General features: G+C 47.4%; 1 protein-coding gene and 1 pseudogene across 4 annotated transcripts; one reads left to right on the top strand and one right to left on the bottom strand.

The window, feature by feature from the left end:
* Positions 1–13,560: 13,560 nt before the first annotated feature.
* On the bottom strand, positions 13,561–15,967 carry LOC132221067 (prostaglandin E synthase 3-like; annotated as a pseudogene).
* Positions 15,968–71,225: 55,258 nt separating this feature from the next.
* GJA5 (gap junction protein alpha 5) lies at positions 71,226–118,557 on the top strand. Of its 4 annotated transcripts, none has more exons than XM_059673248.1 (3): positions 71,226–71,334; positions 110,910–111,101; positions 115,576–118,557. In XM_059673248.1, exon 3 carries the CDS (start codon positions 115,600–115,602, stop codon positions 116,677–116,679), a length of 1,080 nt encoding a protein of 359 aa, XP_059529231.1. In that variant the 5' UTR covers positions 71,226–71,334; positions 110,910–111,101; positions 115,576–115,599; the 3' UTR covers positions 116,680–118,557. The 4 variants fall into 4 exon arrangements, with proteins under 4 accessions (XP_059529231.1, XP_059529232.1, XP_059529233.1 ...); XM_059673247.1 differs by lacking the exon at positions 71,226–71,334 and adding an exon at positions 102,238–102,335; XM_059673249.1 differs by lacking the exon at positions 110,910–111,101 and having other exon boundaries at positions 71,232–71,334.
* Positions 118,558–144,179: the final 25,622 nt, after the last annotated feature.

Here is a 144,179-nt window from a genome sequence, read left to right as displayed (position 1 = left end):
TAAGGCACGGGCCCATGGTGGTGCCTGGCACGTGGAGTGTGCTCAAGGGGAGGGGGATGGTGGGGAGTCTGGCTTCCCAGCCCGAACCCCCTGACCTGGCTTCGCACGGGGCCTCCATCTCATAGGAAACTGAACATGGGAGCGTTAACGCCAGGCTCTGGCCTGAGGCTGCCTCAGCATGAGCACCAGCCGCTGCCCGACGGTGCCTGGGTGACTGTCTCTGCCTTAGGCTTCTCTTGTGGGAAGTGGGAATCCGTGCCTGCCTCAAGGAGTTCAGAGATTGAAGGTTGTGTGTGACTCTGAGCTCAGGGCGTGGCTGCAGTGAGCACTTGATGGAGAATCAGTGTTGCCGGTGGGAGGAAGTTCCAGGGTTCCTCGCTGCGCCAGCCCAAGGATCAACGCCTGCTTTTTCCTGTTGTGCCACCTGGAGAGCCCAGGAGGTGCGCGTGGCCCTCTGCCCCTCTCCCTGGCCGATTGGGCTGTGAGCCAGAGATTCTTATGCACAGCCCTTGGCCCAGGTTCAAGGGCTCCCGTGCCCTGAGGGGCAGAGGGCGGTGGAGGGGGAAGGGGGCACTTGCACTCGGCAGAGGATTTCCCGCACAGACGCGCTGTCAGGCCAGGCCAGGCCGGGCTCTATTGAAAGGAGCAGCTCATGCATGAGCAGTTGAGCCTATTCTATAGAGCGCCCCCCGTCCCCCGGGCCCCCCCTTCTCCTGCTACAGAGCTATCTTTCCCATCTGCCTAGGCCGGAGGGGACACTCCCCGACCTGTGCTGAGCACACACAACAGGCAGGACCAGGCTGCGTCTGGCTCCTGGCTGAGCCCAGACCCCTCCCGTCTCCCCGCTGAAAGCCTTGGGTTCTCCCCCGCTGTCCCAGCACCTGGAAGAGAGAAAGAAGCACAGGCGGCAGAAGCTGGCACTGGCCGGTGGTGAGACTACGGTGCCTGGGGCTGTGCAGAGAGAACATTCCAGAAGCCGGGTAGGGAAAGAGGCTGCTGCAGCCTAAAACCCACGGGCGGGAGCAGCCACTGAGGTCCAGGTCGGCGGCCTCACAGGGTGACCCCAGGCCGGTGGCACCAGTGGGGAGTCTGGTCGCCCAGCCCCGATCCCCCGGACCTGGCTTGGCTCTGGGCCTCCATCTTGTAGGAAACGGAACATGGAAGAGTTAACGCCAGGCTCTGGCCTGAGGCTGTCCCAGGGTCACCTGAGAACTTGTTAGGACCACAAGCTCTCAAGCCCTACCCAGACCTCCCGGATCAGAAACCCTGGGCGTGGGTTCCAGCGAACTGGGAACAGGTCCTCCAGGTGATTCTGACATTTTACTTTATCTTATTTGTTTATTTAAAAAAAACATATTTTTATTGATTTTAGAGAGGACGGCAGAGGTAGAAACATCAATGATGAGAGAGAATCACTGACCAGCTGCCTCCTGCGCGCCCCCTACTGGGGATTGGGCCCACAACCCAGATATGTGCCCTGACCGGGAATCGAACCCGAGACCTTTCAGTCTGCAGGCTGACGCTCTATCCACTGAGCTAGACCAGCCAGGGTGCCTGCTGACATGTTAGAAATGCTGCCAGAGGTGGCCCCAGCCGCTGAACCTTCCTTCCTGGCTCCTGCGCCCAGAACCCTGGGACAGCCTCTCCCCCCGCCCCACCCCCCCGCCCTCCCAGCCCACTGCACTCCCCCGCACTCTGCCACCAAAACCGGCCCTTTACACATAGTTTTGGGTCCATTAGAAGCAACAACAACCAGCCTGTGGACTCCCTGGGTCTCTCACTGCCCTATTAGCCTGTCCCGCATATAGAATAATGTAAACCAGAGGGGAGGAAGATCTCCTACACACAGGGTGGGGGGGCTGAGATGGAGGGGAGGCACTTCTATTTCCTCTTCATCGAGACTCAGTGAGGTTAAGTAACTTGCTCCCAGGCAAAAAGGGAAAGGGCCAGGGCAGACTGGGACCAGCTGTGCTGGACTCCAAAGCCCATGTTTGCTCTGGCCGCCCACGTTGTCTCCTTTAATTATGAGAGCCACTGCCACGGCGCTGGGCTGTCGGAGCTCGGGGTCTCTGGCCTTTGTGCTCATCAGTTAACATTTGGGTGTTAAAGTTTTTCTGGTTCTGAAATACCAACACAGCTGCAAATATTTTCTAAGTAGGCTAATTTACTTTGCACGTATCCATATGTAACTTTTAAATGACAAACGTACGGCATGGATACCTGCACAATGAAAAAAATCAAGCAATATAGGAGCTCGTAAGATAAAAAGTAACAACCTCTCCTTACCCACTTCTTTCTATTTGTCATCACTGTAACTATGCTTAGCAGTTTGGTGTGTATCCTCCCGGACCCTTTTTCTATGCACGTCTACAGTAATAAAAGGGTAATATGCTAATTAGACCAGACTTATTCTGGATGTCCTTTTGGACGTCCTTCCAGACGAAGGCAGGGCTGGAGGGAAGCCAGGCTGGGTCCCTGGTGCCTGTGGGTGGCCCGAGGGAGGCCAGCCCCAGTCCCGGTCTCGGTCCCGGTCCCGGGTGCCTGCTGGCGGCAGGAGGAGGGAAGCAACCCGGGTCCCGGGTGCCGGAGGGAAACCAGTGCCGGCATCTGGGAGAAGGCCTACTCTTGCACGAATTTTCGTGCATCCGGCCTCTAGTATGTATATAAATGTAAATGAGATTAATGTATTCTATATTATTGTGTGACTTGCTTTTTTTCACTTAATAGATGTTGGTGATCTTGCAATACATACGGATCAACCTCACCCTTTTAATGTCTGCAACAGTATTCCATAATAAGGACATCTTATAAATTTGTTCGGTCTGTTTTCTTTTGAAGGACATTTAGGTTGCTTTGGATTGTTAAAAAGACAGGCAAAATATAAAAGTTGGTAGGTTCTACCAATTACTCTAAAAACAGACTGTTCCAGACTCTACTCTTGATAAAGCTTGTGAGAGGGCACTTTATGTTATATTCTTACCATCACTGGCTATTGTCCATCTTTCCATTTTTTTGACAATGGAATGGGCAGAAAATATTGTTACTGCTTAACTTTTTAATTTAATTTATTGGGGTGACATTGGTTAATGAGATTATGTAGGTTTCAGCTGTACAGTTCTACAATAGATTGTCTTTATATTGCATTGTGTGTTCACTACCCCAGGACAAGTCTCCTTCCACCACCATTTATCCTCCCTTTACCCTCTTCTACAACCCCTACCCCCTTTCACTCTGGTAATCACCATACTGTTGTCTATGAGGTTTTTTTTTTTAAAAAATTCTTAATTGTGTTATTTTAATTTACATTTTCCCCTATTACTAGAGAGATGAAATGATACTCATATGTTTACTAGCCATCTGCTTTCTTTTTCTCATATTCATTGCTCATTTTTGGTGGGTTGTTTTATCTGTATTGATTTATAAGCTCTTTTTAAGTAGACTATAGCTATTATTCCTTTGTCGCATGTTACAAAAATTTTCAAACTATCACTTGTAACTTTGCTTTTAGTATATTTCACTGTACAGAATATTTATATTTTTATCTAATCAAATATGCCATTAAAAATATATGGTTTCTTTGCTTTGTGCCTGGCATAAAAAGGCCTTTACGTTTTATTAAAATTCAGGAAACCAGTTAGAAAAAAAATTTGCCAGAGTAGAATCTGTTTCAATTTAGCATTTAAGCCTGAATTCTTGAAAACCTAAATTGTCAGAGTAATATGAGTTCTGCCTGGTCTCCTCCTAGTTTTTAGCCTCTTTTTTTCTATGGATCTTTTTATTTTAATAATCAAGGAATTCTATAAATTTTATTCCTCAATTGGTGCCTTTGGCAACAGATTTCAGCAGCATCACCATTTTCAAGGGCCTATTCTGTTGGCCATTCCTGGGATCATCTGTGTTCTTTTGTTTGCTGGAGGCTGTTTTGTTTTGCCTCCTTATGGTTCCAGATGCCTAACTTGTACTTATATTCAGATATTACATGTGGGTGGAGGAAGAGAGAGCAAAAAAAGTTATTTGCTTTTTCTTTACAAGCATTTTTCCCTACCCTTTTATGGGGAGGAGATCTTTTCTTTTTCTTTCTGACACACACACACACAAGATAGCCTGTGGTCTGGGCCAGTTGCCCTGAATTCCAAAAACGCCTCCTTCTTTATCTTTTACCACGTGGTGGTTTATTTTTTTAACTTAAAGAAGGGGTTTAAATTTGACCACACGCATCACTCAGAACATGGTTCTGGCAGCAGGGAACCTTCATTGTCCACGGCTTACGCCAGCTGGTGTCTCAGTCCCAAGCCTTCAGGTTCCCCACCTGCGAAGCAGGGACACGCCAATCGCATGTAAATCATCTAACGCTGGGTCCTAGTCCAAAGGAGACTCAGAACAAGCATTGTTTCCTGCCCATCACCAGCTTCCTGACCTGTAACAAGGCCAGACAACGAGTCATCCCTCGCTGAGTTGTTTTGAGGGTGAAATAAGAGAATACAGAATTTTACAAATAAATGTGGCCCAGGTTACTCCCAAGCAGCAGCTTGGTTCCTTTTGGGGCCATGCAGCCTTTGTACCGCTAGATGGCGCCATCAGCACAGACAGCTGGCGTGGACGGGGCCGTCGGAAATCCAAGTGGGGGAAGGCCATCCCCACTTTATTTTCTTTCCTCTGAATACAATCAGTGGCAGCGATGCTCACAGATGCAACAGATAAGAAGCTTTCATTTTTGCTGCCAGCCACTTATCCCTATCTGAGCGTTTCTTGGGCACTAGAATTGCCCTGAAGAATGGTTGGAAGTGGGGTCTGGGGCTGGAGCTGTCTTTCTGCAATGGAAACGTGACCACACCCTCCCCAGACTTAAACCCCTTCTGTAGCTTGCCACTACGTCAGAGATAGGGGTCAATGTTTTTATTTCAAGTTCAACTCACTCTGGAATTGCCCATAGGACACAAGTCACTGGGGTCGAGGGGGTAGGCCCCTGTCAGCGGACGCCAGTGAATCAGGCTCCAGAAGCGCCGCAGGGTGAACCGTGGAGCCTTCCGGATTGCACGCAGGGCCCTCTGCGGCCTGAAGCTCGCCCGTCGCTCCAGCCCACCTCTGGCCACGCAGAGCTTCGCGCTGCACCCTCGGCTTCTACAGCCTGCTGAGCTCCCACACCATTGCCCTGAGCTTGCCCCCATGCCTGTGCCCATGCAGTTCCGTCCACTTTGATCTTCCGTCCACTTTGATCCTCCGTCCCCGAACTCTAAGAAATCATCTGTTAAATCTCATCTTAGGCTATACTTTCCCCAGGAATTGTTCTCAGGCCCTAGAGAGGAAGGCGGGGGGGTGGGGGGGGGTGGGGGGGGTAGGGGAGGGTAAGGGGGAGGGGGAGGGGGAGGGGGAGAGAGAGAGAGAGAAAGAAAGAAATGTCAATGTGACAGAGAAACATCGATTGGTTGCCTCCCATAAGCGCCCCAACCAAGGCATCAAACCTGCAGCCTGTATATGTGCCCTGACTGGGAATCGGCCCTGATACCGTTTGGTGTATGCGATGATGCTCTGACCACATGAGCTCCCCTGGCTAGGGCCAGGTCTTTTTAAATGAGTCATTTATATGTCTGTTCCTCCACTAATCTATGCGCTTTCCGAGTACAGGAAGTGTGTCATACTCATATCTATTTTAGGAAGGCCGTGCAGATGAACGATCTCAATGGCCTTTTGGTAAATGAATAAATGAATGAGTAATGAGTAGAGGGAAGGACATTGGGGGGGGGGTGAGATGGCAAGAGCTGGAGAAACAGAAGTGGCACAGGGACATAGGGCTTCAGAGAACGGGTGGTTTGAATCTGGGAGCGAGGGAGTCCTTCTCAGGCCCCAGGCTGAGCCACCCAGGGAGATCAGGATATGCCCTCTCCTCTCAGTGGCCCAGGGGCAGGCCTCCAAAGGGTCAGCAGGGGGAGGGGCATTATACTTCCTTCACCAGCTGGCAGCTGTGAGAGAGACCCCCCCCCCCCCCCCCCCGCAATGGCTGCTTCTAAGAAACCTTTTGACTGTGACATCGGGGCCTGGGATTGAGGGTCTAGAGCTGCTCAGGGGCATCTAAAACAAGGACACATACAACCTCATATTTTCCCGTTGTTCTTCCTCTTCTGGGACAGGAAGGTGCCTGAGAGCGTCCGCTGCGTTTTCCTGAGGAGGGTCAGAGAGGGTCCCCTGGGTTTAAGGAAGGTGGCCTTTCCCAGATGGGCAGGCACGGGGAGCAGCCCCCATGGTTCCAGGAGGGAAGAGCTGCAGGAGAAGGGGCAGGGAAGTGGGGAGTGCGGCTGGTTCGTTGGGATCTCAGACACAGGGATCTGTCCTGAGCCAGCGCTATGTGTGGGAACCAGGAGAGCCGACCCCAACGCTATCACCCTCAGTCTCCGGCCCTGCAGGGCACAAGGCCTCCAACACACGGGGAGATGTGCTTTCCCCCCAAAATGTCAATGGGATTTCCGCCCTCCCTGCCCCGGGAACTCCCTAAGCAGCGGGCTCATTCTGCCAAGACGATCCAGGTCTGACCGTGAGGTAGCCTTTCCCGTGAGAATGGCACCACAGTTCCAGTCACCTGGCCCCTGAGCGGGAGTCCTTCCTTGCAAACTCCTGTGAATTTATAAAGAACCGAAAAAAGTTTACTAGTCGCTTGAAGGTCCTTGGCTAATTCCTGCCGGTCCCACCCTCCAGGGTGACCCTGGGAAGAGGCTGCCCGGCTCCTGAAGACTTGCCACAGGGGGGCGCTGTGCTCCCCGGCCCCATGGCTACTGAGGGGCCTGGGTTGGTGTTTCTGAGGTGACTTGCCAAGGGCAGGCCCTGGCGACAGCAGGCCCCTCTTCTCGAGACAGTTCAGCAAGATGGGTGACAATCAGATCACACTCCCGACGCAGGAAGGGGCCTGGATATATAAAAGGGGGTGGTGGGGGGGAGGGGGTGTGTGTGGGAGATGCAGCAGGCAGATTTCTAAACCTCTGACCTTTCCGCGAGTACAGGCTTCAGCTGTGCCCCTGAGATCCACTGAGGTGTGTTTGCTGCTCCCCAAACTGTGCAGAAAGGACATCCTGGTAATGAGCCCCATTTTACCCCACACCCGAGAGCTGGCGAAAGACACGGGAGAGTGTTGGGAAGGCGGACGTGGGAATTCTCCCCGTGGGCAGGCACAGCTCATGGCCGCGTGCCTCCCTCTCTCACCTTCCATGGGAACCTCCCTAGAGGGCAGAGGAGGCTCCGCCTGCAACTGGGAGAGAAACCACTGGAATTTTTAAAAAACTGCCTCTTACTTCATTTGCCTTCTGAGCGGGTCCCCAGGCAGCCTGGCACAGATGCCATAAAATGCAGCTGAAATCCGTATCTATGGAAACAGGCTGGCTCCTCTTGCCGCTGCCGTTCCTGCTTCTGGGTTGGCTGCGATGGGTCTGGACGCTGGGCTCTACGCTGATGTCATGGCTGCATCAGCCGTGCCCTCACCACCCTTCCATGTCCGCTCTCCTCTTAACAGAGGCAGAGGAGGCACTGGGAGGAGGGCGACCCGGGGGTGGCGTCAGAGCCTCAGATGGCCCCAGAGATGCTGCACAGAAGGAATACTGTCCATCTGCCCAGGGCTCCAGGGAGAGCAGATGGCACAGGCCCGGGGACAGCACTGACCTGGGCACCCGGAGCTCGGTGCCCCCACCCTGGCGTCTGAGCTCGAGGCCCAGAAGTGTACCCAGTCAACACAATCCCTTCCCTGCCCCTCCCCTCCCCCCCCACCTGCCCGGGCTTGGCTGGGATGCTCTGGCCTTTCTTTTCTTTGCCTGAAAAGGTAACTCCTGATTCCCCAGGGCAGTGGTTCTCAAACTTGGCTGCACAATAGAATCCCCTGGGAATCTTTTTAAAATCCTGATTTCTGGGCCTCATCCTCTGGAAATTCTGTGTCTTTGTGATGGGGTGGGGCCACAACATGAGTAACAAAGAAACAGAATTTCCGGAGGATGGGGCCCAGAGATCAGGATTTTAAAAAGATTCCCAGGTTGAGAACCACTGCCATAGGGGAACGTATGTGATGGTGTTTGATTTGTGAAGTTTTTATTTATTTATTTATTTGACTGTAAGACAAATGAGAGTCGGTCTGCTTCAACGTGGCAGAACGGACCAAAATGGAAACAAGGTAATCAGAGCTCCTTTCTTCCCCAGCCCAGACCTGCTGCACTACCAAACCCAGTGTTCTTGCAGGGGTAGGGCTGGGGGAGCGGGGTGGTGCTTGGATGCCGGGAGCCGGTCCATCCTTGCTGTTTCAAGGGACCTGGCATATATGGCATATGGTTCTTAATATGTTTGCTCACCTTCTTGGCGCTGTGTTTTAACCAAGGTCACCTCTCCGAGAAAGGTTGAATCCCCAGGTAGGGATTTTCCCCTGAAGGTAGGGAGGGAATAAAACCCCTCAACTAAGTGCCAGGCGGGTAATTAATCACTTTAACTATGAACAATCATGCTTAAGCTACATAATCTTTACTCCCTGGAATGGAGATAAGAAACGCCCTAACCTTTGGAATAGAGATTGATAGGATTGAATCAACTGGTATAAATACAGATGTAACCAGACAGAGACAGAGCTTATAAGACAGAACTTCAGAGACAGAGCTTGGAAGACAGGACCAAGAGAGACAGAGCCTAGGCACAGAACCTACACAGAACGTTCTCTAGGGACAGAAGAACTTCGCTGGCGAGAGCATGCCGGAGGATCCTGGACAGGGACTGGCCGCGGAGCCTGGCGAGAGAGCATGGCAGGGGATCCTGGACTGAACCTGACTGCAGAGATTGGCAGGAGAGCCTGACTAGAACCTGGTGACCGAACCTGGCTGGAGATCTCAGACAGAACCTGGCTGGAGAACCTAGCGAGGGAACATGGCCACAGAACCTGGCTGGAGATCCGAAGCAGAACCTCTCTGGAGATCCAGACCAGAACTTGGCTGGAGATCTGGGCTAGAGATCCTGGCTAGGCTGCTGATCAACTGAACGCTGTCTCCGTGTCATTCCTTCTTCTCCGACTCCGTCCACACCTTTGGGGACCCCTGGACCTGCTGGGGTTGGACCCCAGCACTTGGAGACCTCGCCATCCTGACAAAGCATCAACAGTTGAGTCGCTGAACAGTTGAGTTTCTAAGGAAGTCGTTTCCACCCCCACCGTGTGCCTCCCCAAGGGGGAGTCCAGGAGGCCTCCAGAACCTTGGCGACTGGCCTTGCATCATTAGGGGGCGGTGCTGTCCTTCTTTTGCTCCACGCCCGGTTTTAGGAAATCTTCAGAGACTGTGGGCAAGGAAAGAGGCCAATTCCAGATCAGCAACAGTCCAGGGAACGCTTTGAATCAGGCGGGAATAGACGGGCCTGGTCTAAATGGTAGGCGCTGACAGGATAGGAAATGCCAAGGGGCGAGACCTGGGTCTGAATTTGGGGGACTGTTTGTCGTATGACTGCATTTCCTGGGCGGGCCTTTCGGTGCCCTCCCTCTTACTGTTCAATGATTGTTACACGATGGCGCTGGATGCCATTCTCCTCTTCTTTATTCCTATGCACTACCCTCTTTCATCCCTTAAATAATGATTCTGTCCCTCACGCCCCCCCTACTCCAGACTGCCAAACCTGAGTCTCAAGATCCTCTTTCTCTCTCCCTCCCTCTCCCTTCTCCTGGGTCTGCCTGGCTCTTCTGGTCCCGCCCAATTACACTGATTGTACCAGGGAAACATGTGATCATGAAAGGGCAGAAGTAAACTGCAGAGAATGTGGGTTCCACAATGGCAAAGCAGAGGGTCAAGTTCAGCAGATTGCAGACCCTGCCCTCGGAGAGACAGACACATCTGGGGCCGTTTTGGTTAAGTGGCCGAGAGGCACCCTGAGAGCCAGGCTGAGGCTGTGTGCACTTCCTCACCGGTCTGCTAGAGGAAGCCTGCTGCTGGAGGCAGTGTGGGTGGAGCTCCTGGGGCCATGGAGGCTGGTTGTGAGGAGGCCTGCTCTGCTGTGAGCTGCCCACCCTTGAGCTTGCCCTTCAAAGGCCTATTAGCTGATCAAAAGGTACAGCCTGCATTCCCGCTCATCCTCCCCTTGGCCTGTCTACACACCCATGAGAGTGGAGGCTCCAAGGAATCTCTCTCCTCACCAGATCCAGCAAGCACACATCCCGTCCTTCTAGCAGCAGTTCTCAACCTGTGGGTCTCGACCCCTTTGGCGGCCGAAAGACCCTTTCACAGGGGTCGCCTAAGACCATCCTGCATATCAGATATTTACATTACGGTTCATAACAGTAGCAACATTACAGTTATGAAATAGCAATGAAAATAATTTTATGGTTGGGTCACAACATGAGGACTGTATTTAAAGGGCCAGAAAGTTGGAACCACTGCTCTAAAGGATAAGGGTTTCTTGCATGGAAGCCTCGGGAGTTAGTGTTTATTGCTGGCTTTCTCCGTGTGCCTTAGTATGTTCTTTGCTCTCAGACTCCGTAATCAGACAGGCTGGCTCTGAACCTACTGCTCACTAATATTTGGCAAGTTAACCCTTTAAAAATTATTATTATTTTATTGTTGAGAGGATTACAGACGTCCCCATTTCTTCCTCTTTGACCCCCTCCACCCGGCTCCAGGCCTTCACCACACTATGGCCTGTGTCCATAGTTATGTGGTTGATCTCTTCTCACCCCAGTACCCTTCCTTCCCTCTGAGGTTCTGCAGTCTGTTCTATGTCTCTGGATCTATTTGTTTGTCAGTTTATTTTGTTCATTAGATTCCACATATAATTAAGATCATGTGATACTTATCTTTCTCTGACTGGCTTATTTCGCTTAGCACAATACTCTCCAGGTCCCTTCATGCTGTCTCAAAGGGTAAGAGTTCCTTCTTTTTTTATAGCTACGTAGTATTTCACTGTATAAATGTACTACAGGTTTTTCTTTCATCCTCCAACAGTTTATTAGAAAGAATGTAGGCATTAAAAAAAAAAAAATCCCCGAAGACTTGGCTAACTCGGAGAACCAAGATGGCGGCATAGGTTAACGCCGGAGTTTGCTGCTTTGAACAACTACTTCAAAAGTGAAACTAAAACACGGAACGGACATCACCCAGAACCACAGGAACGCTGGCTGAGTGGAAGTCCTACAACTAGGAGGAAAGAGAAACCCACACGGACACTCAGAGGAGGCGCAGTGGTGAAGTCAAATTCTGAGGTGCGGAGTGCGCGGAGCGGGCTGGCGGCGGAGGGCGCGGTTGTTGTTTTCAATCGGGAGGGAGTCGCAGACTCTGAGCACCAGATCCGGGCGAGTCTTTAGGGACCCAGACTCAAACGGGAGAAGCGGGACTGTCTGGCTTCGGTCAGAGCGAGTGCAGCTTTCTCTCCGAGCTTTGCAGCAGGTGCTGGGACTCAGAGAGGCAGAGCCCCTGGGGACAGGACTGAGAGCCGCCATAACTGCTCTCTCCGGCCCACCCTGTTGATCCTGTGCGACCCGCCCCGCCCAAGCCCTGCACAGAGGCTTTTGCCGGATAGCCTCAGGCAAAGGCTAGATTAGCACCTCCCTAGAGGACAGAAGTTCTCTCACTGCTGACACAGCTGATTCTCATAGCCACTTGGCCTGGAGGTCAAACCCTCCCTGGAATTAGCTACAACAATCAAGATTTAACTATAAGACTTCGAACAAAGACCACTAGGGGGTACACCAAGGAAGCATAACAAAATGCGGAGACAAAGAAACAGGACAAAATTGTCAATGGAAGATATAGAGTTCAGAACCACACTTTTAAGGTCTCTCAAGAACTGTTTAGAAGCTGTCGATAAACTTAATGAGATCTACACGAAAACTAATAAGACCCTCGATCTTATATTGGGGAACCAACGAGAAATTAAGCATACACGGACTGAAATAACGAATATTATACAGACGCCCGACAGCAGACCAGAGGAGCGCAAGAATCAAGTCAATGATTTGAAATGCGAGGAAGCAAAAAACATCCAACCGGAAAAGCAAAATGAAAAAAGAATCCAAAAATGCGAGGATAGTGTAAGGAGCCTCTGGGACAGCTTCAAGCGTACCAACATCAGAATTATAGGGGTGCCAGAAGATGAGAGAGAGCAAGATATTGAAAACCTATTTGAAGAAATAATGACAGAAAACTTCCCCCACCTGGTGAAAGAAATGGACTTACAGGTCCAAGAAGCTCGGAGAACCCCAAACAAAAGGAATCCAAAGAGGACCACACCAAGACACATCATCATTAAAATGCCAAGAGCAAAAGATAAAGAGAGAATCTTAAAAACAGCAAGAGAAAGAAACTCAGTTACCTACAAGGGAATACCCATACGACTGTCAGCTGATTTCTCAACAGAAACTTTGCAGGCCAGAAGGGAGTGGCAAGAAATATTCAAAGTGATGAATACCAAGAACCTACAACCAAGATTACTTTATCCAGCAAAGCTATCATTCAGAATTGAAGGTCAGATAAAGAGCTTCACAGATAAGGAAAAGCTAAAGGAGTTCATCACCACCAAACCAGGATTATATGAAATGCTGAAAGGTATCCTTTAAGAAGAGGAAGAGGAAGAAAAAGGTAAAGATACAAATTATGAACAACCAATACACATCTATCAACAAGTGAATCTAAGAATCAAGTGAATAAATAATCTGATGAACAGAATGAACTGTTGATTATAATAGAATCAGGGACATAGAAAGGGAATGGACTGACTATTCTTGCGGGGGAAAGGGGTGTGGGAGATGTGGGAAGAGACTGGACAAAAATCGTGCACCTATGGATGAGGACAGTGGGTGGGGAGTGAGGGCGGAGGGTGGGGCGGGAACTGGGCGGAGGGGAGTTATGGGGGGGAAAAAAAAGAGGAACAAATGTAATAATCTGAACAATAAAGATTTAATTAAAAAAAAATCCCCATTGTCATGAACATAAATGGAGGTTTTCAGCCCTAGTACACGCTGGATCAAATAAATAAATAAATAAATAAATAAATAAATAAATAAATAAAACCCAATAGTGTATTAATAACATTTTTTCGCTCATTTGCCATCCTGACAGTGCAAATACAAATTTGGTCTAAATGTACAGACTCTCAAGCAACAATGTACAGCCTTTCTTTGTCCTCCACGCTAAGAGATGTAAAAGTTTAAGGGTCAAACAATGCCAAAGGTACAGGCTTCAAAAGCCATCTAAGTTAGGGCATTCACTAGTTTTAGCTAAGACGCATTTGGAACACTGACAAGTGATCACTTATGTACAATACTGTGAAGTACATTTTTTGAAAAATAAAACTTTAGTGGAATAATCCTGAAGAATATACCAGAGGAACAACAGGTTACCAGTTTAAGGTATCAATCAATGTGTTTCAGCCAGGTTGAGTACGTGTTCTAAAATCTAAAACTTAGTTATCTATAATAATAAAAGCGTAATATGCTAATTAGACTGGACAGCTGAACGACCTTCCAGATGTCCTTCCGGACGACCTTTCAGACGACCTTTCGGATGAAGCCGGGGCTGGGAGGGCCGAAGCCCTTTGCATGAGTTTTGTGCATCGAGCCTTTAGTCTTTCCGTAATCCAAGAGCTTCCTATCATGTCAGTATCTATGTTATGAAGTAAAGGAGACTTAGGTGAAATGTTTTTATTTATCACAATTGCTGTGTCAATTGCCTAGGACCTCAACAGCGTCATGGAAGTCTGGGGAATGTTCATGCATAAGGTTATTGCCTTAGCTGACTTGAAATCGCTCCATACAATGGTACATATCACCCGCAGGGAAGCCTTTAAGAAAACAAACAGGATGAAACATGGGTTAAAGGAGGCAAATGCAGCATCTGCCTCTAGAGCTTTCAACTCAGGGATTCATTCTCTCAATGGTGAAATCTTGCAGAGGAGTTATTTTTCTTTCTCAAAATCCAGGGATGACAACATTCCTTATTCCAGATCTGGCATTTTTTCATCATCACTGTCTTGTGAATCATCATCTGTTCCATCTACTTCTGGTAAATCTACGTCCTCATCACCACCCATGTTGTTCATCACCTCAGAGAAACGATCAAAATTAGACATGTCTTCATCTGAATCATCTTCCCAGTCTTTCCAATTACTGAAGTCCACACTAAGCCAATTAAGATTTGCCCTTTCTTTTGTTAATCTTGGCCATGACTGGCCAGATTCTCCTTTCTGTAAACAACATAAAATTGACCTGTCTGTTCTTTAATGCTTGGAACCATTTGGATCAATACAGTGAAAAAGATCAATTTCATTTAAATATTTAAAATGATCACTTCCTCCAAGACAACTGAATGTAAGTTTGGATTTTTCAAAATTTATATTAACATCTTTACTGTCTTCAACACAAAATTCAACGAAGACACAGTCCCTTCGATCGCACCACTTGGCAGAAGCAGCTGCCTCGCCATTTTTCAGAAGGTTGGAAACAGGTCCAGGGGCAGCGGAAATTTCAGGTCTTCCCCCCGAGGAGGAACGGTTGCCATTGGCGTCTGGTGTTCGCCTCTGCTTTGAGAGATTCTGTACCACAGTTTTTTATCCACTCGTCTGCTGATGGGTACTTGGGCTGCTTCCAGATCTTAGCTATTGTAAATGATGTTACCATAAACACCGGGGTACATATCTTCTTTTGAATTAGTGTTCCGGGTTTCTTCAAATAAATTTTCAGAAGTGGAATCACTGGGTCATAGGCAGCTTCATTTGAAATTTTTTGAAGTAGCTCCATATTGCTTTCCACTGAGGTTGCACCGATCTGCATTCCTACCAACAGTGTACAAGGGTTCCCTTTCTCCACATCCTCGCCAAAACTTGTTTGTATATTTCTGGATGATGGCCATTCTGACAGGTGTGAGGTGATATCTCATTGGGTTTTTAATTTAATCTGATGATTAGTGACATTGATCACCTTTCCATCTGTCTACTGGCCATCTCTATGTCCTCTTTGGAGAAGTGTTCCACGGATTTTGGGTTGTTGTGTTCTCATTTTCATTTCTTTCAAGGCATTTTTTTTATTTCTTCCTTTATCTCATTGTTAACCCATTCATTGTTTAGTAACATGTAATTTAGCGCCCATGTCTTTATGTGTTTTTCAGTTTTCTTCTTGTGACTGATTTCAAGTTTCATGGTGCTATGTTCAGGGAAGATGCTTGATATAACGTCAACCTTCTTAAATTTTTGGGGCCTGTTTTATGTCCTAAAATGTGGTCTATCCTAGAAAACATTCCATGTGCCCTTGTAATGAATGTATACTCTGCTGCACGGGGTGAAGTGCTCTGAAGATACCAATTAAATCCATCTGATCTAATGTGTGACTTAAGGCCACCATATCTGTGTTAATTTTCTGTCTGGATGATCTATCCATTGATGTCCATGGGGTGTTACAGTTCCCTACTCTAACTGCATTACTGTCAATCTCTCCTTTCATACCCATCAAGATTTGCTTTATATTTTTCATGCTCTTATGTTGGGTGCATAAATGTTTACAAGGGTTATATCCTTTTTTTTTGATTGATCCCTTTTTCATTATGTAGTGTCCTTCTTTGTCTCTTACTATAGCCTTGGTTTTAAAGTCAGATATAAATATGGCTACCCCAGCTTTTTCTTCCTTTCCATTTGCATGAAATATCTTTTTTCCCATCCATTTACGTTTATTCTGTGTGTGTCTTTCATTTTGAGGTGGGTCTCTTGAAGACAGCATATACATGGGTCTTGTTTTCTTATCCATTCAGCTGCCTATCTCTTTTGACTGGAGCCATTTACATTCAGCCCAGCCGGCATGGCTCAGTGATTGAGCGTCAACCTATGAACCAGGAGTATCAATTACTGGTCAAAACAGATAGAGTGCTAAATATGTGTCTAATAAAGAGTTGGCTTTCCCAAAGGGTAAAATATGAGAGACCTTTGAAAACTGTGTAGTGCTAACTAAAAGATGAAGTAATCCCCTACTCAGTACTTTGTCTGGATTCATGGTTAGTCTCTGGATGGGCACAGATTGCTTCTGCTTAAAGCCCAGGCCACTGTTTCTGCCGGAACTTTCTCCCTAAAGGAGGCCAACTTCCTTCTTTAAACTCTACATGATGAATGAGTGGAAATAGGCTGAGAAATGGTTCTGTCAGTTACTGGAGCAGAGATGTTGGTTTAGCTCCATTAATCCATCATCCATTTTGGTTGGAAATCTGACAAAACATAAGAAAGCACAGCAACGTTTTGATCAAAACGCTAAGCAGAAAGGTCTGCTACTGTCTGTCACTAATGCTATCCGGGACCGACACAGTGTAGTTCTCATTAACCAATTATATCCTAAGAGTTAGACACGTGTGGGTGTGAGCATCAATGTTATTATGAGAAACGAAACGTTATACACGTAACATTGAGTGGTGTTTTTTTCAAGTAAAGTTAGCACTTATTAAATGCACATTATGTGATTTACACCTTTATATACATCATTTCATTTGCTCATCATGTAAGTCCTAGAAAGTAGCACTTTTATTCCCATTTTAAAGGGGAATAGAAGTTAACTATATTAATTTACTTGTCCACGGTCACAGTGCTAAGAAGTTACAGAATCGGGATTTATATCTAGGCCCCTGAACTTGAGAGCTTGTGTTTTTTCCATTATGTGGTACTGGTTCTTTGGAGAATGCAGGGATAGAGATAACAGCTGGAGTCCAAGGTTCTGGTAACATTAGTTTTTTTCTCTTGATAAAGAAACAAGGAGGGGAGAGGAGGAACGAGTCTACAACTGAGCCTTAAACTGGGATTAGTGGGAGTGGATCTTGCCTCATTTTAAGTTCAGCATGTTTTATTGGGTGGGAACGAAAGGTAGGAAATGAGATGTCTGCTTTGAGATGGGGGTGGAAGGTCCTGTACTTTCACGCACCCATTCAAGTGAGAGATAAAATATAACCAGTCAGGAGAGGGCATGGATAAAAGAAACTGAGACACATAACTGGCAAATACAACAGAGATAAAAGGGGCCAAGACCCAGAGGATTACAAAAAAAGGGACGCAGAGCTCATTGCCAAGCTGGAGTTATTTCTGTTCAGAGAGATACCAAAGTTCTTCCCTGGCCCTTCTTCCTTGGTCTTGGAAATGGGAAGCCCTGGGGGTCACTCATGCTCACTCCACTCCCTTCATGACTCCCTGTGTCCTTAGATCCATCCTTTTAAGGAAGGAGGCCCTAGCTGATATGTCTCATGGTTTATGCATAGCCCAGTCCTTTCATGTTTTGTGCTGTACATTGCTTGTAAGTTGCATTTTTGAAACCCCCACTGTAACTACTTCTGGGGATGGGAGATTCCTTTATAACCAGACCAGCTGGCTGCTCTCTGGCTGCCTGCTAAAGTAGATCGGAAGATGAGGCAGTAGAAGACCTGTGCAGAGAGGGCAAGGGAAGAACATTGAGAAGATTTGTGTCTGGGGATTTTTAGTCTCCAATCCTCCTTCATCTCATTCTGTCCCTAAGCAAGCAACCTTGGACAGCCTTCTCCGAGTCTTCTCCAGCTGCCTTATAAAATGTTAAACTTCCAATGGTATGATTTCGCATATTCCCATTACTTCTATTCTTAGAAATAAAAAAAGCTATGGTACCAGAGGGATCTTTTTTCTCCCTTATGTTCATTTTAAGTTTAATGGTTTTCATAACTCTGTAAACTGGTCTTCCCCAACCCCCACTAGCATAGTGAAATAAAGTGTGTGTTTATAGTTGCTTAGAAGTAATTAGCTTAGTTTAAGAATGGACTTAATGTAGCAAACTTTAGCTTAACAACTGAAATAGCCACCACAATAATGATGACACTGAGTATAATCAATGAACTAATTAATCTAGTTTAATTATCCATAGGAACACTTCTGGTTGTTAGAATTTCCAGGCAAGAGCATGATTCTAGAAATTCCTGGTTAGTAGCACCCCTTTGTTGACCCAATTCAAGTAGATGAGTCCAGGAGAAATGGTGGATGCTGGGTTTCCATCTCTGCTCCCAAAGGCAAATTTGTTACTCTTTCCCTAATTTCTTCCCATCCTGCCTTTCACATTTCCTCTCTTCCCCTCCTGCCCCCTCCCACCCCCCCCCCATAAGGCATTTAGACTGCTCCATTTGAGAATGAGTGTTGGATGGAGGATAGGAGCCAATCACCAATTGTGTTAATTCTAATTAATAGTCATTACAGGAGTTTTATTAAATAGGTGCTCAAAAAGTGTTTGTTGAATGAATAACTAATTTGCCTCAAGAAGGCAAGAAGCCCTGGCTGATGTGGCTCAGTTGGTTGAGCGTCGTTCCATACACCAAGAGGTCACTGGTTCAACTCTCAGTCAGGTTACATGCCCGGGTTGGAAGCTCAATCCCCAACAGGGGACATGCAGGAGGTAGCTGATCGATGTTTTTCTCTCACATCCATGTTTCTCTCTCCCTCTCCCTTCCTCTCTAAAAGAATCAATAAAAACATATTAAAAATAATATACAGTGGAGTAAAGACATTCTATTCAATAAATGGTGTTGGAAAAATTGGAGAGATACATGCAAAAAAAAAGAAACCACCTCCTTACACCATATAAAAGAATAAACTCAAAATGGACTAAAGAAATAATGTAAGGCCTTAAAGAAATCATAAAACTCCTAGAAGAAAACATAGGCAGTAAACTCTCTGACATTGCTAATAGTAATATTTTCCTGATATAGCTCCTTGGGCAGGCAAATAAATAAAAAATAGGACTACATCAAACTAAAAAGTTTTTGCACAGTAAAGGAAACGATCAACAAAACAAAAAGACATCCTACTGACTGGGAGAAGATATTCACCAACGATATATCCGATAAGGAGTTAATATCCAAAATTTATAAAGAGCTCATGCAACTCTTTAACCCTAAAAGAACCAAACACTCCAATTAAAAAATGGGCATAGGGCTTGAACAAACATTTCTCCAAAGAGAATATACAGATGGCCATAGACATATGAAAAGGTACCCAATGTCACTAATCATCAGAGAGATGCAAATTAAAACCACACCTGTCAGAATGGCTATCATCACTAAATCTACAAACAACAAGTATTGTTGAGGATGTGGAGAAAAGGGAATCCTCATGCACTGTTGATGGGAATCCAAACTGGTGCAGCCACTATGGAAAGCAGTATGAAAGTTAAAAAAAAAGAAAAGAAAAAAAGAATAACCTTACAACTCAGCAATTCCCCTTCTCGGTATTTATATGAAGAAATCCAAAACACTAATTTGAAAAGATATATGCACCCCTATGTTCATTAGAGCATTATTTGCACTAGCCAAGATATGGAAGCTACCTAAGTGCCCATCAGTAGACAATTGGATAAAGAAGATGTGGTACAGTCCTGGCCCAGTGGTTCAGTTGGTTGGAGCATCGTCTTATATTCCAAAATGCTGTGTATTTGAATACTGGTCAGGGCACATACCTAGGTTGCAGATTCAATCCCCAGTCAGGGTGTGTACAAGAGGCAGCCAATCAGTGTTTCTCTCTCACATCAATGTGAATATTTCTTTTCTCTCTCTCTCTCTCTCTCTCTCTCTCTCTCTCTCTCTCTCTCTCTCTCTCAATCAATATACATATCCTTGGGTGAGGATTAAAAAAGAAGAAGCTGTGATACTTATATACAATGGAATATTAATTGGCCATAAAAGAGAATGAAATCTTACCATTCGCAACAACTTCTATGGACTTAGAGGATATTATGATAAGTGAAAGAAGTCAGACAGAGAAAGACAAATACCATATGATTTTGCTTATATGTGGACTCTAACAAACAAAGTAAACAAATAAAACAGAAACGAACTCATAGATACAGAAAGCAAACTGATAGTTGCTAGATAAGAGGGGAGTTGGAGGGTTGGGTGAAAAAGGTGATGGCATTAAGAAGTCCAAATTGGTAGTTATAAAATAGTCATGGGGATGCAAATTACAGCACATGGAATTTGGTCAATAACATTGTAATAACTATGTATGGTGCCAGGTAAGACTAGACCTATCTGGTGAATCACTTCGTAAATTACATGAATGTCTAACCACCATTCTGTACACCTGAAACAAATCTTATATAATAAAAGCCTAATATGCTAAGTGTCCAGCCATTCAACCAATCAAAGTGTAATATGCTAATGATATGCTAAGGCCACTCAACCTCTTGCTATGACGCACACTGACCACCAGGGGGCAGATGCTCCAACCAGTAGGTTAGCTTGCTGCTGGGGTTGGGCCTATCAGGATTGAGTGAGATGGGCCGGACATGCCCTGGAGACCTCCCATGGTCCCTCCCCAGCTGGCCAACCTCCTGCATCCCTCCCCAGCCCTGATTGTGCACCAGTGGGGTTCTTCAGCCTGGCCTGGACCTCTTGCAGTCCGGGACCTCTTAGGGGATGTTAGAGAGCCAGTTTCAGCCTGATCCAGCAGGCCAGGCCGAGGGACCCCACTGGTGTACGAATTCGTGCACTGGGCCTCTAGAATAAAATAATATTGAGTGTCAACTCTAATTGACAAATTTAAAAATATATATAACTTGTCTCACTTAACATCACCAAGCAGTGACTTGAACTTCCTAGAAAGCCAGACAACAAAATATATAAATAACCGTAAAAAGGATCAGCATTTGATCCCAATAAATCTTAGGTAGCTATAGTATAGACTAGCCCAGTGGTTGGCAAACTCATTAGTCAACAGAGCCAACTATCAACAGTACAATGATTGAAATTTCTTTTGAGAGCCAAATTTTTTAAACTTAAACTATATAGGTAGGTACATTGTTATTAACTTAATTAGGGTACTCCTAAGCTGGCCTTTGCTAAAAACATCCTCAATCTGATTGAGGTCCGTTTGCTGAGGTCGACCCCTTCCAACTCTCCCATCCACACTCATCTATCCGAAACAAGTATACAAGACAAGTGTGGATGGGAGAGTTGGAAGGGGTCGACCTCAGGGAACGTACCTCAAAGCAATGTACCTCCCCTCCCCGCCCCTGCACCCCCCCCCCCCCACCGTGTGTCCCGTGGCCCGACCGACCGATACCCACCACTTCTTCTAACGCCACTTCTTCAAAATAGACTCGCCCAGGCCAAAAACCGACTTCTGCACATGGGCCACGAAGTTTCAATCACACTGTACGTGCACGCCCGCACATGGTATTTTGTGGAAGAGCCACACCCAAGGGGCCAAAGAGCCGCATGTGGCTCGCGAGCTGCGGTTTGCCGACCACTGGACTAGCCAATGATATATGAATGACAAACTAACAAGCCTAGATTTAAAAATCTAAAAGAGCTGCATGGAAAATACCCCACACTAGCCTAAATTCCTTTGTCAAAATGGTGCCTAATTCTAGCTTAAAGGATTTCATTTTGGGTGAAAATGAAGGTGCTGTGGTGTAACTCAGCACAGGATTGGATAATTGCCGCTGAAACAGAGTGAAGTGTACCAGAGCATCCAACAGAGTTGATAGCAGGAGCGGAAAATAAAGGATGGTGGAGGAGACATCAGACCTTTACTTTTAAAATTATGTCATTAGATTCTGGGACCACTGAACTCATCAAATGATGTTCACAAAGACTGTATAGCCATTTGTACATAGTGTGTTGGAGAAAGCCTATTCAATGCATGGGGATGGAGTCATCAGAACAGACCAACATAAGACAAACGAATCCAACAATAACGAAATGGAGTAGTAAATGGTTACAGGGCAAAGCCATCCGTGCCTTAAGAAGAGGAGCCAGCACAAATGTGATGGTTGGGAAATGGTTCCAGTTATCACCTTGGTGACTGTAGTGGTTATGCGTCCATTAGGCAAGTAGCTTGAGGAACTGAAATTGCTTTGCATGATATTGCCAATTTATACAATATTCCTTTAGAATCATCCACATATTTATCATTTCTGTTGCTTCTTTTTCTTTTTGCATCTTCAGCCCATCACTGGGATAATTTCGTTTTTTTCCCCCTGAAGAACCAACTTTTTTCTCCTAAGATCAGAAAAAGTGATAGAAATAGACAGTACACCCGCTGGTGTGGCTCAGTGGTTGAGTGTCCACCCATGAACCAGGAGGTCACGGTTCAATTCCCTGTCAGGGTACATGCTTGGGTTGTGGGCTTGATCCCCAGTAGGGGGCCTGCAAGAGGTAGCCGATCAATGATTCTCTCTCATCACTGATGTTTCTATCTCTCCCTCTCCCGTCCTCTCTCTGAAATCAATTGAAAAAGAAAAGAAGAGAAAAGAAATAAACAGCATAAAGTTTAAGAAAGAGGCAAAACTGCCTTTATTTTTAGATGGTCTGATTGTATATATAGAAAATTCTAAGGAATCTAAAAAAATACCCTGCTGGAATTAATAAGATCATTTAGAAAATCATGGAGTATGAAGTCAGTATACAAATATCAATTGTGTTTTTATACATTAGCAGTAAAAAATTGGAGAATAAAATGTAAAAATATTATAATGGTATCAAAACCATCAAACACTTAGGAATAAATTTAATAAAAGTGCAAAATGTCTACACTGAGAAGTATAAAACGTTGTTGAGAGAAATGAAAGGAGGCATTGCGGGCAAGTGTCTCCTGAAACGCCTGGCTCAGCCCAGGGCGCTCTTTCCTCTGGCCCACGCGAGAACATTGCAACGCTTCAAGGGACAACTCAGGTCTCCCCTGCACTTCCCTGTCCCCACCCTCCGCAGACAGCCTTGCTCAGAACCCACAAACAATCCAGGCTGCAGGGCGTGACTGCTTGACTTCCCTGCCCTCCTGTTTGCACATGTATCTCCCTCTGCCTGTTTCTGGGAACCAGTTCCCCGCCCTCCCGTCACTGAGGCTGGTCTCAGCTCCTTCCATAACTACACTCTTGGTTCCGTTTCTCCTGTATTAGTCCTTTAATTGTTTGTTTCCTTCTAAAACAAGGCACTGAGCTCCTACTAAGCGCATGCTGTTATGCCCGATGCTGGGAATGTAGCTGTGACCATGGAGATGGTCAAGGAGCTCCCATGCGAGCGAGAAGAATCTTCCTTACTGGATTTCCAATGTCTTTCAAGTGCCTCCATCATCACAACCTAAAACCGCATTCAGTCCTCTCCCTCCTGAAAAAAAAAAAAAATTGTGGCACCTCCACACAATGGAGTTCTGTTCAGCAACAAAAATGAACAAACTACAGATACGCACAACATGAATGCATTTCAAAAGCAGTATCCTAAGTTAACGGAGCCCGGCACAAAGGGCTGTGACTGTATGACTCCATATGTACGGAACACTAGGAGAGGCAGAATGACAGTGATGGAAATCAGATCTGTGCTTGCCAAGGGGCAGGGAAGGGCTGGGGAAGGGGGTTAGCTCTCCAGAGGCAGGAGGAACTCTGGAGGTGATAGAAATGTTTTCTATCTTGATCGCAGTGGTCATTGTGGAAACTTAGCGAACCGTGTACCTTGAGTGGGTGAACGTTATCGTATGTAAATTACTCCTCACTAAAGATGCTTAAAAACGCAACCTCATGAGGAGAGGCATGATTATTCCTATAGTACAGGTGGGGAAATTGAGATCAGAGAGGCGATATTAACCTGCTTAAGCTCACACAGCAAGTGAGTGGCAAAGACAGAGTTTGAGCCTCCATAGGTTTTTAAAAATCTTTATTGTGGAAAGTATTACATATGTCCCTTTCCCCCCATCGACCCCTGCTAGCCTGCCCCTGCCCTGAACCTTCATATGTTTTCCATGCAAAAAGCCATGTTCTTTCTGTTACACAAAGAACTTAAAAACGATGCGTGTGTATTTAGGTGTCACGCAGGCATTATCTGCTTCTTCAACGAGTGCGGAAGCTCTTCGAAGGCAAGGCTTTCATCCATTCCCCTTCCCAGGTCTGGCTTACAGAATGCTCTGGAGCAGGGCCAGGCAGTCTGTAGACCCGAGCTTGCCACCACTGTGTGCAGGGACTTGGCATGGGCTACAGGTGGGCCCGAGGTACGGAGCCCCCCCCTCTGAGCATCTGGAGCTCCTGGACTCAGCGAGTTCCCCGTGTTTATCCCCGGGTCTGTGCAAACATCACCACTTTCCATTCTGACTGACATAGCAAGTGCTGTGGAACTCAAATGTGAGAGAGGGGGGACTCTGCTGAATGCTCTGGGTCCGTGGTCGGCAAACCGTGGCTCGTGAGCCACAGGCGGCTCTTTGGCCCCTTGAGTGTGGCTCTTTCACAAAATACCACGTGTGAGTGCGCACATACAGTGCGATTGGAACTTCGTGGCCCACGCGCAGAAGTCGGTATTTTGTGGAAGAGCCAGTATTTTGTGGAAGAGCCATACTTAAGGGGCCAAAGAGCCGCATGTGGCTCGCGAGCCGCGGTTTGCCGAGCCGCAGTTTGCTGACCACTGCTCAGGGTCAAGGACCCATGGGGAGGAGCTTGCTGCAAGAGAGAAAGGGAAGGATGTAGGACGGATTGGAGTGAGATGAGATGGCTACGTGTTCGGGGACAGGGCGCAGAGCCCCAGGCTGGAGCTGGGTTTGTGGGGTTGTGTCTGAGAGGGAGATGGATGCTTTTCTGGTGCGGGCCTGGCACTGGGGCTAAGTGGCGTGGGGGTGAGCCCCGCGGGACAGAGCCCCCTGTTCAGATCTCACACAGCACTCACTGTATGCTTGTAGGAGAGGGTAGGGGAGGAAAAGTGTGTGTGTAAGAACATGCTATTCCTGGGCCTTGCGGCTGAGGGTCTTGCTGGATGTCGGGAAGGGTCAGTCTCCAGTGAAGTCTGGCTTTCCTTTCATAGGCATTTGTTCCCGGCCCCTGGCCGTCTCCCCTGGTATGTGGGGGGGCACATCCGTGGGGACAGTTCCTGTTTCCCTGCCTTTGCAGGCCCTTGCCTTCCTGAACGTGATATGATTGTTTCTCTGGGCACAGTGCAAAGATGCCAGTGGAGAACGGAAGTATCTCACGCCTCAGCAATTTTTTAAAAGCAAAAAAGAAAAGGCTATTTATCCTGGGAAACCTGGCCCTGGAGCGGGAGAGGAGACACTGTGCAGGGCCCATCAGTCACCCCAGGGCCAGATGCCCAACGTGGGAGCCACCTGACTCCCACCAGCCGCTAAGCAGCGACAATTATCCCAAGTTCCTTCTTGCTCTCAAACTGCCTGATTCATGCTGTTCCCCCTGGGGGTCTTGGGACTTGGCAGCAGAGGGCTTTATCCTCTGCCTCCCCTCTTTCCACATCCTCACCCCCTTTAACATTCATTCACTTGCTCATCAAATATTTCTCGAGTCTCCACTATGTGTGTACTGTGCTAAATATTGAAAATACAGCATCGCTTAAAAGAGACGCCATCCTGTGCCTCGTGTGTTTATCGACTGATGAAAAGATGCTCCAGTGTGTGCAGGTCTCGCTGTACCAGGCACGGAAAGACAGAAAATACGGAAACAGAGAAATGACAACACGGAGGAGCGTAGGTTAAATGCCACTATCCCAGCAGAGTGTCTCTGGCCAGATCTGGAGTAGATGGGCTCTGGAGTCCTGGGCTCCCCTGGGGGCATAGCTCTTTTCCTTCCCCCTTGGCCCCCCCCCCGGGGCCCCCCCCCCCCCCCCGCTGGTATCACCTCTGCTGCTGCAAACTAGCAGACTGAGTTCCTTGAGAGTAGAATGGTCTTGGCCAACTTCTACTCTACATCTCTTCTGGCCCTAGCACCGCTTCTGAGACACAGTGAGCTGTCAGACATTTGTTGAATTGCAAACAATTGTGAAGCCTGAGCTCAGGTTCTGTGCAGGTTGAGGCTGTTAAGGGAAGCAGCAGGGGAAAGAAACCCCGTGGCTCTCAAGTAGCCTGCGTGGTGACATGGAGAAGCAGCTGCCTTGCTGGGACTTCAGGGGTGAGTGGGGAGCTGGGAGAGTCGGCAGGACTGGGGGCTGCTGGGGTCTAGAAGCCCCTGATACCTGATCTTGCAGGAAAACCAGAGTCAGGGTATCTTATCTGATGATTCCATTTAAAGAAACTCATCATGGCCTCAGGAAAACCAATGAGCTAGACACTGAAGGGGGAGGAAACATCTTTATGTTACCTATAAACTTTGCTAGCATTTAATACTATGAAAATGCTATATAATGTGGTTTTAATATGCCCATTTTATTTATTAAAAATTTTAATCCTACTCAAAGATATGTTTATTGATTATTAGAGAGAGAGGAAGGGAGAGAGAGAAACATCTATGTGAGATAGAAACATTGGTCGGTTGCCTCCCATATGTGCCCTGACCGGGAATCAAATCCATCATCTTCTGGTGTACCAGACGATGTTCCAACCAACTGAGCCAGCTGTCCAGGGCATATGCCTGTTTTAAAGATGAGACGATTCAGAGGGGAAAAGTAACTAAATGAGCTTAGTAAACAGTGATTCAAATTCAAGTGTGAGTGTAAATTCTGCTCTCCATTGCAGCCACTCAATTCTGTCATTATTTATTGAGCATCTAATAAGTACAAATCTCTGTGTTAGAGTATTAAAGATTTAAAAAGGTATAGGGCACGGGTCTTATATTTCAAGAGGCTATCATCTAGAATTGAGTTTGGGGTGGGTGAGTTAGTTGGTGCAAGATAACTGAGATAAATTCAAGACAATAGACCATCCTGTACAGACACACATGTTTGTCCGTATGAAAATATAGCGAACAAATGATTTTTTTTTTTAATTAAATCTTTATTGTTCATATTATTACATTTGTTCCTTTTTTTCCCCCCCCATAACTCCCCTCCTCCCAGTTCCCGCCCTACCCTCCGCCCTCACTCCCCACCCACTGTCCTCATCCATAGGTGCACGATTTTTGTCCAGTCTCTTCCCACATCTCCCACACCCCTTTCCCCCCCAAGAATAGTCAGTCCATTCCCTTTCTATGTCCCTGATTCTATTATAATCAACAGTTTATTCTGTTCATCAGATTATTTATTCACTTGATTCTTAGATTCACTTGTTGATAGGTGCATATTTGTTGTTCATAATTTGTATCTTTACCTTTTTCTTCCTCTTCCTCTTCTTAAAGGATACCTTTCAGCATTTCATATAATCCTGGTTTGGTGGTGATGAACTCCTTTAGCTTTTCCTTATCTGTGAAGCTCTTTATCTGACCTTCAATTCTGAATGATAGCTTTGCTGGATAAAGTAATCTTGGTTGTAGGTTCTTGGTATTCATCACTTTGAATATTTCTTGCCACTCCCTTCTGGCCTGCAAAGTTTCTGTTGAGAAATCAGCTGACAGTCGTATGGGTATTCCCTTGTAGGTAACTGAGTTTCTTTCTCTTGCTGTTTTTAAGATTCTCTCTTTATCTTTTGCTCTTGGCATTTTAATTATGATGTGTCTTGGTGTGGTCCTCTTTGGATTCCTTTTGTTTGGGGTTCTCCGCGCTTCTTGGACCTGTAAGTCCATTTCTTTCACCAGGTGGGGGAAGTTTTCTGTCATTATTTCTTCAAATAGGTTTTCAATATCTTGCTCTCTCTCATCTTCTGGCACCCCTATAATTCTGATGTTGGTACGCTTGAAGCTGTCCCAGAGGCTCCTTACACTATCCTCGCATTTTTGGATTCTTTTTTCATTTTGCTTTTCCGGTTGGATGTTTTTTGCTTCCTCGCATTTCAAATCATTGACTTGATTCTTGCGCTCCTCTGGTCTGCTGTCGGGCGTCTGTATAATATTCGTTATTTCAGTCCGTGTGTGCTTAATTTCTAGTTGGTTCCCCAATATAAGATCGAGGGTCTTATTAGTTTTCGTGTAGAGCTCATTAAGTTTATCGGCAGCTTCTAAACAGTTCTTGAGAGACCTTAAAAGTGTGGTTCTGAACTCTATTTCTTCCATTGACAATTTTGTCCTGTTTCTTTGTCTCCGCATTTTGTTATGCTTCCTTGGTGCACCCCCTAGTGGTCTTTGTTCGCAGTCTTATAGATAAATCTTGATTGCTGTAGCTAATTCCAGGGAGGGTTTGACCTCCAGGCCAAGTGGCTATGAGATTCAGCTGTGTCAGCGGTGAGAGAACTTCTGTCCTCTAGGGAGGTGCTAATCTAGCCTTTGCCTGAGGCTATCCGGCAAATGCCTTTGCCTGAGGCTATCCGGCAAATGCCTCTGTGCAGGGCTTGGGCAGGGCGGGTCGAACAGGATCAACAGTGTGGGCCGGAGAGAGCAGTTATGGCGGCTCTCAGTCCTGTCCCAAGGGGCTCTGCCTCTCTGAGTCCCAGCACCCGCTGCAAAGCTCGGAGAGAAAGCTGCACTCGCTCTGACCAAAGCCAGACAGTCCCGCTTCTTCTGCCTGAGTCTGGGTCCCTAAAGACTCGCCCGGATCTGGAGCTCAGAGTCTGCGACTCCCTCCCGATTGAAAACAACAACCGCGCCCTCCGCCGCCAGCCCGCTCTGCGCACTCCGCACCTCAGAATTTGACTTCAGCACTGCGCCTCCTCTGAGTGTCCGTATGCATTTCTCTTTCCTCCTAGTTGTAGGACTTCCACTCAGCCAGCGCCCCTGTGGTTCTGGGTGATGTCCCTTCCGTTTTTTGGTTTCACTTTTGAAGTAGTTGTTCAAAGCAGCAAACTCCGGCGTTAACCTATGCCGCCATCTTGGTTCCCTCTCAAAAAAAAAAAAAAGATTTCTTCGCGAACAAATGATTAATTGCAACTGGGAAGGCAGGGGAAAGTTCCTCAGAGGAGACAGACATTAAAGAAAAGGTAGGATTCTGAGTTTAAGAAGGAAATCTTATGTTTGTTTCTAGCCCTACCCATTGTTTAGTCCTGGGCAAACTACACACTATTGGCCTTCTTAGGTGTGGCAAGGATCGGAATACAGCTATTTTTGGCAATTTACATGGACTCAGACTTAATGAAACCTAAATCGCGATATACTGCATTTGTAACCAAAAGGACAATTCAGAAAAAATTTTTATCTAACGGATTGGACTCACTGAAGCTAACTTCCTAAGCAATTAAATGGGATGCAAATGCTCTGTGAACAGCAAAAGGCTGTTCATATGTGATACGCCACCAAGTCAGTCACCCAGCACTCCTGCTCTTCATTTATGCTGCGGTGCCATTAATTTTTGAACCTAAATAGAGGATTTGGTATCTATGTTATTTTTCTCCTTATTATCATTTCAAATTCTGACTCTGAAAAAAATGTTTTTTTAAAAAATATATTTTTTATTGATTTCAGAGAGGAAGGGAGAAGAAGAGAGAGAGATAGAAACATCAATGATGAGGGAGAATCATTGATCGGCTGCCTCCTGCATGCTCCCTACTGGGGATCGAGCCCACAACCCAGGCATGTGCCCTTGACCGGAATCGAACCAGGGACCCTTCAGTTCATAGTCTGACACTCTAGGGGGTCCCTCAGCCTGGCTTGCACCCTCTCCAATCTGGGACCCCACAGGGGATGTCTGACTCCTGCAGGATCGGGCCTAAACTGGCAGTTGGACATCCCTCTCACAATCTAGGACCACTGGCTCCTAACTGCTCGTCTGCCTGCCTGCCTGATTGCCCCTAACTGCCTCTGCTTGCCAGCTTGGTCGCCCCCTAACTGGCCCCCTGCCAGCCTAGTTGCCCCCTAACTGCTCACCTGCTGGCCTGATCACCCCCAACCACCTCTGCCTTGGTCCCACCACCATGGCTTTGTCTGGAAGGAAGTCGGACGTCCAGAAGATGTCCGGTCAACCTGGTTTAATTAGCATATTACCCTTTCATTAGTATAGATTCTTAGCTTCATTTGTGCTGAACACTGATGAACATATTCCTGTGTTTTCATCCAATTTATTGTTAAATTGTTGCATAGAACAGGCTGAGGCCAGCGACAGAGGCAGGCAGCAGAGGGCCTGAACTGTCTGGGCACAGCTGTCTCCTACAGTAGCTGGCAGTGCTTGGCATGGACACTCCAGGAAGCCCAGTGACACAAATTGGTAACAAACTCAGCTCCTTCCACTCAGAACGGCCCGGGCCAACTGACCAACCGCCCTCAAGTGTTGTATGGAGACTCTGCACCAATGACAGCCACATCTCTGAGTATTCGACCCGCTTTCACATTGATGATCTCATGAATAATCGCATGAATCTCATGAAAGAGGGCTTGTAGATGTTGCCATACTGATTTTCAGAGAACGCCGACAAAGTGAACGCTGTCAGAAATGAAGTAACTCCTTGAGGCTCCTGTAGCAGTAAGTAGGAGAGCTGGGCCTCAAATATTCTGATTCCCAGACCTGGGGTTTTGGCATTTGCCTAATAATAATCGCCATTTTCATTGAAACTTAAAATAGTTATTTTTCTTATTGTCACTGCCCACCCTTGTGCGGACTGGCCGGTTGCATCTGCCCACTAGACTCTATGATCCCTGAGGGCAGGGACCATGTGGTCCTAGTTACAGCTGCACCCTCTGTGTCTGGTGGTCAGCACAGTGTATGTGCCCAATGAATGTGTGTGGAATAAATAAAGGATTAAACGAAGCTATTATATACAGTGTAATTGTCAATAATAATTCTTATTTTAATTAGCAGGGTTTAAACTTGCTACCTTCCTAAGCACTGAGTAAATACAGCAATATGGCCATCCACTTCCTCTTCACAAAGAACTCAAGACACCTGCTCACCACACTGTTTATTCTCACAGGCACTTGGACAATAGGCAGGGGCTAGTGCGCTATTCTCATGTCATCCACAAGAGCAGAGAGATTCTTTATCTCACCCAAGAGGGCGCAGACGTGCGCAGGAGCAGCTGTTAGCAGATTTTGTTTCTTTATATCCAGTCCATCGCTGAGACTGCTAAATCCGACTGAAGTATCGGAGCCCCACGCTGCTTCTCAAGGGCCCGCAAGGCTCCCAGAGCGAATTCCTGGAAATGGCTGCATAATTGTGCACAAACAGCTGGCTACCTCCCGGCAGAACTGGCTGCAGCCAGTTTAGTCACTTGCTGCAAACGTCAGCGACATTCCTCATATTATAATAGCAAGTAGACCTATTTCTGAGGAGATGCAGGCCAGGCCTGGCTGGTTTAGGAGGATTCAGGGGCAGACAGAGGTCTGCAGTCTAAGGAATGAGAGATTTCAGAGCCAGGCCTGGGTATCAGATTTGGTGAGTCTGTGACAGATGGAGCACGTGCTTTGCAAGTGGCAAGAAGGATTCGCCAGTGAAGGTAAAGCAGGCGTGGACAGAGGGAACCTTGAACCCCGCTCAGGCGCTGCTGCTGTTCTGAGGATAGCAGCTCCTCTCCGCAGCCCGAGGTTGGCTGCAAACGATTGCTCTCCGTTCCCACAAGCGGGAGGGGGCCTGCAAGGCAGAGGTGGGGGCAGCCTGCCCAGGGGGAGTCAGGCCATAGCCTAGCTTTAAAAAGAGTATACTTTTTAATTAAATATTTTTGGAAAGAATTACAAAGTTCCACAAAAAGCTACAAGTACCATAGAGGTAAGTATTTTCCCTTAACTCTTTGAGAATAGGTTGCCAACCTGCTTCCTTTTACCCTGAAAACTTCGGTGTGTGTATTTCTTACACATCTCTTAAATTCTGCTGCCCTCCAGCAATACAAGCAACGCAATCTGAAAATTAACCTTAATACATAACTGCCATCAGACCCCATTCAAAGTTTTGCAATAATATCCTTTATAGCAAGACTAGAGGCCCGGTGCACGAAATTCATGCATTCATAGGGGATGGATCCCTCAGCCCAGCCTGCACCCTCTCGCAGTCTGGCAGCCCTCAGGGGATGTCCGACTGATGGTGGGGAGTGGGCCTAAGCCATCAGTTGGACAGCCTTAGCGCTGCTGCAGTGTGAGCCTGGCTTCTGGCTGAGCGGCATTCCCCCTGTAGGAGTGCACTGACCACCAGGGAGCAGCTCCCGTGTTGAGCATCTTCCCCCTAATGGTCAGTGTGTGTCATAGCAATCGGTCATTCCGCTGCTCGGCCGATTTGCATATTTGGCTTTTAATATATAGGATGATCTAGTTTAAAGTCACAGGTTGCATGCATCAAGTCTCTCCAGTTAATTCCAATTTTAATCTTTCTTTGACTTCATGCCCTTGTCACTTTTCAAGATTACAGGCCAGTTATTTTGCAGCATCTCTTCACTAAGGCTTGTCCGGTATTTCCTCAGATTAGATTCGGATGCATCTTTGGAGGAATAACACAAAAATGATGCTGGGTCCTTCTCAGTGCATCATACCAGGTGGTACAGAATTTCAAGCTTTCCTCTTACTGATGATAACGTTGGCTACTTTATTAAGATGATAGCGTTCAGGCTTCTCCTGTCTCAAGCTACTTCTTTTCTCTTTGCAACTAATACATATTTTGTGTGAAAAAATGGAAATGGTGTAACTATCCTATTCCCCAACAAACTTCCCATTTATTAATTTATTGTTTTATATCTGTGAGGATACATGTTTTCCCCTATTTTATTCAATTATTTATAATCTTTTACTATCACTATTTATTTTGGCACTCAAATTGTCCCCAATTTAGCCATTGAAAACGTCTTCAAGCTGGTGTTGGGTGCTTTTGATATATCCCTATCGTTCTTTGAGTACCTTCTTGCTTCTGGGGGGAAAAAGGATGTTGTAGAATCATCTTGGACTTTCTCTGGCCAGTCTTGAGCTGAGACATTTCTCTAAGAAGCCCTAGTTCCTGTAAGTGGTGAATGGTGTTTAGAAGCCAGGAGCTGGACAATTGGTGTGCTTATTGCTATTAGGGTGTTGCTGCTCCCAAGATGTCTCATTGGACAAAGCTCGCATCTATGTACCCATTGCGTACTGATACCTCCACTTCCAATCCAACATCACAGAGTTCATTCTAATTTTTTGCTTTTCCATATTTGTGATTCCATTTTCTGATGTTGGGAAACCTGACTCCCACGATCGAGATCCTATTTAATTCCTTCAACACCCAATGTGAAACCAATCTCTTATTGCCATGGTCTTCTCTCGCCTTCAAAGATGCCCCTCACTCTACTCTAGCTCTGGCTTGGAACAGGACCCTGAGCTCCTGGCAGGAGACTGGCAAAATGACTCAGCTGCCAACATGGAAGGAAGAATGACTCAGAGGATAGAACACAGAGTCATGAAGGAGAAGAGGTGTAGAGCGTTTACTCCCACGCCCTGAAACCTGATCAAAGAGTCTAACATTTGCCCGGCTGCACGTCAGAATGTGATGAACCAGAGCCTCTTGATCACATCCCATTTCCCCCATTTTTGAACGAGAATGTCTAAGCTATCATCCTAAGACTGTCCCACGATTATGTACTGGATACGTGGTGGGTGGATAATTGGTCTCTCTTTTTTTAAAAAAAAATATATTTTATTAATTTTTTACAGAGAGGAAGGGAGAGAAATAGAGAGCTAGAAACATCGATGAGAGAGAGACATTGACCAGCTGCCTCCTGCACACCTCCCACTGGGGATGTGCCCCAAACCAAGGTACATGCCCTTGACTGGAATTGAACCTGGGACCCTTCAGTCCGCAGGCCGACGCTCTATCCACTGAGCCAAACCGGTTACGGCGGATAATTGGTCTCTTTAGTTTCACGGTCCTTAAATGGAAAGGAATTGTTCCACAGGAGCTGTACACCCAGGATCCTCATCAGCACCTGATTACGATGATGAGATTTTGGACTTTGAGATGATGAAATGTGGATTCAGATGATGGGATTCGCTGGTGATGTCATGGGGTGAGGGTCATGGGATGGTGTATTAGTGAGCTACGGCTTCAACAACAGACATGTATTTTCTCACAATTCTGGAGGCTAAAAGTCCAAGATCATGGTTCAGCAGCGTTGGTTTCTCCTGAGGGCCTCTCTGCTTGGCTTGTACATGGCTGTTTTCCCTCTATGCCAGGGGTCCTCATGCTATGGCCACAGGCCACATGCGGCCGCTGAAAACATTTATCCGGCCTGCCGGGTGTTTTTGCCGCCGCTGGCTGTTGCTTAGCAGCCGACTAGTTTTTTTTTTTTTTAAGCTATAGTCCGGCCCTCCAACGGTCTGAGGGACAGTGAACTGGCCCCCTGTTTAAAAAGTTTGAGGACCCCTGCTCTACGCCTTCACGTGGTCTTCCTTCTATACATGTCTGTGCTCAAATTTCCTCTTCTTTTTTCCTACTATTCAAAAGTTTTCTTTAATTATTTTGTTATTGTTGACAGTATTACATATGTCTTCCATCTCCCCCTTCCCTCCCCCACTCAGGCGCCATGCCCCTCTCGCCCACCCGCACCCCCCCCCCCCCAGGCTTTCACTGCAGTATTGTCTGTGTCCATGGACTGTGCGTATACACATATAAATTCTTCGGTTAACATCTTTCCGACCCTCCTACTCCATATCCCCCTGAGATCTGTCTGTCTGTTCTGTGCATCCACGCCTCTGGACCAATTGTTCCCCAGTTTATTTTGTTCATTAGATTTCACATATGAGTGCGATCATGTGGATTTTGTCTTTCTCTGACTGGCTCATTTCACTTAGCACACTAATCTCCATGCTGTCCCAAAGGGTAAGAGCTCCTTCTTACAGACACATAGTATTTAGGGGTGCAGCTATTCTTTCTGATTGGGGTTTGAGGATTCTTAGGCTCTATCCCCAGAAGTGGGATCACTGGGTCCAATGGCAGTTCCATTTTTAATTTTCTGAGGAAACTCCATACTGTTTTCCACAGTGGCTGCACCAGTCTGCATTCCCACCAGCAGTGCACGAGGGTTCCCTTTTCTCCACATCCTCGCCAGCACTTGTTGTTCGTTGATTTATTGATGGTAGCCATTCTGGCAGGTGGTGGTGGTGGGGGGGCGGGGATACCTCCTTGTAGTTTTCTCTGATAATTAGTGACATTGTGCATTTTTTCATAAGTCTCTTGGCCATCTGTATGTCCTCTTTGGAGAAGTTTCTATTCAGGTTCTTAGCCCATTTTTGAATTGGATTGTTTGTCTTTCTGGTGTTGAGTTGTATGAGTTCTTTATATGTTTTGGAAATTAACTCCATATCAGATGTATCGTTGGCAAATATGTCCTCCATGCAGTGGGCTCCCTTTCGATTTTGACGACAGGTTATTTTGCAATGCAGGAGCTTGTCAGTTTGACGTAGTCCCATTTGCTTATTTTCCCCTTTGTTTCTCTTGCCTTAGGAGATGTATTTGTGAAAATTCTGCTATGTGAGATGTCTGAAATTTTCCTGCCTGTGTTTTCTTCTAGAACTTTTATGGTTTTATGACTTACAGTTTGGCCTTTTACCCATTTTGACTTTATTCTTTTTTTTCAATCTTTAATTTCTTTCTTGGTTAGGTATTACATATGTGTCCTCATACCCCCATTTACCCCCTCCCCCCTCCCCCCCCGACTCATGCTCTCATCCCCTTTGACTTTATTCTTGTGTATGGTGTAAATTGGTGGTTTAGTTCCATTTTTTTTGCATGTACCTGTCCAAATTTCCCAACACCATTAATTAAGAGACTGTCTTTACTCCATTGTATGCTCTTGCCTCCTTTGTCAAATATTAATCGACCATCATGGTGTGGGTCAGTTTCTGGGGTCTCTGTTCTGTTCCACTGATCCATATGCCTGTATGATCCCCTCTCCTTGAATGTGAGTAGGACCTACAAATATGATGAAATAGTCCCTCCTGTGGTCACCTTCTACTTTATAGGACACCATGGAGCAGACTGAGAGAGCGAGCCTCTCCTGCTGGCCTCGAAGAAGGACCAGGTGGTGAGAGGCCACCTGGCAGGGAGCTGGGAGCAATGCCAAAGAGCCAGGAAGGAAGCAGGGATCTTAGCCACAAGGAACTCAATCAGTGGTCCTCAACCTTCCTAATGCTGCGACCCTTTAATACAGTTCTTCCTGTTGTGGTGACCCCCAACCATAAAATTATTTTCTTTGCTACTTCATAACTGTAATTTTGCTACTGTAAACAATATGTAATTATATATGTGTTTTCCGATGGTCTTAGGCGACCCCTGTGAAAGGCTCGTTGGACTCCCAAAGGGGTCGCGACCCACAGGTTGAGAACCGCTGAATTAAATGCTGCCAACAACCATAGGAGCTTGAAAGGGAACCCCGGGCTCCAGAACAAAAAGCAGCCTGACTGACATTTTGATGGCGGCCGTATGAGGCCCTGAGCGGAGCACCCAGCTAAGCCATGCTGGCCCTCCTGGATCACAGGAACTGGCTGATATGAATGTACGTATGTTGTTTTAAGCAAAGTTTGTGGTAATTTGTTACACATCAATAGAAAGCGAATACCAGCCGAAGTTTCTAGCTTTGTCTGCTCTAAGCTGCCATTTTCTGCACTTGCTACCCCCACCCCCAAATCTAACCAACTTTGGGCTTTATACCAGCCAACCAACAAGCATACAGACAAACACTTCTTTCAATAAGTATTGGGGTTCATTACGCTCACGTTTGCTCCTTGGGGATGTCCCGGGCTGGGTTTCGTGGAAGGAGCCAGCATCTGGTGCCCGGTGGCCATCTTTTCTCCATGACCCCCGGGCTTGCATTTGAAGAAGATTCTCCTCGCTGCTATGTGGTGAGTGATGACCAGCCGCGGGGAGAGCAGGAGGGAGGCTGCTGCCAAAGCACAGGTGAAAGATGATGGTGACTCGATAGGCGATGCAACGGATCTGGACAGAAGGGACGGGTTTAGGAAAGGCAATGGAAGTTACTCGCAACCTCAGTGCTCAGATAGCCAGTGTTAATATTAGCCATGTGAATATTTTGGTGTTTCTTTCTGTCTTCCTTTTTTATTTTATTTTTTAAAAAATATATTCTATTGATTTTCTACAGAGAGGAAGGGATAGGGACAGTAAGAAACATCAATGAGAGAGAAACATCGATCAGCTGCCTCCTGCACACCTCCCACTGGAGATGTGCCTGCAACCAAGGTACATGCCCTTGACCGGAATCGAACCCGGGACCTTTCAGTCCGCAGGCCAACGCTCCATCCACTGAGCCAAACCAGCCAGGGCTGTCTTCCTTTTTTATATACAAAGATATGTCCAGTTGGCCCTCCATATTCATGGGTTCCACATCTGTGGATTCAACTAACTGTAGATAAAAAAATATTAAAGAAAAAAGTTATGCTGTTGCTGATATACTATGTAGTTGGGCCTATGATAATGAGTCTGTGCTGAACATGTACTGACATTTTTTCTTGTCATTATTCCCTAAAGAATATAGTACAACTACGATTTACATAGCATTTGCACTGTATTAGATATTATAAGTAATCTATAGATGATTTAAAGTATAAGGGAGAATGTTGCATGGGTTATATGCAAATAATATGCCATTTAAATGAGGGATTTGAGCATCCATAGATTTTGGTATTCCTAGGGGTTCTAAAACCCTTGGATACTGAGCAAAAGCAATTCTATATTTTTGTAGTGGGGATAATATTGTGTTTACAATTTTGTATGTGAACCATTACCCTTATCTTGTTTAACCAATTATCTGAGGCGTTAAATATTATTTAAAAGTATTTTTAATGTGCTTACTTTTTTCATGGTCACTGGAGCCACACTAAAACATATTCATGAAAAATACCTAGAAGAATTTAGGAGAAAAAATGGAGTGAATGATGCTGACAGTTAGGGGCAGTGTAACCTGTAGATTCCCTGATTCTCTGCGAGAGAAGGTGGAAGCCTGTGATCTTCATTGAGCTTATGCAGTGGAGGTGCGGTTTGGGGAGCAGGACCAGGTCTCAATGGCCTGCCCTTGACAACAGGCCACCCCTACACTCCACCCCTTGCATCTGTCATAGCTCACGTCCCCCGCTGCCAGGTGCTGGTTATAACCTACAGTATTTAATGCCAGTCAACAAGTTTGCCACAGTGTGACGGCTTACCGGGTGCGTAGAGCGATCTGGAGTGGGTAAGAGTACCTTTTCAAATGGCCTTTGAGAAGGGAAGCAAGGACAAGTGGGTATTAGGAGAGCAGCTGGCTCCTTTTTTCTTCTTCTTCAAAACAAGTCCATTAAAACAAGAGGTCAGGCATCCCTGAAGAGCTTATGAGTTCCGTTTAAGCCAGGAAAACTTTCCTGCAGTCCTGTTCTCAGAACTGGTTGTCTGCTTCCAAGGAGTCTTTACATGGATCACACACACACACACACACACACACCCCTCCCACCCCTCCCTCTGTCCTCTCTCCCCTGAGTGCAGGCTAAGTAGAGCGAGTGGTCAAGTTAGTGAGCCGTATCTCTGGCACCCTCTCACAGTCCCGTCCTCCCACTTGGCATTCCCTAGCCTGTCTCCACTTCACCTCGCCCCACTGGGGTCTCTTTCCCACACACACTTGGAAAGTTGTCAAATAATTTCAGCCAAGGTGTTTGCTGATAACAAAGGTGCTGTGGCTGATAAGGAAAGTGTTAGCTGATAGGCTTCACATCCCAGAAATATGGGCATTTTCATAAGGGCCTTCTATAGAGAAAGGCTGGCTTTGGGCCTCAAGAAAGACACCAGGGGGTTGAGGGCATGAACGGGAGTGGGGTGGGGTGGGGGGCACTGGGGGGATAAGGACACATATGTAAGACCTTAATCAATAAAGGGAAAAAAAAGAAGTAACTTGTTGGAAGGCTTTGGGGGATTGAAGTTTGGAGGAGAGCTCCCAGGCAAAGTCTCAGGCCATGCTAGTCTTTGTAGAAGTTCCCACCCATCTGCACTTGCCTTTTATTTTATGTTTTCTATTTTATTCCCTTTTGTTGAATTTATTGGGGTGACACTAGTTAACAAAATTATACTGGTTTCAGGTGCACAATTCTACAGCACATCATCCGTGCACTGTGTTGTGTTCACCACCCCAAGTCAGGTCTCCATCTGCCTGTCACCATCTGTCCGTCCCCCCATGACCTAGTCCACCACCCCCCCCCCCTCAATTCCCCCTGGCAAACACCACACTGTTGTCCATGTCCTTGAGTTTTTTCTCCTTTTTTTTCTTTTTTGCACTATTTCTCCACTCCCCTCATCCAGCCCCTACCTCCGACTGCTGTCAGCTTGTTCTCTATCTAGGAGTCTGTCTCTATTTTGCTTGTTAGTTCAATTTGTTCATTAGATTCCATGCATGAGTGAAAGCATATGGTACTTGTCTTCCTCTGACTGGCTTATTTCACTTAGCATAATGCTCTCCAGGTCCACCCATGCTGTGGCAAATGGTAAAATTTCTATTTTTTATGGCCAAGTAGCATTACATTGTGTTAATGCACCACAACTTTTTCATCCACTCATCTACTGATGAACAGTTAAGCTGCTTCCAATCTTGGCCATTGTAAATAATGCTTCAATGAATGTAGGGGTGCATATATTCTTTTAAATTAGTGTTTTAGGTTTCTTCAGATAAGTTCCCAGAAGTGGAATCCCTGCATCATAAGGCAGTTCCATTTTTAATTTTTTGAGGTAACTCTATACTGCTTTTCATAGTGGCTTCATTAATCTGCATTTCCACCAACAGTGTACGAGGGTTCTCTTTTCTCTGAATCCTCAACACTTGTTTGTGTACTTATTGATGATAGCCATAGTGTCAGGTGTGAGGTGATATCTCATTGTGGTTTCAATTTGCCTTTCTCTGATGACTAGTGACATAGCACATCTTTTCATATGTCTGTTGGCCATCTGTATGCCCTCTTTGGAAAAGTGTTTATCCAGGCCCTTTGCCCATTTTTTAAATTGGATTCCTTGGGGGTATTTTGGTGTGAGTTTTATAAGTACTTTATAAATTTTGGATATCAACCCCTTATTAAATGTATTGGTGAATATGTTCTCCCATTAAGTGGGTTGTCTTCATTTTGTTGATGGTTTGCTTTGCTGTGCAAAAACTTTTTGGTTTGATGTAGTTCCACTTGTTTAATTTTTCTTTTGCTTCGTTGGCCTGAGGAGATACATCAGAAAAAATATTGATATAAGAAATGTACAAGATTTTACTGCTTGTGTTTTCTTCTAGGATTTTTATGGTTTTGAGGTATTTTGAGTTTATTCTTTTTTAAAAAAATATATTTTATTGATTTTTTTTTTTTTTTCAGAGAGGAAGGGAGAGGGACAGAGAGTTAGAAACATTGATCAGCTGCCTCCTGCACACTCCCTACTGGGGATGTGCCTGCAACCAAGGTACATGCCCTTGACTGGAATCGAACCTGGGACCCTTGAGTCCGCAGGCTGATGCTCCATCCACTGAGCCAAACCGGCCAGGGCTGAGTTTATGCTTGTGTATGAAGTTAGAAGGTGGAACCACAAAAGAGCCCTAAAAGAAACAGTGATCTTGATAAAGAAGTACAACGTTGGAGGAGTCACGCTACCTGATATGAAACTATACTACAAAGCCACAGTAATCAAAACAGCATGGTACTGGCATGAAAATAGACATAGAGATCAATGGAACAGAACAGATAGCCCAGAAATAAACCCGCACCTTTATAGTTGATTACTCTTTGACAAAGGAGGCAAAAATATACAATGGGGTAAAGGTAGTCTATTCAATAAATGGTGTTGAGGAAATTAGACAGACACGTGCAAAAATTAAACTAGACCACCTTCTTGCACATACCTTTTAGGTAAATGTCTAACTTCTACTAGATGAGCGGTCAGACCCTCCACAGGCCCAACTAGCCAGACACCCACCCAGCCCTGTCATGCTGCTTTTCTACTGCTTTTTTCTGGGAGCTGTGGGAAGAATGGCAAGGATAGGAGTTGGAAATGCTTGTTCACACCAAATTGGAAGGCATAGTATTAGATCACTTCTCTCTCTCTCTTTTTTTGCTGCATAGGTATATTAGAAACATTTTCTGTAAAGACTGATTTGAAACGAGTTACTTAAATAATATGGACTATCAAACTCCACTTTTTATTGCACATAAATAGAAATTTTAAAGACGAATCTCCAAACTGGCAAACAATGACATAAAATTTGGTATCATAAAATAAAATTTGATCTTATATTTTTTCTAAGTTTTGTTGCTATCGGTTCTAAATAGCCTTTCATGAGCAGGACTCTTATACTGAGAGTCCTTCCAGTGTTTGATGTATTTCCAAGGTTTGGTATTATTATTCCTAATCCTTTTTCCTATGTTTCATATTACTATTTCTATGCTTGGGATTATCTATGTATGGTAATACTGTTTTCCACCCTTTCATAATAACACATCTTTTAAACACCGTTTGGTATTAAAACATCATTGGTACTGAACCTTAGAATGATGATGACATGAGGCAGAGATTTGCCTTTGTTTACTGTTGTGCCCCCAGCCCTTAAGACCCTGGTCGGCAAACTGCGGCTTGCGAGCCACATGCGGCTGTTTGGCCCCTTGAGTGTGGCTCTTCCACAAAATACCACGTGCGGGTGCGCACGTACAGTGCGACTGAAACTTCGTGGCCCATGCGCACAAGTCAGTATTTTGTGGAAGAGCCGGTAATTTGTGGAAGAGCCACACTCAAGGGGCCAAAGAGCCGCATGTGCCTTGCGAACCACGGTTTGCCGAGCCGCAGTTTGCTGACCACTGCCTTCAGACAACACCGGGAACACAGTAGACACCAGTGGCTATTTATTGAATAAATGCATATATGAATGATGGATCTTATAAATTATATTCTTATCTGTCACAAACATTGGCAACTCTCTGTTGGTTCCTAAATTTTAAAAAGTCACTGATTCATGAAATCCATGGGTTTAGAACACATATGTGGGAGTCTGACCACCCTGGGTTCCCATTTGACTTGATCCTGGGTAAGCTGTTTAATCTCTACAGGTCTCAGTCTTCTCACCTGTGAAAAGGGAGTATTACTCACCGTTACTCCACAGGGTAACGTGAGGATTGCAGGAGTGTCATGCAGGTGCTGGGTGGGACTCACAGCTTCGGCCCAGGATGATAAGACTCTATCCAGGGACAGGACGGGGGTCCCATGACCCCTGTTTAAGCCCGGCCAGCCCTTTGCAGGAGCTCCTTCCCCACCCCTAGTCATTCTGCTCTGAACATCGGTGCCTTGATGATAAAAGTACCAGACGCGAGGCTTTCCGGGGTGCAGACAGCGAGAGTAAGATGAGCACACTCATCATTGAGTTATGATCTTTTTCCTAAACGTTTAAAATTTACCTTAAAATTTTAATAGGAACTATATTTATTATTAAAAAACTAAGCACTTAATAAATATTAGCAATTTCATTATATACCCAATCACATATTTTTTTACTCAAAATAACTAGGATGTCTTTTTGCTATTCTGCACTGTGAATATGGAGCTATGAGAGATTAACCAGCTTGTTCAAGGCCTCTAGTTAGTAGGTTGAAGAGCTAAGTTAGACCCTAGATCTACTTGACTCCCCAAACCCTGTCTTGTCGACACTGCCCGCTGCACCATAGGAGGACGCGTCTGTTTGTCCATTTTCGCGGGGCATTTGGAGACAGGACTCTCTTTATCCCTCCTTGGTGGGACGAAGGTAAGTGATTCATTCAGCCTGTGAACTAAGTCCTTTCCTCCTCTGAGCGCTAGAGAGCAGGCCCTGCCCCTTGCTGGCGGTGTGACGTCAGACAACCACACACCTTCTCTGAAGCGCAGCTCCCCCTTTCCCGTGGGCGCAGAGCCTGCCTGTCTCTCTAGGTTGCTGTATGGGAAGGTGCCTTGTAACCTGCTCCACACGCCTGAGGTGTCATGGCTGTTAGTGGCTCATGGCTTCTTAGCCAGCTTCTTGTCCTCACGGGCCAGTCTTATAAATTACAGCCCCTGTAAGGCTCGTCCTCACAGACGTTTAATTGCCTGGTTTCCACATGACCCCTAACCCTCCACTGTCTCCAGCTTTCCCGTCCTTTCCCCTCCGGGGCTGTCTTTCCATTAGACGCTCTGGTGAGCCAGGGCACAGGCGTTTTCAGACCCCACCGGCTCCATGGGCATTCCAGTCAGGTGTGTGTCAGCAGTCTCCAGGCTTCCCGTGCGTTCCTTCATTTGAAAGTTCTGCCTTCTAGTGTTTTCTTCTGACTATTCCCTGCTTTGCCATAACCTTTTCTTTTTCCAGCCAGGACAGCTGATGGCACCACACGAATGTGGGAAACGGTGGCTCGTGACCTGGGAAGGTGCCGGGTGGGAATGGGTGTGTCAATGATCAGAACGGTCTCAGCGTTAGGTGGCCTTCAAGCCAGCGTCTAACTGCACGTGGAATGAAGAGCATGGAAGCACGCTCTCCTCAAAACGAGCAACCCCCTTCTTCTATGCTTATTTTTAAAAAAATATTTTTATTGATTTCAGAGAGGAAGGGAAAGAGAGAGAGAAACATCAACGATGAGAATCATCCATTGGTTGCCTCCTGCACGCACCCCCCCTGGGGATTGAGCCTGCAACCCAGGCATGTGCCCTTGACCAGAATCGAACCCAGGACCCTTCGTTATGCAGGCCAACACTCTATCCACTGAGCCACACCAGCCAGGGCAGCCTTCTTCTAAGTTTGAAGAAGCTCTTAAGCCCCTATCTTCACTGGGAGCAGCAATGCGCCTGTCCTAGGTTGGGCACTGTGGGGGTGTCAAGACGAATGAGACACGGTCCCTGACCAGTAGGGCCACTGGGGACAAAAGACTCCTGGACAGCAGAGATCTGCGTCTCAGGTAAGGAGCGGGATTAAGCCCCGGGGCTTCTTCCCACCCCTAGGAAGAGCCCGTGTCCGCCTGCACCAGTAAAAGGCAGTCGCAAAGCAACGCTCCCAGGGTTTCATCTGCAACCTGCAGCTTCTCCTGCATCAAGCTCCAGGCTTGCCCCTCGCTGCTCCCTTCCTCTCTAACCTGGGACTCACACGCACCGCCTCTTGGTCCTGCCGGTATGAGTTCATCAAGAGCAGAGGTTCTCCAAGCGATGGCTTTATTCACAGAGCCCCATGGAATGTGAAGTACTTTCTTTTTCCACTTACAGAACAGCTGAGTGTCGGGAATTTTTCTCCCACAAAGCCCTGCTAGCCGCCCTTCTGCCCCCTGGCTTCTCACCTTTAGATCCCCCCGCGCCCCCCCCCACAAGGGCAGTATCGAATGGCTGCAGGCACGCCCAGGGAGCGGCAATGTCATCGTCAACCTGTTTCTTCAAGGGGATCGCTTTTCTGGAGCACATTTTTGGGAGAGCATAGATGTTTTAGGTCTGACCACCAGCATTCCTTGTCCTGCTGGTGCCGAGCCCCTCTGTTAATGCATCCCTTTGTCTCCCTCAGCAGGCTCTTTGCAAACCTGTTTTGTTATCTCTGGTTGCACCAGTAACCCGCCCCTCACTGTCATGATTCCTCACGCCCAGGTACCCCCAGGCACCATGTGTTTAGAGACCACGCGCTGGGCATGGAGGTGGCTCACTTGGGCATGTCCAGGTGCAGAGTCCGTCCTTGTCTGTCATAGAAACATCCAGGCTCTCCCAATGCCCTTAAACAAACCAAGTCCTTGAACTGCTGGTGAGGTTGAGTTCTGTTTCAAGCATTTTCAGGAACAAAGAGGACACTTTTTAGAGTATGTTAAGCTTCCATAAAAACACACCTGTAAATCCAAGTTATTCTTTTTGTTGTTGTTGTTAATCCTCACCCAAGGATATTTTTCCATTGATTTTTAGAGAGAGTGGAAGGGAGGGAGAGAGACAGAGCGAGAAATATCGATGTGAGTAGGGTGGAGATGGAGCCTGCAACCGAGATATGTGCCCTTGATTGGAATGGAACCTGGGATCCTTCAGTCCAAGGGCCGATGCTCTATCCACTGAGCCACACTGGCTGTGGCTAAGTTATTCTTTATGTCCTTATCACTACTATTATTGCTCAGACTCTCCTGGTTTTAGCAGATTATAGCAGAAAGTCAGTACTGCTCTCGTGCACTGGATAGAACTAATGATGGCTGGGTGCACATTTCTTGTGAATGTAACAAATACCTATAGGTTTTGCTTTCTGAGCTGCCCTCAGGATGTGATGTCATAACTCCCAGAGCCCCTGGGGACAACCGGGGAGTGCGATAGCAATCTTTGTAAAGTGGTTGGTCAGCTACCACCATACCCAACAACGTGAATGAATTTCACAAAGCGGGTGTTGAGAGAGAAAAAGCCGGCCATAAAAGATAAACTACTATAGGATGCCATGTTTTAAAGTTCAAAAACTCACATGTTATGCGGGATGTCAGGATAGTGGTTACCTTGGGAGGTAGTGACTGACACAAGATGGGGGGCACCTAGGGTGCTGATAATATTTCTTGAACAAGTTCAAAAACATTCCCTTTGTGAAAGTTCATAGTGCTATACATTTATGATTTGTGCTATACATTTGTGATTTGTGCTATATTCTACTATGTATGTGTGTTATAGACTAATAAAAAGTTAAAAGACGTGGTTGGTCAAGGTTCTGGCTGCTGTGTTTGGGTTACTACAGTTCCAAATGACGTACGTTGGTAACTTTTGAAGATGGCGAGTTCCTTCCAACCCCCACAGATGGCCATAGAAGAGGCAGGCCAGGGCCGACTCTCAGTGAAGTACATGGCAAAGCTTACGGAGCTCTAGGAATCGCACTGGGCATTCCCCATGCTCTTGGATGCTTTACTGCTGAATCCTAAACCAAGGGGGGGAGGGTGAGAGAGACAGCTCTCCCATCAGGAAAGCCCTCTGGTGCAGGGGCAGGCGACGTGGCCCAGGCTCAGCCCAGGGATGCTTTGGTCCTGGTTTTGAATCTTTGGGGCATTTGAGGGTGTTTAAGGGAGCAGAGGCAGAGGTGCAGGTGGTAGCGATGATTCCGTGTAGCGTGTCCAGTAGAAGCAGGAGTCCCTCGGCAGGGGGCCTACCACAGCTTTCCAGACGGGCTGTTCTTGTTGCGGAATCTAAATGAGTTTTCCTGGCTACTTACCCTTTCTTGGGTCTGTCTGACTTTTAAGTCTCCCCAGAGTTCCCAGGACAGTACCTGACACCCTTTCTAAATCCTTTTTTCTAATTAAGGTCATCAGAGTACGTTTCTGTTATTTGCATTCAAGAACCTTGACTAGTACAACTTCCCTCCCGTACCACCATCCCCACCCGTCACCCCCTGCAAAAGAGATTTCCAATTCTGATTGCAATTCTTTACCAAAAATGTATCACATGGCCTCTAATTCACTCACTAGAGATTAGTTGGGGTTACCTATGCTTGTTTTAACGGGCAATTCAGCATTCCTACCTCCATGTGAATTCTTTTGGTCCAGTTGCCTTTTCCTTTATCTTTATCTGAGATAAGCGCTTTAAGAAACTGGGATGGAGGAGGGAGGGGTTCAAGAGGAGCTCATTGTGAAGCTGGTGGCATTCCAGGTAGGTCAGGAATGAGATGGGGTACCCAGGGGGGGATCCTTGGGAGGACAGAGGGGCTCATGCGGTCACAGGGTTCATATGGGGTAGGGAAACGAGGATATGATAAAATAAGGAGGGATCAGAGAATGGGTCAGAGAAGCAAAGATAAAGTCCACAATGTACCTTCAGGCTGGTCTCTGGTATTTCAGCATTTTTGTTTTGTGTTAGGGGAGGTCATTGGGAGCTCTGGCCTGTTAGAGTTCTGGGAGTGATTACAGGTGATTTATCCTGTCACTGCAACGCCCAGCTTATGTTCAGGCATCATCAGGGGAAGCGCGGCTTCAGATCCACCTGCCAGGCTGATCCTTATAAAACAACGGGGGCTCCCGCAGAACCAGTAACGCCAGACGAGGCTCATTTCCTTTGTTGCTGGGTGATGAGCCCGGTGGGTTTCAGCAGGACAGAGCCCTGTGAGCCCGGTACAGTTACTAGTGAGTGGGTTTGTAATTGGTTGAATGATCACAGGCAAAGACGGATGGTTCGTGAATCTGTGTCAACTTTAAGGGAGGCCTCCAGTCATTTGCTGCAAGGTCTCAGTCAACATTTCTAGTAACGACTTAGCTGGGTTTACAGAGCAAACTGATCAAATGTGCTGAGGGGGTTGGATGACAAGATCAGGATTTAGAAAGCTCTCAGCAGGCTAACGCGATGCCCCAGATATAACGAGGAGGGACTTACAGGCCTAAACGGGGAAGCCTCCCACTTAGTCCTGAGAGGCCAACGGTGTGCGTGCAGAGGTGAGTTGGCACAATGAGCACAAGTGAGGGAGACTGACCCTGAAGCAGGGCTCTATGCACCTGAGGGAGCAAGAGCCCCGTCGGCTCCCTGCTACCCGGGCAACACCTGGGAGTGTGGCTCGTGCTGGGCACTGTCCTTGCAGAGCAACCAGGACCCAGGGGAACATGCGGGGCCCGGGAGTCAGCCCCACTGTCCCTTATCTAAGTCAGAGTATCGGGCCCATTTCTACACTCAGCATTGATTGAACATCCACTCTTTGCTAGACACAGGGAGCTGTATCAGGTGCTAGAGATCCACACATTAAGATCCTGATCTCAAAGATGCAGTTTCGGGGAGAGAGTGGTCACAACAAAGTGCCAAATTCAGGTGGGAGTTAAGAACTGGGGAGGCAAGGGCAAGCGGGTAAGGCTGCTTAAATCAAGAGTAACAACAGCTAGTCACCATTTATGGGCACTTGCCATGTTTCCGGCCCTTTGGACATATTATCTTGCTAAATGTTCACAATAACCCCAAGAGTAGGTATTTTGTACCCATTTTACTGTTCAGAGTTACACAGCTAGACTCTAAGGCCTGTGCTGTAACCACCACGCAACAGCCCCGGTGGATCTGAGAAATGGGGCCGGGCTCAGAATGAAGGGAGAATGGTTCATGAAAGGGCTGGGGCACGGTAGGCAGAGAGGCAGGAGCGGGCTTCTCCCTTCAGATTGCTACCTGATGAATATTTAATCCAACGTAAATTTTATCTCCCCAAGAGTTTATTCTGATAAGGAGGGTAAGATCTCGGGCACTGGTAGAAGTGGAAGAGGAGCATAGCCAGTGACAGTGAGACAAAGATGTAGGGGAAAAAGGAGTTCGAGGCACATTTTGCTAAACTTATATATTTTTTTCAAGAGCTGCCCCTGGATAGATAAGACTTGCCCAGTAATTAGAAAGAATTTAAGACTTGAACCAGTGGAGATGGACACCATTGCACTTCTTAGTCTAGTCAAGCTGATGCCATTCCACCTGACAAAGAGGAAGCAGCGACAGAGAATTCTCTGTCGATTTGGGGATTAGCTCTGTGAAGGATGGTGATAACCAAAGAGAACGGACTACACAGGGCACCCAGCCTGGACTTCAATGTCAAATTTATTAGGTAATTACGTCTTTCATTGAAGGAGTATCTTCTAGTTGAGTTGTTTATTGGAAGGCACAGTCCTTGCCCTCAAGCAGTTTATCTCTGAGGTGGAAGAAAGGGTGGGGGAGTAGCCAGTCTTTTTGCCTTGGCTAAACAATGTAAGAAGTGAGACAAAAGTAAGCCATAGCATGAAACTGCCAAGGCAAAATAGTAAAGCAATTTGACTTATTGCTCAACCTTGCATCTGTTTATGTTTCTATTTTTGGAGAACTTTTCCCTTCATTCCCATTACTTGAACACTGACCGTTTTCCAGGCATCTCAGCTCAGTAACACTCAGAGTGTGTGTCACAAGATCTGTGGGTCTCAGGAAGTGGCGGCACACACGGCCAAGGACCAAAATGTCCCAGGCTGCTTGGCAAAGCAAGGCCAACCCATGGCCAGCGATGGAGACATAACATTCATTGTTGGCAACCAACTCCAACAATCCTCAGTGATTAGCAAATGAAGAGGGTGTGTCTGTGATGGCTATGCTGTCTCGTACAGTCCCAATGTCAATCAAGGACTTTTTTTTCTCGTCTGAATTTTCTTTCTTTTGATGTAATTTCATTCTTCAGAAAAGATAGTTCTTTGAATATACAATGGAATGTGAGTTAATTATTTTGGCTTGGCTTTGAAAGACTTTTCATGTAAGTAAGTTAGTACATATAAAGGAGGTGGGGGGAGAAAAACACCAATCGTCTATATTCTGAGGTTGTGCATTCCAATTTTTATTTTTTGAAAAATATGAGACAGTTAGGAATCAAAAATATATTTTTTTCACCTGTAAGAAGCAGCTTCTTGTCAGAAACAGAGTTGAAGCCAGACTAGGAGAAGGCAGCAGTGTAATCTACAAGTCTGGGTATAGTAGCTCCCCAAAGTAAGTTTTGAGGTTACAGTCAGTTGAGAGAAGCTGGAAAAGGGAACTAATATTCATGTAGCATCTCCCTTGTGCGTGGCTCTGGCCATGCACTTCCCACACAACCTCATCTAATTTCCATAACTGCTCTCCAAGGTGAGCACTATTAGCCCAATCTATATATATAAAAGGCTAACATGCTAAGTGTCCCTCGGACCATTCGACTGGTCGCTATGACGCGCACTGACCACAAGGCAGCAGATGCTCAACGCAGGAGCTGCCATGACGTGCACTGGCCATTTACAAAGAAACGGCGCCACAGACCTGGTGCCCACAAAGCAACACTCGGCTTCCCCCAAGAGGGACACAGGCCCTGCCACCACCCTGGAGCGAAATCACAGCCAATGCTGCCGAGACCCCATGGCACAAAATGCGGCTCACAGCCCAGCCCAGCCCAGAAATGGTAATGACATCACGTAGCAACACCCTGCTTCCTCTCCCTAGCAACTAGCCTCCTTGCAGTTTCTTCAGCCTGGGAACATGTCTTGCTTTATAGCCAGGTGCAAACATTTTACACTTTAACCAAATGTCTGTGAAGCATTTTCCCATGCCTCATCTCATTTGATCCTCACAGAAGTCCTGAGTAGGTAGATAGGAGACTCAGTGGAATCCTATTTTCTTTTCATTAGCTGGAAAACGGCGATTTAGAAAGCTTAGAAACTTGACCCGACTGAAAAGAAGTAAGAAATGGTGGACCTTGACAATGACTTCAGGTTTTCTCACTGAACAGAATAAATATAGTCAAACACTGCTGCAGTTAAATATTTTACCCTTTGTTCTCCCTGCGTGATCTACAATAATAATCTGCTTTGCGTTGATATTTACTTCTGTGTTACTTGAAAGAGAAGTTGGGGTGCTTCACTGGGCTGGAAAAAAGTTTAGCTAAATCAGAAAGCAGGTCTAATTAAGCAAGTTTATCTCTATATAAAGCTCTCTCGCTGGTGCCAATCACACACATGTGTTTCGGTCTGTCATTGTCGATAGTGAATTCTATTATAGAGAAAGGGCAATCAGCGATATTAAAATATTTATTCTAATTAACTTCCTTTCAACGTGCATGAATCAGCACACCAGGCCTCTAGTTTGTAGATAAACCCCCTGAAGCCCACCACTAGTGCCCCTTAAAAAGACTAAGCAATTCTTTTTTTATTATTATTATTTAAATTATTTATTTATTTTTCTTTTTTTTTTATTGCTTAAAGTATTACAAAGGGTATTACATATGTATCCATTTTATCCCCCCACCCTAGACAGTCCCCTAGCCTCCCCTATCCCCCAGTGTCTTATGTCCATTGGTTATGCTTATATGCATGCATACAAGTCCTTTAGTTGATCTCTTACCCCCCTACCTCCTGCCCCCCAACCCTCCCCGGCCTTCCCGCTGCAGTTTGACAATCTGTTTGAGGCAGCTCTGCCTCTGTATCTATTATTGTTCAAAAGTTTATAATGGTCTCTATTGTCCATGAATGAGTGAGATCATGTGGTATTTTTCCTTTATTGACTGGCTTATTTCACTTAGCATAATGCTCTCCAGTTCCATCCATGCCGTTGCAAATGGTAAGAGTTCCTTCCTTTTTACAGCAGCATAGTATTCCATCGTGTAGATGTACCACAGTTTTCTAATCCATTCATCTACTGATGGGCACTTAGGCTGTTTCCAGATCTTAGCTATGGTGAATTGTGCTGCTATGAACATAGGGGTGCATATATCCTTTCTGATTGGTGTTTCTGGTTTCTTGGGATATATTCCTAGAAGTGGGATCACAGGGTCAAATGGGAGTTCCATTTTCAGTTTTTTAAGGAAACTCCATACTGTCTTCCATAGTGGCTGCATCAGTCTGCATTCCCACCAGCAGTGCACAAGTGTTCCTTTTTCTCCACATCCTCTCCAGCACTTGTCGTTTGTTGATTTGTTGATGATAGCCAGTCTGACAGGTGTGAGATGGTACCTCATTGCTGTTTTGATTTGCATCTCTCGGATGATTAGTGACTTTGAGCATGTTTTCATATGTCTCTTGGCTTTCTGGATGTCCTCTTTTGAAAGGTGTCTATTTAGGTCCTTTGCCCATTTTTTGATTGGATTGTTTATCTTTCTTTTGTTAAGTTGTATGAGTTCCCTATAAATTTTGGAGATTAGGCCCTTATCAGATATGTCATTGGCAAATATGTTTTCCCACACAGTGGGTTTTCTCGTTGTTTTGTTGATGGTTTCTTTTGCTGTGCAGAAGCTTTTTATTTTGATGTAGTCCCATTTGTTCATTTTTTCTTTAGTTTCAAGTGCCCTAGGAGCTGTATCAGTGAAGAAATTGCTTCGGCATATGTCTGAGATTTTGTTGCCTTTGGATTCTTCTAGAATTTTTATGGTTTCCCGTCGTACATTTAAGTCCTTTATCCAATTTGAGTTTATTTTTGTGTATGGTGTAAGTTGGTGGTCTAGTTTCATTTTCTTGCATATATCTGTCCAATTTTCCCAGCACCATTTATTGAAGAGACTATCTTGGCTCCATTGTATGTTCTTGCCTCCTTTGTCAAATATTAATTGAGCATATTGGTTCGGGCCGATTTCTGGGGTCTCTATTCTATTCCATTGATCTATATGCCTATTCTTGTGCCAGTACCAGGCAGTTTTGAGAACAGTGGCTTTGTAATACAACTTGATATCTGGTATTGAGATCCCACCTACTTTGTTCTTTTTCAGGATTGCTGCAGCTATTCGGGGTCTTTTTTTATTCCAGATGAATTTTTGGAGAGTTCGTTCTAGATCTCTGAAGTATGCCGTTGGTATTTTAATGGGAAGTGCGTTGAATTTATAGATTGCTAAGCAATTCTTGAAGTTCTTTTTTTACAAGATGTGCCTGTAAGGAAACGTTTTCCTAGCAGATGAAAAAAGTGAGAGGAAGATTTGTTTGCTTAGAAGAGAGAAGACCCCCTTCTTGGCTCTGCTCATGTCAGAGCTCCCACTCTTCCTCCGGTAAATCGATAGGTGATTAGTCACTTGGCTCAGTAACAGCTTTGGAGATGATCTTATATTAGTACCTTCTTCACAGCAGAAAGGGAGCTAGAGCCTCCTCCAGGGCTCCCATATCTTGCATGTGAGTCATTTGAGATAACTCTCTGGACCTGGCACGATAAATCTTTCCTGAAAGCTTCTGCTTTGACTCAAGAGAAACTAAATAAAAGCTTTCAGAGTGCCATTGTGTTATTATCTCCACCGTTTCAAAGGAATCCCAAGTGGAGGATACAATATATTGTTTTAATTACAAAGGAATAATAGCCTAAAGTAAAGGAGTTTTACCAAGAAGAAATGAGTGTCACAAAATGAACAATAAAAGCTACTGAGATTGTTATTATTGATTTCATTCAGGACCAGACCTCAGTAAGTTTGGGACCGAGGCCAGCTGGTACTTGAACACCATTCTCCCTTGCTTCATATATTATCTTCTTCTCTGGGCATCATTTCTTTCTTCCTTTTACATAATCCTCAGTCCTTTTTATTAAGAGTAAACCCTGGGTTAAATGTATTTATACAAAGTTATAGGGATGTAATGTGTTACTCCTCCCAGAGGTATTTACATTTTATTTATTTATTTATTTATTTATTTTTTAAAATTCTCACCCAAAGACATTTTTTCCCACTGATTCTAGAGCGGGGGGTGGTGGGAGGGGGTGAGGGGGAGAGTCACCAATGAGAGAGAGAGAGACACATCAGTTGGTTGCCTCCCACACATGTGCCCACCAGGCCTGGGGAACCTGCAACCAGGAAAGTGCCCTTGACTAGGAATCAAACCCTCCATCCTTCGGTCTGTGGGCCAATGCTCTAACCACTGAGCAACCTACCAGGAGGTATTTACATTTTATTATTTTTTTAAAATATATTTTATTAATTTTTTACAGAGAGGAAGGGAGAAGGATAGAGAGTTAGAAACATCGATCACCTGCCTCCTGCACACACCCTACTGGGAATGTGCCCACAACCAAAGTACATGCCCTTGACTGGAATCAAACCTGGGACCCAGGCCAACTCTCTATCCACTGAGCCAAACTGGTTAGGGCGGTATTTACATTTTAAAACTTTGCCCAGAAAGGGCAATACTGAATGCAAAGGAACAAGTTTCCAGTGGTGGAATTGGGGGCGTATGGAAGGGAGAATTTCAAGAGAGACTTTTAGAGAGACAAGGAAACCAAGAGGAAAAGAGGAGAAACAATGGTATCTTCTTTCTTATTTTCATTACACAGGATAATGACCTAAAATAAGGCAGTGAGTAGGATGAAATTCTTTTCTTGATTTCCCCATACCGTATATATGGAGGTACCTTGACCTTGCTTCTACATAGAGATAGCTCTGGTTTTATTTACAGCTTTTACATAGGTGTATTTTGTTTACTGCTTTCTAAATCAAAATGAATCATTTGAGAAGTGGCTTAGCTCCACTCAAGTCAAGTCAGCCAGTGGGGGTGTGTGGTGATACAAAGGAGTAAAATATGGTCCTTCCCTCCAGAGAGATTCTAATCGCCCTGGGAGATGGGAGGATTCTCCTCCATGGTACAGTGGAATAGACAGTGTAATACCAAGGGCCACTGAAACTTCAAAACAATCTTCCATCAGGAATTCCAAGATGGCAGCAGAGTAGCTGGAGGTTCCAAGCGCTTGCTCCCAACACTGTACAGGACTTGTGGCCAAACTGCAGAACAAGTGGCTTGAAAAACCTGTTGAAGTGTAGCTGATCTGAAATATTGAGAGCAGGGAACATGGAGGAAAGTCAGGAGGAGAGGCAGAGAGGGTGAGTCAACTCGTGCAGGTGCACAGCTGGGAGGCCAGAGGAATAAGTGGCAGTGAAACCCTCACTCCATGGGAGTGTGGGGTCTCAGGCCCACTCAGGGAACCCCAATCCAGAGCAATAGAGAAGTGAAGGGGAACCCATATAGCATTGGGCGGTGGGAATTAGTGGGGATTTGGTCCACCTAGGAGAATCAGACTGCACCATCCCAGGCAAAGAACGATTTCTTTGTTACCACACCAGCCTGGGACATTTCCTCTGATCTGAGATTGGGGGAGAGGCCACACAGAAAAGCTTGGGGCTGGTGGAGGGGTCTGATTGGTCACCCAGCAGTGACTCGGGGGGTGGTGGGGGGCTCTATTCTCTGGAAGAACTTTGGGCAGAGAGCTGGACAAGGGCTGGGTTATGTGGCTGGGAAATGATGATAGGTCTTGCCCACATCCAGTAAATGGGCAGTGCCCCTCCCCCAACCAGTGGAAATGCTGTGTCTGCCCCATCCTGCTGTGATCCCTGGCAAGGGAAACAACACTGGGTTAGAAATCTGTGCCCATACTATTCAGTCTGATGGCATGGTGGAGTCAGACATTGGCTTGGTCTAAGCCTGGGCAGAGACCCTCTCTCCTAGTGAGGGCCAGCTGTGAGGAAATACTGGGGTGCCAAGTGAGGCCGAATTTTGTTTTTGATCCCCTCTTACCTGGTGTGGCAGCAAGGAGGTGCCAGGGAGTCCGGCAGAGCTGAGGTATTGCAGTTGTGGGCTCTCGAGGGAGACAGATGGTGTATGCTGGACCCTGTGGCTGCATTACAGGCAAGCAGATCTGAGCTACTGAGTAGGTTCAACCGACACAGCCCTGGGAAGGAGAGGAAGTGTCTGCTCTCCCCACCTACAGGTTACAGGCACCATCTCAATGTGAGTCTGTTTAAACCACTCCAGCAAGGTCCTGGGTACCCCTGCAGAATGCAGTTCCATGGGGGAAGGGCAGCTCAGAGAAGGGACATTCAAGGTGCCACAGCCAAGGCACCCAGCCTCTGGGCTCTGGAGGCCCCACCCATCAGACTTGGGGCTCCGTCCTGATGAGCATCAGACACATTGCTGAGGGCCTGGCAGGAACAGCAACTGCACCAGAGATGCCTGGGACGGGCACACCAAGTGGCCAGCTTTGGACAATGTCAGTGCCAAATCCAGTGAGCTCCACAAATACCAGAGCCAAAGGGTGAATGCAGTAGACATCAGAATTGTGGAGGTGAACTCCACTTCCTTTTCTTTTATCTTTCATGTTTAACTTCTCTTTTTTCTTCCATGTCTCTTGTTTCTCTCTTTTCTTATTCTATTTTTTCTTTCTCCATTTTTAATTCTTTTTTTGTTTCTGTTTTCCTCTTCATATTCTATAGTTTATTCATTATTATTACATTTAAAAAATTATTTCACTTATTTTTTTCTTTTCTTTTTTATTCTTATTTTTTTCTTTTCTTGTCCTTTTCTTTCAATTCTCTTTTTTCATTTCTTTTTTTCTTCTCTAATTCTTTTGGTCTCTTGTCTTTTAGTATTCTTTTGTTGTTATTGTTTTTGTTGAGCTTGGTGGGTATTTTTTGGTGTTGTTTTCAGTTTGGTTTGGTTTTGTATTGTTTTGCTCTGTCAGCACCTGTATAACAGTTGGCATGATGTGGTCAGGGTTGAGCCTCAAGTCAGCCAGCCAAAAGGCTGCTCCCACTCACAAGCAGGACAACAGAAATCAAGACCCAATTATAAGAGGAGGGCCCATATAACCCACAAAAGGGACATCCCTAGAGAACCCAGCTCGGAAGATCAAGGAGACTACACTACTAGGTCCCACAAGACACCCACTACGTTAGGCCACCCCACCAAGATGGAGTTATAGTAGTTATAACCAATACATAGGAACAAACACAAAGAAACTGCAAAAATGAAAAAACAAAGAAATAGGCCCCAAGTGAAAGAACAGGAAGAATCTCCAGAAAGAGAACTAAATAAGATGCAGGCAAGCAATTAATCAGAAACAGGGTAAAAAGCAATAGTTTTAAGAATGTTCAATAGCATGAAAAAGAAATAGAAACCATGAAATAAACCAGTCAAAAATGAAGACTAACATATCTGAAATAAAGAATACATTGGAAGGAATAAACAGTAGCTCAGAGGAAGCAGAGGATCAAATCAGTGAATTTGAAGACAAGATAGAAAAATCACTCAATCAGAGAAAAAAAGAGAAAAGAAAAATTTAAAGCATGAGGATAGTTTAAGGGAAGTTTGGAACAAGATGAAAAGTAACAAGACATGCATCACAGGGGTATTAGAGGAAAAAGAAAGTGAACAAAAGATAAAGAACCTCTTTGAAGAAATAATGACAGATAACTTCCCTAACCTGATGAAGGAAAAAGGCACACAAATTCCGAAAGCACAGAGAGTCCCATTCCAGATGAACACAAAGAGACCCACACCAAGAGACACCATAATTAGATGGCAAAGGTTAAAGACAAATAGAGAATATTAAATGCAGCGAGTGAGCAAGAGAGAGATAGTTAGCTATCTACAAGGGGGTACCAATAAAGCTGTCAGCTGATTTCTCAACAAAAACCTTACAGACCAGAAGGGAATGGCATGAAGTATCCAAAGTAATGAAAAACAAGGATCTAAAACCAAAACTATTCTAACTAGCAAGGCTATAATTTAAAATTGAAGGTGAAATAAAGAGTTTCCAAGGCAAAACAAAACAAAACACTAAAGAAGTAGTATATTACCATCAAAATGGCATTGTAAGAAATATTAAAGGAACATAGGCATAAAAAATGAAAATGGCAATTAATAAATACCTATCAATAATAACTTTAAATGTAAATGAACTAAATGCTCCAATCAAAACATGTAGGGTAGCTGAATGGATAAGAAAGCATGACCCATATATATGCTGTCCACATGAGACCCACCTCAGAACAAAAGACTCACACAGGATGAAAGTGAAGGGATAGAAAAAAAAAATACCATGTAAATGAAAATGAGAAACAAGCCAGGGTAGCAATACTTATATCTGACAAAATAGACTTCAAAACAAAGGCATAACAAGAGACAAAGAAGGTTACTACATAATATTAAAGGGATTGATCCAAGAGGATATAATCCTGGTAAACATGCATGCACACAATATAGGAACACCTAAATATATATTTAAAAACTCTTGAAGAGATCGACAGCAATACAATCATATTTTAACACCCCACTGACATCACTGGGTATATCTTCCAGACAAAAAATCAACAAGGAAACAGTGAGCTTAAATGAAACACTAGATTAGATGAATTTCATTGATATTTACAGAACATTTCATTCCAAAGCAGCAGAATATAAATATCCTTAAGTGCATATGAACCATTTTTAAAGATAAACCATGTTAGGACACAAAAAAAGTCTTAACAAATTCAAAAAGATTAAAATCGGATGGAATCAATCACTAATGGTAATGATTTAATCAGTCATGCCTTGTGAAGAGTGGGGTTCAGAGAGCTTCATGCTGGTGAACACATGGACAGTGGGCAGGCCTGAGAGCATGGAAGCCCCTGCCTCTTTCCACATACCTTGCCCTGTATGTCTGTTAAAGGACAATCTGAGGCATATTCGAATTTTTAAGAATTTATTTGAACAAACATCAATTTGAATTGGGCAGCAGCAAGCCAGACGTGGTCAGGAGCACACCATCATCAGGAGATAGGAGCAAGGTCTTTATAGAGAAGACGCAGAAGCAAAGCAAGGACATTATTTGATTGGCTATGGCTCCAGGTAGATAGTGCCAGAATTGAGTTAAATTGTAGGATACCCAATTGGTGTCACAGAATTTCTTGGTGTGGGAAACCCCTTACCCCCCACATTTGGTGACCAGAAGCGAAGTTCTGAGAATAGAAGTCATACAAGAAGAGTATTTCCTCACACACATAGGAAGTTAAAGAGTCCTCTAAGAGGGAGAGTGACCGTATCCACTCTCTCTCTCTGTACTTTTTGTTGTCGTTGTTAATCCTCATCTGAGAGAGAGTGAAAGGGAGGGGGAAGAGACAGAGAGAAACATCGATGTGAGAGAAACCCATTGATTGGTTGCCTCTCGCACATGTCCCAACTGGGGCTGGGATGGAACCTGTAACCAAGGTACACGCCCTTGACTGGAATTGAGCCCACAACCCTTCAGTCCGTGGGCCGACGCTCCATCCCCTGAGCTGAACTGGCTAGGGCTCGCTCTCTCTGTCCTTTTGATTCAGCTTGCAGTCCCTTTGCTTAGTCTTTCTGGACCACTGTGGGTTACACTTTAATTGGGCTATCTCTGGGTATCAGGCCCTCTTTTACCCCTGAATGCAGATTTCTCTTCCCCATTTACTCAACTCCCAGCTGTAGCCGCCTTTGTTCCCTTGCCCAGTTCAAGCTCTATCAGGACTCCTCAGGTCAGAACCCAGGCCCTGTTCACGTAGGAAGGGAAGTGAGGCCCTGGGACCCTATGTAGCAAGAGCAGCAACAGCCACTCCGCTGTTCCGTGAGACTATGTAGATCAATGGGTGGGGACTGAGTGATTGGTGAGCCCCTGGAGAGTCCCGAGATTCTAAAATAACTTCGATACCGTCCAGTTTCTCCATGAGGTTCTGTGGAAGGCAGGAAATCCTCCCACATCACCCTAGAGGGGTAAAGCAGAGAATAGTTATTTATATATAGCCAAGATTTCCAGCTATTTAGCTCCCAAGATGTTAAGCAATCAAGTAATTTTTTTTTTTAAAAAAGAAATTTTGAAGTGTAGAGGATGTGTTGAGCTTTGTACAAAGGCAGAATTAACAGCGAGGACAAGTAATTGATGCAGCCACCTGAATCAATTGAGGTCATTGATCTCATAGAAATGGGGGTTTTGCCATACAGCTGGGGTGTTTGCTATTATTTTAGAGCCGTGTCTCTCAAAATATGATTCCTAGCCCCCTTGCATCAGAATCACCTAGGGAGCTAGTTAAAAATGGGGATTCCTGGGTTCAGACCAAGTTAGGACGTTTTCAGAAAACACAGTTGGTTCATTCAGAGGCCCACCAACTTCCTCAAACACCTCCGTTCTCTCTCTCCTCCTCTGCGTCAGCCGTGTCCTCAGGTTAGTCCCCCTCACGCTTGGAAGACGGCTCCCAAGTGCAGCCACAGGAGGTGCAGTAGGAGGGATGACTCTAAATGGGCAATGAGCCTTGTTCGCGCACCCTCCCGGCCAGGGCTGGCTTCATGGGCATGACACCTTGTGCAGCCACATAGGCCTTGTGCTCAGAGGGCCTGGTACTGGCTTCAGTGCTTGTTCAAGACTGTCCCCATCTTGGAACTCTTAGTAGTTTTACCTTTGACCTTGCTTTGTAAGTGAGGTCTGATAGGGCAATGGCGCACGGGCACAGGAGATAGGTGCCCCTGTCTGTCCTTGACATTCTGTTCTCATAAAACATTTGCGATGTCCCATGAGCACAAATGGGTGGGAGTTCAGAACTCATCAAAACCCAAAGCTAGCCCAAGGTAAGAATGCTGGGGAAGCAGTCGGCTTCAATAGTGTTGGTAGAATATACGCACACCGAGAAGTAAAATCAAACAGCTGAGTTGTAAGAACAAACTACATGTGCTGTAACCGGTTTGGCTCTGTGGATAGAGCATTGGCCTGCGGACTCAGGGGTCCCGGGTTCGATTCTGATCAAGGGCATGTACCTTGGTTGCGGGCACATCCCCGGGGGTGGGGGGGTGTGCAGGAGGCAACTGATTGATGTTACTCTCTCATCGATGTTTCTAACTCTCTATCCCTCTTCCTTCCACTCTGTAAAAAATCAATAAAATATATTAAAAAAAAGAACAAACTACGTGTATGAGCTACGTAATAGGAATTGTGTGGTTTGGGTGATTCTGCATATGAGTTAAATGCTCTTATAATTGCATTTAAAACCAGTAGCACACAATATAAAGATAAACAATAAAAGTCATGCTAATAATTTAACATTTTGTTCTTTCTTTACTTAGGATGACAGTAAAACAAAGCAAAGCAAAACAAAGTAAAAACAAAACATAACCAAAAGCTATGACAAGGTTAGAGAGAGGCCACAGAAGAGGAAAAATTTTTATATTTTAGTACCTTTAATGACCGTTCTTTCTCGCTTTTTGAAAAAGGGGCTCTGTATTTCCATTTTGCACTGGGCCTTACAAATTCCATAGTCAAACCTGCTCCCAGCAAACTTGCCATGTTTCCTTGACCATAATTATTACTGGAGAGAGGAATGGGTTTACTATGGTTGGAATTAACGCCGGTGGTCTTGATCCGGCATCAAGAAGGGTTCAGAAATCTGGAGAAGGGCTATGAATAAATTAATCAAGAGTCCAGAGATGAAACATAATTTTGAAAGGCATTATAGGGAGTCAGAGAAGGTTTAGCTACAGGAAGTAAGTTCTCCTTGTCTCAGGACCCCTTGTTTTTTATTAACACAATTTGTCCTAAGGCGAGGTAGATATACACATCAAAGGGTAGGGTTTGTACAGAATCCATTGTCAGAATGGGGGAATTTGCCTACGGCTGTTCAGGTGTTTGGCCAGTAGGAGGCAATAACATGTAGATTAAGATGCCCTGAGCTGTCTGGCAGCAAGCAATCATTTTATGCATCCTTTTCAGGTTTGGGGAAATGCCTTTTAGCCATTCTCAGATGATTCAGCCCTTGCTGACATGCTGGAATTGGCTTCCGGCATAGAATGGTGAATAAAGCAATTTGCTGTGAGGATGAGGATTATCAGAACAAAATCAGGATTCTATTAGAAAGGAGGAAAGGAAACGCATGATGCATGATCGCTGGGTGGTGCACTGGACTGAATGTCTCCCCCTCAAATTCATATGTTGAAACTCTAATTCCAATGTGATGATATTTAAAGGTCTTTGGGAGGTAATTGGGCCACAAGGCTGGAGCCCTCATGAATGGGATTCGTGCCCTTCTCAGAAGAGGCCTGAGAGCCAGCTACTTCTCTGTCTGCCGCTTGAGGTACAAGGACAAATCAGCTGTCTGCAACCTGGAAGAGGCCTCCTACCTGAGCATGCTGGCACCATCATCGACCTTCCAGCCTCCAGAACTGCGAGGAATAAGTTCCTGCTGTTGAAAAGCCACCCAGCTCATGGCATTTTGTTACAGCAGCTCAGACTGACTAAGACAGATGGGTGGCCAACAGTGTATGCTTCACCTGTGTGTCTGTGATGTTAACAAGCAGGAAATTCTAAAAAAGGTCAGAACTTTTCCACTTTGTGTCTCGTCAGAAAGAACTAAATGCTAGATGGTGCTTCCTTAGCACCCTTAAATCAGGCTTTTCTTTTATTTTTAAACATCTTTGGGACTAACTGAACACACTTTGAAAAATACTCCTCCCTTAGAGGTTAGGAGTACCAAGACTAACACTTCAGTGGGTGGGTTTCTGCCTCCTAGACTCTAAATCTAAAGTTGAGGTAAGTGATTAATCCTATATAATAAAAGGCTAATATGCAAATTGTTCCCTCAACTGGGAGTTCGACTAGGTGGCCGGGCCAGCCCACCAACCGCCCTCGACCCTCCCCCTGGCCAGCTCATCCCGATTGGCAGCGATCGGGGCAGGCTGACCAGACCCCACCAGTGTACAAATTTGTGCACCAGGCCTCTAGTAGAGAATATTAGAGGCCTATTTATGACAATGTGGGCCAACCTACTAGGTTTTTTGCCAGATGTGGAAAGCTGAGCCTCACTTCATTTAGTGTGTGTTTCTTCGAGGGTTTATCTTCTATTAAAATATAGTTCTGATAGAATAACTGCAAATTTTACCTGACATGCCAGTCAACTGCTCTAGCCTCTTTAATTCTACATGTTTTCAGGAGTTTTAAAATCCCGATTGCCCTCCTTTCATGATTATTGAACTACGGCCTCTTTGCTACTAATAAAAAGCTTCCCAAAACAAACTGCGAACATAGTTTCAGGCCTGATTATGAAATTTATGGGAAAGGATCTTGAGTCTGACTTTCCTACTGTACAGATAAGGCAGCTGAAGCCACAGCAGGAAATGATTTAAACAGGGTCACGCTGCAAGTTCGGAGCAGAATTCAGATTAGAATTCAGGTGCCTCGTGTACTTTTTGGCTCTTCTTCAAACTCTTTCTTCCTGCAGCCTCAGTGCTGAATTGCGCAGAACCAGCTCAGAAAACAACAGTAAGAACAATGTGACTCGGTTGGATTTCCTTAGCTTGTTTCTCTTTCTTCCTTGACAATGTTCTCAACCTCAAAATCATTCTCTTTTTTGTCTCCATTTTTCCATTCATCCTCCCCGGTTTCCCCACTTCTTATCCTGCCATTGAATTCCTAGTACGAGGGAACCGTCCAGACCTTGATAGACTTGGGGCTGGAAGGCTGGATCCAAGGCAGCAGAAAACAAGAAAACCATAGAGATGCTAAACTGCTCTGCATAAAAAATGACCAGGGACTGGGCATGGGGAGGAGTTGGGGAACAGAAGGGAGATACAAGGAGAGGCTCAGCAATTTAGATGAAAAAAAAAACAAAAACCCAAGTTGCTGGAAAATTGCAGAAGGACACAGACTCTTTAATATTAAATTTTAACTTGTTTGCACTCCTGCAAGGTAAATCCCCCCTCCATTTTTCTCACAATGTCAGCAAAGGCCTTTGTCAGATTTACGGAGGTTGTAAGTGATTAAGGGAAGGGTTTCACTTCTGGGTTAGAGAGTGTGCTGAATGGTAAGAGCTGATAAACCCAGCTAATTCCAGAACCGGAGACCACAAAAATGTGATTGCCCTGAGAAAGTGCAGACGTCTTGGGGAGGGCTTGAGCTTTTCACAGGATGTGGAATGGAGATTCAAGCCAATTTTATCAGGATCTTAAGTGGCCAGGGGCCTGCTGCTGGCATTTGGGTTATGTTAGATTTTTATTTTATTTATATAAAAGCCGTTTCCTTGGCCTTCCATAATCTTGGCCTCACTCTCTGAAGCCAGCCTCTACACAGAACCCCCTGCTCCAAGAAGGGCAATACTGGTGTAGTCTTTAAGATTAGGTCACACTGGCTTGGGGCATCCAAATCTCCATACCATTTTCCCTGAACCTCAAATGCCTTTCCTGCCCCAATATTCAAGCTCTGGATCCCTCAGGGCCTTGCTCAATCTCCCCTATGAAGGCTTGGCCCCTCCCGTGCACACACTCTCTCTATTTCTGGCTACTTGTTGCTCCTAGTGTTCATACCCATGAAATCTAGTCTAAAAAAAATCAACTTAAGTTTTTAAGAGCAGTTTTAGGTTCACAGAAAAATTAAGAGGAAGGTACAGGGATTTTTCATAGACTTCCTGTCCCCGTTAGTGTATTCATCATCATAACATCATACAGAGAAGTCTCGCTGCCCTAAATCCTCTGTGCTCCCTGTTCACCTTGTTTCCCCTACTAAGCAGTGACCTTTTCCTCACTACCTCTAGAGTTTTGCCTTTTCCAGAATGTTCTATAGTTGGAAACATACAGTATGTAGCCTTTTCAAACGGGCTTCTGTCACTTATTGGTATGCATGTAAGTTTCCTCCATGTCTTTTCATGGCTTGATGGTTCATTTCTTTTTAGTGCTGGGATTGTTGGCATGGGGGAGCCAGACTTTTGGCCCCACCTGTTGAGACCAGCCTTGTAGAGAGATCAGAGCACTGTGCAGGGCTGACCTTTGGCCCGCCCTGCTTAGTTCTGTGGTGTGGGCGTGTGGAGGGATGGTGGCCAGTGAGCTGGGTGGAGCTGTGATTTCAGGACTTGTCTCCCTGGAAGGCTTCTGCTCAGGAACCAGACAGGCAAGTGCTGGGCTGTGTGGCTGCATTGTGGGGAGGCAAATCCAGGCGCCCCTGCCAGTTCAGCCTGCGCTACCCCAGGAAGGAGAAGAATGGCCTATCTCCATCCTACAGGTTGCGGGCATCACCCCAATGAGAGATGGTTTGGATTAGCCCTGCCAAGTCCCGGATACCCACCCTGGGCACAGCTCCATGGGGGGAAGGGAGAGCAGCTTAGAGCAGGGACATTCAGAGTGTGAGACCCATGGAAGCTATTGTCTGGGACTAGGACAAAGTGCTTAGCCCTCGCCGGTAGGTTGAGCCAGTATTATCCCCAACAGGAGACTCCTTTGATCTATCTCGCTGAGCTCAGGGCGGCTGAGCTTGCTCCTGCCGAGGGGACGGCTGGCTGTCCCCACCCTGAACCTGCAGCAAGCCCCTTAGCAGAAACTAGAGTTGGAGACTCTAGCAGAGACTGAGGGGTTCGGCTTTGAACCGAGAGTTACTTTCCGTTCACTGAGTGCCTGACTGTGTGGTACCTGAATGGGGGACCCACTAGGCCTATCTTGATTAGCTTGGGTTCATCCTACTGTCTCTCTTTGGAAGGCTCTGGAGTAAGCATGTCAAACTCAAAGGCTAACACGGGCCAAATAAACAAGGTTTAAGTTGATGTGGGCCACAAAACAACAAAAGCTTCAATTTTTATAGACATGTAGGTTTATTTCGATAGAGACATGCTGAATACAAAGGGCTGAAATAAATGAGTCATTGTTAACATAAAATAATAGAACATTTTAATAATACTTAATATTTTTCTTGAACATTAACTTACCAGACACTGAATAACTGCACAAATTAATAAGCATAACGCAAATAAACCTATTTTTCTTGTTCTCCAAAAGCGAAATCTTTTTTGTTTGCACACCAAACAAGTCAGTCCAAGACTAATGACGTGGCCGTCGGCTGCTAAAATATTTGCTGCTAGTATTAGTGGAGAGAAATGGTGCGCCTGCACATGAGGCGTGCAAGGGAAATGAATGCGACACAATTATAGTAATCAGTCATTAGCAAACATTGTAGTTTGTTATTAATAACTAGAGGCCCGATGCATGAAATTCGTGCAAGAGTAGTCCTTCTTTCCCCTGGCTACTGGCACCGGCTTCCCTCTGGCACCCGGGACCCAGGCTTCCCTCACAGTCCTGGCTTCATCTGGAAGGTAGTCTGGGGGGACATCCGGAAGGACATTTGGTCTAATTAGCATATTACACTTTTTTTTAAAAATATATTTTATTGATTTTTTACAGAGAGGAAGGGAGAGAGATAGAGAGCTAGAAACATCGATGAGATAGAAACATCGATCAGCTGCCTCCTGCACACCTCCTACTGGGGATGTGCCCGCAACCCAGGTACATGCCCTTGACCGGAATCGAACCTGGGACCCTTCAGTCCGCAGGCCGACGCTCTATCCACTGAGCCAAACCGGTTTCGGCCTACACTTTTATTATTATAGATTATGTGTAGCAGGATATTGTAAAAATTTAAGTTATGAAGCTTTCATTAAAACGTTTCTTACATTCCGTTATATTGGCTGGGCTGCAAACATAGTTGTTGAGGGCCACATGTGGCCCGCGGGCTGTGAGTTTGACATGCTTGCTCTGGAGGAAGACCAGGCAACCTGGGGGGTGGAGGCGGGGAAGTAGAGTCGCTGGAAGGTGGAGCAGACCTCAGGGAGCCTCAGTCCTTTTACAGATCTTCCCCGGCTCTAAGCTGGAAAAAATTGAGCCTTTTACACAGACTGGCTCCTCCCATGCACACTCAGGTCTGGGAGAGGCAGACACAAACAGTGAACAGTGTGGTAGCTATGGACAGGTAGCTCAAGGCCAGTTACACACACTGTTAGTGACCTGTGCCTAAATCTTACCCAAGTAAACCCAGAACCAACACAACCACTGGGGGGCTTCAGACCTCACCAGAGCTTGACCCAACTAGCCACACAAGCAGCACACTCAGTGGTGGATTCTGTCAGGCACCAGACCTGCTGGGGAAAAGGCGCCTCAGGGGGCAGCCTTTGCATAGTGTCTCATACATGGTGTTGAGGATAGTCACCAAACCTGAAGGGTTAACTCTACTCAAGAAAGCGCCAATAGCATTCAAGCCTCAACTACAACAGGGGGTGCATATGACCCACAAAAACATTCCTGGAGAACAGAACTCAGTTGAAGAAAAAAGTCACCAAAGTTCACAAACACAGAGAGTACCAAACAAGATGAAAACGAAGAGGCCCACACCAAGACACATCATAATTAAAATGGTAAATGTTAACGTCAAAGAGAGAATCTTAAGGGTAGCCAGAGAGAGAGAGAGAGAGAGACAGACAGACATTTACCTACAAGGGAGTTCCCATAAGTCTGTCAGCTGATTTCTCAACAGAAATACTTCAGGCCAGAAGGGAGTGGCATGACGTATTTAAAGTAATGCAAAGCAAGGACCTGAATCTGAGACTACTCTATCCATCAAGGCTATCATTTAAAATTGAAGATGAAATAAACAGCTTCCCAGGAAAAAAAGGCTAAAGGAGTTAATTATCACCAAACGAGTATTGCTAGAAATGTAAAAGGGACTGTTTTAAAAAGCAGAAATAGAGAAAAATGAGAACATAGATATAAAGAAAAAATGATAATAAGTGTTAGTAATAACCTTAAATGTAAATGAATTAAATGCTCCATTCAAAGGCATAGGATAGCTGAACAGATAAGAAAACATGACCCATATATATATATATATTGTCTATATAAGACTCACCTCAGAACAAAAGATGAGAGTGAAGGGATTAAAAAAAAAATGTCTTTGATCTGAACCCTCAGCTCCCAACCCCTAACTTGATCGACTCAGCTTCGTCCTTCTGATTCTTTGGGTTCAGTCTTCTTCACTTGCCCTGAGGAATTCCTACTTCATGGCCCATCTCCACCCCTATCCCTTGGTTGCAGTGCTTGCTGGATCTAGCTCTACTCATGCAAACCCAGCTTCTCACCCTCAGGGCATGCAGACAGGAACAGGGGCATGGATACAGTTGGGTACTCAATAAAGCCTTCTGATGGGAGTAATAATAATCTATATAACAGAAGCCCAGCAACCATTACAGCAGAACGACCAGAACGACCAGTCGCTATGATGCGCACTGACTACCATGAGGAAGATGCTCAACGCAGGAGCTGCCCCCTGGTGGTTAGTGCGCTCTCACAGTGGGAGCACTGCTCAACCAGAAGCCGGGCTCACTGTTGGTGGCGGGAGCCTCTCCCACCTTGGCAGCAGCGCTAAGGAGCTGTGAGCCAAGCAGTAAGAAGTGAGCAGTTAGGACCAAGGGGTGCCAGATTGCGAGAGGGCACAGGCCGGGCTGAGGGATTCCCCCCCCTCCTCCCGCATGAATTTCGTGCAAAGGGCCTCTAGTAGCTAATGTTACTGAGCACTCCTCTGACCAAGTCTCATGTGCTATGTCAGTTCGTCAGCAGAATCCCACGCTGCTGAATCACAGGGCTAGTTCTTCCTCATCTTACTTAGAATGACCTATGGGCTACATTTGACTTTCTACACTTGCATTCCAGCTGCACACTCTGGGATTTCCTCCTTTACAGTTTCCTTTGAGAATTCCTCTTCTTTCTCCTGACATGTCAATACTAGTGTGACCAGGGCTTGGTCCTTGGTCCTCTTTTCTTTTTATATTCATTTACTTGGGGATCTCATTCACTCCCAGGACTTTAAAGCCTCTCTCCTGAACTTGTATATCCAACTGCATACTTGACATCGAATAAACATCTCAAATTCACATCCTTCTGATCATACTTGTTCTACCCTCAGTCTTCCCCAACTCAACTGGTGGCAACTGTATATTTCTGTGGAGTCATCCCCTCCCCCACTTTTCTTTGCACCTCACGTCCAATCCTTCAACACATTCTGTTGCCTCTACCTTCATAATATCTAGATTCTGACCACTTCTCACCATCCCATGGCTGCCACCTTTGTTATCTCTTGCCTGGATTATTGCAACAGCTTTGTAACTGGCCTTTTTCTTCCACTCTTGTCCTCTATATTATCAAAATGGTAGCCAAATATATCATTTAGAGAGTATAAGTCAGACCATATCATTCCTCTGCTCAAACTCCTGTAATGGCTCTCTATTTCTTTTAATGTAAAAGCCAACGTCCTCACAATGACTTATGAGGTGTCCTTACCCCATCTGGTCCTGTTACCCTTCTGACCTCATCTCCTACCTTTCTCCTTCTTTACTTGGCCCCAGTCACGCTGCCTTCCTCATGAAGGGGATCAGAATATGCCACCCCAAAATATGTCACTTTGGCATATAGGTTATTCTGAGATGAAGACGATTGAGAAATAGCAGATGCAGGATGAACTCTCTGTCCTCTCCCCATCTGCCTAAAAGCAGGGCATACATTCCCCTTGAGAAGGTGTCCCCTCTCTCCTCCCCATGTCAGGAAGAGGCGACAACTCTTGTCATTGGAGATGGCACAGACTTGAATCAACATAAATAAACCTACTGTAATAACCCTTAACTTCCAATGGCTTCCCTTCACATACTTACCTTCCCAGAATTTCCTGCCCCTAGAAGCCCAGGCCCTTTCCTTTGTCTTGCTACTTCACAAAGGTGTTGCTTTTGTTAAATAACACCCAGCTCCCAGGCCTAACCACTTCTTTGGATTTTCACTTCCTTTTCTGTGAGATCCCCTTAAACACATTAAATTAAATTAAAATATTAACATCAAATAAAACTCGCCTGCCTCTCTGTTAATCTGTCTTGTCAGTTTAACTGTCAGGGCCCCAGATACTGAACGTAAGAGGGTAAAGGAACTTTTTTTCCTGCTCTGCACTGACTATTCCTCAAACACGCTAGGCCCATGCCCGCCTTAGGGCCCTTGTATGAGCTGATGTCTCTGCTATAATGTTCTTTCCCAGTTATAGGCTTGACTCATACTCCTTTGCCTCCCTCAACTCTTCCTTCGGAATTCAGATGTCACTTTCTCAACGAGGCCGACCTTAACCACCATGTTAAAAATTGCAAGGGACCAAAATCTTATTTACACTAACGATAGATTCTCTGTTCTCAGGGTGCACGCAGATCAAACTGCAGGTGAAGACTCTGAGACTTTCTTTCTTTCTTTCTTTCTTTTTTAAAATATATTTTTATTGATTTTAGAGAGGAAGGAAGAGGGAGATAGAAACATCAGTGATGAGAGAGAATCATTGATCGACTGCCTCCTCCACATCCCACACTGGGGATTGAGCTCGCAACCCAGGTATATGCCTTGACTGGTCAAACCTTGACCTCCTAGACCTAGTTCATAGGTTCAACCACTGAGCCATGCTGGCTGGGCCTGAGACTTTCTAAAAGGCAGTGATGAGGCCACAGCACAAGGAAGTAGTCTGTACTCCAGGTTAGGCTGAGACAAGGATAGGGTAGGATATGGGGAAGGACCAGGAGAATCTGCATCAAGAAAGAAGACAAGAAATCGGGATTCACCACAACTGAGCCGGTCCTTTCAGGCACTGCTGGCTAAGCGTGGTCACATTTCCTTAGTAAGGAGGGGCTGTGAGTCACCATCAGGGCCCCGCTGTGAGGTGTTTGCACCCGTATATAATCATGTTCGCCACCTACCATGCAGTACAGCATGCACCGTTCTCACCTTCGAGCCAGGATGACACTCATCCGTTCAATGTTTTCATAACTCTCCGGTGTTGGACCTGAACCCTGTGGATCTGACAACTGTTTTGGTCCTGATTCTGGATTTCAGTTAGGGTGGGACTTGCTTTTTGACAAGGCCTGTTCTTGCATGTGTGGGCTCTGGCTAAACCCGGAATGCAGTGGGTACCCCATCATTGTTCAGGGAGTGAGTGTGGCTCAGGCGCCCGCTGCCCTCTCCGGTGCAGCCTCTCACAATGGGCACTCAGGACCGTGGCTGCAAGGTTAGTGCTCCTTACTCTGAACCCACCTGGCCTTATTTCTTTTCTTTTTAAAAACACGATTCAGATGGCTAAGCACTAAGGAATCCGAGTATAGCTCCCGGAATAACTCTCTGCTCTGTCATTTCACTGAAGAGAGAGAAACAAACCTGCTCAAAGGAGTATCTAAGTAGCTAAAATTTATTCCATCCGATCTTTTTCTCAAGTTCAAGCTTAACAGTGACAGGTTCTGTTTTGGTTTCCCTGCTTTCTATCTATTTATTTTGTTGATCCTCACCTGAGGATATTTTCCCATTGATTTTTAGGGAGAGTGGAAGAGAAAGGGAAAGACAGAAAGAAACATTGATGTGAGAGAAACACATTGATTGGTTGCCTCCTGCACAGGCCCCAACCAGGGCCCGGGCCAGGGAGGAGCCTGCAATCAAGGTACTGCATGCCCTTGATCAGAATTGAACCCGGGACCCTTTGGTCTTCAGGCCGATGCTCTATCTACTGAGATAAACCGGCTAGGGCTGGTTCCCCTGTTTTCAGTTCCCCAGGCAGGAAACCATCTGCCTTGATGAAAAGGATTTAACACCGAAATTGTGTGTAATGGAGACAGAGAAGCAGAGCCACTTGGTTAATGTTGACTGTGAATTTCTGGTGTGAACCAACCAGAGACTGTTCAGTTGACGTCACTATTGGAAAGAGGACAGCTGATTCCAGGCGCTGGGCCCAGACAACTCTGGATTTGAATCCAGGCTGCAATGCTTTCTACCTGGGAGACTTGGGCTGCTTCTTAACGTTCCTGACTTTCACCGTCCTCATCTATAAAATGGGGAATTAGAATGCCCACTGAGTGAATAGCTATTGTAAAGTCATATTATTATGGGAGGGGAGCTCATCTATTGGTTCACCCAAAGGTACTGATAACGGACTTGAATTTAACGCACTATCTCCTTCCAGAGACATTTTTCTTTTTTATTTATTTTCTTTTCCCATCACCATTTATCCCCTCTATGCCCTCTTCCACCTCCACCCACCCCACTCCCCCACCCCGCGGTCACCACACTGCTGTCCTTGTGGTGAATCAGAGGCATGTTCAATAGGACCCAGAGCCTCACTCCAGGGGAGGGAGCTCTGACTGGGGCACAGGGCGCTCAAGGTCTTGGGCAAATAACACTGCGTGATTCAGGAGAACAGGAGCTTCCAAAATCAACAGAGCTAGAGTGAGCTCAGCAACAGGGAGAGCAGTGACCCCAGGAGGACGATTCATTCATTCGCTGATGTCTGCGTGCCTCGCATGTGCCAGGCACTGTGCTCAGGCCTGGAGACCCAGCAGTGAATTGAAATGGATCCTCAGCTTGCATTCTAGTTGAGAGAGACAGGTAATGAGCAGGGGAATTGGGGGAGGGGTTTGCTGGGGTTTACAGTTTTAATCACGGTGGTCAAGTATGCCTCCCTGACATGCTGTTTGAGAAAAGAAAAAAAAGAAAGAAAGAAAGAAAGAAAATGAGATAAGGATGTGTCCTAGAGGAATTGGACAGCCTGGGGGAGTGGAGGTGGTGGACTAGGGGTAAAAGCCTGGAAGGAGGAAGGATTGTTGCCAGGCCCCGGGCTCAATCCAGCTCTCAGTGGCTGGTGACGTCAGAGAGAGCAAAGGGCAGCCTGATCCTCTCTCCTGACCAGTGACCAGGGCCTCGCGGCTCTTTGCCTGCCTCCAGCAGCCTCATCTTTAACACCGCAGATGGCCGGGCCCTTCTCTGAGGTAGGATTGTGTGGTTGTGCAAGTTGAACACTGCTCAGGGTGACAGCTCTGAAGGGGTCAGCTTACACTTAGGCATTCTAGGTTGGTGCATTATGGCAGGTGGCAGTACAGTATCCATTCCAACAAAAGCAATATGTTATCTTACTTTCCTGACACTTGGAATAAAGCATCTTAAAGGAGGGGAACCTTCTTCTAATTCACACTGAGGTACCTGGCAGCCCTGACGTTCCAGATTTCCAAGAGGCCCTCCCAGTGGTTTTTGGGGACAGTTTTTATGGGTGAAAGTCAAATCCCTCCTCTGCTGAAATTTCTAGTGTGGCTCCATCACACACTGGAGAGCCCTCCCCGGACAGGCATGTCAGCAGTGGGAATTCCAGAATTTCTGGTGGGAGAGGCTTACTGTAGCGATCTAATTGGAGGCCGAGGGAGCCAAGGGACCCTACGGAGAAGCTGCATTTGCAGGGCAAACATCCAGCGTTGGGTTAGCTGAGGGAGCAGCTGCTGGAGATGAGAGCAGTGAAGTCCATGCCCCTTAACCCCATCCTTGCAAACCAACTCCTTCTCAGCGTGGCCTCTGCCGCTTCTCTGGCCTCCTGTCCCAGCCCTGTACCGAGTCAGGGCCCAGTCACACCAGCTCCTCAAGGTGGAATCGCTCGCTTACATTTGCACAAGATGCTTCTGCTGCTGGGCGGGCCTGGGTCCAACTGCTCCTGCCCCACGGCGGTGCCCGGAACCAGCTGCCCCTCTGCCCGGCTCCCTGCCTCCCTCTGCGGAGCCTTCCCTGATGCCCAAATCCGCTCCACACACATGTGGTCACTCTATCCTGGTGCTCAAAGCATTTCATAGGAGTTCCTTTCAAGTATTTTTTTTCCCTCTGCATTCAAAAGAAATATTCATCTGTCCATTCATTTCATGGCACCATGGGCTCCTCGAAGGCTTCGTGGGTCTTACCAACCTTGGCAAACCCTCCCTGAGGGTCGATAGTTGTGCTGTGGGGCACCAAGTGTAACTGATCAGCATCTTCTGCGATAATAGAGAAAATGGTCCTTTTGAAGTCTACATTTCCAACCCGTGGCACATGCCACAAGCAGCTTCTAAATCCCTTACATCCCAACAGGCTGTTTTCTCCACCTGTCATGTCAGCCCTGAGCCTGACAATCTCTCAGTAACCGAGATGGAAATATGCACCGAATATGCAGGTGCAGATAAGAATCATGCCGGCGCTTGCAGGGCCCTGGATCAAACGGTCCAGCCGCAGTCTTCACACTTGAGGGTAGATGTTCACGCCCCTTTGGGCAGAGAGAGAGAAATCCCATACCCCAATAAGGCAAGCATGTGCCCCCGAGCCCTGAGCCCATATGGCGGGACAGCCCCCTGGGCCTTGCCGCAGCCTTTTCGCCTTTGTAGGCCTTGCTCACTGGGGAAACATACAGAGTATGTGGCCTTGTAACCCCAGCGCAGAAGTCCTCGTGGAAAGTTGCCATTCTCAGGCATCAGGCATGCCCATGAGCACAGTCCCCGGGGTGACTCTGGGACAGAAATATCCCAATTTAAAAATATTCTCCAAGTGGCTTATAAATGTGTACAAGTTCAATCACTCTTGGCCCCCATGTGCTGCGGCAGCTGGCCTGTCTGTGTTTATTTGTTCCCCGGCTTGTGCTTATTCCGAGGGACGGCATTTGTCTCACTGTCGCCTCCACGCCAGGCAGGGAGCCCCTTAGACTAGGGGTCGGCAACCTCAAGTAAGTGGTGGGCCCCGGGGTGGGGGCGGTGGTGTTCCGGGGTGGAGATCAAAGGAGGGCTGATCCTCCTGGGGAGACGGGACGGGCTGGGCGGCAGTGGGCAGGGCTGGGCGGCAGTGTGGTCGCCAAGGGAGGATGGTGTGCGCGTGTTTGCTCACCAGCCTGGGAACAGGCCCGGGGCCACCTTGGCCCCTCCTACTGTAGATGGACAGCCTGCCTTCCTGTGTCCTTGGGCATGGTGCGGAGGGAATCGCTAGTCTCATAAGGAAGAGTGTGGAGGAGAGCCGGCAAAGGTGACCAGTGATTTAAGCAGCAGGACAGGACCCACACACAGAGGGCTGTCTCTGACTCCCCTTTGGCCGGCAAGGGGGCCTCGGGGTGGCCCAGCTGGGGGTCCGGGGCTGGAGGTGGGGATTTCTCACCTAAGGTTTTGGGGGATGTCAGCCATGTAAGACATGCAAATGGACACTTACAAAAGGAAGGAGGACTAAGAGGGTACAATGAAGCAGCGTCCCTCAGTCACTCCATGACCTCAGGGGCCCATCACACCCCCACTGACCCGAAGCGGTCCCGGGCCCAGCTGTGACTGTAGCCACCTCAAGTGCCCGTGGAGGGGCAGAGGGGCCAGTTCGGAAAGCCGGCCCAGATTACTTCTGTTAGCAAGCGATTCTCTGCTTCCCGCCTCCTCTTACCCTTGGTGTGACCCCGCCTGACCGTGGACCTCAGTGTTCAGTTGGTCCGATTTCCTCCTCACCTTCATGCGGTTCGTTATCATTTGTAAAGTTTGTTACATTTCTGATCTCATCTGATGAACACAACCCGAGAGGTGGGTGGAGTTACGGGCCCCGTTTTGTGGGTGAGAAAAATGAAGCTCAGAGAAGTGAGGCGACTTGGGCAAGGCCCCTCAGCGAGTGAACAGCGGGCCAGGCCCTGAACCCAGACATCTGACTTTATTTCTGTTTGACATGTCAGTTATGTCCATAAATCACTGATAGCCACTTGAGTGTATATGTTTTTTAGTATTTAGTAAAAAGCATTTTATAGATAATTTATGTTTTAATTATCTATAAATAATATGTATGTTGTTGTTAATGTATTAAGCACATTATACAACATATAAGAACATATTTATTGTACAAGGGTGAAAAAATAAAATAAATGTTTTTTTAAAAACCCGGGAGCCAGCATTTGTTAGTAGGAGCTGGGTACGTGGGGATTTATTATATTATTCGGACTGCTTTTCCATATGTCTAAGTTCTTCCATAATAAAACATTAGAAAAAAATAAAGAGCCCTAGCTGTTTGGCTCAGTAGATGGAACATCGGCCTGCACACGAGAGGGTCTCTGGTTCAATTCCTGGTCAAGGGCATGTACCTGGGTTACAGGTTATCTCTGCCCCCATCAGGGCACATGTGGGAGGCAACCAATCGATGTGTCTCTCTCACATCGTGCCTCTCTCTCTCTCTCTCTCTCTCTCTCTCTCCTCTCCTTCCATCCCTTCCACTATCTTTAAAAAATAAATGGGCAAAATATCCTCACATCTAGGGTGAGGATTAAAAAACAAAAAACAAAGAACAAAGAAATAAGAAAGAGCCCCAATCAGAGAAAGACAACTATCACATGATCTCACTTATATGTGGAATCTAATTCTATATAATAAAAGCCCAATGTGCCAATTGTCCCCTCGGGCAGTCGTTCGACTGGGAGTTCGACCAGGAGACCAGGAGTTTGACCACTTGCTATGATGTGCGCTGACCATCAGGGGGCGGTGTGGATCATGACGAGCGTTGGCAATGCGGCACTGGCAGTGGGCAGCAGTGGAGGTGCTGCCGGCCCCGATGGGCCCTGGTGAGAGCAGGGCCGTGGTGGGATGGTGGAGCAGGTAAGTGGGCAGTGCCAGGCCAAGGTGGGGTGCCAGGCAGGGCTGCAGGGCTGCAAGGTTGGGGGCACAAGCTGGGGCTGTGATGCTGGGGGCATGAGCTGGGGCTCAATCTCTGCAGGCCACCCCAAGGGACCCCACCCATGCATGAATTTGTGCACCAGGCCTCTAGTGAACAAAATAAACTGATAAAATAGATCCAGAGACATGGAAGCATGGAATAGAATGAAGGATCTCAGAGGGAAGGTGGGAGGGGGTACAGGAAGAGATTAACCAACGAACTTATATGCATACTAGAGGCCTGGTGCAAGGATTCGTGCATTGGTGGGGTCCCTCAGCGTAGCCTGCTGGGATCGGGCTGAAACCGGCAGTCCAGTGCTGCCTGCCGCTCCTGCCTGCCGCTCCTGCTCATCCAGGCCCCGCTGCGCCTGCCACTGCCGCCGCTCGGTAGGCTCACTGCTGCTCCGCTGGGGTCTTTGGGCTGCGGTGGCCAGCCGTGAACCCTGCATCCAACACTCGTCGGTCAGCTGAGTGGCACTCCTGCTATGGGAGCGCACTGACCACCAGGGGGCAGCTTCTGTGTTGAGTGTCTGCCCCCTGGTGGTCAGTGCACATCATAGCGACCGGTCGACTGGTCGTTTGGTTGTTTGGTCACTTAGGCTTTTATATATATACTAGGGGCCTGGTGCACGAAATTCGTGCACTGGGTGTGTGTGGGGGAGTGTCTCTCAGCCCAGCCTGCCCCCTCTCACATACTGGGAGCCCTCAGGCGTTGACCCCCATCACCCTCCGATCGCCTGATCAGCCCCTTGCCCAGGCCTGACGCCTGCGCCAGAGGTGTCAGGCTTGGACAGGGGACCCCCATCTCCCCCTGATCACTGGCTCTGGCCCCTACCCAGGCCTGATACCTCGGCCAGAGGAGTTGACCCTCATCACCCTCCGATCACCAATCACCGGATCGGCCCCTTGACCAGGCCTGAGGCCTCCGGCAGAGGTGTCAGGCCTGGGCAGGGGCCCCTATCTCCCCCTGATCACTGGCTCTGGCCCCCGCTCAGGCCTGAGGCCTCTGGCCCAGGAATCATGCCTGGGCAGGGGACCCCCATCTCCCTCTGATCGCTTGGTCCACCCCCCGCCTAAGCCTGATGCCTCTGACCCAGGCTTCAGGCCTGGGCAAGGGGACCATCATATCCCCCCAATCCCCGGCTCCGCCCCCCACCCAGGCCTGATGCCTGGGCCAGAGGAGTTGACCCTCATCACCTTCCGATCACCAATCACCGGATCGGCCCCTTGACCAGGCCTGAGGCCTCTGGCCTAGGCGTCCGGCCCGGGCAGCGGGGACCCACAGCTGCAGCGGCCCCACGATCGTGGGCTCCGCTTTAGGCCCAGGCAAGGGACCCCTAGCTCCTGGGACTGCCAGCTTCGACCGTGCCCAGCTCCCATCGCTGGCTCCACCCCTACTTCCTGCTATCACTGGCCAGGGCGGAAAAGGCACCTGATTCTCTGATCATGGCTGGGGGGCAGGGCAAAGGCGGCCCCAGGGCCGCCTTTGCCCTGCCCCCCAGCTCTTAGCTCCCCCCTGGGTTTCCGATCACTGTCAGTGGCAGGGGGCTTCTTCCTGCTTTCCCTTTCGCCTCCCTGCATTGTGCCTACATATGCAAATTAACCGCCATCTTGTTGGCAGTTAACTGCCAATCTTAGTTGGCAGTTAACTGCCAATCATAGTTGGCAGTTAATTTGCATATAGCCCTGATTAGCCAATGAAAAGGGTATTGTCGTACGCCAATTACCATTTTTCTCTTTTATTAGATAGGATAGATATGCATAGCCCATGGACACAGACAATAGTGTAGTAAAGGCATGAGTGGGGGTGGGAGGGGTGGAGGGGATCAATGAAGAGGAAAAGGGCAACATCTGTAATACTTTCACCAATAAAATTTAGAAAAGAAATAAGAAAGCGCCAATAAACAGTTATGGAAGCTCTGGCCAGGACTCAGAACAAGGCAGGGTCAGTAGGGAGAGGGGTCAGGATCTGCCCCCACAATCACCTGGCTTCTGAGTGGCCACTCGCTGAGCCTATGGTGTGAGAAAGACAAGGCTCAGTTCATGCTGCTTCTGCGATTTCAGCAACATCACTCATTGTCTGAGCTCCCGCCTCTGTGAGAGGCTCCGGGGCACAAGAGGCTGGACTCTGGAGCTGGATTAGTTACAAAGCTCTGGGAAGTTACTCACCTCCTGGTGCCTCGGTTTCCTCATCTGTCAAGAGGGGATGATAACTGTGACTACTTCATTGGGCCCTGGTAAGGATTGGAGTGGTGCTTGAAATGCAGGAAAGGCTGCATATCCTTGCTATTGTTAGAACCATTATTCCCTCTGCTCTTATCTTCCTAGACTGATGGGGTCTGAATTCTCAGGGCCCCAGGGCCCCTGTTTCCATCTCTGAACATGTCTGAATGAGAAAGTTGCCACATCCCTTTCTGGCGAGGTTTGGGAAAAAGGGAAAACAGTTTTGCTATGTGCTACCTGTGACAGGAACAAAATCTGATGGGAAGAGGTGGGATGATGGCTCAGGAACACAGATTTTAGTACAAGTCCAGCCACACCAGACACGTCTGCTTCCCTCTTTGTTCCCGTTTCATCATCTCCAAAGGGAGTGATTTGGAGCAGGTGGTCTAAGGGGTTCCTTTCAGAGTTGACATTTTTGACTGTGGTTTGATTTACTTTGAGGTGTGATTAGTTGTAAAATTTTGAATTTCAAACACTCTCCTAGATTTAAAACCTGATCATAAGATCTCCTCCTTATCTTAGCTCTGGTATATGCCACATAACCATTGCCTCATGGTATATGCCAGATTAAGCTTCAAAATAACAAATCACAAATTATGTATTAAACATTAAAAAACACACAAATGTGTCACATTATTTATTATACATACATGATGATTAATGGGTTGATAATGTAGGAATTCATGCCAGGATGTCAAAGAAAAATACACAAGTTATATAAGCTGATCTCTATTTATGCAGTTGTATATAGCTAGCCATATATATCTCTATCTATGTATAGATATTTTATGATGCATATGTCTAGTTATATATAGGTAGATAAATCTAAGATCCATATCACATAGTCATCTAGTTTCTGGACCTTTCTGTCATGATTACCTAGAGCATTGCACTTAAGAAAAAAAATGTTCATAATTTTAAAAATCCACAACTTTTATGAAGTCACATGTGTCTATGTATAGTTTCTATAGACATAATCACTGACTGTTATGTTGGGGTCCAGCCCCAGCAGGTCCAGGGGTTCCCAAAGGTGTGGACGGAGTCGGCAAAGACTATCCACCCTCTTCCTATGGTGGAGTCCTATCCGTCCAGAGTGTGGGGCTTACCTAGGGGAATGTTAGGGGTCCCTGTTTGGGTGCCATCTGTTGGGGGCCAGCCCTGGGAAGGGCCAGGGGTTCCCAAAGGTGTGGACGGAGTCGGCGAAGAAGGAATGACATGGAGCAGCGTTCAGGTGATCATCATAACCAGGCTCTCTCTTTAGTTAGATTCTCTCTTTTATTGTCCTGTTACATCTATTTTTATACAATATGATCCCATAAGCATGCCGCTATAATTACATCATGGTATGTTTCGGGGAAACCTTCTACAGTTCCTAGTTTCATTTCCATAACCCTGTCTATCTAGTTCTGTTGATTTTAATCTTGTCTAGGTTAATCTCTGTGTTCCATTATAAGGGCTATTCCAAGGTCACTGCTCTACTGATAAGCTACAAGGAAGTGACTAAAGGAGATTATCCTACCCAGTAAAGGTTATGTCCTCCCAGCCTCACTGCTTGCCTTTCCTGGGACTGCCCTGGGTAGGTGGGTCTCCAGGGGTATAGGCTTTGGTGCTTTCCCTGGTGGGCAGACCCCTGGGGATGTGGGCCCAACAATCCCAAATTTATTGCCAACAGTCTTAGCCCAAGTTCTTCATAAGTAGTACATGGTATTTCTGTAACACTAGGGGGTTTTACTGATTTATTCTCTTCCTTAGTCCTGTTAATCCCTAACCTGGGGAAACAACTTTTCTCGGGGAGGTGGTCCTGGTTAAAACACATAGCACTAGAGGGAGAGCAAACATATGCCATATATGCCAGGTCCCTTGAAACATAAGCTGTGCAGATGTTTCTTCCCTGCAGCAACTGTGTCAAGCAGCAAGGGTGGGCCGGCTCCCGGCACTCTTAATGGTGATTATTTCAAGATGGTAGCATTTCAGATGATTTTTAATTATTGTCCTATGGTTTATGTATTGTGAATTGTTTTTTTACATTGAGTATCCTATATAATAAAAGGCTAATATGCAAATTGTCCCCTGATTGGAGCAGGCCAGCCAGATCCCACCCATGCACAAATTTGTACACTTGGCCTCTAGTTATATATACAGTCAGAAGAATGAGCCCTTTTTGTGGTGAAAGAAAAGTATCTAAAAGTCATTCATTCAGAGTCTGGTATAAAGATAAAATTTTTAAAGGGAAAAATTAGCAAAAGTTCTGATGTAATAACTAAACTTTACAAGAATTCCGAGTTTCCCAAGGTAATAAACCTCTAACATGTGTCTTTAAATGCGGTGTTGATGATATTTAGTTCCATGATTGAGTTCAGGGGTTTCATGGCCATCTTGGGGGACTGACTACAAGTAGGAAAGGCCAGGAAATGTTCAGAGCTGGGCAGTCTAGACTTTGAGGACAATTAAGTACTTCAACACTCGGGTAACACATTTCTTTGTGTAGACTATTCATTTTCTTTCACTTTACAAAACTATTCATCATTACATTTGTATTGGGTGTTTCAAAATGTTAATACGGGGGAACCCTTACACTGGTTCCCCATCTCAGCCTGTCCCCCCAACACACACACACACACACACGCACGCACACACACACACACACACCCCTCAATTCTCATATGAAAGTGCCCCTTCCCAACTGCAGTCCTACCCCTGCGTGGCCCAGGCATCCTGGCAGCCGTTCCCACAGTCAGGCTATCGGGAAAGTGATGAGTGCTAAACAATAGTGGAGGAAGCTCGAGCAAGGCGCTGAGCTGATAGCCCCACAGACGGCGTCAGGGGCAGGTAAGGACCTGGGCCCACTTCCTCCACAGGGGAGCTTGTCTGCTTTGCTCTGGATCAGTCTGTTCTTGAGAACAAAGGGTCTCAGCAGCCACGGCTCTGAGAGGGGGCAGGCGGAGGTGAGGTTACCATCATAAGAGCTGGTGCCTGCAGGCCTGCTAATGACCTGCTCACTCCCCACTGTGGCCTCATGTGAGGATCCCCCAGAAGCTACTCAGCAGTATCCCACTGGGCTGGACAATTCCCCTTAATGGGGGCAGCCCTACACATTCCTCTTGCTTGAACTCACTCTTATTTAAAAAAAAAAAAATTCCACTAAAAAATACCCATTCAGCGCTTAAAACAGCAATAGTAGCACATATTTATTAAGCACTTATAAAGTGCCAGGGGTCAAGCCAAATGCTTTACGCGTGTGAGCTATTTAATCTTCACAGTAGTTTTTGCCACTCCCATTTTACAGATGAGAAAACTGAGTAATAGAGAGTCACTTTCTCTAAGTCACATAATGCGTAAGTAGCTCATAGAATTCAAACCCAGGTCTAGCTTTCCCCTGAACCCATGCTCTTGACCTCTGCTCTATACAGCCGCACACTGTGCTCAAGCTGTGAGCAAGGCAGGCGTGGCCCTGTCTTCATGGAGCTCACACTCTAACAGGAAGGAAGGACAAAAGAGTTGATTGTGGTGAAACATGGTGAGAGAGGAGAATGAAAGGACTCCCAGCAAAGAGAGCTGACGCGCTGGCTGATGGTTCACATGTATTCGCGAGACACACACTGGAATATTTCGTGAACATAAGCCGAGTTTAAAAGCACACTCTGTCTGAATCTTTGCTGTTAGGGAGCTGCTTGTCCGGGGGTGATTCAAGGCTCAAATTAGTTGGGGTTGGTGGGTAGGAGCAAGGTGAGGAAGAAATGCATGTCAATTCAATGTGGGGGTTAGGAAACTTTTCTCCTTCAATTCCTTTACTTCATCTTGTCCAATAATTTTGGAATTCCCTCTGGCAAGGAGAATGGGAGGTTCTCTTCTCTCCAAAACATTTCTTTTGACCACTACTCGGGGCTTCTAAGTGTGACCAGTGATCCACGGGGCCTTTGAGAGAAAACAGAGGCCTTCCAGAGTAGAACAAGCACAGTCCTTCACCAGTTTCACCCCGCGGCCCCTTTCCTTACCAAGCCTCAGTCTGGAAGTGTGCAGGCTGGAGATAGCAGAAAGGGCTAATCTTTGAGTTGGCCTTCTGGAAAAGAAATTTAATGACAAAAAAGTACATGATTGTTCATATTTCTCTCTGTCGACATGAGAATCAAACGTTACATTTTCATTCTAAGAACTCTGGTAAATAAAGGATTTGCTCCCTAATCTGTTTCTGCAAAGACAGCAAAAGATAATGTCAAACATATTCCAACTGCTGGAGCGTCTTCAAGGCAGGAGCATGGATTGGAGCTTTATAGAGTGCGTACGGAGGGATGGGGAACGTCAGAGGTTTCATAGGAAGCTTATAATTGCCAAGTCAACAATTTTGGGGAAATTGCAATCAAACTCTGTGCTGCCTGGCGAATCCCCTCTGACCGTTTGATTCATTTCAACACTCAAGTACTTAGCCCCTCCGACATAATGCAGTGGGAGAAAGAAGCTTTAACGGGGAGTCCAAAAGTCTGGGATCTAAACCCATTTGTTAGCTGCTTGACCTTGAGTAAATTCTTTAAACTCCCTATTCTTCAGTGTCTTTATCTGTCAAATAAAGGTTATACTTACCTGACAAGGTCATTTAAAGGATCAACACAATAATTTTAGGGGCCTTACAATAAATGACATCCCCACTCTCTGTCCAAGTTAGGAAAAAATGGGAGAGCTAGGTGCAGGAGCCACGCAGAAGGAGGTCAGTATATGACCGTTGTTACTGATGAAACCTAGTTCGAGCGCTTAGCTTACCGTGGTCAGCAAAAGTGGGCTTTTCTTCAGGGTCACACCAGCAATTTCAGATACAGCTGTGCCACTGTCAAATGGCGAGCAAGGAGGAGCAGGTTAAATGCTAGCTCCCTGCCTGCCCACAGGTAGCTCCCCAGGAACAAGAGGGTGGGTGGGAGGGCAAGGGCGGAGCTACTCATACCCATATGACTGGTGGGTCATTGAAACTTTTGCCTTCAGGGGCCCCTTCTGCATAAAAAACAGTAAAAATTAGTATGCATTGGCATAAAGATAAATATATTAGTATGGTATTTTAAAACATCTTCTTTTACCTAACTTAAATGTTTCTTTTCCTATTTAAATTTTTTTTTACACATTTTTGTGGCCCCTAAAAGTATTAGGGACCCTAGCCACTTTGCATGTTCAGTTCTTGTTCCCAAATTTCCTCAAATCCCCTCCTCCTTTCTTGGGGAGTATTGAGTGAGGCCCAATGGAGGAACTAGGTGTTGCTCCAGAAGAAGAAATGAATTCAGGAGCCAGGGTGGTCCCTAGACCCCCAGGTAAAATGGGAAAAAGAAAGGTGTGTGACGTAGCCAAGGTGAATCAGACATTCTCACTGCTCCCAAGAACTAAACAAAACACAAGGCAGAGGGAAATAAATGCAAAGTTGGAGAATGAGTCATATGCTGAGGAATTTCTAGAAACAATTCCTCCAGGTAGTGATTGAGCTTGGCCTTGAAGTATAAAAGATGTTTCCTAGACAAGAAAGGCTGGGGTGGGAGGAGAGGTCATTCCAGACGGTGAGACTGGCTAAGGATGTGGTTTCACACGCGGGATGTTCTGGGAATGGAATTCAGGAGCATTCACTCACCTTGTTCTTCTGGCTCAGAGGACTCTCCGTTTGACGTATTGTTGTTTTATAACAATGGGTAGAAGGCAGGAAAGTTATCATTTATTCAGTATCTACTATGTTTCCAGGGCTTTATAGGTATCACCTCATTTCATCTTCACCCCAGTGGTTTGAGGTGGATCTTATCGCCCCCACTTTTTCAGACGAGAAGGTTGACACCTGAAAGTATAAATGACTTACCGAAGGCCAGAGAGCCTAGTTGGCATCTTCAGAAGATACAACCCAGGACACTTGATGGCCAGACCAGGGCTCTGTTCCCTGCTTCCTTGGAGACTTCAAAGGGGTTTCCTAAGGGGCCTACAAAGGGGAGTTCTTACAATTGTATTGTAGGTAGAATGTTGTCTTGGGGCTTCTTTTCTGGCATTCCACTAGCCACTCTCGGACTCCGGGGCATTTGTCCTCTCTTTGCCCTATCTCTGCTGCCCCCCCCCCCAGCTCCCCACTTTCATCTGTTGACAGTGCTGCCTTTCAGGACCCAGAACTCTGCTCTTCTAGGGTCTCTGCTTTTGATTCCCCAGAGGGATTGGTTCTAGGCATCCAACCACGGATGCTCCTGCCTGCCTGTCCCAAGACCATGCTGGGCTTTAGGAGCTAACATTTCGTGGTCAGGTAGCTAATATTTAGAAAGTACCTGCTCTGTGCCAGGCACTGGGCTTTATGTGTTCTCACATATCTTTTTATCCTTTCAACATTCCTCTGACATAGGCATTATTAACATTTTACAGATAAGGACCCTGGAACTCGAAGAGATCGTGTAACTTGTCCAGGTGACATGAATTTAATCCCGAAAGGCTCCAAATTCTCATCTTTAGCCACGATGGGGTCCAGACTCTTATAATACTTAGAGCTTTACATCAAATCTTTGTGAGAAATCGGCCTCTCTGTTTTTCTCCAATTAATTTCAGTTTCTCAAAGTTGTTCATTATCTTTCAAGTCATCCTTTATAGGCATGGCTCTTAGTCTCTCAGAATTTTGTCATTTGGCTGTTTCCTGTTAAAAAATTACTAATTATCTTATATCTGCGTTTCATTCAGTCCTTTGGTTATAGATATACAACAATATAATTGTTATGTATCTGTTTTTTAATTGTCTTTTTGCTTCTTGCTTTCTTTCATCTTCTCCTTGTAATGACCAGAAGATAAGGATGGAAATTTGAATGTGGAATTGTTGGGCAGGAAGATTCTTTTTTTTCCCCCCCCAATATATTTTATTGATTTTACAGAGAGGAAGGAAGAGGGATAGAGAGCTAGAAACATCAATGAGAGAAACATCGATCAGCTGCCTCCTGCACACCTCCTATTGGGGATGTGCCCACAACCAAGGTACATGCCCTTGACCGGAATCAAACCTGAGACCTTTCAGTCCGCAGGCTGATGCTCTATCCACTGAGTCAAACCGGTTAGGGCGGGCAGGAAGATTCTTTTCCCTCTAGCAGGACCAAGCCATGAGGAAGCATCTGTGGGTTTTGTCTCTTAGCTTTCATTCCCCTTCTTCATCAACACCAAAATTCTGCTTGGGAGGCCCTCCCTTTCCTGTTACTATTAGAGGGAGTGTAGTGATGGTGGAACCACATTGTCTCAGCTTGAATCCCAGCTCCGCAACTAGACCATCTGTGCAAACTTGGACTGGTAACTCCAGCTCCTTGTGCCTCAGTTTCTTAATTATAGTAGTACCTACCTCATAGGGCTATTATAAGAAGAATAAAATGTGTAAATATAGTGCTTAGAACAATGCCCGGTAGAAAATAAACATACCATACATATTAGCAATTTTTATCATCAATCTTTCTCAAGGCTAGGATGAGGGAATGTTCTTTTCCTGACATTCAAATCTTGAGCAGCATGGGAAAAAAGACAAAATTCCATTCGAGCTGATTTATTTGGATAATTGTGTCCTAAGAAATGGTTAGTTACTTCCTGCTCCTGGGATCTCAGGACAGCCCTTGTTCTGGTCCTTCTTGAATCTGGATCTTCAGAAATTTCTTTTATTCTGGACCCACACCCAAACTTTCAACTGATTTTCCTCCTCTTCATCTTCCTCCTCCTCTTTCTTCTCCTTCTACTTTCTCTCCGCCTTCCCATCCTCCTCTGACCTAACATAATAAGCATCGATTTCTGATACTTCCTGCCAAGGAACTTTACTGAGCATCCCTTGAACATGGCCCTTAGCCTTGGCTTAAATACTTCTATAGAACAATTCTCTCTCTCATTTTTAAAACATTGGTAAACTTTGGAAGTACCTCCTTCTATCAGGCAGAAAGCCTTTATAGGACTCTGGAGCCAGCATGTTTGGGTTGGGAGCGTGGCTCAGTCGTTTAGTTGCTGTGTGGCTTGGACAAGTTGTGTAGCCTCTGTGCTCTGGTTTCTTCATCTGCAAAATAGAGGGTAACAGTAGCAGCCAGGTTATGGTATTGTTGTCAAGACTCAGTGTCACGATGCTGTGAAGCACTTAGATGCCGGATAAGAAGAAGTTCATGTTAGCTTTCTTCCTCCCCCTCCTTCCCATCAGCCTAAGCTCCTCTCTGTGGTCTACACTGAACAAACTGGGACGATCCAACCCTCAGTCTTCACCTCGCCGGCCTCATTACCTCATCAAAATTAAGACACAAGCAAGGCTTTGTGTTAACGTTTGTCCACTTCCATACATAATTTTAATTATGAATAAGTCCTAGAGATCTACAGTAAGGCATAGTACATACAGTATTTACAATACTGTATTGTGAACTGAATTTAAGAGGGTATAATTTATAGTAAATGTTCATATCAGAGAGAGAGAGAGAGAGAGAGAGAGAGAGAGAGAGAGAAGAGAGAGAGAGAGAGAGAGAGAGAGAGAAAGAAAACTTTTAGAGGTGATGGTTAAATCTATGGCATTGTTTATGGTGATTTCATAGATGTATACTTACTTTCAAACTCATCAAGATATAGACATTAAATATGTACAGCTTTTTTATATGACAATTATACCTCAATAATAAAAAAAATAATTATCCCCCAAACATATATACATAACCCATGGACACAGACCACAGAGTAGTGATGGGTAGAGAAAAGGGAGGGTCAGACTGGGTGGAGGAGGGCAAAGTTGGGAATAGGGACATCTGTAATAGTGTCAACAATGAAAATAAAGAACAAAATAAAAATTTAAAAGAAAATAGAATGTTTGGGGGAAATGACCCACTTCCGTCCAAGCCAGGTCTGTGCCAATGGCTTCTGGAGTCCAGAGCCTTTGAGCACTGCCTGGGCCTGAGGGTGAGCATGGGTCAGAAGGAAGATGGCCCAGAAGGTGCATGAGCACAACAGCATGTGAATGGCCTTCGACCTCTCTGGCTCATTCCACCCAGGCTTGTGACAAAGCTGACCAGGCACTTCCTACACTTTGCCTGCTCTGCCCTGGGGTCACAGGCACGGCCCTGTGCTAAGCTGTTTCTGGCTATTGACATGCCTGAATAATGACCGCTGATGGGAAGAGCTTTCCCTGTGGCACGGAGGGCAGGAATCTGATGGATAGAAACATCGGTTGCATGGCACTTCGCATTTGTGACACATTAGCTCATTATGATATAGTGATGGATTGTCAGAGGCATACGTACCCGTGTTACAACGAGGACAGTTTAGCTTAGAGAGGTTAAGGGACTTGCCTGAGTCACACAGCCACCAAGTGACAGAGCTTGTGTTCCAGTTGAGTTTACCGTTCTCTGTGATACGCTGGTTCTGAGGCTTTGTGGCTGCTGGTGGGTGATTCCTGTGATTGCATCACTTTGCCCTTGAGACCATGGGACCTTCAGTAGCCTCTTTCTCAATGGTCAGCAAAGACATCAAGAAGTAGGTGGGTAAGGTAGGAGGGAGGTTGGGCGGGGGGAGGAGCTGAATTTTAAAAGTGAAGGGATTCGCCCTAACTGGTTTGGCTCAGTGGATAGAACGTCAGCCTGCGGACTCAAGGGTCCCAGGTTTGATTCCGGTCAAGGGCATTGTACCTTGGTTGTGGGCACATCCCCAGTAGGGAGTGTGCAGGAGGCAGCTGATCAATGTTTTTCTCTCATCGATGTTTCTAACTCTCTATCCCTCTCCCTTCCTCGCTGTAAAAAATCAATAAAATATATAAAAATAGCAATAAAATAAAAATCATCATTCTCCCCTTTAAAAAAAAGTGAAGGGATTAAGAAGTACAAATTAAGAAGGTAGTTACAAAATAGTCACGGGGATGTAAGCACATAGGGAATATAGTCACTAATATTGTGCATGTGTACTAGACTTACCTGGTGATCATTTGGTAAGGTATGTAAGTGTCTAATCATTATGTTGTACACCAGGAACTAATATAATATTGTATGTCAGCTGTAATTGAAAAATAAAATTTAAAAAAGAAGCAGGTGGCCTGAGAGCCCTTGGACTTACAGCCTTTCTACTTTAGAAGTAGGGGAACTTTTGGATGCAGGACACAGCTTGTAACTGGGAAGACTCATTGTATTTGCCGAGGCTGCGAGGGTGCCCCGGAGAGAACGAGAACAGGCTGGTGGATTGGATGGAAGTGGTGTCATGGGGAGAGTCACGTTCCATCGTCTATCCATCCTCCCAGTTGTGACGGCCAAGGGAGCCTTCTCGCTGAGAGGCTTAGTCTTAGAGATCTTTCCAGAGATTTTAAGGAAAACAAGTTCTTTGCTGGTCTCTGGTGGGACTCTCTTGGGTTCAGCACTCCCAGAGTGAATAAAGAGCCCAGGTTCTAGGGTGGAATGCTGCTGGGGCCCTTCCAGCTCTGCTTTTAGGTAATGGTGGATCCTTTACTTCCCAGCCCTGGACTGGCAGTCGGACAGAAGTTACCCAACCCTGACCTCTCCCTGTAATTGCTGGGGCTGCTAAAAGCTAGGAGCAGGTGCCAACGCAGAAGAGATTGTCTATTGAGTGTGATCCAGGATAAGGCACCGAGAAACCACCCCGTAGATCCCCGAAAACTGGAGGACAGTCCTGACTCATCCCTTTCCTCAGCTCCCGCAGAACAAATTAATGTGGGTTGTAAAGCTCTTAGCAATCTGGCTCCAAACTCTGGCTTCTTTGCAAGCCAAGCTCTCTCATACCTTTTGGTCCGGCTGTGTAGAATTATCCTCTGCTCTGTCCCACTTCATGCCTTTGCTCATGCTGTCGTATGCTGTCTGGGATATACTCCCCGTTTCTCTGTCTGGAGGACTATTCACTCTTCAAGACCTACCACATGGCATCTCCTCTGTGGAGCTTCCCTGGCACGTTCATTGCTCGCTCCTTTCTCATTCTGCTCTTGCTCTACTGTAGCACTCCTCACATTGTCATACAGTTTGTTTTGTGGTGCAGAGACAGTGAACCCAAACTGCCTGGATGCAAACCGCAGCTCTACCACTAACCAGTGTGTGACCTTGACAAGGTCTCTGTTCTTGCTTTCCTCCCATGTGAAATGGGGACACTAATACCTATGCCACAAAAAGTATTATGAAGATTAAATAAGCTATTGCGTATTGAGGATGTAGGCCACAGTCTGGAACTCTAAGTGTTAGTCATCATGATCATCTGTTTGAAGTCATCTGTCATGATTCTCTACTATTCAGGTCTATCTGTACTTCAACCATCATGATTAGGCCATTTGCAGACCTGGAAGTGAATGGAAGTCTCTCTCTGCACCCTTCCTGACATACATGGTTCCTGTTTTCCATTCTGTGTTCCTCTGAGGTCAGAACTCCAACTCAATTCCCTTTAAAATCCTTGCCTCTCCTTCTGGCATCATTGCCCCACCCCTATGGTCCAGATACACCTGTTGGAAATCACCATGTCCTAGTAGACTTTGCCCTCTAAACCAAGATATAATTTTTCTCCCAACTAGTTGTCCATGCCTGTGGGACTTGCAGCTGGCAACACCACTCAATTGGCTCTCAAAGGGGTCTGGGAGCACCTGCCACGTATGACACCTCTAGATTTTATTTCTTTTAATGATTGAGTCACTTGAATATCTAGTTCCCAGCACAGACCAAGCTCTGTGGGTTTTTTTAAAATGGATGGGTGGACGATGGAACAGTGAATAAATAAATGGATCAGTTACAAGTGGGCCATCCATCTGCTTTAACACACCCTATACATTCCCACAGTTTAGTGGTCAATGTGGTTGGCTGCAGCTAGGTTTCCTGTTACTGACAGCAGAAAGCATCCTCACTGAAACACACCTCCAAGCATTGGCTCATTTCTATTCTCCTTCTCGGGCATACCCTTGAGTTTTCCATGCAGTGCCACCATCCGCAATTAAAAATGCCTAAGAACATATTTTGTATTCTCCAAAGTGCTGATGCAGAAAGGAGGGGAGCAGCTATAAGAGCACAATAGTTGGGCACCCAAAACACACGTCAGCTCCTTCCAAGCGTGGCTGCGTATGGACAGAACCAAGTACCTTGGGTCACAGAGACATCAAATTTTAGAGCTGGAAGGAACAGCCAGTGTAGTTTAGCCCAACTCCTTCCTTTTACCATGACGGAAACTGAGGACCAAAGAGCATTAGTGACATCTATGTCTTGACTCTGTGTGTGTCCGTTAGGCCTGAGCTCAGGTATCCTGAATCTCTGAGCAGCGCATTCTCCCTGACCTCACTGTCCCATCAACACGTGTCTTTAATGCATGTCCTCGCCGTCACAGGCAGAGCTGGTACCTCAGTCCCAAGGACATGTGGGAGCTCACAACCTGGGCAGGACTGGAGGCAGGAGGCATCGGTGGTAGTTGTTCTGGGCAGCAGGCTGGTGGGGGTGGCAAGAGCTTTTCCAGAGTTTGGCTTAGCTGTTCAGGATTTAAACTTCTACCCCTATTTACCTATAGAAATTGTCTCCCACGGTTTTTGAAAGGCTTTCCAGGCGCTGTCGAGGTCACTCTTATCTCCCCCAGTGTTTCCCCACTCACCCCGCACACTTCCTTTCGTGTGTCTGTGTGTGGTGGGAAGGGGTTAGTAGAATGAGAGAGGCTGGCAGTTTTTGTTTTGTTTTGAATTGTTTTGTTCAGAAATTCTGCTTTTTCCCATGAGCTGTTTGCAAGGCTTTGAAACGAAGGCTCAGAATCCCATGGAGGAACTAATGTGAGGCAGGGAGAAGATTGGCCCCAAATTACCCTGTCTTAGAGATTAAAAAGGCACTGCTCACCTTCAACGCGGTGATAGTTATATTAGTAGAGAAATGAAATGTCCAATAACCGGTCATTAAAATGAACGTTGGTAAATCCACAGAGTAGGAAACTATGTACCCCGAGGACTCGGCAATGGGTGGCGAGTAAGAATTGCTGAAATCAGCCAGGGGGGGTACCTCATTGATTTCCTCTCACAGCCCACCTGACAGTCACTAAAACGGAGAAGATGTTTCTCTATTGACATAGAACATGTCTCTGAAATATTGCTAAGTGGGGAAGAAAAGCATAAAACAATGTTCATAATGCAATATAAATTTAAAATTTATTAAAAAATATATAGGAATAAGAATGTGGTGGATAAAAAAGTAGCAATATTTTAACTGTAGTTATAGGTGATTTTTAACTCCTGCTTATAATTTCCCTGTATTACTAACATTTTACATATCACACTATTACTGTTTATAGTTAGGAAAACGCGACAAGGGTTTGGAAAGTAAAGCTTTCTGTTTGTGGCTGGGCTCAGAGTTTGGTTTCTGAAAGGGATAATGCTGAGCTGGCCAGTCCTTGCATTAGGAAAGTGAGGTGATCAATAAATGTTCATTTTCTTTCCTATGAAGAAAGGAAGGCAGATGAGACGTTCTCAGTGTGTGTGTGTGTGTGTGTGTGTGTGTGTGTGTGTGTGTGTGTGTGTGTGTGTTTGTTTGGGGGAGTTGGGGGTAGGGGGGTAGAAACTCCAGGATCTGAAATGCTGGAGGGCAAGCTGTATTCCTGGAGTTCCCAGTCAGAATTTGGCATCATTATTTCCCAACCAGAGACCATCTTACTAGGTTGCTAGAGTCCTCAGTATTCTCGGCTCTGTTGTTTAAGCAGCATTATGCCTTAAATAAACTTTAAGGGGCTAGCCTGGGAAGCTAACCATCCTTTACAACATTATTTCCATGGGAAAATATGCTCCAAATTCCACATCGCCAATTCATATCAGAGCTTTCAGGATGAAACCATTTTCAGTTTGGAGACTTGCAGTCCTTTCCCCTTTATTCACTAACTAGAGGACTGGTGCATGAAATTCGTGCCTGGGTAGGGTCTCTAGGCCTGGCTGGAGATCAGGGTTGATCGGGGCTGGGCTGGTTGGGGCCCAAAGGCCCCGGTGGGGTCGAGAGAGGAGGCGATGGTCACCCCAGGCGTGGAAGAAATGGACGCTGGTGCTGATGCCACCATCATCGGTGTCCCACGACTGCCCTCCCCCCCCCCCCTCCCAATCAGGGCCTACAGCCAGGGGGAAGGATGGGGCATGGGAGGTTGGCCGTTGGCCCAGGGGATGGAGCCATCTCTTGGCCCCCCTGGGAAAGGGGCCACATTCGCTGCCACCCACCCCCAGTTCCCTGTCCCAGCCCAGGGCCTGGCCTCAACTGGGTGATCGAGGCCTGCCTGTGGGGGGCAGGGGGGGAGGGACTGCAGGAGGATGGCTGGCCAGGGGAGGTTGGCTATGGGAGTGCACTGACCACCAGGGGGTAGCTCCTGTGTTGTGTCTGCCTCCTGGTGGTCAGTGGGCATCATAGCGACCAGTCGTTCTAGTTTTTCTGGTCGTTCGGTCCTAATGGTCACTTAGGCTTTTATAGGTTATTTCAAGAATTCCCTCTTAGTTTGTAATAGATTGCAGACTTGTGAACAAATCCTTTAGCTTATGTTTCATTTGTTAATCCAGCACAGTCACTAGGTTTTCAAAACTGGAAGGATCTTAGAGATGGGTACCAATAATTTTTAAATGAACATTACTTCCCATTAATTGAGCTGCTAGAGTTGCCCAGGGATTGAGAAGTTATGCTGGTGATTTATGTCTTTCCAGCACTCCTCTTACTCTCACCATGATAATTAATTTTCTGGGTCAACTTAACTGGGCTAAAGGTGCCCAGGTAACTGGGTGTGTCTGTGAGGATGTTTCAGGAAGAGATAGCATTTGATTCAGTAGACTGAGTAAAGAGATCTTCCCTCACAAACTTGAGTCAGGATCATCCAAGCTGTTGAGGGCCCCGATGGAACAAAAAGGCAGAGGAAGGTTGAATTCTCTCTCTCTCTCAGTTTGAACTGGGGCACTCATCTTCTCCTGCCCTCAGATATTGGAGTTCCTGGTTCTTGAGCCTTGGGCTACTAGGCCTTATATTGCTTCCCCCCTCCAATTAGTTCTCAAGCCTTTGGCCTTAGACTGGGAATTGTCTCATCAGCCCCACTGGTTCTCAGGCCTTCCGACCCAAATTAAATTATACCACTGGCTTTCTTGGTTCTCCTGCTTGCACATGGCATATCTCAGTCTCCATAATTACATAAACCAATTCTCATAATATCTATCATCTATCTATCTATCTATCTATCTATCTATCTATCTATCTATCTATCATCTATCACCTATTGGTTCTGATTAATTCTTTCACTTTCCCCAATTGTTGGGAAAGGCTTTATGGAAACAATTCCTTATTTAAGGCTGTGCACACATTTCCCCAACATATCTACAAATCCATTGAGGTCAGGGCTAAGTCTTGTAGTCTTGAAGCTCCCCTAGCACTTGGGACATGACCATCTAGAAAGTACTTAGTAAATACTTGGAAACCTTCTGAGGCAGTGGGAAGACTACTGCTCTAGGTGTGATGAAAGCTGGGAGCTGGTCTCGGTTAGCTGTGTGAGTTTAGAGAAGTTGCAAAACCAAGGAATGGACAAGCTGATCTCAGAGGACTTTTCCATATCTGACAAGTAAACACTGAACTGAGAAGTACACAGCGTGTCTATGGGCAGATTTCAATCTGTTTGATAAGAGACTTCTAGGTCAGGGAAGATGTAGCACATTGTTGACTTCGGTTAGATTTGTTTGCTGTTTCAGTAACTTAGGAGGTGGGTGGAAAAGAATCTTTTTTGATCTTCCAGACCTGGAGCAGTGATCTTTGACCTCTTCTGGGTCAAGAAAACTTTGTGAATCAGACAAAGACTATGCATGGTCTTTGTGTATGAATATGGGGTTCTTGAGGCCCCATAAAGACCACCATAAAACTTCTAGGGGTCCATTCATGTAATACTAAAATTGTCTGGCTAAAATTCAAATCAAGTTCATTATTTGGCCAAAGATGGTTAAAAACAGCATAAGAACAAAAGTTTTTGCATCTCCTCTCAAAAACCTTCAAGACCTAAGGTCCTCTCTTGCTCTTGCAGACAAGTTGTTCCAGGAACTAGAGAGGTCAAGAAATCATGTCTTTTCTCTAGTTTTTAAGCAGTTAAGCTCCAGGGACTTTCAGTTCAGTGCCCCAGCAGAGGTTAGAGGATCTATCCAGCACTAAGGGAAGTCCCCAGGTTTCCTCTATTATTTGAGAAATTTGGCTCCTGCTCTTGACCTTGGCCTCAGTATCCTCATTTGGTCCAATCACCCTTTAAGTTCTTTTCAAACTCCAGCATCTTGCTATCCGTGAGTCCTTGATGCCTGTGTGACACTGAGACAACCTCTACGAAGTCATGATTCTGGATTCTAATGTGGGTCTACTGCTGTCACTGAGGAAATTTCTGTGCACAGGGAAAGTTTGTAGAGCAATCTGCCCGAGAAGCATTTGGTTTACTAGAGGCCTTTAAGGGGAGGGCAGAGAACAGTCTTGGGGCTTTTCTGCTCTGCTCTAAGAGGAAACTTCTTAAGAGCCACCTGAGAAGGCAGATGTCCACTGGGCACATATATGCATCTAAATGAAACCCTTGTCCAGGGGACCAGGAAAGGCAGGCCAGCATCAGGGGTTTAGCTGCGCCTTGAAGAAAAAGAAATCTCTTCTCCAGTCTCGGCCATTCTCCCACTTCCATGACTCACCTCCTCTCCGTCCAGAAAGTCTTGTACAGACATTAGTTTATGGGTCCTGCCCAGAGGTCTTTAAGTGAACAGTGCTCCCCTGTCCTTCAGCCAGCCAGACAAGCTCAATGTCAGGCCCCAGGGAGGAAGCTAATGACTTGTAGTTACTTTGCTATTGTTTCCCGAAAACAATTTGACTTCCTTTCAGATTAGCCTCAGAATTCCTTCTTTACAAGTCAAGGTCCTGGAGCCAAGGAAGGGCTGAGCTCACCAGCTCAGTAGCACAATGCTACAGGGCAAGATCTCCTTTCTGTAGCAAGTACAGAGGCCCCTTGGGGGTGGGGGGCAGGGAACTCTGGAGAAGGACGGGACCTCTGTGCCTCTGCTTCTCTCCTGAGAGCTCACCTCCACCCCCCAAAAATGTAAAGGTAATGAAGGTGTTTGGTGTCCCAAGAACAAATTTGTGAAGAGGGTGTTATTGTGACCATGTGACAGACAAGGGTGTTGAGCTCAGCGGTTTGCCTGACATCACACAACCAAGGAACAGGACTGAGATTCTGTCTCCAGTTTCCTGACTCTGAGTTGCAATCCTTTTTTATGAACTCTTTGGAAGAGGCCATGCAGATGCAAAGAGAAGTGATCGGTCCAGAGCTGTCAGAGTTTGGTCTATCATGTGAGGACTGAAAACTACATTTGAAATTCACTCGGTGTGGGGTTTAAGCAGCAGATCCCTGTTCCTTCTCTTCCTCTCCCCCACATACTCCAAAGCTGGGGTTGGATTGAATCTGGTGTTGGGGGAGCCATTTCTGAACCTCCCTCCTGCTGGAGAGGCACCATGGAGGTTCTCAGCCAAGTGGCCAGTCCCTCTGGCCATAAAGAAAGATCCCTACTGGGTTTTCCATTACGGAGGCATCTTGACTCCTTTTTTATGGCACCTGTGGGACTTATTTTTGGAGGGAAGTGGACCTTCTTACATTTTTGCTACTGTTGATCACCACTCTGCCCCCTACTCCACCACTACTATCACTTAGAATCAAAGCTGGTAACCCTCTAATCTCTCGTACCAGTTTGTACACGTGCCCACTTTAGCACTCATTACATTACATCCTACTGACTGGTGCACAGCCCATGGGTCTCATTCATCTTTGTATGCCCAGTTCTTGCACATGGCATGTCCTCAGTACACAGTCACCGAATTATTGGTTAGTGATTGAATGACTCTACAGAGCAGATGGTGTTCCTCAGACTCTGGGAGGAGGGTGCTGGAGGGAAGTGTGGGTTACCCTGGAAAAGCAGTTGTTATGTTCTCAGACACAAAGGGAAGGTGATATGTGACTGTTACTTGGGGTGTATGCAGTGCACAACCTGTATGGCCGTATATGGTGGCCTTGCTCAAAGGAGGCAATGAAGGCGGGCATAATAGTTACAGCTATAACAATGGTAACACCATGTTTCTACTGTAAAACTTCGAACTCTTTCCAAAGTACTTTCCCTTCTATAATTTGTCTTTGATCTTTAGAACAGATGTATGATTCGTTGCATGCTATATGTATGTATTTATCCATATCTATTTGTCAACTGCCTACCTAGATATACATGTTTTATATGTGTATTATATATATTTATTTAGCACTCACTATACGTCAAACAAATATATATATAATTCAATTTGATAACCAATCTATAAATTTGATAGTTACTGTCATTATCCTTTTATAAGTAAGCCAGAAGTGGTTGTAAGGGAGAAAAAAAATTTTTCCCCTACCCTGTAGGTTCATTACTTAGGAGCATGCAAATTAAATTGACAAAGAGAGATCAATGGGAGAAAAGGAGGCTTATTTGTATGCATAGAGAGCTAACAAAAGTATTAGCTTATTAAATGATTAAAATTAGAGGCTTTTAAATTGAACTTAGTAGGGGGGAAAAAGGAAAGAAAGAAGAGGCTTCTATGGGAGGAACAACTAGGTTTTTTAGGAAAGACAAGTAAGTTTGAGAAGAACCAATGGGAGACAAGAGAATGTGTGATACCTTCTTCATGGCCGTGCGGCTCCCTCAGCGAGGGGGTTTATGGCAGCCTTCTTTCCCAGTGGCCGCTGCTTTTAGTCAGATAAAATCCAAGAAGGTTTCTTTCTACATTTGATGAACCCCAAATATCTTCAACTTAAAATAATCGTCATACCAACTCTGAGTTTCCAAATGAGTCCCAGATGGCAGAAGTCCCCAGACAGCTGCGGGGTGGAGGAGTCAAGACCTGAACGCAGACACTCTTACCCACAGGGCTATTAGCCTCCAGCCCCATCCATTCAGACTTGTATATTTAGCTGACTGTGATACTAATCTTGAAAACATAGTCTTAATCTCCTAAATGTCTCTAACCCTCTGTAATAGCTTGACACCAGCAGTTAAAGTTGAATCTAGATACCAATTTGGGAGGAGATGTAAAAACCTTTGTTCTTGAATTAGGGTTTGACTGCCATTGGTTAAATTATCAAGACAGGCATGGGTACTGACCCTCTAGTTTACATGCAAGGAAATGCCTTTATTCTGGAGTGATTTACCTGAGGGCACCTGAGTTAATAGCATTTTTGAAAGAGTTTCTTGACCTTGTATTTTATGATTTTTGCCACTGGAACCATAACCTTAGACTTGACTGAAAACAGCTTTCAAAATAAAGGAGAAGCAAGCTCTTTTGTGAGGTAGGAAGGTGAACGGTAGATCAAGGATTCGTTAGAGGAGAATGAGGTGTGCTCCAGGTATGCACTGCAAAGCCTAGACGTTGCTTATAATCGAACCACAGTATCAGATGACACTCCGAGTTCTTGCTTTCAAGCACGTCCCTTCAGATCTAGAGGGCAAATACCATACCAGCATCGTAACGGGACAACCGAGGGGTCCGAGCTGCCTGTCACTACTTGAGTCAATTCAGCAGAGACAGGGTTGAATCATCTATGAGTGTTTATTCCAATACTGCCGGCAGCATGGGAGGGCAGCAGTCAACCACAAACATCTGCGCTGCCCCCCACCATAAGCCAGCTGCTTATATTGGGTAGAAGGACAAAGATGACCTGGAGAAGTAGGAATTACAGGCATGGGGAAGTTGGCACGGGATAATCATGACAGGTGACAAGTCAGGAGGGTGGGTGCCCCTGGGCACCCCAGGACCAGATTGCAGGTAATAGGGGCTGGGAGTGTAAAGAGCAAGTGCCTCCAGGACTAGATTGCTTCAGCCAGGAGGTTGTCAATCTTTCCATGATGATAGGCAGTTCTTGGGAAAGGAGGATGGACTGCATTCCAAGGTTAGCTCCCATTTCCCTCCCAGCCAGGTTAGAATGTGCCTTCTTTAATCAGAACAAAACAATCATGGCTAACAGAGCATGATTCATATTTCCTATTTTACTTCTTATAACTAATAGCTAGTCCTCGATCGTATATTTCTGCCCCTAACAACGTCACCAGGGAAAGGTCCGAACTTCTGTGTTAGGATGAAGCCCCTGCACCTGGGACCGCAGAGCTACAGTGAGGCTGCACCCATCAGCTGCCTGCATGCCCGGCCTTCAGTGGGAAGGATTCGGGTTTGCCCAACACTGGGTTCCTTCCCCTCCTTGCCTCACATCCACGGAGGCCACTGACTCAAGCCAACCACAGACAGTTCTTGAGTTTGGGTTCCCAAAAGGTCACATCGGCCTTACACCCAAACAGAGGTATGGATGTGACTTTAACCTTTTCTTTGGGATTAAAGCTTGAGATGTATTGGGAGTAGATTCATAGGCCAAAGCACCAGAGACAAGGAAGTCTGTATTTCTTTTGTTTTCTGCTCTTGGAACAGGGTTTCCTCGCCTACTTTAGCCACTCTTTGGAAAGTAAAAGTCTTAAAGGGAACCACCTACTTATGTCTGCATAAATACGCGTGACCTCAGCCCACTAACCATGGCTCCAATTACCAGTTAAGTCCTCCCAGGAGGCACAGGGAACTCATTGCTCTTGCAATTAGATGCTTACAGAACTTATTTGCATGTGTTATCATTGTAGGCTCTGAGGGAGAAGGCTCTTTAAACATCTGGACCACAGTATCTTGGGAAGGATACTCATAGATTCATTGGACAGAAGAGACATTGGAAGGTCTTCTCATTTGCCCTCTTGCCTCTAAGGAGAAGCAAAAGGAGCAATTTCCAAAATGCCACCTTTAAAAGGCTTTAGAAAAGGTGATTGTGGGCAGGAGTCCGTTGTTCTTGCACCATCTGCAGCTCTATCTGCTCCCCCCTGGGGGCCTTGTTCTCTCCTCTCTGACCAGGCCAGTGTGTTTCATGAGAATTTCCTCCACAGCCCTGGGGGGAAAGCGCCTGATGTTTTGGCATCAGGCAGACCTGTTTTTGACTTCCTGGTTTCGGGCAAGTTACTAAATTCCTCTGAGTCTGAATTTGCTTTTCTCTAAAATGGGAATACTACCACAGTATCTGTCTGACAGTGTTGTGACGTGAAAACGCCTGGTACCTAGGAGTCCTTCGATAAATGTGCCTTTCCCCATCATTGTAGCATAACAAAGAGATGACTCTGTCTGAACCTGTTTCCCAAATGATTTTTTCCTCACATAATTAAACACTATTATATCATTACTAGAGGCCCGGTGCACGAATTTGTGCACTGGTGGGGTCTGGCCAGCCCACCCCGATCAGGGCCGATTGGGCCAGGCTGGCTTGGGGGAGGGGACATGGGAGGTTGGCCAGCCATCCTGCCCCTGATGGGGGTGGGGAGCTGATTTGGGGCGGGACCGGCTGGGGGCAGGGCCGTGGGCAGTTGGCAGGCAGGCCCTGCCCCCTGGTCAAACTCCGGTTGAACGGACACTTTGCATATTAGCCTTTTATTATATAGGATGCATTGAGGACAAATCCATATAGAATATGGCCATTTATAGTCATTGTTTTGTATAATGAGCTCTTTTCTGCAACCAGAATGTCAGCTCCTTGTGGACAAGGGATGGCCCTTGTCTCCCCCTGAGGACAGGCTGGACCCATAGGAGTGGCCCATGACTCCTGGTCCAGGAGACCTGAGGGATGGTTCACATCCTCTTCAGGAGGTCAGCTTCCTGTTTCCCATCTCCAAGTGAAATACTGTGAAGAGTGCCTGGCACAAAACCTGGCACAGAATACACGTTGAAGAAAGTCTATTTTGTCGTCCCATTTCTATAGCCTTTCCCTGCCGGTGCTATTTACCAATTCTTTGACCAGATGTTGGCATCCTCTCTAATCCTCTGAGTTCTGCATGTTTTTTAATGTGTGGAACACAGACCTCAGCACCTCTTTCTAAGACCCTTTATTAAGCTGGACGTGAGGATAAAGGGGAGGACGTGGTAGACCCTCAGTTTCTACCCTTGGCCCTTGTCCTACCCTCCTTTTTGGGGCATCGGCATCTGCTTATGGTGTCCTTCTGAGACATGCGGTGACTGCCAGATTCAGCCCTTTTTTAAAAATTGATCTTAAAGGATGGAGAGAGAGAGAGAGAGAGAGAGAGAGAGAGAGAGAGAGAGAGAGAGAGAGAAATCGATGTAAGAGAGATACACCAATCAGTTGCCTCCCGCATGTGCCCTATCTGGGAATCAAACCGGAGTCCTTCCAGTGCGTTAGATGGCACTCCAACCAACTGAGTCACACCAGCCAGGGCAGATTCAGTCCCTTTATTATTATTATTATTATTATTATTATTATTATTATTATTATATATTTTTAAATCCTCACCTGAGGACATTTTTTTCCATTGATTTCTAGAGAGAGTGGAAGGGAGGGAGGGGGAAGAGAGATAGAGAGAGAAACATCGACGTGAGAGATACATAGATTGGTTGCCTCCTGCATGAGCCCCTACTGGGGCTGGGGAACCTGCAACCCAGGTACCTGCCCTTGAACCTTCAATCCTTTGGACCAAGGGCTGATGCTCTAACCATTGAGCAAACAGGCCAGGGCAGATCCAGTCCCTTTAGACAATCACCTTATACGCAAGCCCAAATAACATTTTCCTTGATTTCGTCAGTCTTTACCGGAGCCTGGGAGGGAACCAGGTGAGGAATACACCAGACTGCCGGAGGCCCTGCCAAAGCAGCTTAGCACCGGGCCATCAAAATACACTCTGCCATGTTTGCCATCCTGAGCGGAGGGCCTGGCCGCAGGCTGCGCGACTTGAGTTGGATGATTTGAGCTCGAGATCTTTGTCTTTTCCCGCTTCGATCCTGACTTCCTGCACCCCCGCCAGTTTCTTCGCTGCTTTACCTCCACCTGCCAGCGGAGAGCAGTTACCTCCCGTGCCCTGTGCTCTCTCGGGGACCAGGGGTGTGCCTGCATTTCGGCAATGGCTTCCTTCTGGGTGTTCAGAGGGAAATGGCACTCTTCCTTCACCCCGGCCCTGCCCCCAGCTGGACTCTCCTTTGGCAGCCAACGAGCTAGGAATGACTGCTCCGTGAAACCTTCCCCACTCTCAGCTGAGCCTCACGGGCTCTGTAACTGGCCAGAGACAATAGGGTGTGTCCAGGAACCTCGGCATTTGTTGAGTGGCTGGGAGTAAGAACAGAGGCTTCGTGTCGGGGCAATCTCTATTTTGGAGAAGGAACTAGTGTCACCAGGGCTTTCTATGGTTTCACATGAGAATTCGACCTCAGGAGTTTGGTCCAGCCAGGGGAGATACAGGCAGGAGGAAACAGACATTGTATTGTATTGTATTGTATTGTATTGTATTGTATTGTATTGTATTGTATTGTATTGTACTGCATTGTACTGTGCTGTATTGTATCATATTTTGCAGTCGCATCCATAGCACTTACCATATATCACACGGTGTTCTAAGTCCTTCACACGTATTCATTAGTCCTCATGATAGCCCTGGAGACAGTTACTATTACCCCCAATTTACAGCTGAGGATACTGAGATGCATGGAGTTTACTTGCCCAGCATCACAGCTGGTGGGGGGAGAGCCAGGATTCAGGCCTGAGCGAGGCCCAGACTCTGCTCTGGTGCTGCCTAAGGAAGCGAGAATCCTGGGCCTGGTTTCAGCAGGGCTGTCGCTTCTCTGGACACAGGACATTTGGCCCATTCTTCCCCCTCCTGAGAACCTAAGCGTACCCACGTATGGAAGATAAATGGTTTTGCAAAATGTTGGGATGTTTGCGAGTGGTGCTCTGAAATGAAGGCGATCATGTGGAACAAAGAGATGGGTGTGAGGTCTGACCCTGCCTCTGCCACTCGCTTTACTGTGCGTGACATGAAGTGGATTTGAGCCTTTGGGCCTCCGTTTCCCTGGCTGTTCCAGATCATCTCTGGGGGTTTCGTCTAGCTCTCGCCACCAGTGGGCTCTTGGTCGTTGGTTATCTGGTTTCTGTCCGCTCGCCGTAATCCCTGCTGTTGGTAGTTATCACACCGCAGCGGAGCCTGGCTATGTGCTCAGTCGAGGAGTTGAGGAAAGGAGTTGACAATGAGGAGTTGCCTTGCAATTTCTGAATTTGCTCACCAGTGACAGGGATCTAACAAGAAACAGACAGAATTACTTCCATCGGATCAATTCCAGCTGGGAGATCTGTACGCTTTTTGTGGAAAGAGCGAAGAGGTGAATTTTGGCTTTGCCTGAAACTTTTAATCCTGACTCTATCATTACTGAGTCATGTGATTAACCATGATTATGTGATTTGATTTCTCCAAACCTCTGTTTCCTCAAATGTGGGATGCAGAAATGCCTGTCTACCTTACAGCATTGGAAATGGAATGATTATATGAAAATGTAGAATGTATATATCAGATGGCACCGCCTCGCCCAGTGCCTGGCACATGGCAGGTGCTCCCGTCTCAGCAAAGGAGGCGAGGAGAGTGTGGGATGCCCCTCCTCGCCCTGGGAGCTGGCCGGGAGCCTGGCGTCCACTCTGGGTGCCGGTGGCTGTGATTCGTGAGAGCGGGCTTCCCTGCCAGCTGGTGCTCAGCTCGCTGGTGTGGGCACAGTAAGAGTCCCCAGAAGACCTTTTCAGAATCGAGGGCCCTTTTATCTGAGCAGGAAAAGGATGAGGAGGGACTCTGGGCAGTGCCAGCTTTCCCGCTCTGGCCGGAGGTGGCTGAGGAGGCAGTAGAGGGTGGGCAGGCAAAGCCCAGGCTGCACACCACCATCCGCCTGGGTGGGGGGGGTGGGAGGGGGGAGACAGGGGCGACTGCGAGGGCTGAGGCCAGGATGGCAGCAGGAGGGCAGCGGGCAGGAGGAGGGCTCTGCCTCCTTCAGGGGAGAACTCGGCTAGGAGAGGCTGCAAGGAGGTGGAGGAGAGAAAACTTTTTAAGTGAGCAAAGATTCTAAGAGCACAAAAGAGAAAGGGAGGGAGGGACCCGGGGGAAGGGGGTGGAGAGAGAAAGAGTAGGAAGCAGGGGGAGGAGGGCGGGTGACAGATAGGATTCAAAAGAGGGTGGAAGAAGGACAAGTGACAGGCTGGAGAGCCGGGAGCAGTGGGCGGTCGGAAGAGAGGGCCAGAGGACTGGCAGCGGGAATCCCGGAGAGGAGAGGAAGGTAAGGGGGCACTTGCATTTTCAGAGGTGAAACCACCAGCTGATGGGAAGGAGGCAGGAGAGAGAGCCTGGGGCCCAGGCTGGATAACAGCAAAGCTCTCTCTCTGTGCCCGTGGGCTCATCCCCCTCCCTGCAGTCTTCCCTGAGATGCTGAGGTCGGATGTGCTGAGGAGGGTGCTTTCCGAGGCCGAGAGGAATGACTTACTTGGTCTGCAAGGAGCTGTGGGAAGGCGAGTGGGGGCTCGGAGGAGGTAGTCCGCCCCTTGAGGGGTGGCAGGGCTCCCAGGGCAACGTGAAAGGGGTCCACTGTCCATCTCCCAGCACTTTGTTGAGATGGACTTGGCCCTTTAAAAAACCTCCTTGTTTTCGGTGCGTCCTCTAGGCGTGGAATCTTTTTGGAAATGCTCTCTGCAACATCGAGGAGAGTGTTTTGGTTTTCCCCTAAGGCATGTTGAAGGGTTTAAAAATATTCCTGCTCCGTTTCCTGCGAGGACCATGCCCCACTGCGCCTGGGGGCGATCTGGCCTGTCGCTCCTGTCCCAGGACAGAGGAGAAGCGGGAGAGGCACCCGCAGGAGGCACCTACCCTCCGGGTGCAGACACGGGCGAGGGCCTCTGGGCTGAAGGGTCTGTCGGCTCCTGACCTTTCTTCTGAACAGCTGGCGAAAGACCCGGCCTTGGTGGCCGGGAGACCTGGGTTCTGGCGTTCTGTGTGTCTGTCCAACTCGGGCACTTCTGGACACTCCCCTCGGGGCCTCAGTTTACCCACCTGTAACCAGAGGGGTGTGAAGGAGCGGGATCCCTCGGTTCCGCTCAGCAGTAATGTCGTACAAGGGCACAATTCCTTAGGCGCCAGGACAACCCAGAGTAACGGAGAGCCTTTGTCCTGACTGCACCCAGCTCAGTTCGTCCCGTCTCCCCCTCCCAGGGCCTCACGGGGGAGGGCTCTGGGGTCTTGCTCTCAGCATCTCAGGTGGCTGTTTCCTGAGGCTCGGGCCCAGGGCCTGAGAGAAGGAGGAGCACTGGAAGGGGAGTCGGGAGACCAGGGAGAAACGCAGCGAAATGAACAGAAGAGACCAAGGCCAGGCTTCGGGTTGTGGCACTGCTGTTTGCTGGGGAGGCGGCCGGTGGCTGGGGACTCAGCTGGCTTTCAGAGGCGCCCAGCCGGACTCCATCCCAGCGGCCACGCAGTCTCCATCTCCTCTGCCCTGCTCACAGCTCAGCCCCTGACTCACTGCTCCCAGGGGACAGCTCTGAACTCTGCACCTTCCTGCAGGTCCCCGGGCGGGCGGCAGCGCGCACTGGCCTGCCCTCCTCCTGTCCCTCCAAGCTGTTTCCTTCCCGGCAGCTGCCAAAGAGCAGCCCCTGTGGCCACAGCGAGCATAGCAGAGTGCCCGGAGGCGGTTCTCTGGCTCCAACCACCCCTTGCCCCCTGCACATGCAGCTCAGAGACCTCGGCGGTAGCATCACTGTGGTGCCCGCTTGGCCATGGCCTGGAACCCCAGCAGTGTTCTTGCCCGGCTCCCAAACAGGTCTCCATGCTTGTCTCCTCGCTGCCTCCCCCTCCGCCCCTCCTGGTGCTGGGCCGTTCGCACTCCAAGAGGTTTCTTAGGTCGCCTGTCTAGCTCTTCTCTGACAAATAAGGGAACATGAGGCCTGGGAAAGGGAAGCACCTTGCTGGGGATGGCACAGGGGGCCGGGCCGCTCAGCTGGGCGAACACCCGGTCTGCTCCGCTCACTCGCACCAGGCCCTCTGCCTCCGTCCTGGGCTGTGGTTTCTGAGCCGCTGTCTTCCCCAGCCTCCTGCTTCTTCCTTAGCATCTCTACAGTCTATTGGAAAGAGTGACACCCACTGCTCACCGCTTCTTCATCATTAACACTGACTGCGGGGAGGGGCGGCACAGTGGGAAATCCTGGGCTCTCGCAGCCAGCAGGCTGCCACTGGGCAGCCTGGCCTCGTGGGTTCTGGCTGACCCCACCTCTGGACCCAACCAGTTCAAGCTGGACAGGGAACCTGTGTGTTGGATCAGCCAGGACAGGGCCTGGAAGACCTGCAGGCCGCAGGGCCGGTGAGGCCCGGGCCCAGGCTCTGCCCTCTGACCCCAGGACGACCTCCGCCACCAGGGATCCCCGCAGCTCTCTGTGCGAACTGGCCCCATCTTAGGCTTGAGGACCGAGCAGAGCGGAAGGGAGAGACGCGCATTTCCCAGGAGAGCTGCAGGTGTCCTGGAAGGGAAGCCGACTCCCTCTCTGCAGTCACAGCTGCTGGCTCCTGGCAAAGGACAGCTGGGCGCCACTTGGTGGGTCAGTTATTTCCGACCTATTATCAAATGGCGGGGAGAAAATCCAGCCTCAACCGTCCACTCACCCTCGTGAAGAAAGGGAGTCGGGGGGCTCAGACTCAGGTATTGAAGTAGCACAGGGGGGCCTTGGAGCTCATGGGATTCAGGGGACGGGCAGGATGGAGAGCCTGGGCTCGAGTCATATTGGGTTAGACTTTCTGCCGTGTGACCTTGGGGGGCATTTAATGTCTGATCCTTAGTTTCTTCGTCTGCCGAAGAGTTAGTAAGTACCTTCCTTGTGAGGTTTAAGTAAAACAATGTATTGAATACGGCCCTCAGATCACTAAGTGCTCCATGAACAACAAACAAGGGGGGAACCCAGCTCGCCCGGTCCCCGGCCCACACGTCTTCACATCGCATTGCGCTTCACGCCAAGGCCTCTCTGCCGTGAAGGCTTGCTGTGCATGTCACTCACGGGCACGGCTTGGTCTTTATGACTGCGGGTTTTCTTTCTGAGGCTCCTGTTGCTGGCCTTTACGCTGGGAGTCAGAAAATCTGGCTTTGCCTCTTGGCTTGGCCGCTCACTTGCCATTCTCTGACACGTGGGCGAGGGACAAAGTGTCCGGCTATTTGAACTTACTGCTGGAAGGGCCTTCACAACCACCCAGCTCAACCGCTCGCTTTTACACCTGGGTGAACTGAGAAGGTAATGAGTCACAACGAAATGGGTGAAGCTGGAAAGAGCCTCTTCTAGGAGCCTCTGGTTCACAGAGGACTTCTAGATTTTCCATCAAAACTGGCATCTTCCAGATATAGAGCTTCCCGAGAGGGCAGATGTGGTTGGGGGGCAGGCTGCCCTTCTCCTCAGCTCACAGGGTAGAAAACCTCTTATTTCTCCTCCACGTAGAACGAAGCCAGTTTCAAACCCACCCCCGTGGGCGTGCCCTCAGATTGGTGATTAGGTTCAAAGTGCTGCCGCTCCCAGGAGGAAGGACTGGCAGGAAGCTCACATTGTGTGGCAGGGAGTCCACCTCCAGGCCAAGGGCTGGGGTTCAAGGACAGTCAGGAGGCCGCTGCACCACTTACATGAGCGAGAGGGGCCTGATCTGAGCCGGCCCTGCACCTCCCTCTTTTCCACCCCTGCCTCCAGGGAGCCTCGTTTCTAGTGAAATAACCAATGCACAGTTGAATTAATATCCTTCCCATTGCCGTGTTTCCCCTCCTCCGACACCTCCACTCGGTGCCGCATGGGGGCTTGCTGTGTCACTCTAAGTCAGCCGTTCTCAACCTGTGGGTCATGGTCCCTTTGGCGGTCGAATGACCCTTTCACAGGGGTCGCCTAAGACCATCCTGCATATCAGATATTTACATTACGATTCACAACAGTAGCAACATTACAGTTATGAAGTAGCAACGAAAATAATTTTATGGTTGGGTCACAACATGAGGAACTGTATTTAACCCCTAGAGTGCCGGGGAACGCAATCATGCTCCTCCTGTCTTTCACCAAAAGTGCCTGGAGCGCTATCAAAGCTTCGAAATGGCGTCCATTTCTAAGTCTGCTTTTATTAGTGATGATGATATTGCTAAATATATCAATGTAGTAAAGGTTTCCTTAAGTTTTTGAATATGTAACTTCATTTACTTGCGATTCATAATTTCTTTCCTAAACTGCTGTAAAATCAGCAAAAATGCCTTGGCAATTTTAGCATAGTTCCTAGGGTATTGGTTGGCACTCAAAGGGTTAAAGGGCCAGAAGGTTGAGAACCACTGCTCTAAGCAGCCTGCTGTCCTGTCAAGTTCTGCACCAAGTTGGCTAGTTGGCTCACACTGGAGAGAAGTTTTTACTGGAAATGTTAGGAAAGAAAAACAAGGAACTAGCATTACTGAGTAGCTTCTATGTGCCAGCTACTATTCTGGGCAATTGCTCGTCTCCACACATTGTTTACTATCCAGGCGTAAACATTCCCCTTTTCAGATGAGGAGGAAACGGAGAAGTTAAATGACTTGCCTAAGGTCATACAGCCCGAGAGCGATGGAAGCAGGATTAGAGACTTACCAGTCCGTGGGGATTATGCCCCCCCTCACCTAACTATTTCTGTTTCCTTTGTTCTTGCTATGACTTGACATCAATGGAACACCAGGCCTGCTGTTTAGCCAGCCGAGAACCTGGCAGTGGACACGGCCGCGGCCAAGAGCACTTAATGGCTAAAAAAGGAAATAACTTTCTATATGTGAATTCTGGCCAAATGGTGGCAGATGCTGAAGTCTGGGAATCCTGACCACTGTGGGCTGAGGGCCCTGATGTAATCATTAATTCTGGAGCAGCACAGGCAAGAGGTGGCCAGCCATGAAGCCGGAGGCTGGAAGGAAAAACCCTGGCCTCTTATGGGAAGTGGGAATAGCCCTGCCTGGGGAGTAAGAGACTGGGCTCTGGTCACAGGTTTGTCACCAGCTGTCCGTCCTGGAAGCTCTTTGATCTTCCTTCCCTTTTACAGACAGAGAAAATGTAGGCTTTGGTACCAGGCTCCAGTACCTTAGGCGGTATCTGCTGGTTGTGTGACTTTGTACAAGCGACTTAACCTCTGAGCCTCAGTTTTTCCATCTGTGAAATGGGATAATACTTCTTTCCTAGCAGGGCTACTGAAAGGGTTAGAAAGTAGAGTTGTACAGTGCTTCACATGTGAAAAGCACTTAACTTAGTGGCATCTGTCATTACTTAACTACCCTTGACCCTCATCTTCATCTTGTGTAAAAATAAGGGGTTGCATTTTTATTGATCCCTAGATTTCAGCTCTACGGCACTGTGAATCTATGACAAGATGGTGGCAATAATAAGGAAATGTAAGCATTTCATAAATATAATTTCCATTAGTAATTGTATAGCTTCTAATCCACCCCTCTGGGGACAATTAATAAAAACCTCTCAGTATTTAACTGTAATTGAATAGCTTTATTTGCCACCCCCTCCCACCCAGTCCTTATATTTTTTCTTCCAACATTTGAAGAAGAAAAAATACTTAACTTAGCATAATCCTCTTTCTCTACTTTGCCTGCTCCTTTCCACCTCCTTGGCCATGAAACAACTGTCTGCTAGGAGGGTGTCTCTGAGCAGGCCCCTCTGTTCTTGCCGGAATTAAATAGATTGAAAGAGGAGTTAATTATCTGCCATTGGCTAGAGTAGGAGGCAAACTGAAGTGATACTTGGTCTCAGCCATCTGTCTCTCCTTTTCTCTCATCTCCATCTCCCTCTCCCCTCCACGGTGCTCAAGGATCAGAGGCACAGGTCCCGATAGATTTCCCCGCACCACTTCCAAATCAACTGCCTATTCTGGCTGTGACCTCACAAACATCCCTGCGGCAGTACATCCTCGGAGGTAAAGTGGCTGGCCCTTGGTAAGGATTTTCAAGAAAGGAGCTTCAGGCGAGTTAGCTCGACTAGCACAGTTGTTAAGCAGGAGCGCTGTTGCTAGACTAGACAAGAGCTGGGTTTGGGGCCAACTCCCTGCTTAATAGCAGTGGGGTCTTGCTCAAGTCACCCTCTTGAGCCCTCTAAAAAGGGGACGGGTAGTCCTCATTTCCTCATGCTTTTGAGAGAATCCAATGAGGAAAACGTATATAAAGAAACTTGCAAGTGCCTAGTATGTAGAAAGGTCTCAATGCGTGTTAGCTTATTTTATTATTACTATTATTACCTAGATTCAAATTCTCTTTTGGGGTAGCTCTGGGTACACTAGGCAATGGAGCTGAGACTCTCCAAGGATAATGAAGATCCCTGAGGTAGCTGAGGACCAAGACCACCTTCTCATGTAATTCTCCCTGTACCTTCATTTCAGGGAGAAACTACTAGAATGAGGGGAAATCAGGAGAAGTACACTGATGACTAAAGTACAGAAGAGTTCTGAGATGACAGTTCTATTTGGCACTTCATCAAGCCACCTGTTATGTCTGACGTAGCCCAGCAGCTCCATAAACACGTTCTGAACTAAACGGCTCTGACGTGATGCTGTGTCTAAGGCACCCAGGAAGTGAGGTTCTCTGAGTCTATTTTACAACAGACTTTGTTGTCCTGCAGGAGATCAGGTTTGAGTGGAGAGAGAATACTCAGCCAGTAGAGCAAATAATTCACTTTGTAAAACTGAATTATTCTTTTCGTTAATCCCCCAGCACCCCACCCAGTGCTGGTCACATCAAGGGAGCGTCATAAATGTCGGCTTGATGGCATAACGCTGACTCCCAGGCCTTCCCTACCACTGAATGGCAGAGCCCTGTCTCAAATCACTCACTGCACGGGGTGAGCAGGAGACCTAAGAGCTGATGGGCTCTGTCCTTAGCGGGAAGATGGAGGGAAACTTTCTGGTCACACCGACGGGATCAAAAACTCTGGAATGAAGTCCTGGCGATGTCCCCATTAGTCTTCGTTTCTTTGAATAAGTCTTATCTTCTCTACATGTCTCCTCCTTTGCAAAAAAGAGGTAATAACCATCACTCCCCCTCCCCCAAAGTGGCTATGAGGAGTCCTCATTCAATAATAAAAATTGAGCCCGGCCGACATGGCTCAGTGGTTGAACATTGACCTATGAACCAGGAGGTCATGGTTCAATTCCCTGTCAGAGCACATGAGCACATGCCGGGGTTGTGGGCTCGATCCCCAGTGTGAGGTGTGCAGGAGGCAGCCGATCAATGATTCTCTCTCATCATTGATGTTTCTATCCCTCTTGCCCTCTCCTTTCCTCTCTGAAATCAATAAAACATTGAAAGAAATATTTATTATGTACCTAATGATAGAATCTAATGCAATAAGTATACAAAGTAGAAGACAAGGCTTTGGACTTTGAGAAGTCTACTACTAATTTGAGGGGGAAAGCTTTTACATCGTTGAGGGCAGAAACCATGCCTGGTTTTACTAATTCTATAGCTATCATTGAGTGCCTAATACGTGGCAGACCTGATACTTTGCAGACCTGATACTTTGAACTGTGATGGACACATAGGGACTCCAGAAAGTACTTTCAGATTGGCTGATAGCAAGAAACTTTTGGAGAACAAGTGTAAGGCAGCATATAACTAAGCCTGAGAATGTATCCTACTTGCTGGGTGGTAACTGAGTCTTCAGATTTCAGGAGCCATCAGAGGGGGCTGAGGTCAATTTGAGAAGTCTTCTCCATTGTCTACTTAGACTTGTGGGATCCGAGGAAGAGGTCCTGACTGAGGGTATGTTCGTCTGGATTGCTCTAAATTGATTTTCTTTGGAAACATTGGCTGCACAGGGAGGCAACAGGAGGAGCACTGAACTGGAAATGTAGACAACTTAGATTCCTGAATTTTCTCTCTAGCCACATAATATATGAAGTAAGGTTATAAAATGATTCATGTTCACTATACACCAAAGCCTTCCATTGGCCTCTTCCATCTTATCCAAGTATCATGTCTTGTTACCAAACAAGTCCTCTGTTCATTCCTCCAAAATATTTGCTTTGTCCCAGGCTATGACACATTGAAAGAGGATGTTGAAGGTTTTGGAGTGGAGAACCCTCAGCGTTGGGATGCTCTTGTCCAGTTTCTAGGGACCACCTCCTTTTGCCTGGGTTGCTTCAGAACTGGTACCAGCTGCAAAGGGCTGTAGAAATCGATTTCCCAGAGCTCTTTGAAGGGCCCTGCTTTGAGGAGGCCCTCCTCAACCCCCCAAACTAGAGTTAGCCTCCTGCCATATATTCCTATACTACCCTGTACTTCCTTAATGTTAACACATCATATTTTATTGCAATTATGGGCTTAATTTCTCCACTTAATGAAGGGAAATAAGGGCAGTCAAATTCAGAAAAGGCAGGAAGTCCTTGTTTGTCTTTTGTTGCTGTTGTTTATTTGTTTATTCATTTATTCAAATGTATCTTTATTGTTAAAAGTATTGCACATGTCCCCCTTTTTCCTCATTGACCCCCTCCAACCCCACCCCCCAGGCCTTCACAAGTTTCTTTGGCTAAGGTTGTGGGAGACCCAAAGGGACTTAGTGTCGTTGGAAAACTGACGTCAGTAGAGACCTTTCATGTTATAAACCGAGCAGCTGGTACGTGGTAAGAATTTTCAATTTTTCTGACCTTGCCTGAATCATTCAGGAAGCCACAAGTGAGAGGTCTTCACCCTATTTGCTGCCATCAAGGCCCAGTGGATAGCCCCACCCCACCCCGCCTTGTCTGGTTTCTCTTGTTTTTTCCTGAGGAGCCACCATTTCCAATACTGTCTTCCTGATATTGCACGATGTTCCCTTCTGCACCTGTGCTTCACTTCTTCCAGGCGACCCACCGATGAGGGAGTCAGCAATGAAGACTCTTGACAGACCAAACCAAAGCACCACATTCTTTGCCTGGAACTATTTTATACTTCCTTGGGGACTTGCAAGGAACAAGTGACAGAGTCAGACGGATCAGAGGAAAAGTCTTCAGGGCCTGAGGAGAGTTTGTAAAACTTGCCCCAAATCCTAGAAGTGTATGACATTTGTTTATCTCTTTCTTTTCATTCACTTTTTATTTGCATCTGTTTTCCTCCCACTTTCTCCCCTCCTGCTTTTCCATCTGTTTCTCTCTTCTTTGTAATCTTTCTACTTGCTCTTTCTCTTTCCTTCTCCCATTGTTCTTCCCCACCACCGTCCTTGCTCGTAATGGCTGCCTTTTATTCAGTTCTTATGTACTGAGCACTATGCTAAGTGCCTTGTATTCACCACCCCATAATACTCTGCGAGCTAAATAATATTATACCCATTTTGCAGGTGATAGAATTGAGGCACAAATCCATTAACTCCTCCAAGCTCAGCAGATAATAGAGATTTGAGCTCCAATTAGCTAACCCCCAAGCCATCTTCTCTTAACCGATACATGGTCTATTTTTCTCCATTTCGAACTCTCCCTTGTCTTTTACCTCTTTTTGTTCCTTCTCATGCTCTTCCTCATCCCTACATCTCTCCCTCCCCTTCTCTTACTCACCACATCCCGGTCCCCACACTTGTGTGCCTGACCCTGAAGGTGCTGAACACTGCGCACGTGCCCAGAAGAGATGACAGACCATTTAAACTCTTATCTAATCAGGCATTTTCCTTCTGAGCAAACGCTTCACATTTTCCCACATTGTCTGATCAAAACCAGAGGAAAGGCCTCCAGACCTGGCTGGGTCTTTGATATGGAGGGAAGAGAGATAAGGCCCTTTCTGCTCACTCATGGATTCCCTCATTCCCAGAGGCGCTGTGTACTCTAGGGTTGGGGAACGTGAAGGGACGGAAGAGGTATTGGTAGAACTCTGTCAAGGAATCAGTTCAGGAGCCAAAGAAACCTGGGCCATGAAATGTGGCACTTCCACCCCCTCCTTCCTCATATGTATAAAGAATGGTCAGGTCGGAACCAGGGCATACTGGCAGCAAAAATGTGACAGTCAAGGTTTGAGCTTGACAATCTTTAATGCCCCATCAGAACCTGAGGTTTTGTGATTCTAAGAATATTCAGCCCTCTCCCCCCCCCCCAATCCCCCCGCCCGTCCTCCCCTCACATTCTTTTCTTTTTGTCATTCTGTTGATTAGAATTGGTTAGAAGCTTGCCCTGGCTGGCATGGCTCAGTTGGTTGAACATCATCCCATGCACCAAAAGGCCACCAGTTTGATTCCTGGTCAGGGCATATATCCATATCTACGTTGTGGGTTCAATTCCTGACCAGAGTACATGTGGGAGTCAACTGGTCCATGTTTCTCTCTCACATCAACATTTCTCTCTCTCTCTCTCTCTCTCTCTCTCTCTCCCCCCTTCCTCTCTTTAAAAATATTTTTTAAATCAATATATATACATATATATATATATATATATATATATATATATATATATACACACACATACTAGGGGCCCGGTGCACGAAATTCGTGCACTGGGTGTGTGTGTGGGGGAGTGTTCCTCAGCCCAGCCTGCCCCCTCTCACATACTGGTAGCCCTCAGGCGTTGACCCCCAAAACCCTCCAATCGCAGGATCGGCCCCTTGCCCAGGCCTGATGCCTCTGGCCTAGGCGTCCAGCCCGGGCAGCGGGGACCCGCAGCTGCAGCGGCCCCGCGATCGTGGGCTTTGCTTTAGGCCCAGGCAAGGGACCCCTAGCTCCTGGGACTGCCAGCTTCGACCATGCCCAGCTCCCATCGCTGGCTCCACCCCTACTTCCTGCTATCACTGGCCAGGGCGGAAAAGGCACCTGATGCTCCGATCATGGCTTGGGGGCAGGGCAAAGGCGGCCCCAGGGCCGCCTTTGCCCTGCCCCCCAGCTCTTAGCTCCCCCCTGGGTTTCCGATCACTGTCAGTGGCAGGGGGCTTCTTCCTGCTTTCCCTTTCGCCTCCCTGCATTGTGCCTACATATGCAAATTAACCGCCATCTTGTTGGCAGTTAACTGACAATCTTAGTTGGCAGTTAATTTGCATATAGCCCTGATTAGCCAATGAAAAGGGTAGCTCGTACGCCAATTACCATTTTTCTCTTTTATTAGTGTTGAGATATATATATATATATATATATATATATATATATATATATATATATATATATATATATTTGATTAGAAACTTAAGCCAGGAGGACATTCATTGCTCATCAATAAGAATTCTAGAGGTAGGAGACTCAAGAGTTTCAGAGGCCTCAGGGCACTATATGCTATTTCTGAGAGCCTCTGGGCAACTTCAGGCATCTTGGCTCACACGGCCCTGTCCACGGGCAGGAAGGGGTCGGGGAAGGGCGGACTTCAACAGAGGCTCCCTCCATTTACTGAGGGCTGGAAAAACATTTCCTAGAGCACTCCCTCCACATGAGTCTCTCCCCATACCTCAGTGACCTGACCTAGCTGCAGTGGAGACTGAAAAAGTGACATCTGCCCTTTCACCCTACTAATGGGACCCAGGAAAGGAAGGAATAGGGACTTAGATTGCCACTGGGTAGGAAACACCAGTGCTGGACACCCCTTTCTTCATTCACTCAACAAAGATACACTAAGCACCCACTCTAGGCCAGGCTCTGGGTCAGGTGATGATGATACAGAGGAAAAGACGGTTCCTGGTCTCCATGAGCTCTGACTAGAAGAACACAGTTGGGCAAAGGATTACAAAACAAGATGGCAAGTGTAGGGGAGGAGTGAGCGTTCCCAGGGCCACCACAGGAGCTGAAGAGGCTCAGCCTGAGAGAGCAGAGAGGGCTGGAAGAAGCCATGCCTGGGTCAATTTTGAAGGGTAGATGGGATTCAGCTGGGCTTGAGGGGGCCTGTAGGAGGTGGTTTGGAGGAGGACATCTGGAAATCTTCCAGACTTGGCATGGTTGGATAAAGGGAACTAAAGGGGACAGGCAGGAAATGAGGCTGAGGAGCAGGCAGGGGCCTAATGAGGGAAGGTTTTGTATGGGACATAAGGGATTGGGGCATTTAGTCTGGATGTGAGAGCGAGCAGGTCTGTGATGGAAACCTCCTGTATGTATGCAGAAGGCCAAGCCAAGCTGTACAGCTGCAATGGCGCTGAGGTGCAGGAGATCCACATTGCCCACTGCTTGCAGCTAGGGGGACCTGAGCACTCATCTGTGATACCTCACCCGGTGCGACCAAAGACTTTTTATTTGCCAGCCCCAATACACCTGGTCCATACTGGATGGTTCTGATGATTAGAGAATGCTTCCCGAGGGGCCACATTTGGCACTCACTCTTTCCTCCTCCACCCAGTTCTGCCCTCTGGAGACATAAAATGTTTGTTTCCCACCTAACAGCCGTTCAAGCACATGGGACATTTGTGGTATTTCAACATACCACATTATTGGGTACACAGGCCCTCATCCTGCCTGACTATGCCAACTATTGGGTCCAAGCCCCTCTGCCAGGGACTGGACCTCCTTAGATGCCGGGTGGTAGATGGAGAAGGTATAAGAAGCCGTGAATATATAAGAGTCTTTATTGTAGGCTAAATAGCCATTGCTAACAAGGAGCCCTTAGACAAAACAGTTCTTCAAAGTAGAGTCCCATAAAGGCAGGCAGCTGCACACTGACTGGTTAATAAATGCATCTTTCCCATAAAGTGGCCTCCCACATAGGAGCTATACAGGAGCTATTATTAGAGCTACAGCCTCCGACATAGGGGCCCATCTAGGAGCCTCACATAGTAGCAGCCGCATGCTGACGGCTGGTCAGTGGCAACTTATATACAAGCTCAAACAAGCTTAAACAAAAGAGGCTTCATGCCAAATGGTGACCTCAGTAGTATTTGGGCTACAGAAGGGTATGCTTGCACGGTGCATAGATTGCTGCATCCTTGCTTTTGCACCTGCATAGAGCAATTTCACCTTGAACATTCTGGTTAAGATTCCCACGCTCAGAGTGGCCTTGAACATCCAGCGTACTCTGAAAAGGGCCCCTACCCTCCAATTGGCCTTGAGCACCCGGGGCACTCTGACAGGGTTCCCACACACATACCCTTTCATTTAATCCTCAAAACCCCCCGGTGTGGCTCATCCCATCCCCATTTCACAGACAAGGAACAGACTCAGTGAGTTTGTGCCAAGTCACATTTGCAGATTTGCAAGACTCCAGGTCTGATTTTTGGCCAGACTGCCTCAGAATCACCCAGTCTGCTTATTGCAAATCCAGATTGGGGGTGGGGGAGGGCACTCCAGACCCACTGAAGTAGAACCTCTGGGGGTAAGAACATTGTAACACACATCTCAGTTCATTTCTAGATCCATTAAAGTGTGGGAACCATGCTCTAGGCTTGCTAATATAACCACTTCTAATCTCTCTCTGTGTGTTTTTGCTGGGGGATGTGGGGGAGAAGAGAGCTCTTTAGCTGAATCTGATGTATTAGTTGCACTTTCTTAGAGCACACACTGGTGTGAATCTGGCATCCCAGGGCAGGACTGGAGCTCCCAGGCCTTGGCAGCAGCACCCCACTCCCTTTCTCCCCCTATTTGCAGGTGTCTGCCCGCTGCTGAGCCGCGATGGGCGACTGGAGCTTCCTGGGGGAGTTCCTGGAGGAGGTGCACAAGCACTCCACAGTGATCGGCAAGGTCTGGCTCACGGTGCTCTTCATCTTCCGCATGCTGGTGCTGGGCACGGCCGCCGAGTCCTCCTGGGGCGACGAGCAGGCGGACTTCCAGTGCGACACCATGCAGCCCGGCTGCGAGAACGTCTGCTACGACCAGGCCTTCCCCATCTCGCACATCCGCTACTGGGTGCTGCAGATCATCTTCGTGTCCACGCCGTCGCTGGTGTACATGGGCCACGCCATGCACACGGTGCGCATGCAGGAGAAGCGCCGGCTGCGCGAGGCCGCCCAGAGGGCCGGGGAGGGCCAGGGCGCCGGCTCCTACGGCTTCCCGGCGGCCGAGAAGACGGAGCTGTCCTGCTGGGAGGAAGCCAACGGCAAGATCGTCCTCCGGGGCACCCTGCTCAACACCTACGTGTGCAGCATCCTGATCCGCACCACCATGGAGGTGGCCTTCATCGTGGGCCAGTACCTGCTCTACGGCATCTTCCTGGACACGCTGCACGTCTGCCGCCGCAGCCCCTGCCCCCACCCCGTCAACTGCTACGTGTCGCGGCCCACGGAGAAGAACGTCTTCATCGTCTTCATGCTGGCGGTGGCCGGCCTGTCCCTCTTCCTCAGCCTGGCCGAGCTCTACCACCTGGGCTGGAAGAAGCTGCGGCCGCGGCTCGCCCGGCCAGGGCAGGGCAGGGCTGAGTGTCAGCTGCCCGGCCCCTCCACGGGCGCCGCCCCGGGCTGCACGCCGCCCCCCGACTTCAGCCAGTGCCTGGAGAACGGTCCTGGGGGCAAGTTCTTCAACCCGTTCAGCAACAGGATGGCCTCCCAGCAAAACACGGACAACCTGGCCACCGAGCAGGTGCGCGGCCAGGAGCAGATGCCCGGGGAGGGTTTCATTCACATCCGCTATGCCCAGAAGCCGGAGGTGCCCAATGGCGTCTCCCCAGGGCACGGCCTCCCCCAGGGCTACCAGAGGGACAAGCGCCGACTGAGCAAGGCCAGCAGCAAGGCCAGGTCCGATGACCTCTCAGTGTGACCCTCCGGTGGGGGGGGACTAGGACCAGGTGGGGACCAAGGAGGCTCAGAGGAGGAAGAGGGGTTCCTGCCGACCCCACCTGTCTTGTTCTCAGCACCGCTCTGCTCCTTGGGGGCCAGTGCTGTCGGAGATCTAGCCAGGCCTCTGTCTCTCCCCCACCCTCTACCCAGTGCACTCAGTGAAGACTCTCAGGTTACTCGCTCAACAGGGGAGAGCAAGGGAAGGGACCAAGGCAAAATCTGGCCTGGGAGGGGTAGCCAGAGAGAGGGGATAATTCTCTCCATACCAGCCATGTGCCAGAGGGTTCTCCGAGTCTCTATGGCGCCTGTGAACTGGGTATCCTTCCTCCTGCAAGGAAGACCCCAGAGCTCCTAGCCGGTAAAGAGCATGAGCCAAGGAACTTGCACGAGGTGTGCTCTGGAGCCTGTGGTGTCCATGGGCCAAGCCTTGCAGGCAGCGAGGTTGCCTTGGGCCGCCCTTGGCTGCCGCTGCCTCTACCCAGCCTCACCTAAAAAGAGGTCCTTGGAGCTTGACCAGCAGCCTCGACTTTACAAGTGCCTTGGTATGCACGCCTGGCAAAGGTCCCGCCTTTACTCTGCCAGGGGGTGCACGCAGGCCAGGGAGTGCACGCATCCAGGGGGTGCGCGTGCCCCTCGGGAGCCACTGTGCGCAGACTCCCTGGAATTCCTGCCACCACCTGTCCTGTAGCTCTTTACAGTTCAGCCCGATGACAGATACCATGCCTTCCTGGCCTCCCGTGGCTGTTCACCCAGTGCTCCCCGACAGGCCTCACCAGCCAGGAGACCCAAGAAGCCATCGTCCTCTCTCAGATCCTGACCAGATCACCAGCCACGGAAGCCAGTGGAATTTCCCCAGGTCTTATTAAAACAACAAGAACATTGTGCTTCTCAGAGTCCCCTTGGGGAAAAAAAGCAAGTCTGCTGTGAAGACGAAAATTAAAAGAGGAGAGAAAATACTGGAAAATGATTTTTTTTCTTCCTATTTATTTCCCTCGCTGACTGCCAATTAGGGTGCCGAGAAGAGGTCTGATGACAGCGATGGAAGCCCCCAGCTCCTTCTCCCCGAGGGCATAGACATGTAGGGGAAACGCCAGCTCTCTTGGCGGGTTCTCCTGTAAGAGCACAGAGCTCCCTGCGGCTCCCTGGTGCTCCTAATGAAGCTGCCAGGAGGGGACTTCAGAAAAGCCCGCTTTGCCCAGGGACTGGCCTGGACTCTCCATTCAGCCCATGCATAATGGGTTGCCATTTTGGATGAAGGTAAAGGATGCTCAGAATTGGATTCTGAGATGTATAGAGAAATGGTTACTTTTAAAAATGCGTGTGTGGGGGTGAGGGGGGAACGCGCACACACACGCGCCTGCTGATGGGGTGGGTGAAGGGAACAGGAGATCTGAAATAAGGAAAGGAAACCTTAGAGAATCTTGTGTCTTTCTGCCTGCCCCTCTGATGCCTCACAGAGGGGCTGAGCCTCACTGTTTTCAGGATTGTCAGCCCAAAGGGACGGGCGTAAGAGGTGGGACAGAGGAGGGTGTGGGCTCAGAGGGAAGCTGAGCCTCTAGCCCACCTGCCCATCTCCTGGCCCCTCTGCTGGCATTTGGAGGGGATTGGTGGGTGGAAAGAAGGCTGATGGTAGAGGGAACTGACTGGGACACCCTCTTATCTGTTGTCTGGAGCTGGCCTTAAGACTCTGCAAAGCAAAGCACTAAAGACTCCCTCTCCTTCCATCTCCGAGATCTTCGTTTTGTGAAATGAGTGTTCTTGAATTAGAAACGCCGTGAGACCAGTTTTTGATGATGGGCCTTTCCGGAAGGAAAAAGAAAATATTATGTGTAGTTTGTCTTAATAAAGTCTGGCTCTATGTTTCTCTCTCCTTGTGTCTCTTCCATGCTGTGACTACAAGGATGGCAGTCTTGGTGGGGGAGGGGAGCAGATGGGCCCCACTCATCAGCCAGTCAGTAAAGCAACGAGCTTTAGAGTCAGACATGCAAGGGTGGAAGTCCCAGCTGCTGACTTACAGCTGGAGTCCAGCTACGTGATCTTGGACACTTGGTTTCCCCACCTGTAAACTGAACCCAGTCATATCTACCTCACAGGGTTGTTCAATGAGAATCGTCACAAGGAATTCAGCAGAGTGCCTGGGAAACAACGGTCTGTCATTAGACGGCAATTGTTGGCATGGCTGCTGTCGTTGCCTTTAGTATTTTTGTTATTATGTTGAGTCTATCATATTTGAAAATCTGCTGTGTTGAGATGATTCCAGGACTTCCCTTTGTGGACCCCACAATCTGCCTAAGGTGGTCAAATGAACCCCCATAGAGGAAACAATTAGAAAGAATTACATGCGAATTCATTTATTGTTAATCTAAGAACCACAAGGCTCCAAAAAATGATACAGATGGAGAAACTACATAGACGGGGAGAGACCTTCCCTGGGCCTTCAAGAGTAGCTAAGGCTTTAGAGAAGTGAAAACCTCACGGGTGACTGTGAGGTAGGACTTGGTAACCCCTTTTACTGACATGGAAACTGAGGGTTAAGATTCTTGGTAGCGGGGCAGCTTCTCATGGCCTTTCTGATTGAGGTCTTATCTTTATGAAGGAGGAGAAACGACTCTTGCTCCAAAAGGGTCAAGGAACCACCCTGCCCTTCACATGGGCGCCATTTCCCAGAGGAAGAAACAGAGGCTGGGAAAAACGCATAGAAGTGCTGCCTGAACCGTCAGTCAGTCTTGTTTATCGGGGAAGGAAAGCTGTTTTGAAAAGGGCTGCAGAGAGAGCAGAGAGCACACCTTGTGACACCTTGTTGAGACTCGGGTGCCGTGGCCTCTGTCCAAGGGCCAGGCGCCCGCCCAGAGGTGCTGCGTAGTCCAGCTGGAAAAAGCATCTGGACCCTTTTTTATCTCCCAGGAAAAGAAAGAAGTGCATCTCATGGTTTTATAAACATAGCTGTTAACACTTAACAGTTTATATTACACCCAGACTGCAAACACCAAGGGACTTGTTTTATAGCAAGATTTCAAGCTCATGTATCTACTCTCATTTCCTCTTTCCTCCCCTCCCTCCCCAACGGTTCACCAATGAAGATGGTAATCTGGATAATAATATAGCGAACACACTAAATTGGAGGCTCCTTTCCTTCATTTCCTTCCTCCAGTGCCAGATAAGACCAGAATGCCTACACTGGTGTTTTATTCCGACGGCGAAAGTGTTGAGGTGGTTAAACTGTTAATAACACTTCTATAAAGAATCATACTAGGAGTGAGTTTCAGATTTCTTCCTAAAAGCAAATCTTGAGAAAAAACAAAAGAACGAAGGCACTAGGCACCTTGCAGGGGTCTTGAAGGGCTGCGTTCATGGATGTGGAGACAAAGAGAACAGCTGGGCTGGAAGGAGCTGCTGCAGATCAGCTGCCCACTTCCCAATCCTTAGTAGATCCTGGGAGCCCCCATCTTCGGCCGGCGTATTGGCCCTTGACATTGAGCAGAATTTACAAATAATAGGTAAACAGAGCCCTAACCGGTTTGGTTCAGTGGATAGAGCGTCAACCTGTGGACTGAAGGGTCCCAGGTTCGATTCCGGTCAAGGGCATGTACCTTGGTTGCAGGCATATTCCCAGTAGGGGATGTGCAGGAGGCATCTGATCGATGTTTCTCTCTCATCGATGTTTCTAATTCTCTAGCCTTCTCCCTTCCTTACTGTAAAAAATCAATAAAATATATTTTAAAAATATATGTAAATAGAATAGGATCAGGGGTTTCACTTTTGTTGGTCACCTAATGGGTAACAGAAATGGGGATAGTCTATACATTTGTTTATTATCATTTCAGTTGGAAAAGAGAAAGACGTTCATTCAGCAAACATTTGTTGAGCACTACGTTGGGCCAGGCACTGTCTTAGGCTTTAGGAATACGGTTTTATAAAACAGATATGGTTCCTGCCTCCTGGAGCTTACAGTGTAACGGGGGAGTCACAGTACCCCGAGTAAACAAACAAAATTACACATTGTGGTTGAGTGTCAAGAAGGAGACAGATAGGGGGCTGGCAAAGGTGGGGAGGAAGCTTTCTCAGAGGGGTGGGCAGTACGTCCTGTCGGAGGAGGTAACATTGATGCCGAGATCTGCCTGTGAGAAGAAACCAGGTATGATGTGTAGGAGAAGAACCCCGATCCCTTCCCGGAAACCCCAGAACACAGCTGTCCCTCACCTCCGTCTGGTCCAACATTTTTGAAAGACACAGAATTCAAGCAGCACCTAGGTAACACCTAGAACAACACTGCTTGGCACCAACTGTTACAAAACACACACACTCTTTCAGCAAAAGCCTTAGGGGAGAGAGACATTGTTTTACTCAAAGAAGCGAAAGGAGCATATAACAGGTGTTGTTTAAAAATAGTACAGGTTATATGTTAAGGTTCTAAAAAGCCCTGCGTGGTGTTGTAACTATCATTTTCAGTACAGATTTCTGTAGCAGCCGGGGGCCTTGTAAACTAGGCTGTCCTCTGCAGTTCAGGCTGACAGGCCGAGACTGGCCACATGGGTGGGGCTAGAGCCAGCAGGCGTGTTCCAGGAGAGCCGTGGGTCAGAGGAGACTGGCCACATGGGTGGGGCCAGAGCCAGCGGGCGTGTTCTAGGAGAGCCGTGGGTCAGAGGAGCCGAACCGGCAAGCAGTCTCCCTGGTTGGTGTGGCTCAGTTGGTTGGGCATCTGAAAGGCTGTGGGCTCCACTCTCACACTGATGTTTTTCTCTCTCTATAAATCAATGAAAAATCTTTTTTAAAATGGTTAAAATGGCAAATGTTTTTAAAAAGCAAGAAGTCAAGAGCACAGAGAAGGCGGGGGAAGGACAGAGGGGAGCACTCAGCAGGGAAGCCGGGCCACAGAAGTTGTGCAGGACACAGGGAGGCAGGCGCGTGGGGAACATGCTCAGCTGGAGGCAGGGCCACTGCCCCTGCTCTGTGCCTGGAGCTGGGCCTCCAGGAGGGCGTGGGACGCGGGGAAGCAGAGCTCCACCCTGGGGCTGGGCACTGGGCAGAGCCCCAGGAGGAAGTCTTAGGCAGAGGACAAGGTAGAGACCCATTCAGCATTCCACTGAGGTGCTGAGAGTTATTGCTGACAGTATTCATGATGTAATAGATGCCTTCAACGCTCAAACCAAAGGAATGACCAAGCATGAGACGCCCGGGCAACGCCTCAAGCATGGTGAGAGGGGAGATGGTTTGGTGTGGGACCTTTGAAAGCACCCCAGTTGGCCCTCACCTCCTTCACCCACACGCAGGGCCAGCACAACCTGGGGGTCATGGCTTGGAAACAAGGCGTAAGTTCCCTCTGTCCCTTCAGCTTAGCTGACTTTTCTATCACCCTGATCAAGGCCCTTGTGACGGGGCACATGGTCTTCCCAACAGAGGCTTCCTCAGACAGGAACCTAAGGCCCTGCCCGAACCGGGTCAGGAGAGCTCGTCGCCTGGGCAGCGCCCCTGGTCAGCGCTGAGTCCCCTCGGGTCCAACCAGCAGCAGGCACCAGGGCGTGCGGAAGCTGTTCCCCGTCCTCCCGGGCCTTTTCTCTGAATGGGCTGAAATAGAACTGGGACGGGTTTAGACTTACAAATGCTTGGGGTACAGTTGCACATATGGATGCCAGTGGAACAACCTGTATAGAGTGTGTGGGCTGGGGAAAAGTCAATTAAAACCCTCCCACAGCCCTGCTGGCGGGGCTCAGTGGTTGAGCATCAGCCGATGAACCAGGAGGTCACGGTTTGATTTCCGGTCAGGGCACATGCTGGGTTGGGGGCTCCATCCCAGGGTAGAGCATGTAGGAGGCAGCTGATCAGTGATTCTCTCTCATCATTGATGTTTCTCTCTCTCTCTCCCTCTCCCTTCCTCTCTGAGATCAATAATAAAAATATATTTTTAAAAACCCACATATTTTGGTAATAATTATAAAACAAGCTTGCATTTGTTCAGCGCTGTTTTCTAGGTGTTTTCCTAAGAGATTTTATTTTTATTTTTAAACAGATTTTATGAATTACTGTTTCATCCTTATAGTAATCCTGTGAGGCCACGTGACCGCACTTTACAGAAAAGGAGACAGAAGGATTCAGTGACTGCGTAGCTAGTAGGTGGCAGAACTGGGATTCAGACGCCATCGCGCTGTCTGCAGCAGGCTTCCCTCGAGTGCTTACCGCAGAGTCTTAAAAGGCAAGATACAGAATAGTATGTCCGCCCTGATGACAATGCGGACAGGCAGGCACTTGTAAGAACAGAGACCTGAAAGGAAGAAAGGTGAAGCGATTGTGCCAGAGGGTGGGTCTGTGGGGTGCTGTAATTCCGCTTATTTTCTAAACTAGGTTAATGTTATGTCTTTTGTCATTAAATATATATGTATTCAACCTTTGGGCTAAATTTGATGTTCCCCTGGGGCACTGCCAGGAGCTGCCACTCCTCTCTGCCGCTGCACTCATGCCTGGGAACATTCTTTGCTTGGGCTCGGGCTGCCCCCCTTAAATGGAATAAGGTTAGCGCCTGCCGGGGTCTGACTGTGACCGCAGACGGCCTGCCAGCTGTACCTCTGGACATGCCGGGCATTGGAGCGAGTGTGGGGAGCAGGCCCGCACCCATGAGCTCTTGCAGGTGGTGAGTGTGGAGGGGCCAGGCCCCGGGGGGTGTGGGAAGGTATCGGTGAGAGAGGAGTCTCCCTCAGATGCTCAGAGGGGAGCGGGAACGATGCCACATCACAAGGGAAAGCTCAGTGTGTGAGAGAGAAACAGCACTGAGGCTTCTCAGAAGGGCCCAGGGAGGGGAAAGCCCAGGAGAGCTCACAGCTTAGGTAGCACCTGAAGTGGGCTGTGAAAGGTGAATAATATTTTATTATAGAGAGAGGAGGAGACTTTCTAGTGAGAGGAAATAGCACGCATTCCAGCAAAAGCCAGCAATAGAGCCGCATGGTCCGTCCTAGGAGCTGGGAGGAAACTGGAGGGGAACCCTGCTGGGGAGAGAGGCCGAGAGGCAGGAACCACATACTCAGAGGAGTCTTGAAAGTGCGCCTTCCACACTGCGTGTCTTTGGGCGTCTGGGAGTGGGACGACCGGCGCTGCACTGGAGGTTGACTAAGGGCAGCAGCGGTCAATGCCGAGGGGAGACCCTGGAGGGTGGGAGGCTCCCTTCTGAACAGGGGTGCAGTGAGCGAACACGGACAGGGCCTCCACCGTGGGCACTTGGTGACTGCCTGGTTAGGGGTGCAGCGGGGACATGGCCAGAGAAGGAACGACTAAGAAGCTCAGGCCTCTGTGGCCATTTACTCATTTATTCAACGAAATTGGTTTCATTCATTTATTTAACAAGTGAATTGTGGGGCCTGCTCCGTGCCTCACACAGAGCCAGGACATGGGGATGCAGAGAAGTCTGCGGTAAGACAGTGGTTCTGATGCAGTAGGGGGTACTCGGTAGATCAGACACCCTTTATGCATCACTCAGGTGCTCTCCGCCTCACCTGCCCCGTGCAGCTGCCTGTGGGTGTGGACCAACTGCACTCGGGTGCATCTGACCTGCCTCGGGGTTTCCCTGCTGACTCAGGGGTGGGACTCTGCTTAGCACCTACGCCAACGCATGGACAACCTAGAGGTGTGGCATAGTCAACGCAACACAGGGCAGACCTCTGGCCAGTGGGAGACAGAGGCCCTCCCTCCGCCCCGACCCCACTACCCTGGGGGCTCAATACCTGGTTATAGGGCTTCTCCAGGGGCAGCCCTTTGCAGTCTCACCTGACAGGGCCTAGGCCCTAGACCAGCCATGGGCAAACTACGGCCCGCCCGTTTGAAATGAATAAAACTATTGAAAAAAAAGACCGTACCCTTTTATGTAATGATGTTTACTTTGAATTTATATTAGTTCACACAAACACTCCATCCATGCTTTTGTTCCGGCCCTCCGGTCCAGTTTAAGAACCCATTGTGGCCCTCGAGTCAAAAAGTTTGCCCACCCCTGGCCTAGACTGATAGCACTTTCCTGTAACACATCGTCTCCTCTCCTAAGAGGTCGGAGCTCCGCCTCCTTCCCTGCCTCTCTCCCCTTGCCCCCACTCTTGCCTCTGAAACTGCACACCCTAATAATGCATTAGCACACCAGCCGCTGCCTCGTCTCTGCTCCTGAAGAACCCAGGCTGAGCCACTGATTCCTATGTGACCTCCAGCCATCCTCACTCCACTCTGAAATGCATGGCGTTCAGACCAAGCCTGGAGAACCGAGGCAGCAGCGACCCCGCACTTCGGGAGCAAGGATAGGCCTGCAGCTCAAAAATCCTGATGTTTGGTAGTTTCTGTGCAACGTTGACGGGGACTCCCAGCGTCTCATGTGTCGGCCTGGGTAGATCTTTACCTCCAAGACCCCACACCTCACAGCCTTTAGAATGATGTTGGGCGGGCAGAAAATGCTGGAAAATAGTGGCCAAGTTGCACTGAAGTTCTTCTCCTTTATTTCTCTGGATTCCGCGTCGTCTCCTGCTGCCTCACTTTATCTCCAAACTAGTTTCCGGAAGGGCCTTTCCTGCCTTTCCTTGGATGGCCTGTGCGTGGGGCAGCAGCTCCGATGGAAATGCCCACTGGGCGTGTGACCAGGCCCCAGCAGATCCTGTGCATCACACAGTGGTTTACCCAGAGGGCTCCCCGCCCCCAAGCAGTTCTGCCTAAACAGCACCTCCCTGCCCTCCCAGTTTTGTTCACATTTTCAGTGGGAAAGGAAGCTAAAGTGCAGAAAGAAATTATTCTCCCCTCCCCAGTTACCCAAGGATTCACTGTCCCTAACTTGTCTCTCTTCTTCCCCATCCCTAAAATAGTTTCAAGATTTGGGGAAAATAAGAAATTAGTACACACACACACACACACACACACACACACGCATACACATGTTGGGCCCTATGTTAACATGCGGCAGCCCTCCCCTGCTTTACCATTTGTAGCCCAAAGGGCTCTCCGGGGGTGGGAGGCAGCCAGGCTGATGGCCATCGGGCCTCCGGTGCTGGGCTGGGGCAGAGGTGGTGTGTGGGGAGGTGTGGAGGTCAGGACAGGAAGGGCACTTGAGCTGATCCGAGGTGCTGGAGGCATTTCTGACGGCCGGGAGCTGTCAGGGCGGGGTGCGAGGGGTGGGGGGGTGGGGGGGGGGTGGGGAGCTGCTCAAGGGGCAGCTAAGCCCTGAAAGAGAAACACCTCTGGCTTCTCAAACACGCGCCCTTTCTGTTTCCTTTTCCTGGCACCCACTTAGACGCCGCCGTCCCAAGCCCTCTGCCCACTCCCTCCGATACCTTCCCTCCACCAGCAGAGCACTGGGCCATGGGCAGCTGGGTTCACACGCCTGTAATTGTCTTCCCAGCTGGCCCCTGGGCATCAGAGAGGACATCGTACATTCCTTTTCCATCACTCTCCATCCCTAGCACATGAACCATAGGATCTTAGCAATTACATTTCATTCATATTTTCCAGGAAACTGAGCTTGGAGAATCAGGAGTTCTCAGTGCTGAGCACTCATCCAGCCCCACCTCCGAAGTGTTGCCATGACCTTCACTCCCCGCCCCCTCCAACCCTGCTGCCTGCCAGTGGCCACCCGGCTCCTCCCGAGCACTTCCACTTCCACCGGCAAAGTGGTTGGGTGCAGTCATCCGGGTTTCACAGGCTGGGGCTCAGAGCCCGGCTTTCTCCTAGCATAACCTCTGTTTCTCGTCTGTGAAATGGCATAGCAGTACCTAACGCACAGGAGTGCTGTGAAGAGAAACTGAGCAAGCCATATCTAGTATCAAACGATTTCTTAGTAAATGTTAACTATTATCATGCCGTTTCCCATAGCAGCCCCGCCTTTCTGCAGATAGCTCTGTTAGAAACTGCTTAGCCTTCTTTTCGTTGGAACCTTTATTCCTGGAGTTTCCATCTTGGATGAGTTGCCCAAAGCCTCAGAGAGTTAGAGCTAGTGGCAGACTTGGGACCAAAACCCAGATCTCTCCACAGGCCAGGCTGTTTCTGAAACCCATGCTGCACGAATGGAAAGGAAGCCAATCTGCTATAACAAAACGCTATTATCATTTTTTCCCATTTTAGAAGCTGAGACGACAAAGTGATTTTCACTCATCTGAGAGCTAGTTAGTAAGACCAGTTACAACTGCATGTTTTTCTCTAGTTTGGTGCTCTGCCACACTATGGTCTGGCTTTGATGCGGTTCTCTTTGCTCCTTCCTTAGCAGGCAGAGAGGGAGGCACTTGTGGACTCAGGTAGAGAGCAGAGTTCTATGAGATCCCACCCATCTCCCCTGCTCACATCTTCTCATGCTAAGGAGTTGGTTGAAGGACAGGGAATTGCTGGAAGGTCGTTTGAACAGGCATTTACCAATTGTATGATAATGATGCACGTTAGATACAGGCTGGACCTCATTCCACATCAGAGGTGATAAACACATTTAAAATTGTGTTCATAGATAAAACACTAGAAAAAGAAGTCTTTGTGGACCAGAAATAAAGCTGTTACCCCACCCAAAAAAAGGAGAAAAGAAAATATACAGAGAGAACCCATAGTCACAGGCACGGGTTAGACCAGCCGTGGGCAAACTACGGCCCGTTTGAAATGAATAAAACTAAAAAAAAAAAGACCGTACCCTTTTATGTAATGATGTTTACTTTGAATTTATATTAGTTCACACAAACACTCCATCCATGCTTTTGTTCCGGCCCTCCGGTCCAGTTTAAGAACCAATTGTGGCCCTCGAGTCAAAAAGTTTGCCCACCCCTGGGTTAGAGCCTTGTGATCCATGGCTGGAGGAAACACTTAAACATCATCCAGGCCGCAGTTTCAATGCCTGAGCCAGGGTAGAGGCTAGTGCTCTGGTTGGGAGCTCCGTTATTGACAAGGGGCTTGGACCAGAATCTCTGAGGAAGCTGAAACCTAAAACAGAAGCTGGAATAGCCTACTTCCTGGAATAACATGCAAAATCAAGGTGCCTACCAGTAACTAAGAAGGAAAAGTCACCTTCATAATACTCAGTCATAAACCTTTATGATGAGTTCAGGGCTCAGTAGTATTCTATTTCCTCAGGGCATGGGTCTTGAGCTACGTCTCAAATAAAAGATCTACATTGATTTTGGTGTGTGCATTGAAATTGCCAAACTGCTCCACAGGGAAGGCACCATGGTCCAGGAGTGAATGTGGGGTGAAATGTCATGAAATTGGTAATGAAAAAAATCAATAGTGGTGATGGATATACAACCAGGTGATTGTTCTAAAAGCCACTGAATTACTAGTATAAACTTTAAATGGGTGAATTGTATGGTAGATGACTTATATATTGATAATGCTGTTAAAAATGTCATAGAAGACAAACTTATAATTCTCAATAAAGAATTTGAGGAAAGCCAGCACCATAATATAGTTATTACATCCAACAAATTAGAAGAATCGCATCTGAGAAATAGAAATAACAGAGTAATCTGAAAAAGACTTTAAAATATGCATGTTTAAAATCCTCAAAGGAATAAAAGATGGAGTAACAAAAGAACAACAGGACTTAGGAAGCAAGAAACATTAAAATACAAAAAAACCCCATATATATATATATATATATATATATATATATATATATATATAATCTTTAAAAATATAGCATTAAATTTAAAAAATGGTCCAAATTATAGATTGGACAGAGCTGAAGAGAGAATTATTAGTGAATTGGGAAGTAGATGAAACCTCTTAGAATGTCAGCACAATAAATTAGAAGGTAGAAAACCTGAAAGGAAAAGACATGAAATGCTCCAATACAGTCTAATAAGAGTTTAAGAAAAAAATAAAAGAAATGAGAAACCCACACAATAATTTAAGATAAAATGGTGCAGATATTTGTAGAACTGAAGAAAGAAATGAGTATTCAGCTTTATAAAACTCATGTTAAATATGATAAATCTCCAAACTCCACATAATAAAAAGCTGCAAAACATAAAAATAGTCTGGCCCGTGTAGTTCAGTGGTTGAGTGTAGACCCATGAACCAGGAGGGTTCGATTCCAGGTCAGGACACATGCCCGGGTTGCAGGCTCAATCCTCAGTAGGGGGCCTGAAGGAGGCAGTTGATCAATGATTTCTCCCATTGTTGATGTTTCTATCTCTCCCTTTCTCTGAAATCAATAAAAACAATTAAAAAGTGAAAAAAAAATTTCTAAAAGTTATGGAAGAGAAATATTAACCTCAAAAGAACTACAGCAGATTTCTCATCAGCAATAACAGGGATTCTTTGGTCTAATGTAGAGGAAAGAATGCAAAGATTTAGGGATCCAGGAATGTTGGAGTATAATTTTCATGTGGAACCTCACTCATTTAGCTCCTAACTTTTCCCAGTGAGGGCTCAAAGATACCCTCTCTACCACAATAGTGGGCAATTCATACCTTTTGGAGAGAGAAAAGTGGCATGGCTCTGGAGCACTGATGTAATTCTGCAGCAAGATGGAGAAAACTTTTTTTTATTATTATGGTGCTCTTTTCTTATTATTATAGAAATAAAATCACTTTCAGTTGAACAGTTGCATACTAGGTGCCAGGATATGTGTTGATTTACTCTGTTAAAAATTCCATGTTTGGAACAGAAGCTTCAGATGCGGTCTTCACCTGATTCGGTTTATGGCGGTCTTCTACCGCACTCCAACACCTGCGTCTTCTGCACAAGTCAAGCAAGTCAATGGGAATATAGTGGTGATCCTTCTCTTTGCCTCTCTCAAGACCTTGATGGTGGTTCTAATCTCTTTGATGGGATTATTAGAAACAGTTAATAATTTAACTGTTAGAAACTTCTTAGCGTTTTTTTCAGTTGAAACCTTTATTCCTAGAGTTGCCATCTTATATGAGTTGCCCAAAGTCACTCTGAGTTAGAGCTAGTAGCACTTTGTAGAGGGTGGAGCAGGGATGGGTGGCGCTAACATTGGCTGAAAATAAACCCTGAAGCAGACATTGTCTGTAGGGAGCAGGTGCTCTGGGGAAGTGGAGTTTGACTTCTGAAAACATGTCCCTCATCGGGCCTTTGCAAGGGGAGCCTGGGCACTTGGTGACAGCAATGAAATTTACTCTCCTGTCCCCACCCCTGTCCCCCCGCCCCCCCCCCCCCACATGAAGACTTTCCAGTGCTTCACCACCTCTGGCCCAATATAGACTCACAAAGGCACCACCTTCTGACTCAAGGATTAGAGTCTCCCAAAATAAGTTGAACTGAACAACTGCTGCCCCCATTCATAAATGCGGCATTGCTTTGGTCCACCATTTAGTAGGGCAACTCCAAGAATTCCTCTCTCCCTACCATGATAGCCCTCACTTACAGGTCGGGGAAACATGAGGATTGTTCGTTTTTAAGTATCACTGTTCCCAATATGCCCTCAGGATCAAGGGAAGACACCCAAAGATGTGGTTGTGGACCTACTGGGACTACTGTGACACGCACTTAGCCCAAATCCATGTACTTCCTCCTGACTTGGTTAGGCAGGAAGCCTGAGGTAAAGGCACCAACCTTGATACCTTGATTTTAAAAAAGTCTCTAAATCAGTGGTCGCCAACCGGTGGTCCGTGAGGTCCAAAAGGTTGACGACCGCTGCTAAATCATGGTACCCTGCTCAAAGGCCTCCACCTTGACTGGTGTGGTAGAGCGGGGCTCTGGGTCCTCAGAGCCAGTGTTCAATACTGCCTAAAAAGGTGCGGGTATTTTCCTTCCCCCAGGGTACAGTTAACGGCTGTAGGAAAACTTATTGGGAAAGGCAAGAAAGAAGACATACTTGTGACAATGGGTCAGGAATTTTTTTTCTTAAGGGTTTCAGCCTTTCTTTCACTCAAAGAGCTCTCTAGATTCTCTACTGTAGTGGTTCAAGTTAAGCGTATATTTCCCAGACCTAGAGTTTCTTTGGCTATACAGGTCAAGAAGGACATTATTGAACTGCTCCTCTATGTTGTTCCAGAGACCCATCACCAGCTTAACACCTACAACGATCCCTTTGGATCAAACGTCCTGATTACCACCCTATCCTTATTCCCTTTGTGATAAGCATGCCTTTCCCGCCTTTGATGGTTAGGTGCTGCTACCGTGCCTCTTCCATCATCTCCTGTGAAATCAGGGAGCTCCTTTCAATTGCAGCATCTCCCACTGCCAGTCCCAGCCCGAAAGGACCCGACTTTCAGATGGATCTGCACAATATGCTGGCACCAGCCGTGAGTGGACTGCCGTAGTGTTACAGCTCTACTTATGGACGGGGTGGTTCGGAAGAATGTGGAGGAGGGATACCCTCCTGTTGTATAGACCTTTGAGGCGTACTTGTCATGATGTGCTTTATCTAGAAGGAGAAATGACCCGAGATCTGGCTCTGAACCAATTCATGGACAGTAACTAATGCTTTGAAAAATATTCAGGGACTGGGAAGGAATAAGAGTAAGCCTTCCAGTGGTTCTCAACCTTCCTAATGCCACGACCCTTTAATACAGTTTCTCATATTGTGGTGACCCCCAACCGTAAAATTATTTTCGTTGCTACTTCATAACTGTAATTTTGCTACTGTAATGAATCGTCATGTAAGTATCTGATATTCAGGATGTATTTTCATTGTTTGCGACCCACAGGTTGAGAACCGCTGGATTTGTGACAAGATGTTTTGGGAAAGAGGTATATGAATGGATCAATCAATCATAATGGGCCCAGGATGTGAAAATATATTTGTTCCCAGGGAATGTTCTCCCAAAAGTACCAGGGGGCAGGAAGCTCTCAAACAATCTATAAGAGAGACGTCCCCTCCCTCACTGCCACCCGGACCCTTCTCGGAGCTGGACCCAGTTGCGACTTCTTTGCGGAAGGTCTTATAGGTTCCCTTTTGGAAAAAATAGGAATTCACTATTAAAGTAAAGGTTATGAAATCTTTGAACCTGTTGGAGGAAAGAAGGGTCAGACTGGAAATAAAACTAAATCAGGGAACAGTCACCTGGAATTACCAACTGATGTCCAGCTAAGTAAGCATCATCCAAGCTCTTCTCATGAGGCCAGCATTATCCTAAGTCCAAAACCACTGCAAAGAAAGAGAATTACAGGCCAATATCCCTGATGAACAGATGCTAAAATCCTCAACAAAATATTAGCAAGTAGGATCAAGCAATACATTAAAAAGATCATACACCATGACCAATTTACAAAATAAACTGACAAACACAACAGGTCCAGAGGCATGGAAGCATGGCACAGACTTAGAGGAAGGGGGGATGGGTTGCAGGAAGAGATTAATCAAAGACTTATTTGCATATATGCATAGCCCGGGGACACAGACAATAGTGTAGTGGGGGCCTGGGGTGGGGTGGGGTGGGAACTGGGTGGAGGGAAGCAAAGGGTTGGGGGAACTGGGGAATATCTCTAATACTCTCAACAATAAAGATAAATAAAAATTTAAAAAACAGTCCATAAGATATCTTGCCCTACGAATGTTAGCCTCTTTCCCAGTGACCTTGTATTTGATCAGTGAGGTTATGAGCATCCCATGGTGGGAGAGGCTAAGACATCTACTTTCCTTCACTGAGGCTGGCCTGGCCACTATCACTGCTGAATATCCAATTCCCCAGAAGCAGCAACTAACTTCGAATCCTCAACATGTACCATGTTCTAGAGCAGTGGTCGGCAAACTCATTAGTCAACAGAGCCAAATATCAACAGTACAACGATTGAAATTTCTTTTGGGAGTCAAATTTTTTAAACTTAAACTATACAGGTAGGTAAATTGTTATTAACTTAATTAGGGTACTCCTAAGGCTTAGGAAGAGCCACACTCAAGGGGCCAAAGAGCCGCATGTGGCTCACGAGCCGCAGTTTGCCGACCACGGGTCTAGAGGTACCAGTCCATTACTTGCCGGGAAGACTGACTGCATTAGATCCCTTTTTCATGGTGGAGGCAGCAGTTTGGTTCTCAGGGAATAGATATTACCTAGCTATGCATTTGCTGTCTCTAACCACCATGAAAACTTCTGTCAGGAACATTGCCTCTGAGTTTAATGAATGTCTGATTCACTGTCATGAACATTACAGGAAGTTTCTAGCATTATGGTCATGCTAGTTACTATAACAAAAATAATGGTTTAATACAATAGATATTTATTGATTGATTATGTAGTTTTCTAATGTGCATGTCTTTTGTTGGTGAATGCAACAGTCCTTTACATAATGTTTAGGGGTTTCTTGTGGCTCCTCTTTTTCTAGAAACTTAGAGTTCTCAACATTCAGATGGCAGATAGGAAAAGAAAATGTGGACATTGCCAATCAGCTCCTTAAAAGTGCCAGCTTTGCCCTGGCTGGTGTGGCTCAGTTGGTTGGGCGTCATCCCATGCACCGAAGGGTTGTTGGTTGTATTCCTGGACAGGGTACATGCCCAAGTTGCAGGTTCAATCCCCAGTTGGGATGTGTATGGAAGGTGACCAATGGATGTTTCTCTCTCACATTGATGTTTCTCTCTCTCTCTCCCTCCTCCCCTCCCTCTCCATACCTCTCTCTCTAAAAAATCAATAAAAACATTTTTTAAAAGTTCCAGACTTGAAGTGACGCACACCACTTCTACTTATATTCCATCAGTGATATTAGTTAGGTGGACGCAAGGGATGTTGGGATGGTAGTCTACTCTAGTGTCAATTTCATACTGTATGAATATTGTGTGGCTAGCTAGTGATCTAGGTATAATGTTATTAGCCTGCCACACAGATAGACTGGTCATCAAATATCAGTGCACACCTCTCTTCCCATATTTACATACTTACACACACACACACACACACACACACACACAAATATCACTCACTCACTAGATCTAGTTCAAAGCCCAGGATCTCTGGGTGATGCACAGTTCTCTCTTTCAAGTCTGGATGTACTTCCTTATGGTTCAGAGACCTATGAACTCAAGCAGAAGTATTTTCCCTCCACTAAAAAGACATTGCGGAGGCAGAAAAAGGACAGCCACAATAAAAGTTTCTTTCAGAAAATAGAGGAATGGGAACTACAGAGCAATCACTTAGACAAGACAATGATAAAATTTTGCTGGACAGACACACTAGATCAGCGGTTCTCAACCTGTGGGTTGCGACCCCTTTGGGGGCCGAATGACCATCGGAAAACACACATATAATTACATATTGTTTTTGTGATTAATCACTATGCTTTAATTATGTTCAATTTGTAACAATGAAAATGCATTCTGCATATCAGATATTTACATTATGATTCATAACAGTAGCAACATTACAGTTATGAAGTAGCAACGAAAATAATTTTATGGTTGGGGGTCACCACAACATGAGGAACTGTATTAAAGGGTCGCGGCATTAGGAAGGTTGAGAACCACTGCGCTAGATGCTGTCTACTCCACGGTGAGGGTGAAATCTCTGGATTAGACCTTAATCCTGATCTCTGGAGGAACTTCCTCCTCCATTACTCTCCCCGGCGCCTGCCTCCACCTTTGGAAGTTTCCTCCATGCCCATCCCCCTCCTCGGTCTCCTCTGAAGTGAGCATTGCTGAGCTGGCGCCCTTGGGACTCCACAGCACGCACAGCCTGCAGCCAGCCGGTGCACATTGGGGGCCTGAGAGAGGTTTTATATTATAAAGTGGATTTTTTGTTTTTGATACTTTTAGTTTTGTTTTCAGGTCAGGATCATGATCTCTCTGACAACACAATTCTCTCTCAAAAAAAAAAAAAAAATTAGACTTTTAATCTATTGCAGCCGTGGGCAAACTATGGCCCGCGGGCCGGATGCGGCCCGTTTGAAATGAATAAAACTAAAAAAAAAAAAAGACCGTACCCTTTTATGTAATGATGTTTACTTTGAATTTATATTAGTTCACACAAACACTCCATCCATGCTTTTGTTCCGGCCCTCCAGTCCAGTTTAAGAACCCATTGTGGCCCTCGAGTCAAAAAGTTTGCCCACTCCTGATCTATTGGCTTCCAGTCAATTCTATGTGGCAGCAGCCGTGCCCGAGTCTTTCCTAGAATAAGTCTCCATATCGCCTTATCTCTCTGCCTCCTCATCCTCACGCCTCTCTCAGCTCGTGGGAGGCTATCAAGGCGTCTACAGTGACAGGCTTGCGTGCTGAGGTAGTAACTTGAAGTTGATAGTTTTCACAGGCTGAGTCTCTCTGTAACTATGAAATCTTAATGAACCTTTGTTGCACAAATATATTTTGTGCCTTAACTCTCACTGAGGCCCAGAAGACTTGACTTTTCCAATTCTGCAAGGTCCCATATCTCTTTACCAGCCTCATCACCTTTAATTTCTACTTCATTGGCAGATCACTAAGCCCAAATCATCTCCATGTCTGCCTGTAAGGAACTGAATCTAAGATTCCTGTATATGTTTGTCTCCCTTTTGTCATGCTCATCACTGTATCCCAGTGTCTGGCACCTACTAGAAGGTGCTAAAGAATATCTATTGATTGAAAGAATGGAATAGGCACAACTAAATATTTATTTAGTGAAAACAAATGTAGTGCTCACCTTGAGAGATGTTCTGGTAACACATTTCCTTTCCTTTCATTATATTCAGGGATGTTCGACAGTCCAGTAATGCTGTAGCACCTTTTGGATGGGCGGTTTGGAAACCTGCCTGGTGGGCCTGAATGGATGAACATGGTATGTGCCCAGAACTTGGAAGAACAGAGAACACACAATGGGGGGAAATGAGGTAAAGCAGAGCTTGCCTGGTAGGTACAGTCGAGTTGGAGCAGCCCCACCACTGGCAAGAGTATGGAGGGGGACTTCTGCCATCTCCACCTCCCTCCGTACAAGTAGCCACACTTCCTTTTGGCAGAGCAAGGAAACGGCTCTTTCCTCACGGAGTTGTGGGAGGGAAGGGAATATCCAGTTCTAGGTGTTTCCCTTTGATAAAATGAACTCTGGGGCTGATGCCTAGTCCCATTTAATCCGCAGCGTTTCAAGCACTTTGTGGAGGGTGGAGCAGGGATGGTGGCGCTAACGTTGGCTGAAAATAAACCCTGAAGTAGACATTGTCTGTAGGGAGCGGGTGCTCTGGGGAAGTGGAGTTTGACTTCTGAAAACACGTCCCTCATCGGGCCTTTGCAAGGGGAGCCTGGGCACTTGGTGACGGCAATGAAATGCACTCTCCTGTCCCACGCCCCCCAAAAGAAGGCCTCCCAAGGCTTCCATCCCATCCCCCACCCCTAATACCACCACATACCACAGCCCATCATGGCTCCTTGGTGCTTCACCACCTCTGGCCCAATATGGACTCACAAAGGCACCACCTTCTGACTCAAGGATTATAGTCTCTCAAAATAAGTTGGCCTGAACAACTGCTGCTCCCAGACACAGACCGAGTGGAAATTCCAAGGGACAAGGTTCACAGTCTCTCGTGCTAAAGCCCCTGCGCCTGTGTCCCTGTAGGCGCCAGGCCAGGAAGCGAATGGAAAGATCAAATCTTTCCAAGGCTGCGCTCCATTTTTACATCAGAAGAAAGTGGGGCAGGTCTAGGTCAATGTGTTTAAAGCCCTTTTGTCATATGAAACTCTTCAGTTACAATCTCCTCTGAGCTTGTAGGTAGAACAGGCCAAACTGAGCAGGCTGGCTGAATTGGGAGGCCGGGAGAGGCCAAGCCTACTGTGCTCTGTCTCTGTCGCTCCCTCCTGGGGGCCTGGACGAGCTGCAAGAACCCGTCCCATCATAGCCCTGGGAAGAACAGGGCAGGCCCCACAGGAAGGGACACACTGAGCAGAGCCAGACCTGGAACTAAATTGTACATGGGCAGGTCCCCCCACCTCACATCAGTATTTCACCCCAGGAGCTGGGCCACGCTGAGCTGTCAGCCCTGTGCCTGTGCGGGGGCCCGAGACAGGGGGTGTCAGGAGGCCTCAGCTAGGAGGAGGGTGGACTGTAGAGTCAGGAACCAAGACAGGGCCCGGGACAACGAGCAGACTGTCTTGGCCCAAAGAGAACTGCAGTGTCTACCATGTTGGCCTTTGCAGAGGACAGTGGAGAGGAAGGAAATCATGAAGGACCCAGTGAATGGACAACGGTGAAGGTTGGCCTGGGAAGCCCGGATTTGGCCCGATAGGCGAGAGGGAACCACTCCAACCTTCTGAGCAGAGGATGCCTCAGGGAAGAGCCCCCAGGAGAATAGCGCTGGGCTCACATGAAATCAGCCCTAACGAGGCACAGGCCTGGACGATTAAAACCTTCAGTGAGCCCTTCGCAGATTGTCTCTCAAGTCCTTCCCTCCCACCAGCTCCGCCCTGTCTAGGTTCAGATGCCCAAACATTGTGCCTAGGCTTGGGATCAACCTTCCTCCTGGTGCCCACCCTCCATCACCAGCAGGAGTCCGTCCTCACCTGGCGATCTCCCTGAAACAAGCCTGGAATCCCATGGCGCTCCCGCCTTCAGCGCCTTCAGTGGATCCTCGATGAATAAAGTTCAACTCTAAAGCCTGGCACTCAAAGTCCTCCAGTCACATTACAGCCTCCCTTCCCAGCTTTCTCCTCACGACACCCCCCTGCCCCTGCCCTTCTATGCTTCCCCACACTCTCCCCATCTTTCTGGCTGACTCACCCTCACCCTCCGCCTACACTCTGTCCCCACTTCAGCCTCCCTTACCGCTCTCAGAGTCTTCTGTTAAAGATCTGTGATTCTCTAAGGCCCCGTTCTGATTTCATGTCCCTTGAAAACCCTTTAAGGTCCTTTCTCCACTCTGAAATAGCCTCTCTGTCCTCAAGACACTGCATTTATGTGTAGTGTATTTAGACTAGCTCTTATCTGTCTGCCTAGTATCAGCATTATTTACATATGTCTGCTTCTCTTATGTTGTGTGCTCTTAGAAAGCAAAAACAGAGTTAGCAAAAGAAATACTTGCATTTCTTGTATTGACTAGCAGAGTTTATAAAATTTGGGTGGAATAATAGTTCTATAGACATTTAAAAACTACGAACAGCCATCCTGAGCCCAGGACGAACACTCTGAACTTTCAGGGCCCACCCACTTCCTAGCCCTTGTTCTGTGGTAGGTGAGGTCAGCTCTTGATAAGAAGTGCCACAGACAAGGCCAAGAACCCCCGCACGCTCCCTGCCCTGTGCTGTGTCTAACGGGGGAGCCAGGCAGGTGATTCAGGGAAGGGCATGGGGTCGAGATCAAAACACTAGGAGCGCTTTGTCCCTTGGTCTCACTCTGGATCTATCATCTGAGGCTGACATGCTACTTACACTGTGAAGATTTTGGGGGAACACGGGCACTTAGTTATGAGGAGAATGGTTACTTAAGAAAAACAGCAGTGATCTGAGAGAATTTATTCAGCTTGTCTATATGTTGGGCCCTGTACCGGAGACTGAAAGATACAACCCTAAAAGGTTAAGAATGATGGATAAGTATAAGTCAGGACTGTTTGCAGCCTATAGACAGGCTATGTTCCTGAACCACATTGTTGTTTGTTTGTTTGTTTTTATTTAAATATATTTTATTGACTTCAGAGAGGTAGAGAGGGGGCGGGAGAGAGAGAAACATCAACGGTGAGAAAGAATCATTGATCAGCTGCCTCCTACACGCCCCTCATTGGGGATCGAGCCCACAGCTTGGGCATGTGCCCTCAACCAGAATCAAACCTGAAACTCTTTAGTCAACAGGCCGATGCTCTATCCACTGAGCCAAACCAGCTAGGGCCTGAACCACATTGTTGAAATTTGGCATGCTTGCTTCAGAAAAAACTATGAGCGGGAGAGTAGGCTTCCAGGCTATTCCACGGAGCCAATTTAACTCAGACTGTAACTAGCTCTGGTATCTTAACGCTATAGAGGTCAAGCAGTCTTTAAAACCTGATCCCAATGGAAAAGCCATTCTGCATTCTAGCTTGGAATGCAGTCTCCACACGCACAGGCGTGGGGTCCCCTCCTTCACCCAGGGTCACGGCAGTGACACAAGTTCTCGGTGCCCTCGGCCAGTATAAATGCAGGGAGGGAGCGTCTCTAAAGCTTCTAGTGTGTGTAAGTGGGTGTCTAAGTGTCCCCAGCAGCAAGGAAGAGAGGGGGTTCAGATGCTTCCCTCAGCGACGGGAGTCCTGGCCGGAATGGCCATCTGTACGGAATAGACGTTCACTGAGCGTGACTGTAAGCCGAGAAGAGCCTGTAACTGAATTGGACGAGCTGGAGACTATTAGAGCTGGAACTATGATGTAGGGTCAGCTAATCCAACCCCCACACTTTACAGAGGAGGAACCGACACTGAAAAAGTCAAACGACTTGCCTGTGGCCACACTAAACCAGTGGCACCACCAGGTGTGAGCCCGCCCCTTCCAGGAGCAAGTCATTTCCCCGAGTCCAGGTCCTTCGTCTGCTTACTGGGAATGAGCATCTCCCCACCCCGAGGCTTTTCGGGGTCACATGAGGACGTTTACAAAAGCTGCACAAACTGCAACACGCCATACAACGGGACTACTTGTATTCCCTTCACTCCCAACTGCTGCTTATTCCTCTCTTCAAACTCAGCGGCTCATAAAGTGATACCAGAGCCGGAATGTGATGGCAGGACACCAGAGGCAGCCCCCAAGCCTGCGGGCCACCAGCCTAAGCCACTGTGTGGCCTGTTCCTACTTGTCCCTGCTTTGGCTTGCTTGTACCCCCAAAGCTGACGTTTCTTTCTGGACAGGCAGCGGGAAATGTGTTCACTCTTCTTCCCCAAGCAAGAGAGGCCCCACCTCCCAGACAAGGTCTCTATGCATCCAGGAAGCCCAGCGCTTGCGAGAGAAAATGCAGAAACACCCAGGGGCTGTGAGAATGACTCTAGGAGCCCCTGCATGTGTCCCAGTGGGAGGCTCAAAAGAGCAGGGAGTCCTCAGCAGAAGGCTCTCGTAAATGAGTGGCTTTCCTCCGTGTGCTGTCCTTGTCCCCCCTCCCCCAGCCCCCCCCCCCCCCCACACACACACTTTTTGAATATATTTTTGTTGATTTCAGAAAGGAAGTAAGAGGGACAGAGAGATGGAAACAGTGATGAACGAGAATCATTGATCGGCTGCCTCCTGCATACCCCACACTAGGGATGGAGCCCATAACCCGGGCATGTGCCCTAACAGGGAATCAAACCGTGACCTCCTGGTTCATAGGTCGATGCTCCACCACTGAGCCATGCCAGCTGGGTTGCCTTTGCCCTTTTGAATACACTGGGTTAGCTGCCTGCCATGGTCCATCCTCTCCCATTTGCAAATATTCTTGCAATAAGTTAGACACTATTTTGTAATTGCTTTCCATGGATGAGTCACGAGTTTTTTTTCAATGAATCTATGCCACTTTCAGAAGTGTCTCATCTGCTACCACTATTTAGTTATTGGATTTCCTTAGCTGTGGGAGCCCAGATGTCTGGGTGTAATCGCTTGTAAGGAAGGCCTTGCTGAGTTCTGATTGGTTGGTTTTCCTTGTGGCCCGTTGATCCAAGCATCTCTCCACGCAGCCTATTCACAAGGCGGCAGGTAACGGTAACGTCTCCAAGAGGGAGGTCCCATAGCCAGTGTGATATCTCCCGCAAAGCACAGAACAGCAGTAAGTGAAAACCCTAACGGGGGCTCACATTTATTGAGCAGTGCGTTTCTTGGGCTCTGTGATAAACGTGCTAAGTGAAAGATCTCATTTAACCCTCACAACTAACCTCTGAGGTGGTCTGACTATTTTTATTCACATTTTACAAATGAGGAAACGGAGACTTACATGGCGCTCCCAGCCAGTGGATAGAGGAAGCGGGGTCTGGTCACGTTCATCTAGGCCAGTGGGCATGTGACATTCCAACGTGACTAAAAATAAAGGCACCCTTACACGGCGGAGCTTATGAAAAGGGCTCGAGTGCATAGAATGGAAAAACAATCGCCCTGAGCTGCTCCGGCTCCTGGTCTGGGCCAGCAGGGGGGTTACTGGGTCTGGCTTGAGCCCTGTGGCTCAGAGACGACCTGCAGGCTGGGGACAGTCACCAAGTTCCGGTGACAGTAGAGGCGCCTCTGTAGGTGCCCAGAACCACCCTCCAAGGCCACATTGCTCTGAACAAGAGACCATGGGAGCATTCCAAGGAGTGGCCTCTGCCCCAGTCACCCCTGTGTTGATACCCGTGGGCGCCTATCTGGTCTCTAGGCTGGGCTGTGCGCGCTTTGTGGGTACCACGCCCCAGCCGGCACTGGGCACTGCAGACAAGGCTGTCGTTGAAAACCACCCTCCCTTTTCCTCCTCTGGCCTCTCACATCTCCATGGCCTCCTCCAGGAGGCACCATAGGGATCTTTCATTGGCTCGGTGACTAGGGGACAGTCGGAATGGAGGGGGCACGGCAGTCTCCTTGTCAGCACATGCACAGCTGAGACTGGGTCCCGTCCAGTCACACTCTCACACCAGCTGCCACGGCAGCCACACCCTCCGCTCGGTTTCCAGGAGTCAGAAGTGGCTGCTCCCAGTGACCCCTGGGGGTGGACAGAGCGGGAAACTCAGACTGAAAAGTGACTCTGTAGAAAATAGACCGAGCCAGAGCTCTAAAACCATGCGTTACCAGCCCCCCGCCCCCCAGTTCTGCTGGCTTCTGTCTCTTATTCAGCAGGTATTTAAACTGCCTACTCATGCAGTGCAAGGACACACACACACACACACACACACACACACACACGAGGTGGCAGCGTCGTGATGGTCTTTAGAACTTCTCTGGGGAGGGTCTAAGTCAGTGATGGCGAACCTATGACACGCGAACTCATTTTTTTTTGGTTGATTTTTCTTTGTTAAATGGCATTTAAATATATAAAATAAATATCAAAAATATGTCTTTGTTTTACTATGGTTGCAAATACCAAAAATTTCTATATGTGACACGGCACCAGAGTTAAGTTAGGGTTTTTCAAAATGCTGACATGCCGAGCTCAAAAGGTTCACCCCATCACTGGTCTAAGTAAACATGTTGCACACACACGGGGGAGCCAGGAGGCCATAGGCTCAAGTTACACAGATCATGGGCGATCACAAGGCTTCTGCTGAGCTTTGAGACTCGTTAAATATTAATCTACAGAGTGATGCTCCCCTCCCCGGCCCTGACCACCCTCACCCAGCTCCCTGCAGGCGGTGGTGAGATCTACAGGTCAGGCTGAGGGTGTCTAAAGTACCTGCATCTCCAACCTTGGTGGTGCTCCTCACAGGGCAGTGAGCCCAGAGTTCCGGCCTCCTGTGGTCTAGACAGCTCCTCACTCTTTGGGGCAGGCAGAGACCACTGGACTCCATGGACCAGTCTCCATGGTGAGAACAAGGCAGCCACCGGGGAGCCACTCAGAGCCCCCGTTTCTTTCGGGTACATACTGTCCACCTGGCTGATTGCTCATTTCCTGATTTGCAGTAAAACAAGGTCAAAGTAACTTTAGCTCAGTGTGCGTGGGCCGGTCCTCGTGGCTGGTCCTCCAGCCTAGACCAGCTCCATGTAATAAATGTGCGTGAGGTGAATGGGAGGATACCCGTTAAAAACCAAGGATCGGGGACCTATGGGACAGGGGAGGTGACAGAAAGGGGTGACGGGGGAAACAGAATAGTTTAAAAGGTCCTCGAATAAACCAATAGTGCGGAGTGTGACCTACACAATTCACTACCCCTGAGGTCCAACAGAAAATAGGTGACTAAATCCATAGCCAGCCTCAATGTCACCCTCTGTGAATTGGCCTCCATAGCACACCTCAATGTCCCCCCTCTGTGAGGTGTCTTCCATAGCCAGCCTCAATGTCACCTCCTCTGTGAGGTGGCTGCCATGTCCAGCCTCAATATCACTCCCTCTGTGAGGTGCCCTCCGTAGTGAGCCTCAATGTCACCCCCTCGGTGAGGTGGCCTCCAGACCAAGTCTCAATGTCAGCCCTCTGTGAGTTGGCCTCCAGAACTAGCCTCATGTCACCCCTCTGTGAGGGGGGGCCTCCATAGGCAGCCGCAATGTCACCCTCTGGGAGGTGGCCTCCGGAACCAGCCTCAATGTCACCCCTATGTGAGGTGGCCCCCATAGCCAGCCTCAAGGTCCCTGCTTTGTGATGTGGCCTCCAAAGAGAGCCTCAATGTCCCCCTTCTGTGATGTCACTTCCAGACCCTGACTCAATGCCACCCTCTGTGAGGTGGCCTCATAGCCAGGATCAATGTCACCCCTATGTGAGGTGGCCCCCCTAGCCAGCCATATAGTACCCCTCTGTGAGTACAACAATGCCAGGCTCAATGTTCCACCTCTGTGATGTGGACTCCAAAGCCAGCCTCAATGTCACCCCTCAGGGAGGTGGCCTCCAAAGCCAGCCTCAATGTCACCCCTCAGGGAGTTGGCCTCCATAGGCAGACTCAATGTCCCCCCTCTGTGATGACGCCTCCATGCCCAGCCTCAATGTCCCCTTCTGTGCGGCGGCCCCACTATCCAGCCTCAATGTCACCCTTCTGTGAGGTGGCACTACTAGCCAGCCTCAATGTCCCCTTCTGTGCGGTGGCCCCACTATCCAGCCTCAATGTAACCCCTCGGTGAGGTGGCCTTTTGGTCAGCCTCAATGTCACGCCTCTGTGAGGTGGCCCCCATAGCCAACCATATATTCATCCCTCTGTGAGGTCGCTGCCAGGGCCAGTGTCAATATCACTCTCTCTGTGAGGTGGCATTGTTGCCAGCCTCAAGGTTCCCCCATTGTGATCTGGCGTCCATAGCCAGCCTCAATGTCACTCCTCTGAAAGGAGACATCATAGCCAGCCTCAATGTCACCCCCCAGGGAGGAGGCCTCCATAGCCAGACTCAATGTCCCCCCTCTGTGAGGAGGCCTCCACAGCCAGCCTCAATGTCTCCCCTTAATGAGGTGGCTTCCAGGCACAGCCAGAATTTCCCCCCTCTGTGAGGTGGCCTCTTAGCCAGCCTCAATGTCCCAACTCTGTGAGGTGGCCCGACTAGCCAGCCATAATGTCACCCCTCTGTGAGGTGGCCCCCATAGCCAACCATACAGTCATCCCCCTGTGAGGTCGCTGCCAGAACCAGCCTCAATATCACTCTCTCTTTGAGGTGGCATTGTTGCCAGCCTCAAGGTTCCCCCTTTGTGATGCAGCCTCCATAGCCAGCCTCAATGTCACCCTCTGTGAGTTGGCCTCCATAGCAAACCTCAATGACCCCCTCTGTGAGGTGTCTTCCATAGTCAGCCTCAATGTCACCCCTCTGTGACCTGTCGTCCAGATCCAGCCTCAATGTCCCCGCTCTTTGCTGTGGCCGCCAGACCCAACCTCAATGTACCCTCTTTGTGAGGTGTCTTCCGTAGTCAGCCTCTATGTCCCCCTCTGTGAGGTGTCCCCCATAGCCCGCCTAAATGTCCCCCTTCTGCAATGTCACTTCCAGACCCAGCCTCAGTATCACCTTCTGTGAGGTGGCCGCCAGTCCCAGACTCAGTGTCACACCTCTGTGAGGTAGCCTCCATAGCCAGCATCAATGTCCCCCTTCTGTGATGACGCCTCCATGCCCAGCCTCAATGTCCCC

Source organism: Myotis daubentonii, chromosome 18 (assembly GCF_963259705.1).
Source record: "Myotis daubentonii chromosome 18, mMyoDau2.1, whole genome shotgun sequence".
NCBI classification, from domain to species: Eukaryota; Metazoa; Chordata; class Mammalia; order Chiroptera; family Vespertilionidae; genus Myotis; species Myotis daubentonii.
This window is presented reverse-complemented; position numbering and strand designations above follow the sequence as displayed.

Bases quoted from the DNA above. Each gene is read 5' to 3' on its own strand.
- GJA5 (XM_059673248.1), top strand. From the start codon at position 115,600: ATGGGCGACTGGAGCTTCCTGGGGGAGTTCCTGGAGGAGGTGCACAAG.